This window comes from Melanerpes formicivorus, unplaced genomic scaffold (genome assembly GCF_026170545.1).
Source record: "Melanerpes formicivorus ecotype bairdi unplaced genomic scaffold, bMelFor1.0.p_v2 SCAF_1, whole genome shotgun sequence".
Classification (NCBI taxonomy): domain Eukaryota; kingdom Metazoa; phylum Chordata; class Aves; order Piciformes; family Picidae; genus Melanerpes; species Melanerpes formicivorus.
The window spans coordinates 49549324-49693502 of record NW_027142353.1 but is presented as its reverse complement, the minus strand read 5'-3'; the positions used below and the strand labels follow the sequence as shown (position 1 = coordinate 49693502).

The window sequence follows — 144179 nt, the reverse complement described above, 5'->3', positions numbered from 1 at the left end:
AGATTGTGTTTTCCAGGGATCCCATATTTTGTCTGAGGAACCCAGCAAACAGTGGCCATCTCAGCCTAGGAGATACCCACAGGTTTCGTTGTCTTCTGTTTTCTCCCCTTTCCACTGGCAAAAGTAAATAGTGAGCAAGAAGTGAATGGCCAAAGTGGATCAGAAAGGAAAAAACAAATCAGAACAATAATTACTTTTTGGTTGTGTGAATAGTTTTTAAAGTGTTCCTACAACAAAACACATGCTTCTGACAGGCTTATGAGATAAAAGAATAGTTTGAAGCTGATACTTTCATTTTACAACAAAGCCAAAGTCTCCTTAAACAAACTAAGGCTGAACTCCATAGTAAGATGACTACTTGGGCATCTGGGATTAAAAAAAAAAAAAGATGTATATTCCTCCTTTCTCATTTAACAGGGATTCCTTTGTTGTTGCTGGACATACATAGTGAGTCCTTCAGCTTCTCCACTGCCACACTCTATAGTGCAAAGCTGAAAGAATTGCCCTAGGTTCAGTGACATCTGTGTAAGACGCCATGAAAACTGCAGGAAACACAGTACTAGCTATTTTCCTGAACTCTCTGCAGAGTTTGTGGGGTTCATACTTTTTCATTCTGAAACTAGAGACACAAAGCTTCTGGGTGAGAAAGGATAAAAAAAACCCACAATGCTGGGTGAAGAAAAAGAGGAAAGAAGGTAAAGATAGACCTTTAAAAGATATGCTGCGTGCTGTAGTACTATGACTGTCTGATGATGATACATGTCTAAAAAGTCACTGGTTTTATCAGTGGAAACATGTGCCCCCATACCTCTCTGCTATCATATTCTCTCACAGCTATTTACAAGATAAACTGAAAATTGTGATTACGGGTTTTAAAGAGCACAATCTACTTCCCATGCTTGGTCAGCCCCACTTATATTTCACAGTGTGCTGACTTGAAACAGTAAGGTACAGTATGTCTTCCAAACTGTAAGAAGAGCAAATTCCTGTGGCAAATAAGGTATCTGGATTTTTTTTATTATAAGACAATATAACTTAAAACACTTGCTGTTCTTTCTTAGGTACATAAGGAGCCCTAGAACATTTGTCCACAAGCAGGACCCAGTATAACAAAAACAACAGGTATATTCCTGAGTATAAGAAAAGCAGGAAGTGTATGTGCTGGGAATTGAAGGACCACATATCTGTATAGCAAAGAATGATTGCCGTGTGGGAGCTAAGAGGAAGAAACAGGCTACTGTGTTGGAAACTGAGGGGGAGAATGGTTACATAAAGATGAAAGACAAGGAACTGCCTACAAGCCACATGTAACTTTTGTGAGGATCTGTGATAATGAGAAACAAACAGGAAAAGAAAAGGTTATAGACATGCACCCATGTAGACACGTCAGACACTGCAAAATAAGACAAGGGAGGCTAACTGTTGAAGTTTTTCTACAGATCCTCTTATGTTGTATATCCTAGCCTCTTCATCTTCTTTTTCTCATGAATTTCTTATCTATCAGCTTTTGCAATTTTTTTTTTTTTTTGTATACAAGAATGGACTAAATAGTAGGAAATCAAACTGCCTTTTTTTTAATGAGAAACACATAGCAGCATTCTTAAAGGGAATTTAGCCTATCCTAAGCAATCATAAATTTCTCAGAGAGCCAGAATTAACCCTGTAACATTTATAACATGTCTGCTCTTTGGGAGGTACAGCCCATTGCTTTCTCAGGTGTTCACCTGAAACAGTTTGACATGGTGTGATCTGTGTGATAATTTCAAGTGTGTGCTTCCTACTGTAATGTTCTTAAAGAAAAGACTGACATTGATTGTATGGCTCAGTATAGCGCAGTGAAGGTACAGCGGTGGCCCTTTACGTGTGACTCAAATACAAATGGCATCCAAATGTAATGAAATGTAATGGGTCACTGGGTAGAAGATATCTTTTTGGTTTTAGTCCCAGTTTAGACTGTAATCAGGGAGTTCTTACTCTTGCAATTATTAGGTTATGTGTAGAGTATTCAGACATTTACAAAATTAACAGCTATCTTATACTACCAGTTGAAAAGTGCCATTAGCTATTAATCAGGCAAGTGGCCTGTGAAAATTAATAACTTGTGATAATGGGAAAAGAGTACATCTGCACATTCGTCTCTTCATCTCCCTACTAAGTGCTCTGGAAACTCTGTTGAGACAAAACGCCTGGGCCTTAGGATAGGGAACACAGTTATGGCTTGCCATGACACAGTTCTTAGTTAAAGGAATCAATACAGAACTGTAATGCCAGGTCTATCTCAAGTAATGCTGGACAACATCTCAGCTTAGTGTCTAGCTTGGATCTTTAACAATGCTTTAATCCTTGACTTTGTCCATCACCCTGCTGTGCCTCTGTGTCCTCAGTTATTGTCTAATTTTCTTTCTTGCTTCTATCGTCCATGTAGAATATATAAGTACAGTGTTCCTACATATCCTCAATGGCAGGCTCAAAGAGTCTCTGCTGCTTTCTGTGCAGACACAGGTCATCATAAAATAAAGAACAGTGAGGACAGCCTCTGAATGTTGTCTCATTTCACCAGAAAAATGCCAAATGAATACTAAGTAGGAAATGAAAATAGAAAGTCCCCACTCTTATTATGGTCCTTTGTTATGAAATTGCATGGACTGGAGAGGTTTCTCTGAAGATTGCATTACAGTTTGCTATGAATATCTTCTAAAGAACTTTTCTGAATGTTTTCTTTCTAAGATTTCTTTTGAAAGATAGGCAAGGACATAAATTTCACATTTAATATTTTATGTATAATGTTTTGTATTCTATATTCTGACACAGCAGCAAAAAGATATCATCAAACTGAAGATGTCTGGAAGTAAATATTGCTGCTGGTCACATTAATTGTAAAAAATATTCAAGTCAGTTCTCCTTAAACTTGAAACATCTTCCTCAGTAAATACAGATATTGATGTTTCATCTTTAGCTAATGATGGAAAGAACACTTAGTTTGGAAATCTGTATCAAGAAAAGGTCTCTTTTCCAACAGTAAACAAAGCAGTTTCTAAATCAATAAAAGACAAATATACAACAAATATTAGAGGAGTGAGTTGAAGAAGACATCCAAAAGGGAAGCTGTGTGACCAAGACTAATACACAACAACTAACGCAATTAGCAAACAAACCAGGATTATGACTTAGCAATGTATTTACCTATGTGATTAAACTTCTTAAAAATCAACAAACTTCAGTACTCACTTAAATCTCTTCTTTTAATTAAACTGTAAGAATCATGGAATACTACTTTGCTTAGAGATAACACAAACTACTGTGTAAGCCTAGTAGTTTTAAGAAAGTTCTGGAGAATGAATAAAAAAAAGCCCCTGTAATTATATAAGGAAAGATTACACGTGCTGCTCAAAACTGTGAGAACAGCTCTCATGAGTGAACTCAGCTCCACTAAAACATAGGCAATCTTGCAGAACTGTAAAGCTGTGTTTAGATGTTCATTTTAGGCTTACACATTTATATTGAAGGAAATGTCATCCTGATTCAGCACATTGCTAACTAGCAAAATTCTTAATCATTCCAAGGGCTGCAGGAGGAGTTGACCTTTGGCATATGAGTGATAGCTGGTGATGGATATAACAAAATATTTTATGACTGCACACTGTTTCTCCAAATCAAAAAGGCATCAGTTTTATTATTGGTAAGTAAAACATACCCAAGGGGCTGAGTAATGGTCTCTGCACTCACTGGACTGCAGATATTTTTATTTAGAGGTCAGAGTGGAGCAGCCCTGTAAAAAATTGTCTTGCTCACTTAAAACCGAACATGGTTTAGGATCTGGTGCAAAGAACATCCCAGTACAAGATTAATCGCTGAAACCCAATGAAGATCACTATTTGCATTAAAGAAATGTATATGCAGAAGTGTATGTGAAAGGAAGAAAGAAAGGAAGAAAGAAAGGAAGGAAGAAAGGAAGGAAGAAAGGAAGGAAGAAAGGAAGGAAGAAAGGAAGGAAGAAAGGAAGGAAGGAAGAAAGGAAGGAAGGAAGAAAGGAAGAAAGGAAGAAAGAAAGAGAAAGAAAGAAAGAAAGAAAGAAAGAGAAAGAAAAAGAAAGGAAAGAAAGAAAGAAAGAAAGAAAGAAAGAAAGAAAGATAAGAAGAAGAAAGAAAGAAAGAAAGAAAGAAAGAAAGAGAAAGAAAGAAAGAGAAAAAGAAAGAAAGAAAGAAAGAAAGAAAGAAAAGAAAGAAAGAAAGAAAGAAAGAAAGAAAGAAAGAAAGAAAGAAAGAAAGAAGAAAGAAAGAAAGAAAAGAAAGAAAGAAAGAGAAAGAAAGAAAGAAAGAAAGAAAGAAAAAAGAAAGAGAAAGAAAGAAAGAAAGAAAGAAAGAAAGAAAGAAAGAAAGAAAGAAAGAAAGAGAAAAAGAAAGAAAGAAAAGAAAGAAAGAAAGAAAGAAAGAAAGAAAGAAAGAAAGAAAGAGAAAGAAAAAGAAAGAAAGAAAGAAAGAGAAAGAAAGAAAGAAAGAAAGAAAGAAAGAAAGAAAGAAAGAAAGAAAGAAAGAAAGAAAGAGAAAGAAAAAGAAAGAAAGAAAGAAAGAAAGAAAGAAAGAAAGAAAGAAAGAAAGAAAGAGAAAGAAAGAGAAAGAAAGAAAGAAAGAAAAGAGAAAAGAAAGAAAGAAAGAAAGAAAGAAAGAAAGAAAGAAAGAAAGAAAGAAAGAAAGAAAGAAAGAGAAAGAAAAGAAAGAAAGAAAAGAAAGAAAGAAAGAAAGAAAGAAAGAAAGAAAGAAAGAAAAGAAAGAAAGAAAGAGAAGAAAGAAAGAAAGAAAGAAAGAAAGAAAGAAAGAAAGAAAGAAAGAAAGAAAGAAAGAAAGAAAGAAAGAAGAAAGAAAGAAAGAAAGAAAGAAAGAAAGAAAGAAAGAAAGAAAGAAAGAAAGAAAGAAAGAAGAAAGAGAAAGAAAGAGAAAGAAAGAAAGAAAGAAAGAAAGAAAGAAAAGAAAGAAAGAAAGAAAGAAAGAAAAAAGAAAGAAAGAAAGAGAAGAAAGAAAGAAAGAAAGAAAGAAAGAAAGAAAAGAAAGAAAGAAGAAGAAAGAAAGAAAGAAAGAAAGAAAGAAAGAAGAAAGAAAAGAAAGCAAGCTAGCTAGCTAGCTAGCTTTTGGTTCAGCTTATCAAGCACAATATTTTTATACCATGAAACAGTACTTGTCTGAGGGAGACATGCAAAGTTGCTTGAGGCTGCAAAGCCTACTGAGAGTGGGCTGGAAGAATGTACTGTAGAAGTCAGAGCTTGTGCAGGTTCATATATACATCTTTGGAGAATGGGATTTGGACTGAATTATCCCCAGAACTGCACACAGATTTTGTTTTGTGGGCAATTAAATGTCTTGGTCTAAAAGAGTGCTTATTGCTGAACTAGTATATACACTATTGATAATCAGTGAGCCAGAACACAAATGAGGGACTGAAATATTTGGTAGTTGTGAATTACCTCTTGAGAACAGATTGGGAATACATGATTCTCCACTAGCCATTTAGAGAGTCTAGCAGCTCTCTGCAAAAAATAGAAGCAAGTCACCTATGAAAATCAACAATATGAATCTCACTGCTTTTCCTCAGGCATTCCACTAAAGCCATATAAAATGCTTTTTGTTTGTCAGTCTCTCTCCAGTATTAAAATAAATGCAATTTAAAATTATTTTCCCACCTCCTGCTATCACAAGTTAAGGTTGACTTTTAACAAGAAATACAAGGCCAAATAAATCAAGGTCAATGGCTTTCTCTAATTAATTCCAGTTGTTTGCATCTTTCCTTTTCACTTTGGTCACATTGTTTGGAGTCAACCACTTAAACAGCACATGGGTTCTAGATTTCAGCTTTATTAATTGTGTAATTTTAAGAAGCAATATTTTATTTTTATTCCTAAAAAATGAGATAAATTATTTTATCCACACAAGCAGGAATGAGAAGCACAAAACGGTGTGAGCTTGATCTTGGGAGATCCTCTCTTGACGTTCAAAGCTGTAGAATTACATCATCCAGAGATCTAAGAGGAGTGGTCATTATAAAGGTGGAATCTTAAACAGTTTTTTTGTGCTCCAGGTATCTGAACACTTTCACAGATGCCTGTGCTTCACATAAAGTGCATGTGGGGAATCAGGAGCATCAAAACAGGCTGCACAGTTATGTGAAATGAATTTCATCCTAATTCTCTAGACCTTTGCAGTTTTCAGGTATTAGTTGTGCTGGAGTACTTCACCTTGTGAAGGCTGATGCTTCCAAACATTCAATAACACAGGGTAATATGGATTGAGAGCACTGCACACCAAAGAGAGGATCACAGAATTGTCAGGGGTTGGAAGGGACCTCAAAGATCATCCAGTTCCTACCCCCCTGCCATGGGCAGGGACACCTCATACTAGATCAGGTTGCTCAGAGCCACATCCAGCTTGGCCTTAAAACCCTACCACCTCCCTGGGCAACCTGTTCCAATGTCTCACCAACCTCATGGTGAAGAACTTCTTCCTAACATCCAATCTGAATCTACCTACTTCTAATTTTGTTCCATTCTCCCTAGTCCTACCACTACCTGACACCCTATAGTCCTTCACCAGCTTTCTTGTAGGCCCCCCTAAGATACTGGAAGGCCACAATAAGGTCTCCTTGGATCCTTCTCCTCTCCATGCTGAACAGTCCCAACGCTCTCAGTCTGTCTCTACAGAAGAGCTGCTCCAGCCCTCTGATCTTCCTCATGGCCTTTCTCTGGGCCACTCCGGCACATCTGTATCTTTCCTGAAATAGGGACTCCAGAACTGGATGCATTACTCAAGCTGGGGTCTCACCAGAGCTGGGTCTCACCTCCCTCAATCTGCTGACTATGCTTCTCTTGATGCAGCCCAGGATGTGATTGGCTTTCTGGGCTGCGAGTGCACACTGGTGGCTCATGTTGAGCTTCTCATCCACCAGCACCCCCAAGTCCTTTTCTTCAGGGCTGCTCTCAAGCCAGTCACTGCCCAGCCTATATTGGTTCTTGGGATTGCCCTGACCCGGATGTACAGTCTTGCACTTGGTCCTCTTAAACTTCATGAGGTTGGCTTGGACCCACCACTCCAGTCTGTCAAGGACCCCTTTGGATGGCATCCCTTTCCTTCAGTGTGTCTGCTGCACCAGACAGCTAGGATGCTAGTCAGCTTTAGGTGCCTCGGTCTTTAAAAGGCAGCTGAATAGGTCACTGGGATCAAAATGCCTTACTCAGTGAGGGGAGATAACTGAGTAAAGAAAAAACATTGCGACCTGTGAGAAAGCAAGCAGCATAGTCAAGGAACTCATAATGACAAAGTAGACAACAGGGAAAAAGTACCAAGATGCTTTAGCTGTATATCACAGAAGCAACTCACTGTGTTCTTTGATGCTGTATTTCACAGTTATGTAAAAAAAAATAAAATTAAAAATCCTTCACGTTCAGGAGCATTTAAATATTAGTGCTTTGATGCATAATAGAACTCTAATATTATTAAAAGTTGGTCCTAATTGTTCATATTTTACCAGTTATGTAAAAATTTTGTCCTTGCAGAGCAAATTTAATTCACGTATTCCAAAGTTACTGAGAATGTATTTCCTAAGAGAAGATCTTCCTATCAAATTGATTATCTTAGCAGAACAAGGCCCCACCAGAGAGCAAAAATAATTTCTTTCATAAAGTCCTACTACAGTTACTTAAAAAAAAAAAACAATCTTCATAAACTGTTAGCTCATTTTGTATAGTGCTCTATTTCAGAAACTAAAGCTGATGATTTTAGCATGCTAGACACTGGGAAAAGTTTCACAAGGTAATTGTTGTGTTCCAATAGAGCACTGAGTTCCATTAGATCAAGCAATATTTACAAAAAAACCAACATTTAGAGAAATCAGTTTTAGGCAAAAATGCTTCAGTATTACATAGCACCTTAGGAACTCTTGTGCTATTATGTTTTAAAATTTCTATTTATTAAATCTCAGATACATGAAGCTGTGCTCGAATAACTTAGAGTTGATGGTTCATGCTACACATTTGCTAGAGGCAGGGGAAAGAAGAATGGAATGGAATGGAATGGAATGGAATGGAATGGAATGGAATGGAATGGAATGGAATGGAATGGAATGGAATGGAATGGAATGGAATGGAATGGAATGGAATGGAATGGAATGGAATGGAATGGAATGGAACAGACCGGACCAGACCGGACCAGGTTGGAAGGGACCTTCGAGATCATTGTGTCCAACCCATCGTCCAACACCATGTAATCAACTAAACCATGGCACCAAGCACCCCATCAAGTCTCCTCATAAACACCTCCACTGATGGTGACTACACCACCTCCCCTCATGGTGACTACACCACCTCCCCTCGCAGCCCATTCCAATGGGCAATCACTCTCTCTATGAAGAGTTTCTTCCTAACATCCAGTCTAAACCTCCCCCCTTTTGCAGTCCTAAAATCAAGAATAGTTCAGGAATAAAACAGCATAATGAGGATTTAAGTTGTATATGATAGTATTCAACCTCCAGCCTTTTGCAACATGGGACAGCAATAAAGTACCTATACTTCAGATTATTCCATCATTGCAAAAAGATGGAGTAAATTAGGTGGCTCAAGGTACAAGTTCTCCTGTAACTGATACGGGGTATGGATAACAGACAGGCTGTAATTTAGATTATCAGAATTATTCCCTCTCTTCATTGTTAATGCGTATTTCTTCATTGTAGTTTTCTTAACAAAAAGCTTCATTTTGTTTCACAGTAACTCAGATCGATACTTTAGTGGTCCCTGCAGAGAAAAGTACTCCAAATTTGGATGGGGAGACGTGTAAAACAATTAATAGAGTAGCATTGTGAAGTGATATATATTACGTATTGGACAGTAAAAGTATATGAAGCCATACACAACAATTTGGCTGAGTGTCATCTGCCTGAATTTGGCCTGTTGCTTTTGCCTAATAGCCTAAACATGTTTGTCTCTCTAACACACATTTTCAAGCGTACGGTCTAACAGGGGCAGAAAAATCATTTGATAGCGAATTAATACTTGGAGAGAATTTGTATTACAAATGTTTTTGTTGTATAAAACAAATTAAAATGTAGTGTAAGAGGTTAGTTGTCTCAGGTGGGCATAAACCACAAACCCCTTGATTTTTTTTTTACTGAAACACTCAGCACAATATGTGTTGTATATAACCTATTTTTCACATAAATCTTTAAAATAAGACGAGAAGTATGCAAAAAGCGTTGCAAAGCAGGAGGGAGTCAAAGATAATGCAGAATAAATCGGACACACTTTTCATTTTAATAAAATAGTTCACAATAATATATGGGAGAGCATGTCCTCTCTGCTCAGACTGGCAGCCTATTCAGAAGCAGCTCTCTGAGAATATCCTGATAATGCTGTTTTCTGATAGGGACTCCGTGTAGGAGACATCAAAATAAATCTTGATATCTTTGACTGTGGTCTACAATATTGCTGGAAACCCCCCCCAAAAAAACAACAACAATCAAAAAACAACAAGCAAAGACCCCCCACAAAATAATAATCATAAAAAATCCCCTCGAAATGTCACAAGGAATAGATTTACCCAATGGGATTGGTTTCACATTCCCTGAAACATAATAGGTGCGTAAGCATGCTGTACATATGAGACTCCCACGTTACTTTTCTGACTGGTACTGCCATATTGCATTATTTATATACTTATACAAAGTGTCCTTTCGACTGTGCTCATGAATTTCATTAAACTGATTTTAAAACGCAGATAATGTTCAGATTAGCCTTCCATCCTGTGTTCCAAAGTGTCTAGATTGTCTTCTGTGCTCTTCCAACATGCATAGTGATTTCCGCAGAATTCTGTGGTGACAATACTGTACGTATCTTTAGACTTCCAGATTTTGTTTCAGTGACTTTTAGAAGAATCCACACCTATTTTTGTATGAAACTCCCAATTCCTTGTATCAGTACTGACAATCTATAGGCAATCCAGGGAGTTAAACCAGTTACAAAACATATTTTTCCTAAACTTCTTAATTTGGATACTAAGTAATTTTACTTGATTGCTCTTAAGCATTTCACAATATTCTCAGACAAAACCAGCAAAGCTTCAGAGACTTTTCTGCGGTTGGAAGCCTCTTGCAAATTCACTCTGTTTTGACTGGATGACAGGATATCAGCAGGGGATGACTAAAAACCAGCACAAACAAAAAAAAACCCTTTCCAACTAGGAGACTCAAACTCAGCTGGAATGCAGACTTCTTGTTGGATGGGAAGGAATTTTTAATTATGGAGAAAGAATAGTTGAATAAAGGAGAAGACGTAAATAACTAATGACTGACTTCACCCTGCAACAGCAGCAATTCCTTTTGAATAATTTTAAACAGAAAATGATTAAAACATTTCAGAGTATGAGAAACAAACTACTTTTCCAGGTACTCTTTTCTTTCCTAGAATAAAACACTCCAATGTAACTGTGCCACTAAAACATTTGTAAATGGAAGAAACTCCTCTGAGTTCAGCACATGCAGGGCAATCAGGTGGTCAGGCCTGGTCAGCATCAGTTCCTGAAGGGCAGGTCCTGCTTAACAAACTGGATCTCCTTCTATGAGGTGACCCACTTCATGTATGGAGGTAAGGCTGTGGATGTTTTTTCTGGACTTTAGCAAAGCCTTTGACACTGTTTCCCACTGCATCCTTCTGCAGAAACTGTCTACTTTTGGCTTGGATGGGTGAACAATTTTCTAGGTTAAGAAGTGGCTGGATGGCTGTGCCCAAGGAGCCCAAGGTGAATGGAGCTAAATCCAGTTTGTGGCCAGTCATTAGTGGTGTTCACCAGGGCTTGGTATTTGGGCCAGTTCTACTAATGTTTGTCAGTGATCTGGATGAGGGAAGAGAGTGCACCCTCAGCAAGTTTGCAGTTGACACTAAATTGGGTTTGAACTTCAGTATAAGCTGGTGCATTGACAATGAATGTAATTTCCAGTTTGATTACTTCAAGATAAATTGTACAAGATAGAGCACTGGGTTTCCTTCAAGAAGCCCAAACCACAAGAGCTAGAGAAACTTCTTTCAAGAAAACTAGCTAAGCTGTGCTAAAAATTTCATATTGACTTTCAGAATAGAGAACTCCTCTGTGAGTTCAGTATTGCCATGTCCTTGTACTGAGAAGCCCCAAACTGAACAGAGTACTCTAGATACAGTTTCGCAAGTGCCAAAGTGACAGGAGGAATTGTTTCCCTGTCTGCACATGTTGTTGCAGCCTAGAAGGCTGCAGGCCTTTATTGACACACAGGTGCACTGCTGGCTCTTGTTCACTTGTTCACCAGAGCCCCAGTGTCCTTCTCTGCAATCCTGCTTTTCAGCTATGAGTTCTCAGCCCACACTAGTGCCTGGAGATTTTCAGTCTCCAAAGGCTGAAGATTCCATTTCCATTTGGTGAACTTTATGAGATTCCTGAGGTCCTTTTAAGTCCCTAAGTCAAATTATATTCAACTCTATGTGAACTGAATTTTTCACAGGAAAAACAAAAAAAGAAAAACAAAAAGGCAATGAAAAGAGATTTTCATTCAGATGGTTCTTGGAAGCGCTGCAAACCTGCAAGGGATGCATTCTACTTACTACAGAGTAATGTCTGAATGAAACTGGTGAGTCTAACCTACAACCTTTGGTGCTCCCCATGTGGTATTTTCGACCAATAGAGGGTCGAAAACTCATAACAGAGATATGTTTAACTATCTTCAAACATACCTTTTTGCTTTGACAGGGCAGCTGCATAAAGCTATTTCATTTTAGGAGAAAATACAGTGCTGAACAAATCTTCAATTATATTTTGAAATTTCAAGCTTCTTAGATACGGCATTTTCATAGTGAAAACAGACATTCTTATGTGTGAGCCTCATGTCTGCTCTCCTTTGTGATGCTTAGCTTTATTTACTGCCTGTCTGCATGGGTAGCCACAACCATTTCAGGACAAGAAGATGTTACCTAGTATCTTTATCTCAATATGCAGGTAGCAGAATACATTACTTTCAAGTTCTCTGTGGACCACAAGTTATGGTACTCTAAACAGCCTTTAATTTTCTTATCAGCATGAATTTTACTCCTCTGAAAACTGACAGTCCTCTACCTGAAATTTTAAAAAAGAGAAATGGTCTTATTATTGCTATTATTACATGCAGCACAGTTTTTCCTGCTGATGGCAAGGGTAATCAAGGTGATGAAAACCCACACACTTAATTCTCACTCAACTTATTAAAAGATGTCAAGGGATAAATCCTGAGCTCCTTAACTTAGATAAACCTCAACTGAATAAAAAGGTTACCTGAGTAGTAATTTACACTTTAGATTAATTTTGGTATATAGTTGCCATTACTTTAATGAAAACTCAATACCTTTCTAAATCTGGGTCTCTGCTTATATTTAGGTTGCTACTACTGTATATAAACTAAGTAAAATAAAACCCATAATATTTTACCCAGATAGCCAGACATTTCACGCAACACATTTATACGGTAATATTTAGGAATTAAATGTAGCAAACTGCAAAATTTGCTTTACCCTGATAAATATCTATCTACATATGCAACTTTCTGATTGTCCTACAGTGCTTCACAACATTAACTGGGGAAATACAAAAGATGCTTTAAAGGTTAGTGGGAAGTATTCCCAGAGGAGAATGAAGCGGGAGAGAAGGTCCATGTGGGACAATGGTGAGGCATTTTCAAATGACAAGAACTGCTGGGAGTAACAGAAGGAGAATTAAGTGGTCTTGTAACCTCTTACTAAACTTCCATTTTTGTGCCTAGGTCAAGTGTGGGGTGTCAGGTAATGATAGGACGAGGGGGAACAGAAAAAAAATAGAAATGGGTAAATTCAGATTGGATGTGAATGGAATGGAATGGAATGGAATGGAATGGAATGGAATAGAATAGAATAGAATAGAATAGAATAGAATAGAATAGAATAGAATAGAATAGAATAGAATAGAATAGAATAGAATAGAATAGAATAGAATAGAATAGACCAGACCAGACCAGGTTGGAAGAGACCTTTGAGATCATCATGTCCGACCTATCATCCAACACTATCTAATCAACTAAACCATGGCACCAAGCACCCCATCAAGTCTCCTCCTGAACACCTCCAGTGATGGTGACTCCACCACCTCCCCAGGTAGCCCATTCCAATGGGCAATCACTCTATGAAGAATTTCTTCCTAACATCCAGCCTAACCCTCCCCTGGTGCAGTTTGAGACTGTGTCCTCTTGTTCTGGTGCTGCTTGCCTGGGAGAAGAGACCAACCCACACCTGGCTACAACCACCCTTCAGGTAGTTGTAGAGAGCAATAAGGTCTCCCCTGAGCCTCCTCTTCTCCAGGCTAAGCAATGCCAGCTCCCTCAGTCTCTCCCCATAGGGCTTGTGCTCCAATCCCCTCACCAGCCTCGTTGCCCTCCTCTGGACACATTCCACCTTTCCTAAACTGAGGGGCCCAGAACTGGACACAGTACTCAAGGTGTGGCCTAACCAGTGCAGTGTACGGGGGGAGAATGGAAGAAATTCTTCACTATGAGGGTGGTGATACACTGGAACAGGTTGCCCAGGGAGATGAGGTGTCCCTGCCCATGGCAGGGGGGTGGGAACTGCATGATCCTTGAGGTCCCTTCCAACCCTAACAATTCTATGATTCTATGATGCTAAGTCTCACAACAGAGACTGTTTATTATTTCACTTTTTCTGAGTTCCTGCTGTTAAATAATTTAGAGCAAACTATGCGCTATACTGGAAAGTATGGCTGTAATATTTTCCATGAATACCATAGTGGGGCATAAACTCTGGTGGAGATCTAACCTGTGCAGATCATAATCCCACCTCCTCCTGAGAACACTTCCATTGTACAAGCCCATGCCTGTGGCTTGCCTGCCTGTAATTCTGAGTTATGATTTCTAGGTGGAAGCAGAATCTGATGGCTTCAGGCCAAGGGATTCCCAAGACCCTGTCCTGTAGAGCCAGTCTGCTATGGTCCCTGACCTTGGGCCTAGCCAGAAGCACCACAAGCTTTCACATATATATGAGCTGTACAAACAGCCTTGTTCTTACTTGTCAGATAATGAGGTTTGTGCTCAAAGTTTGGCAGTAGAACTCACACACAGGCTCACACAAATAGAAATCTGGACCTACGGTCCCTCCAACAGTTAGTTCTCAGACCCCTGGGATCCCAGTGCCTGGTCCCCAGACCTATGGTCTTTCCAGCAGCTGACTTCCAGACCTCTGACCCCGTTGTGGCTTGTAGTTCCATAGTGTCACAGATACACAAATATACAAAAACACAATAGAAAGCACCCTCAGTCAGGAAAATGTTTATGAATAGTGTTTACTGAGAAGATAGGACTGCAGTGACCAGCTGGATGGCTTGCCCAGACAAGGATACAATCAACAGCACAGCTGGCCCCTGTTATTCAACTCTACTCTCCATTTTCACATACTTTATTTATTTAGAATAAATAGAATGCTTCTTCCATATCCATCTTAGTCCCTGCCTTCCTCATCTTTGTGCCTTCCCTTCAATATCCCATAATAAGTTTCACACTTTTTCACAATTCCCTTCAAATATCCCATAAAAAGTTTTGCATATTCACACAAGCCCCCTCAGATATCCCAAAATAATTTTGCTCTTTCCCGTGAGACCTGTGGAAAACCAGTTCTCTAGCCCTTCTTATCAGTTCCAAAGTCCTTGTTGAAACTCCTCAAGGCCTTGAGTAGCTCCTTCAGGGACACATCCTTTAGTGATCTGAGTGTTCTGGTTTTCAGGATTGCCTCTGCTATCTCCCATTCTTTAGGGTTTATGTATCTCAGTGTGGTTTATTACTTCTCATGTTTCTCACCCTTGGTGTTTTTTTCATTCTGAATAACCATTAACCAGAATCCTCACAAAAGAGATGTCCTTCTGTGCCAGGTAGCTGCACAGCCTTTATTTGCCCTGTGTCTTTTACCTTCCATATACCCTTAAATTCCACACATACTTACACAGATTTATGTCCACTAACTTTGGGCACTCGGCTGAGTTTTCTCTATAGCAAAAGTGAGAAGGACATTAAGTCTATTCTCCCTTCTGGAAGAGGGTAAATGTTTCTTATAGGCTGATAAATCATTTCCCAAACATGAGAAAACTTAAAAACCCCAAACCTAGATTTTCTAATTCTAAGATTTTTTTTGAGTTCAAAGTAATAGAGGAAACATGATTCCATGTAACAGGATATAGTAGAGAAAAGTCTATAGCATAACAAAATAGTTACCTTCCTTGTTCATAGTACAGGCCACCATGGCCTGGCAGCTGGAAATCTGACAACATATTAACATAGTTGATTCAGAACCCCTCCATTCTTGTACATGCACAAACAAGATTTTTCTTCCTTCTTCTTTCCACTCCCCCCCCCCCCCCCCCATTTCCAGTCTCTCCAGATGCTTGTTCCAAGCATTCTTTCTCCTCCCTTGCTCACATTGGCAAGAGTTGGGGACCACTAAATTCAGACCAGCAAGATACTTGCCTTTGAACGGTAAGCAGACCTTGCGTCAGCGTGAAGTAGTGTTCCCTCCATATTCCAGGCCATATGTTGACCCCCTCATAGCCCCACTGATGAGCATAGTGCACCCCTGCTTATATCTTAAAAAAAAATCAAACCAACAACAAAAGAAAACCCACACCAAAAACCCAAATCCAAAACAAACAAACAAACAAACAAAAAACCCAAACAAACAAAAAAAAGCCAACCAACAAAACCCAGACCCACATCTGTCAGACTTTGGCATATCTGTTGTGATTCAAGCTTTTCCCAGAGCCCAAAAGCCTTTAGTCATCTCCCTGTTGTGGTAAAGCTCAACTTGTAAATATGGAGAAACAAGAGAATTCTGCTTTCTACTTCTTCATCCTTCAAAAGCTGCCTTTGAAAGGCAGAGGGCTGAAGTTATTGAGGAAGGTGAAGTACTGGATTGTCACAACCTGCACTCACCCACTACCAGAGGAAAGATTAACTTGGGATCTTTTTAACTACAACTGCCTTACTTCTTTTTCTTTGTTCTCACATTGCTCAGCTGCAGGCTGGCTAACTGAGCTGATTGGAAAGATCTTCAGGACAACTGGCAGCCCACACCAGTGCTCAGAGGATCTGTAAATTTGATTACTCCTGCTTGTCTGTGAATGGAAACCAAAGGGTCACACCAAGACTGGTTTGAGTATAATTAAGTAGCATTGCTACTGTCAATGCTTCTTTGACTAGAGTATTGCTAGTTGCTTACTGCAGTCTCACACTACCTCTCTTCTTGGCACATGGCTCCTTTGGCAACTGTGAAGAGCGAAAAAAACTACCCATTTCAAGTTTTTTCTAGTCCTATCATGACCTGACACCCTAAAAAGTCCCTCACCTGCCCCTTTTTCCCCTCAAGCCCAGAGCATCTGGGCTCTGTTGGAGCCTCCTCCCACCCCAGGTGAGGCCACTTTGCCCTCCCCACCCACTCCCCTATTTAATCCTCACCAGGAAAGGCAGAAGCCTCAAGCTGAGCCCATCTGGGCTGGAGGATCCTCCTCTTATCTCTGGTGAGTGCCCATGGTGCACACTGGGTGATGGTGGTGGTGACTACAAAGGCCGGGGGGCCTGGTGGCCCCCCGGTTGTTAGGGCAATGATTGATGACTCCTCCAATATCACCCATGGCTCTTCACTGGGGCTCCTCTCCTCTGAGTGCTCTCTCTTAGGTGTTCAAAAAAGGCTTGGATGTGGCACTTGGAGCCATGGTTTACTTAGAGATAAGGTGTTAGATATTAGGGGTTGGACTTTTCTGACCTGATATTGGCTGGTGAGGGTCTTGTCCCTGGCTCTGGGGTGGGTGCAGGAATGGTGGTGGTAGAGCAGGAGCTGTTTAGTCAGATGAATAGAACAGAATAAACCAGGTTGGAAGAGAACTTCAAGATCACTGTGTCCAACCCATCAAGTCTTCTATTAAACACCTCCAGCGATGGCGACTCCACCACCTCCCCAGGCAGCCCATTCCAATGGGCAATCACTCTCTCTAAGAAGAATTTCTTCCTAACATCCAGTCTAAACCTCCCCCTTTTGCAGTCCTAAAATCAAGAATAGTTCAGGAATAAAACAGCATAATGAGGATTTAAGTTGTATATGATAGTATTCAACCTCCAGCCTTCTGCAAGATGTGACAGCAATAAAATACTATATTTCAGCTCCCTCAGCCTCTCCTCATAGGGCTTGTGTTCCAAACCACTCACCAACTTTGTTGCCCTTCAACACACTCCAGCATCTCAACATCTTTCCTAAACTGAGGGGCCCAGAACTGGACACAGTACTCGAGGTGTGGCTTAACTAGTGCTGAGTACAGGGGCAGAATGACCTCCCTGCTCCTGCTGGCCATGCTGTTCTTGATACAGGCCAGGATGCCATTTGCTCTCTTGGCTACCTGGGCACACTGCAGGGTCATGTTCAGCCTACCATCAACCAGCACCCCCAGGTCCCTCTCTGCCTGGCTGCTCTCCAGCCACTCTGACCCCAGCCTGTAGCTCTGCATGGGGTTGTTGTGGCCAGTGTGCAGAACCCAGCACTTGGATGTGTTAAATCTCATGCTGTTGGATTCTGCCCATCTGTCCAGCCTGTTGAGGTCCCTCTGCAAAGTCCCTCTAGCAGATCAACACCTGCCCCCAGCTTGGTGTCGTCAGCAAACTTACTGATGATGGACTCAATGCCCTCATCTAGGTCAGGCTGATGCCTATAATTCCCTGGCTCATCCAACCAGACCTTCTTGTGGATGGGCAGCCTTTTGGCCAGCTTCCAGTTTTCTGGGACCTCTCCAGTGAGCCAGGACTGCCAAAAAATGATGGAGAGTGGCTTGGCCAGCTCATCTGCCAGCTCTCTCAGCACCCTAGGGTGGATCCTATCCGGTCCCATGGACTTGTGGGGATCCAAGTGGCTGAGGAGATCTCTAACTATCTCCTCCTGGAACACAGGGAAACTATACTGCTCCCTGGCTCCATCTGCCAGCTCAGGAGGCCAGCTGTCTGGAAGACGTTCTGTCCTGCTATTAAAATTTGAGGCAAAGAAGGTGTTAAGTACCTCTGCCTTTTCCTCGTCTTTTGTTACTATGTTCCCCTCAGTGTCCACCAAGGAGTGGAGGTTGTCCTTGCCCCTCCTCTTGCTATTAACATATTAATATGAAATATTAGTCTGTTTTGTTTGCTCTTGTCATTATTAAACAATAAGCCTGTAAAGCCAGCACTTAGAAACTTCATAAAAAAACCCACCATATCAATTATGAGTCTGAAAATACTTTATCATTCATTTTATATCCTCCATGATGCAGTGACAAATCATAGGGGGGAGACCTTTCACTGTGTTATTTCTTGTTGTGATTTTGTGTTGTGTTTTTTTCTGGATGTGGTGTGTTTCCATCCCAGAAAAAAAACAAAACAGGGTGGAGGGTTTGTGGGTGATTTGCCCTCCCTGCAGGGGGGTTACCCCCTGGGAAACTGAGTCTATTCCACTCCCCCCTCCCTGCCCAGCTAGGGTATATAAAGCAGGACATTGCAGTCATTAGGCCTCCTTTTGGCTCCTGCCTCTCCTGGATGAGAGCTACTGTGGCTGCCTTCCTGCTCATCTGCCACGTGATTGGGCCTGATCTTTCTCCCTGCTGCCTCTGCACCTCTTCAGAGAGAGACTGGTTTTGTATTCTTCTTCTTTGTCCCCCTCCCATCCATCCTTGTTCCTTGCCCTTGTGAACCTCATCTGTTAGTGTTTTATGTGTGTATATATATATATAATTTAAAGAAAACTCTTTACCTCTTTACTTCCAAGCTGATTCCAAATTGCTTGGTGGATTTGCTCCTTTCCTTTTTTCTCCCCTCTCTGTTGGGAGGGAGGAGGGGGGGAGCGGGGAAGAGATTCTCAGCCTTGCCACCATCTGAGCTCTGAACTCCCAGTTAAGGCTTAAACAACCACACTAGAAATAATGCATATTGGAAGTTCTTTAAGGTGCATTGCCTCTTTTCCCTGCTAACATGTGATAAACTTTTAGATCAGCCCTGCTGATTAACATGGCAGTTCTGTAAGGAGCTCTGGTGGCAGTCACCATGTTTTGTTTGTGGGGATACATTTCCTGCTAGATCATTACTTGAAAATGCCTTGAAAGAAGACAGGGCTGTCTTTTCACCCTTCCAAAAAGCTGAAGGAGAAAGAGACTATCATTGCATTCATGCAATTTTTCTTTCCAGCCTTTTAAAAATATGACTTAGAGATGCATTTTAACAACTTATGTCAAAGGCAGCCTCTCAGGTGAGCTGAATGGTGTGGAAGAGTAGATATGAAGGAGTGACTTAAAGATATAAAAATATGGAGAGTGTGAAGCTGAGAAATCATACTTCTGTGTTAATCACAACCTTCAGGAGAAGCTTCAAGTTTAATCTCCTCTTTGTACTTTTGGTCTTTTTTTTTGTTCTGGAATAAGGGAGAATTTGGTTTCACCTTTCAGTTCTTATGTGAGAGAACAAATTTAGAAAAACATTTACATTTCTTCCCGAAGGCTTTTGCTCTGACTATGGCTATTATAAAACTTCTATAACAACAAGAGCTTGGAAAAAAAAATGTTTCATTTCCCTTATGTTGTGCAAATGACAGCACTGAGTCCACATCTAGTCCCTTCTGCCAGCATAACTGCCTGAGTTTTAAGCTGAATAAGAGGCCCTTTACAATTTGGTTCTCCCTGCTCAGCAACGACATTCTCCTAAACCTACCCATTTATCTGTCTGATTTTAAAAAAAAAATAATAATCAAGGAATAAAAGAGAAGCAAATAGATGGAGGAAAGCACAGACCATAGGCAAGGTTAGTTCACTTGCAAACTCTTTTGAAGAAGGAAGCAGATTCAGCAAAAAAAAGAGAGCTGTGTCACATCATTTAAAAACATTCTGCTTTTCAAAGGGCCTTGGCTATTTGATCTCCACCAGGTAGGTACTGTATTTTTCAGCAAGAGGCTTATATTTATATGCCAGTTTGAGAACTAGGTTTCATAGTGAATGACAAGAAAAACTGTGGTTACTGATCTCAAGACAACTTGCAAGCAAAATGGCAAACTATCACAGCACAATTCTTTTAATTTCTCTTTCTGAGGCTCAATTTTACTCTTTTTTTTGTCATGCTCTCTCAATGAACATTGGTGCTACTTGACCTTTAAATGTCAAAATGCACTTGAATGGAATTTGCTGTGAACTCTGCAATCATATACCATATGTGAACAGCTAATGAATCAAAAGATGTATTGCATGATGCATGGTTAGGCTTATGAATTCATATTATTATTCCTATCACCTCCCAAGAAAATAAATTTTCAGCTAGCTACTGCTATTTTAAGAAGAGAGTAGGGAGAGTATACACCAGCAAGCTGATTGACATAAGTCAGCTAACTCTTCCAGCTAAAGGTCTGAGTCTGCAAGCTGTTTCTTGTGGGTGGATCTCAGTGCTTAGATTGAAAAGACTGCAAAATTTAAAGTGAAATCAGCTATAGCTAAACTACAAGGCAGAAAATCTTACTTTAAGTTCTTCAGGAAAGAACCACTTACAAAGTCAAGTCACTTTGCATGTTATCACCACTTCCTATTTGCTCCTGATTAGTTTTAGCACACAAATAAACCGTATTTTATTTTTTTTCTGTTTGTGTCACACTGACAACAAGAAGAAGCTTCTTTGCATCCTCCTGGAGGAAATACTAAATATAAATGAATTATCCTCACCTTTTCCCTGGGAAAGTGATGGGGAAAGGAACAGCAGGACAACCAGTCATGAAGAGCGAACTGAAAATATTTCCGGTACAGGCAACAATTTTATCCAGGCTCATCTCTCTAACTCAAAGCCATTTGGCAACAATTCAGTCATAACAGATGTTCTGTACCCTCTTCAGCTAGGACAAAATAACAAATTTTGTCCAATTTTCAAGTCAGTTTGGGGAAAAAAAACACAAACCACAAAAAAAAACCCAAGAGGACATCTCCTTCAATTTCTGAAGCAAACCATGATGGATTTTGCAGTCATTTACTCAAAATTATACCCACAGCATGATGCAGAAGAGAGTAAGGATTTTCACTTCTGGACATCCTTTTACTTTCAAAAGTAGACTGGCCTATTTTACCCATTCACAGGTCTTTCTTCCTACAGAGAAGAGCTTTAGTCTTCAGGAGGGGAGAGTGAAAAATTATTATTAACTTACTACTATTTCTCTCACACACTTGGTCTAGACTGGTAGGAATGGAGGTCACAAAGAAACAGGACTAAGGCTCTGCTGTGCTGCGTAAGCAGCCTGCAGCCTGAACAGCCTACAGGAAACTAGTCATTGTAGAAATCTGTTTATAGCATCTTGCTGGGTTTTCAGCCAATAAACTCAGGTAATCCAATTTTTGGATGTACAAAGCATGTTAAGCATGTAAATTTCCACTGCTGATTCAATTTTCTTGTTTCAGTTTTCTGAATTAGAAGACACGCTGGTTTTCACTAGTGATGCCTGTCACGTCAAGATGGAGACACCTCTAGAACATGACAGAATATCAGTGCTCACAACACCCACAGGAAACAGTTGTTATCCCGCAGGCAAGTGAGAAATTGAGTCACCATAACATCATCATCATCTCCTACAGCCCAGCTATGTGTCCTAAGTATAACATCAGTCCCTATTCAGAATCATTTAAGTAAAATGAAGCCTCAAAGTTAAGTACCTCTATAGCGTTGCAGAGCTTTGCCATCGCAGCAAGCTGTCTCACATTTGAATTACGGACACCTAGGCTAGATCATAACCTGCAGGATGACCTCAGGAGGTACTGTAGAACAAAGCAAGGGCTGTTCAATGTTCACCTGATGAAGTGCACTATCCTAAAGTAAATGGGACATAGTCTTCACTGGAAACTTTCCATGCAGCTATGAAGAACTCCCTCCTCTGTGTTCACTAGTACGCACAGTGACCCAGTGCTGTGTAGGTTTACTGAACCTACCTCCCAGTCAAAAGAGTTAATTTGATGACCTAATTCCTTTTAGAAAGCAAAGGAAAAAGTAATCATCTGTTCATAGCTGAACCACTTCTTTCAAAAGCATTTTCCCAAGAGCTCATCTCAGCTGAATGGGATGTTAGCCATGGAGCTGTACAGTCCTGAGTAAGGTAACTGATAGTCAAAAGTACAATACAGCAAAAAGAAAGGAAAATCCTCATATTACAAACCCAGGAAAATCTTCTTTCAGTTAGATAACTGTCACTTGAGAACTAAATTACAGGTATTAGAGGTTTTTGTTTGTCATGCATTAGTCTCAAAGTTTTCTCATATGTTGGAGATTTCCTCTAAGTGGGCAGTCTGCACATGCACTCCCCACAGGGTGCTATCGCACTGGGAATATCAGTAATGGTTATGGGCACTCACAGAAAGCAATACTTGTATTCCTCTGAGCTGAAAACAGTGCTTTCAGCAGCTGAAATGGTGCCTTCTGCATGAAAATACAAAGACAAAACCAAGACTTATCAATAGAATACAAGCCATTAAAAGTCACCAAAAACCTTTTCCCACAGATTTCTTACTGTGTTGTTAGTTTCTTATAAAGTAAAATACATATATTAGAAGAATAAGAATCCATATTTGGTAGTGTATTTCCATGTTTTCCATATTAAAAACTGTCTTTGCAGGGAAGCTGCAATCTTAGACATGGACAAGATGTGTACTGAAAGAAAAGTTTTTTAATGACAGTGTCATACATAATGAGAGAATCTTTTGGTATTTCTGCATGCACTGAAGAAGGCTGAACCTACCCTTCCCAAGAGTCACCAGCTTGACTAATCAGCTTGTAGACAATACTTCTGACATCACTGCTTTGTTAAAATTGACAAAATCACAAATTAAGGGTCTTTCAGAATCAGAGAATTGTCAGGGTTGGAAGGGACCCCACTTCCATGGGCAGGGGCACGTCACACTAGACCAGTTTGCTTAGAGCCACATCCAGCCTGGCCTTAAGTACTTCCAGGGATGGGGCTTACGCTGCCTCATGGGGGCAACCTGTTCCAGTGTCTCACCACCCTCATGGTGAAGAACTTCTTCCTAACATCCAATCTGAATCTACCCACTTCCAGTTTTGCTCCATTGCCCCTAGTCCTATCTCTACCCAACACGCTAAGAAGTCCCTCACCAGCTTTCATGTCCGTTCTGTTTAAGGTCAATAAGACACCAAAGAGAGTGTCTGACATGTTATACACAAAATAATGTTTCATAGGCAACAAAAAGAGAAAGATCTAACCTGATAAAAGCATCATTCTCAGAGATGCACATACTGAAACTGTTGCTTTGCCAGGCAGAGAGTGAAAAGGTTACAGAAAATGCCTTCAGCTTTCCTTATTAAGGAGACCTTTCCCTTTCATTTGAGTGTGATTACTTTCAGTCTTCTTGTAAATGTGTATTTCATAACATAAGTTGGAATTAAAAAAAAACCAAACAAACCCAAACCCCTAAACTAATAAAATCCTTATTTTATTTAACCATTCCAGCACAGCATTTTCTGTTTGATAAGCATCATTGAATTCTGGATGACTGTGGAAAACACCTGTGTTGTGATGTACATCCAATAACATCAGTGACGCATTTATTTCTGCACTGTAGTAAACTCTATCAACAGGAAGCCATCCAAAGGCTGAAGTGTTCCAAAGACATCTGAAATGGAGTATGGCACAGTATTTTCTGGTTAAGCTGCATCATCATGAGGTGGTCAATAGCTGAAGTGGAAGTTCTCCCTAGGAATAGTTTCCCTACTCCATTTAGACAGATAAAGCAGAGTTGCCAGGAGCTCTTCACTATTTCTGCTCATCATCCTGATGGCTGGACTACTGGATGGCCATCTTGGGCTTCCCCCATTCAGCATCTTAATGCTGTCAACCTCTTCCTTTGATTTCTAGATTTTCCTATGAAATGTATGGAGAACATCAATGTCAGATTCCCTTTATGGAAGGAAACTTTCAAGCCGTATATGATTTCAGCTCTCTTTGAATCTGCTCTCTAAAGTCCTTTGATGATCTGGGTTTTAAAATAAGTCTTAACAACACATTCTGTATTATTTTCTTTTTCATCTTCTTTTTAAGGATCCAGGAATCCACCAGATATCTGTTTGTGCAGTTGCATTGGGCAAGTACTTCAGCTATGCTTGCACTCCACAGCTCCAAAGGAACACCAAAAGCATGCAGGGTAGAACACTTTCTCTCTTTTTCGCTATATGAGAATTCAACCAGTCCATTACACTTGTTAAGATTTACCTTTGCTACTAAATAAATTATGCCCTCAGAGAGCATCTTCTGTACCAGAGGTATCTTGCTTGCCTCTTTAAAATAGCCCCTCAAAGGTATTTCTTAAGTAAACCTTTCAAAGGCTTTTATAGAGTAACTTTCCTTCTCTCCCCCTGCTGTGTACCAATGTTTGTTTAAATTGAAATTTATATGAAGTTAGATACTGCAGTGTTTACATAGAAATGCCAAGTTTCCCCTCAAAAATAACTCAAGCCAAATCTTGTATGAACTACTTTTGTTTTCACTGCATAGAACAATTATTTAGGTTTTATGGGGGATTGTTTTGGCCTGTGTTTTGGTTTGGTTTGCTTTGCTTTGCTTGGTTTTTTTGGGTGGGGTTGTTTTTTTTTTTTGGTTGGGGTTTTTTTGATGGTGGTGGGAAATGTTTTGAGCCTCATCAGAGCTTTGGCTCAGAAAGCAGCAGGGTTCTTTTTATCTTCTGTAAGGTTACCATGCTCTTTTTTTCCGTTTCCTGCATTTTCAGGCACAGACCATTCCTTCTTTCCTTCTTGGAAATGCTGTGGGTGCTGTTCGTAAATGATGGTTCCCCCAGATCAAACAACTAGTCCATAAAGCCATCCTAAACAGTAAAATTCAAATAAATTCCAGTTCAAGTTTTGATGGTGAGACAAGAGAGGGCAGACAGTTTCAAAAGGGAATAGCAGGCACTGCTGTGGCTGGTACTGGAATCGGGAAACAGATGGTGCTGGGAGATTCCTAGGCCAGAAAATAATAACAAAGTCTTCTATACCTCAGGCTTGCCAATGAAAAATGTTAATAAAACAAGATAAAGGAGCAAGTTTGCAGCACTTTAAAATGCTTAATCAAGAAAGTACGTGCTGCAGATACAAGGGAACAGAGGAACTGTCATGGGTTTAGCCAATTGGACCTGCTGGTGAATATTTGATACCATGCTGATGTCCTGCCAGCTTCAAAACAGAAGTGCTGGATGGATCAAAGCATCATGGGCCTCCTGCTTTGGATTCCAACATGAGAAGCGTCCTCTTTCCGGTTGATGCTTCTAGTTTCCAGTTTTGGAGTGTTGCTTTTTCCTCCTGGGCTGGCTGTGGGCTTGCTGGGTAGGAGGGCAGTTTCATTGCTGGCTTCTGCTGCTGCTTCTAGTTTCGCTGTGCATTCCTGTGAAATAGGCTAAGGTACATCATACCATCTCATTAAACTCCTTATCTCAACCCAGAGTTTTCTTTTGTGTTACTCTCCCTCCTGATCTGGGGAGGTGAGGCTTGCTTGTGAGAGCAGGCTGTCTAACTAAACTAAATAATTAAAAGCAATTAAGTAGGCAGTGGAGGCTATGGGAGGAGCAAGGCAGGTATTTTTTGCCAAGGATTTTGGAATATCTGCCATGAGAACTGTCATAACTGCCCCCAATGAATGCCAGCCTAAGGGGACAGTGTGAAATGCCATATCTCTGCAGAGGCTTTAGCACAAGTTCACATCTCTTCTAACTCTGCATTCTTCTTGGCCATTTCAAGAAATGCTAATTGGAATGGCATCCTCACAGGGATAAAATAAGTCAACAATGGAGAATGCTTTGCTCTTCTGAATCATGAGATAGTGTCAGAAGCTGATATATAACATTAAAAGCGTGCATCTTGCTATAACTGTTGAATTTCCTCTTAAACATCCCACCTCTAAAATGTGTTGCCTGAAGTTAGATGTGAGATCTTAACATGAAGGCCAGAGGGGAGGTTGTGCTGAGGGGATGACAAAGTGCATGAACCCACCACTGTGAGGTAACTTGTACACACCTGCCATGTGCTAAAAATGTAAACCTTGGACTGCCAGTAATAATCTGTGGCATGATAATCTCTTAATGAGCAACAGCAGGTGCTAAAGTGCTTAAAGCAAATCACTCCTGCATTTTAGCAAGTTGTTATTTATGTCATCACTGTCAAGTGCAAATCTGACAGGACTGGCAGCAGCCAGTGACCTCTGCTACTGAGGGCTAGGAGCTGCAGGGGATCTCCGGGCAGGCAGGAAAGGGCAGGCAGGGTAGGACAGGGCCTGGAAGCCATGGCCCATCCCACAGCCCCAGCCAGGAACAAGGCAGGCTGGGGAAGATGGGGGGGGCAGCCCCAGGCATCAGGTACTTCCCCAAGGACAGGGGCAGCCAACCCTTGGACAGGACATCTGCCCACAAAGGGGGTTGGGGATCAGGCTTAATCATGGGAACCAGGGTGAGACCCAGGCTGAAACATCAAAGTGTAGTCAAGGAATTTGAGTGTGGTTTTGTATCATCAAGTTTTGGTCTTCTAATTTTGATTTGATTAGAAAGAGGTATGTTTTATCTGTCTAGGGGAAGTTTTTTGTCAATTCAGGAATTCCTGTTATTTGTCCAGTTTAGCACATCAGTAGATACACCCAGAAAAAACAGTCACTAGAGAGGTATTCACACATTACAAAACATTAGCCAAATAGCAACGAGCACAGCACAACAGTAAGTTTTCAGACTTGGTGCTTCACTGCAGATGTCCAGAGTGGAAACCACAGCAAGACCAGGATCCTTTTCCTCAGGAGCCATGCAAAGGATACAGTCCTCACACCCCTCCAAGACAGGATAGCAGAAGCAGCTCAAGAGCAGCTTCCATCCTCACTGTTAAGGTGCTGATAAGAGACCAAAGGCTTGGCCTGAGATTTCTGGGCATGAATTCAGTGATTTCTGGTGGCAGCCTAAGGCAAGGCAGATGATTTCATCCAAAGATTTTATGCATAGTTGAACAAATTATTTTTTCCCTAGGTTTATACTAATGAAGTTATGCTGACAGCTGTTGTAGGCCTGGCAGGAATTGCAAACTGTTTAATCCTCCAATAACATATTTGGCCAGTCAGTAATTTGACTTGTCATTAGTAAATTCCTAGCTCAGCTTTTTAAGAGACAGGAACACTCAAAAAGTATTGACTGCAATGTTATTGATCCTTATCACAATTGAATCAAATTTCCTTTACGGTCTGATCTATGGGCTATGTTTTCCCATCTGTATGTTAAAGTTCCATAGGCTTTAGGGAGGGCTTTTTAGAACAATGTAGCATCTTAGTTTGATTTCAAAACACCATGGAACCTGCCAAATCTCTTCAAAGGGAAGGAAGAAAACGAAGAAAAAGGAAAAAAAAAAAAAAAGAAGGTAATTTGTCCTTGTAAGTGCTGATGCAACATGAGAATAGATCTATAGGCCTTGTAAATACAATGCTTTAAGAACAGGTCCTCTGTTGTGTGCTGTGCTGCTACAAGAGGAAAAGACCAACCTAAAGAAGGGGCAAATTGCAGCTTCATATTTCTTGGCTCAAGCTCTCTGCTGAGCCTGGGTATCACTCTCTCTAACCAGAGCAAGAAAAACAGGACCAAGATTCAACTAACCTAGATCCATGCTACACTCATTATTCTGAATTTGTCATGTGATATCTCTTCTAGTCAGTGGAGAGAAATCCAATAGACGTATCATCTGATCCATTTTAAGCATCTTTGTTAGAGAGGAACTGTTCTTTGAAGGTGTCTGCTATTTCCCATTGACTACATACAGAGTATATAGTGATTAGCTCAGACTTTGATGTATGACTTTCAAGCCCCAAGCTGGGACAGATAACTCCCATTCTTGCATTTCACTTTTTTTCTTTCGTACTTGTTTAAAGACATCTCAGTATCCTGTTCCTAAGCAGCACAGAATGAGTCAAGGGGAGCACACCCTTATTACTCCATCCTTCTCCCAAAATAACCCTTCAGCTGTGCATTGTTTCTCTGCTCCCTAGCCTGCATTGCTCTCTTACACCACACCATTCCTCATCAGATTCCCCACAGGACACTTGTCAGTTGTGGGGAGGGATCAGACAGCTGCAGGAGGAAGCGCCTGCTGTATAGTGGTGAGGGAGCAAGGCGTGTCCTTGGCCACACCTCACAAGGGGTTCTTGCTTTTCTCATGGCTGACATTTTTTCCTTTGACAAGATTTACACAGCAACTGGTGCCACTGCTGGACTGTGTTCAGTGGGAAATACCCTGACGTGAATCTTTCCTGGAGGTTCTTTTCAGTATGATGCAGCAGCCACAGCTGTTAGGTGTCTGTACTAACATAGCACCAGTGTTGCCCATTTTCATTGCAAGACAAACAAAAACCCATTTGATTTAGAGTCAAACTTAGGCTCACTGGTTTTCCCAGCTGGCTTCCTTCCACTGGTGATGCATTTATCTTCGTATTACATTTCAGTAGCAGAAACACACTATTCACTCTACTTTACTGATGGCTTCCTGAAGCAGAGTTCATCTTCTCCCAGGCAACAAAGGGAGGGGCAACAAAATTACATGGGAACCATAGTGTAGGAACTGTGCCAGTCTGGAAGTGAAGCTCTTCTGCTTACATCAGGGAAGACAGCATCAAGGAAGTCTTTTATATGGAATCCTGCTGTGGTGGCAGTTCTCAGACATGTGCCAGGCTGTGGCAGCAGAGCACTCCTAGCTGCAAAATTTGAAGGATCTGCATTGTCTACACCTGGAAACCCTGCTGTAGGAACTGCCCCAGTTCCACTGGGCATAAGCCCATGCAGCTGATTAGCTTCTCCTAGGTAGGTACACTGAAGCATCTGTAATAAGTCACTACTGTGTTCCCAGCTCTGTTTTGTCACCAGTTATAATGGGCAAAGGAGCTCCTGTCAAGGGTTGTCCCCTCAGTCAGTCTTTCTAGAGTGAGTACTGGAAGTGTTCAAAATAGTCCTGTGCTAAGGGGAGCACATTACTGTCCGACTTAGTCCCCAGCTCTATACTGTGGGTGAACAGAGTGCAACTCATGTTACCGTGTTACTACCATCAGGCATGCATCTCTCTTCCCATAGTTCTCAGGTAATGTGCTAACACCTCTGGCCATGGAAAAGATGCCTGACAGGACTGTGGTGGAAGCCACCTATGTGACAGGTGGTGCCCAGAATTGCTTCAGAGGTTAAACTCATTCCAATAGCTCAGCTGTTGGTGGTTCTGCTGCAAGGAAGGTACAGCCTAGGTGAGCACTTTCTGGAGTGGTGCATCAGTTTGCACACAGAACCATTGGGAAAGCCTGGTCCCACCTCCATGATGCTTCTGTAGATATGAGATACTCATTTGAGCTCTGCATGGTTCTTAGTAGTTTATGGCACAAATTGGTGAAGCTCGGGAGAACTGGATTCCAAGCTGTAATCTATAAGGACATACATGCAATGTTTGTATCTCTGGAAGAGAGGGCTATGACGATCTGCCAAGTTAAAAAGCACACTGCTACATTTGAAAACCCTTATTATGTAGTCTAGAGCTATCTGCTGTTAGTTTGCCACTTGTATGTAAGGAGTTAAAACTGTTGCCAATAGCTGTGATCTTCACCCATGTACACTGATTCTTCAGCCAGAGTTAGTCCAAATTAGGGTTTGACACCAGTCTGGCAGCAAGAGCAGAAGCCTAATAATACACAGGTTCATTTATTTATTTGTTTATTTGCTTGCTACTGTGCCTACATCACATTTCTAAAAATGTCTCTGCAGCATCTTCTACTACTGGAAATGCATTAGGACTAAATTATGAATCCTGTCTTTACCAGCAGAGATGGAATATCATAGCAATTGGGGAAACTGTGAAACGTACCACCTAATCAGTTACTTACATGGAGATCCCATTAAACAAAGTAGTGAAGCAATTAAATATTTTGCTTATTGTTACCTTGGCTATAAGGAAGCTTATCACTCAGGTTCACTGGAGTCTGTAGTTATGCTGCATAATTACACAATAATTAGCCACACAGTCAGTGTCTATCCAGTAAACAATTTTATTCTTTCAGAGGAGTAGAGTGCAGCTATATTGATTTATTAAAAAGAAAAATCATGACTCATTAGGCTCTTAACTTAGGAAACTTAACAAAGAAAGGTGTTTTGGGAAATATGAAATATCTTCTTATCAGCATTTGAATTCCTTAATTCGTATTTTCCAGCAACAATATGGGTAAATATTGAAATGCCATAGTTACTTCATAATCATGAATCATCTGAAATCAGTGGAGTTACCTGACTCTCAAGTCCCAGGAGCTGGGATATCAATTTTCTCAGCCCATCTGTTAAAGGGAAACTACAACCAGTACACCTGGAATCACAATTGCATTCTGTCAATTTTGGCCTGATTCAAACCTTTCAGCTCTAATCCTATCTCTCTCTGATGTTCATCTCCATTCATCCACTGACCACACCTGTCAGCGGTTCTGTTTCCCAGATTTTCCCACTGTTTAGAATATGATGTACACAGACAGGGGAGGTTTAGGTTGGATATTAGGAAGAAGTTCTATACAGAAAGAGTGATTGCCCATTGGAATGGGCTGCCCAGGGAGGTGGTGGAGTCGCCGTCATTAGAGGTATTCAGGAGGAGACTTGATGGGGTACTTGGTGCCATGGGTTAGCTGTTTGGGTGGGTTGGATTGGTTGATGGGTTGGATTGGTTGATGGGTTGGATGTGATGATCTTGAAGGTCTCTTCCAACCTGGTTTGGTTTATTCTAAATAAAGGTTATTCATAATCAGACTTGAGGAGACAAACTTTTCCTTCTGATGATTAGCAACATTACAGATCACTGTCATGAATTCAGGTAAAAAACAGACATCACTACACTCTCATTTCTAATTTAAATAAAACTAGCTCCGTGACTCAGTCTTATATGCCTCAAATGAGAGTAATAGCACAGACTGTGCTTTGGAGGATTAATTACTCCATATATATATATATATATACATGCTATCCATGCAGAAGATATTGAGCAAAGACATGTAACTGTTTATTGCTGCAAATGTAAACAAACCCAATGGCACAGCACAACAGATGATCCCTGAGTTCCCTTCCAACCTGGTATTCTATGAATCTATGAATAGTAGCAAGAAAAGTCCACACAAGAAAAATTTAGGAATTCCAAAACACTGGCCCATCCAAAACCACCAAACCAAAAATTTCCAACATGATTTGGGAAAGTTGGCTGTGTAAAAGTTTTATTCAGGTCCAAAAGAAAACCACAACACTTTTGATGCCAAAACTATCTTTCTGCTGTTGCAAAGAAACTTGAGTCATCAAAATTAACCATTAGGATGCCCTTATTTACAAAAAGGCAGAAGGAATATCAAAAGCCCAGTATTTTAAAGGGTAGAGTAAAAGGTGGTTGGACTAGATGATCTCCAGAGGTCCCTTCCAACCCCTAACATCCTGTGATACTGTGATTTTGCACAGAAAACAATGGGCACACAATTGGAATGCTCAAACAAATGTTTTAGAGCTTGATTATCATGCTACTGAGTTTCACATCCTAATATTTTCCTGGCAATCTGAATCAGGGACTAAGGAGGACACAGTCTGCTCCTCTCCTCAGGTCACTCCTGTACCAATAAATGTATCTTCTTAGGCTTTAAGACCTCAGTAAGGACTACCCAGGAGCGAAGTGTTGAAAGCTCCTGCTGTGAATAGGTGTGTTCTGCTGTATTTGTGAAATGCTTCCACTTATTTTGTGGTGTTACAGGGACCACACTTGAACGCGTTTACTCACATTTGATTTAGAGACAGCAGTAGTAAATGTCTGCTGCATGAAGCCAAGAACTGGATATTCTTCACTACTGCAGATGTCTCTTGTCTTTTATGCCAATAGGACCATTATGGCAAGTTTAGGGGTTTTGTTTGTTTGTTTGCTTTTCCCTCCAGAATAGCAAATGCCAGCACAAGCAAAATCTGGAAGTTCTCCAGATGAAAAACAGGAACAGAAGAGTGCTAACCTAATCAGCTGGGCCATGCTTTCAGCTGTGACTGTGAGGAAAAAATTGGCCAGGCAGACCACTCTGCTTATGAAAGAATGATACCAGGTGCATCATGGTAATATTAGAAGGATCTGTAAATAAATCTTGTATTATGTTAGAGAATAAAAAAAGGAAGGGGGGGGGTGGGGGTGGCACACTGAATATGCTGCACAATACTGGAGGTCTTCTTTCTCTGGTTTTTGGAATGACATCATTGATCTTTTTTAAAGGAGTTTAATTACAACCTCACTTTAAGGCTGCCAATAATAAGCAACTATTAGTACTGCTCTTAAAGAGGCAAAAAGCTTTAATAGATACTGCAAAGAGCTAGGGATGCTCTTAATAAAATCAAAGGTTGGGCAATCAATCACGTTTGCTCTGCCAAGAGCTTTTAAGATGTAACACAGAGGCTTGGAAGCTTCATTACCAAAATGTTTTTCCTACCATCAGTTACAAAAATCTGCCAAAGTTTTAATGACTAAACTGTAGGTAATGAAACTGCAACAATAATTGCACACCTGAAAATGAAAATACAAAATATTTCTACTTTCACTGAAGAGATTACTTTATAAAGACCCTAAAAATAGATGGGTCAGTGTCACTGAAGAATGCCTGGAGACTTTCATGGAAGCTGGACTGTGGCTACAAAGGTTCACCTGAGAGTTCAGTTTTCAAATAGCAACAGCCAATATTAGGAATGATAATGTCATAGATTGAGTTGAATCTGCTGCTGTTCTTCATACCATGCTGCAGTCAGGCCAGTTTCAAAACCAAAAGTGCTAAGTGGAACAAAGTACTGTGGGACTTGAAGTTCAGATTGCAACATGGGAGTCTTCCTATTCTGGTTGCTGCTTCTGGGTTCCAGGCTCTTGCATGTTGGCTTTTTTCCACAGGGATGTCAGCAAGATGTGTGGGGGTTCGGTAGCACTGGTTTTGGTTTTCTGTTTGGTGCTGTTTTTTCCCCTGTATCTCACTGTGCTGCTTTTGCAAATAGACTAAACTAAAGTAATCATGCATTGTATTATTAATTAGGCTATTAGCTAAGGTAATTATGTATTGTGATTATGATATCTTACGTTATTTTTATCTCTTTTATCTCAACCCTCAGTTTTGTGTGTTACTATTTCCATCATTCTTGTTTTGGGGGAGCAGGCAGGTTAGCCCTGGTTCAAAATCATTGCAGTATATAGTGTTTAAAAGAAACAACTTCTCCATGTGACAGACTCTGAAGAATTCGTAATAAAAACTGCTCTATTTTCCTTCCATTTCTACCCATTACTAGTGCCTAAAGTAGCTGGCAATGGTGCTGTGCTTCTAAATTATGCAGACAGAAAGTGGTGGTCAAACACAGTACCTGTGGCAAGCCAGCTCTTAAAAATGTTAGATTTGGAAGTGTTTTGTCTTCTCTGCTAGAGAAGTTTTTATATAAATATAAAATAATGTTAAACTGTAAAGGGACTCCACTGTATGGTATCATGTAGGAAATCAGATGTGCTAGTAAGCTACACTGTTGATCTCTTTAAGGGCCAAATGAAAGGCATCTTCAGCTGTACCAACATCAGACTACTTCAGAATCTCTCTTTCATGTCTGTGCTGTATGGATTTTTTTCCGAGAGTTAGTGTTTTGAGTGGCAAGATAATACCTCAGTTTATATCAGTCTGCCTTTTTCTTGTTGGTTAAGAGATCAAAAATGTTAGAGGCTTGTTTGTTTTCAGTGTTTGCTGTGCAGTCAGAGTTCAAGGATCTACTTAGGCACTCTCCAAGGCGTTCCAGTGTTCTCCAAGGCTTCCAACATCTTGACACCCAGAATCTCTGATGAGAACCAGAATGAAAGAGTCAGCAAGCACCAGAACAGGTTTGGCAACTGGAAGAACAATTCTGATTGGCAGAGGAATGCTTAGATTAAGGCTGCCAAAAGACATGCCAGTCTGTGTTTGGTGTTATAATAAGGCACAAGCACATTCATTTTCAATCTAGAAACATTCAGATTTTAAATTTTTTTTTAAAGTGATGGACATTCTTGGCATTGATATTAAATCAGTGCTTTAGTTTGGGAAGCTGCTTCACTCCTGCAGTCTTATTAATTGATCCTTTTTGAGGATTAACCATCTTCGGGTTTCTTGGTACACTGCATCTCCCTCTGAAATGAAATGGATGAAGTTAGTCACCAAGCTTCACATTCCCTGTAAGCTTTGTCTGCTGGAAATTATACTTTTTATATTTGCATAGCTGATTACTATTGTGAATTAATAAACCTGAGAGAGGAAAAAAAAAACCAAGTGTACTGCTGGGTTTGCAGGCTAGCAGAGCATCTAATTATTATGCATGCAAACTCAGTCCTCATCTCATGATTGCTGACTACTTCCTGTTACCTAAATGATGGCATTTGAAGAACATGAACAGAATACTAATCATTTGCAGAAAGAATGATAACTGGCTAAGGAGATGTTTTCAGTAGTTACATTATCCCTGTTAGGAAATGGAAAGCCACTTTATGTAGATGTAGTTAACAGATCTTTGCAAGGACTCCACTGTGGAGACCCGTGGTCTTGAGCCTATGATCTCACTGTGGAAATACCACCAGCAGACTTCTGAAGTTGTACTCATCACAGATAGCTACGTACATCATCTACATGAAACCTACAAGAGCTGTTTTTATCCTGATGTTTTAAGAGAAATCAGTAATGGGAATGTAAACATAACTCCAGGGCACAAGGGAGACAAATTGGAAAGGTCATTCTCATGACCAAGCAGCATGCATCTCTACTCATATGCAACATACCTTTGTTCCTATTCCTGTTCATTACTACAGTGGACAGACAGCACTTTACATAGTACTCTAACAACAATATACAGGATTTCAATGTCACTGTCTTGGTCCAGAGAGGGAAAGAGACTCAGTTCTTTTGAATATTCCTGTGTTATGAAATTAGAGGCACAAATGAGGCCAAAATATGAACAGCAAGGCTATTTATTAACAGAATAAAGTAGATGGATCAGAAGGAGAGAGAGAGAAAAAATAGAGAGAGACAGAGAGAAAAGGGAGAGAGAAGAGGAAAGGAATTATATTACCACCCCCCAAGACAGTTTGGGTCTGTGGAGGAAGGGTGCTGCCTTGTTGGCTGTGCTATCCTCCAATGGAGGAGGGGAGGGATAGATCCCCAAGTCTAAGTCCTTCTCTGAGCAGCTTCTTCAGCTCCATGAGTTGCAGCAGGCAGAACTTAGGACATGTCAGTGCTGAGTCTCAATATCTGGGTGATGATATTTAATCTCCCAGCAGAGATAGTGAATTCTCCTAGTTCCAGCTTCCTGACCTCCCCATGAGCCATGTTAAACATTATTGGGGTCAGGAGCAACACACTGCCTATATAGGGGGTATCTCAGACCCATACAGTGCTTTTTCAATATAGAGAAACTTCAGTTATGGAGTCTAATCCATATTGTACTACATTAATTCATATTCTACTAATATTCCCTTCTGAAGCATGAAAATCCACTGTTCCAATTTATGAAATCCTGTGCTTCTGTGCTTACACAGAATGAAAGGATAAAGCTGGTAAGCAAACACGTCTACGTATTTTCATGCTTATAATTAATTAATTACATTTTCAGATATTCCCAACATGTATTGTGAATGCTCATTTCAATAATATAGGTAAGTGGGTTCATGGAAGAGTATTTACTGTGAGACATTAAATAAACAGAAACTATACTAGCTCAGGTAATCTCAAAAATAAAGTATTTGGGAGAGTTCCAAAAGCAAATATTGTATCTGCCTGCTTACACACTTTTGTAGGCATCTATTTCTGGCCATTGGAGGTAGGATGGTAGGTCCAACACATTTTGATGTGATTCCCTGTATTCTTAGTTCTTTATAATTGTAACATTTTCCTTTCAGTTAAAAAAAAAACCCACAACAATCTCCTTCAATTTCAAGCTCTCTCACAAACACTACAATCAGAAATTCATTTTATTTGTACAACAGCAGGTGGGCTCTTTTAAAATTTAAATTACTAACCCATATAACTAAACAGAAATCTCTTAAGCAATGAAGCCTTTATCTGTTGCAATCTAAAATCACTCACATTATCATCCACAAAAAGCTTTACAATCGCTATTGTATTGGCTAAAAAGGACCAAAAAAGGCATTATTTGAGTTACTCTTAATGGACTGAAGAGTATACTTGTTGCTCCCAACACTGCAGTAATACAGAAAAAAAAATGGATCCATTTTAAACACAGGTTGGAAGAGCAGAACATTACAAGTGTTGTAAAATTTTTTAAAGGTCACATAAATATATGTATTTTCAATAGTGCAGCATACTTGGTATTAAACCAAACTGATTGAAATGCAGTATTAAACATATTAAGATTAACACTTTGTCACTTTTACAAGCAGGATTCTGCTCAGTGATATTTACCAAGAACAAAGGGGTGCAATATTCAAAACGTAGTATTTTGCCCAAAATAATAAACTAGGAAACCGAGGGAATAGAAAGGAAATTTACCTCAGCGTCTGGTTTTCTCTCTTGCCTGTCAGAACATCTGGTTTTTGCCCTTCAACAATTTTAAGTGTAGCTGAGGTCTGCAATAGTCAAATTTTTGGGAAACAAGTTAAATCATAACCACATTCACACTTAAGGAAGTAAAACTAATGGGGACCTACTGCCCATGTGTCTTACTGCCACAAAGTACTTTTAAGCACATACTATACTGATGCCTTGTTGATTTGCGTAACTGAACACATGCCAAAATCCTTTGCTGTGCAAAAATAGTTTCATTTATTAACCTGGATGAGCAGAGATTATGTTATTTCAAGCAGCATATTTTTGGTCATGCAGCCTGTAACTCCACATTTTTAATGAAGAATCATTATATTTCTAACATACTTCCCTGAATGAGGAAGAAAACCAATTATAGTCACAGCAAAATTTTAATACAGCTGAAAGAGTGTGGACTGGAGCAAGTTCAATAAAATTAGTTGTTAAAAGCAGGGGAAGATTTCAAAATATAAAAACAGCAATCAAATCAAAGTCAGGAACTGAAGAGACCACACAGTCAGTGAGGCAATGGCATCAAATTAGAAAAGAGCAGATTTAGACTGAATGTTAGGGAAAGATTCTTTACTATGAGGGTCAAGGAACAGATTGCCCAGGGAGGTGGTTGGGGCCCCATCCGTGGAGATATTCAAGGTGGGGCCTGACAGGGCTCTGGGCGGGCTGATCTAATTGAGGATACTCCTGCTCACTGCAGAGGGGCTTGGACTAGATGACCTTTAGAGGTCCCTTCCAACCCAGACCATTCTATGATTCTATGATTCTTTAGCAGTCAACAGTTAGCCATGATTAGGTTGACTGCCATGATTAGATTAGAAGTGTGAAAGGTAGGGGTCTAATCTAAACTACTCACCTAGGCTTGGTTTACAGCTCAGCAAGAGGGACAGAGAAGTCCCTGGAAAATTTCATCTTGATCTAAAAACAGGTGTAATTGTATGCACTTTAAGCATGCTTCTCTCTCTGCAGATTGCAGAGGATCCCTCTACAACTACTTTAGATTGGCTGTTTAATATGCAGAGAAGTAAAAACAAGGGGATTAATCTGAATATTATTATTTTGCTCTCATAAGATTCTGAAATCACGTAGGCAAATACTTGATTACTGAAAATATAATGCAGTAACTACCTTGAGTGGCAAAGGAAAATCTTGGTCCCACTTCAGTGACATGTCAGTGCATGTGCCTTACTTCAAATAATATTTTAGTTTAATTGCTTTTCTAGGCAGCTGAACATAGACACTCCTCTTACTAGCATGATCAGTAATAAAATCATCTTTTATTTCCTACTTCCTTCAGCATCTCCCAGTTTCAATGTTAATGCAAAGATATTAACAGTTATCATGGGCATCTCTTGGGCTTTTTCTTGGTTTCATGCTCAAAAATTAGTTTTAGCAATTCCTTCAGATTTTCCAATGTAAGAGAATCAGTTTCCCACAAAAGAGAATTAGTTGCCCGCTGTGCCTACACATGAAAACATTGCTAATTACAGCCTTTCACCCCAGTTAGCTACAACAGGGATTCAGTCATTCTTGAGCATCAGACTAAGCTATTACTTTTACATTATTTAGGAATTAAGAACACTTTCAGAATAAGAAGTACTAGAAATCTTCACAAGTTCCTTGACAGGTTCCTCCAGTTTGTAATATCAACTTTTATGTACAACGTAATTTGCCATTTGCAGCAATAAAATGTAACCTCTGATTTCATCAAAATGAGGTATCTTATTCCTTGTCTCATAACTTTAATTGAAATATGTGCTGTACTGACAATCTGAGCTGCCTGGCAAACTGACCATTGAAATAAAACCTGAGAAATACAAAAGAGAGGAATTGCTCCTTAAGGTGGGTGTTACTACTGCTGATAGTTTGGTTCAACTGTTCAGCTGAAACACTGAAGCAGCCTAGCGGTCTTGTGACTAATGGATGGGCAAACAAGCATCAGAAAATTCCTTCAGCTTTCTCAACTAAAGACAATAATTAGTAGCATTATTTCAGTTTCTTGCTCTTAAAAATTAAAATAAAACTGCAGCTTTTGTTATGGATTTGGTAGATGAGATAAAAGACTCAGACCTAATAGCATTAACATATGCTATTGCTATATTAAGAAAGCATAAGGATTTAAAAAAATTATTGAGTCACACATTTGTCTTACCTGTAAGACCTCTGAGAGGCACATGCGCCGCTCATCATTAGCTTTGTGGTAAGCCTACAGTTAAAATAAGGGGTATAGGGTACAATTAAGCAAAATATTTTAGAAGTTGAATCATACAGAAGAAACAAATACAAAGCTGAGCTTTTATCCAGTGATGTAATTTGTGGAACTATTCTACATGTTTAGGAAGGATGTTGACTTGCTGGAACGAGTCCAGAGAAGGGCAAGGAAGTTGGTGAGGGGTTTGGAACACAAGCCCTATGAGGAGAGACTGAGGGAGCTGGGGTTGCTTAGCCTGGAGAAGAGGAGACTCAGGGGTGACCTTATCACTCTCTTACAACTACCTGAAGGGAAGTTGTAGACAGGCGGATGTTGGTCTCTTCTCCCAGGCAGCCAGTACCAGAACAAGAGGACACAGTCTCAGGCTGCGCCAGGGGAGGTTCAGGTTGGATGTTAGGAAGAAGTTCTATACAGAGAGAGTGATTGCCCATTGGAATGGGCTGCCTGGGGAGGTGGTGGAGTCGCCGTCATTGGAGGTGTTCAGGAGGAGACTTGATGGGGCACTTGGTGCCATGGTTTAGTTGTTTAGGTGGGTTGGATTGGTTGATGGGTTGGACACAATGATCTTGAAGGTCTCTTCCAACCTGGTTTATTCTACATATTCTATGTATTCTACGTATATACATTCCCCACGCATTGGCTGTTTGTCAGACAATATAATAGCTTTCGTAGATTAGAGGTGTAGAGCAATTACAAACCTTAGCTTCTTGTTCCAGTCTAAGTTCATAGTCTTTTAGCTGATTCCGGAGAATTTTCTTCTTTTCTTCTAGTTGTTTAAGAACCTCCTTTAAGGCATCCTGTGGTTACAGTAAATAAACAATGTTTTACAAATATTTCCATTCTGTAAGAAAATATCATCACTACAGTCTCTATTCTTCAAGTATTGTAGTGTTTGTCATTCTCTTTGTTTCTTGTGCACTTTTGTTTACATGATTTTAGCTGGCACACTGCAGAGATAACAGCAACCAGCTACATGTTGCAGATATGGTTTTCCACACTTTTGCTTCTTGGTAAATTAGCAAAGTCAGCTTGTGGTGACCAGCCAAAATTGCTCCTTGCTTTGAACTAAAGTTCACGCTGATGGCTCCTTCTAAGTAGAAGATTTCAGATTTCACTTACACACCCATTTTCAAATCAGTTGCAGAGAGAACTACTGGACTGGCTGAAGAGGCACATGTGATGTCAAAGGTAACTCATAACAAACAACATTGCTAGAAAGCAGTACATTATGAAGAGACTATCTGTCTTAGGTGTGTAGCTATCTGTCTCATCTATAGCTGGGATGAGCTAGAATAACAGTGGTAGAGTCCATTTTTGGTTACTGGCATTGGCCAGCTGTTTGTCTGCTGTGTAGTGCAGGTAGAATGCACACCCAAGCAGGAAACTGCTTTTTATAATCCCTCTCATAAATAGACCTATCCATCCAGCAAATACTTTTATTGGGGGGGCACTCTAATAGTAGATGGCTTTTTAAATTCCTGGTCTTAGCGTATTCAGGGTCATTTTTTACCTGCTTGTTCTTCCAGTCCTTTTTTATTTTTTTAAAAATATTAGATTGAAACATATTTTTTTAAAGACAACTCCTCTTCTTCCACTCTGGTGTTTGCCCCCAGCATATACTGACAGAGCCAGGAACATCTTTTTTACTAGGATAAATAAATGGAGCTTTAAAAAATGGTCTACCCCACAGCAGGCTGCCCATTCATCTAATCATCACAGTAACCCTCTTGTACACCAGGCTGGATCTTAACCTTGTGTTGTTGTCAACTCTACTACAGTATGCAGTACTCCAGAAGCCATCTCATGGCCTTGAACAATGCCAGTAATACTGAGAGCATGTCCTTTTTCACAGCTGCATGGTGATGGCTCACAGTCAACATGGGATCAGCTAGAATACCCAGATTCTCCCCTGCAGCTGTGTCCAGGTAATCAGTTCTCAATTCATAACGTTATTTGTTCACTATTTCCTGTTTGGTCTACACTATTAAATTTTAATCCCATTTTAAATGATCTAGTCATCCTTTTTATAAACAACATCTAGATCCCTAATCTAATTATGTTTTGTGTATCAAAGTCACGCATTAATTGTTAAGATTAGTCCTAAATGTGGTCCTGGAAGTACTCTGTTTATACTCTCAGAACAGCCTCCCTCACTGATCATTGTTACTATATTCCATTTGCTATCTCTTTACACCTTCAACAAATCCACTAGTTTACCTTTCCTCCAAATCAATTAGTTGCTTCCCATGTGAAATAGCATCTTCATCAGAGGTCATCGTGAACAAGATTACCACATTTATTGTGACAACCAATCTTATTTTCTCAGCAGAGAACACCAAAAGGTTTGCCAGCCATAAGCCACTTTTAATAAAGTCGTATTTCAGTCTTGTTTTGCAATATTATTTTTCTCTATCTTAAAACTTAAAAAAAAAATAAAATTATGTTTTCTCCAACTCACACAATGCCATGAACCACAGCTTTATTAAAACCACTTGTCAGCAGACCAGTGATGTGGTGACCCAGTTCTTTCAGACTCCTAAGGCATGGATTACCCACTTCCTTCTACTTAAGCATATCTAACCCCTTAAGTTTTCCCCAGGATTTGGTTACTGTAATTTCCTCTTCAAGCACTTGCTGACATCAGCTATTTCTTTCCCTATCCTACATTTTATTATTTCAGCCTTTACTGAAACATAGGCAACATATGAAACATAGGAAACTACAGGCTTGTCAGCCTGACCTCAGTACCAGGAAAGACTATGAAGCAGATTATCTTGGGGGCAATCACAGCGCACCTGCAGGATGGCCAAGGGATTAGGCCTAGCCAGCATGGATTTAGGAAGGGCAGGTCCTGCCTGACCAACCTGATCCCCTTCTATGATCAGTTGATCCACATGGTTGATGTGGGGAAGGCTGTGGGTGTAGTCTGTCTGGACTTCAGCAAGGCCTTTGACACTGTCTCCCACAGCAAACTCCTGGGCAAGCTGTCAGCCCATGGCTTGGACAGCAGCACTCTGTGCTGGCTGAGGAACTGGCTGGAGGGCTGAACCCAGAGAGTGGTGGTAAATGGTGCCACATCCAGCTGGCAGCCAGTCACTAGTGGTGTCCCTCAGGGATCAGTGTTGGGACCAATCCTTTTCAATATCTTTATTGATGATCTAGACGAGGGGATTGAGTCCACCATTAGTAAGTTTGCAGACAACACCAAGCTGGGAGCAGGTGTTGATCTGTTAGAGGGTAGAAACGCTCTCCAGAGGGACCTTGACAGGCTGGACAGATGGGCAGAGTCCAACAGGATGACATTTAACAAGTCCAAGTGCAGGGTTCTGCACTTTGGTCACAACAACCCCATGAAGCGCTACAGGCTGGAGTTGGAGTGGCTAGAGAGCAGCCAGGCAGAAAGAGACCTGGGGGTATTGGTTGACAGCCAACTGAACATGAGCCAGCCATGTGCCCAGGTGGCCAAGAAGGCCAATGGCATCCTGGCCTGAATCAGAAACAGTGTGGCCAGCAAGAGCAGGGAAATCATTGTGACCCTGTACTCAGCACTGGTGTGGCAGTTTTAGGCTATGCCTTTAAACTTCAGCTGCAGATTTTGAGCAGAAAAGTGGAAAAATATAAATAATTCATTATTGGGTGTGAAAAGGAAAACAAAAGATTATTGTAAACAAAATTCATTGGACAAAGTCTGGGGTATAGAAGCAGCTGTACCATAATAATCTTTCTCATTTCACTCCCATCCCCATTCCTTTTCTCTTTCTCTAGCTTGGCTGTTCTGCTGGGGAGATAATAACGCTTCTGGCTGGCCTTGAAGATAAGAACTAACATTCTTTCCTCTCAACTCCTCTTTTTCTACTGGTACAGCAGGGAGGAGGTTTGGGGGGGGGACAGTGGAGCAGCTTCCCTGGTCTCTGGGGGAACCAGAGGGAGGCCAGGGGGCCAGGTGGGGACAGCCTCCACTATAACAGCTTGCTCAAGGCTTCACCCAACCTGTCCTTGAATACCTCCAGGGAGGGGGCACCAACAACCTCTCTGGGCAACCTGTTCCAGCATCTCACCACCCTTACTGTCAAGAAGTTTTTTCTAATATCCAGTCTATCCAGACAGGTAGAATCACCTCCCTCATCCTTTTGGTCACACTTCTTTTTATACAGCGCAGGACATGGTTGGCCTTGTCGGCAGCAAGCACACATTGCCAGCTCATGTTGAGTTTTTCATCAGCTGACACATCTAAGTCCTTCTCCTCAAGACTGCTCTTGCATAGCCTATATTTCTGCTTGGGATTGCCCTGACCCAGGTATAGGACCTTGCATTTGGCCATGTTGAACTTCATGAGTTTGGCTTGGATCCACCTCTCAAGCCTGACTCTAAGTCCCTCTGGATGGCATCCCTTCCCTCCTGTGTGACAACAGACCAGACAGCTTGGTGAGGGAGCACTCAATGTCACTGTCCATATTGCTGACAAACATGTTAAACAGCACTGGTCCCACTACCAAATCCCAAGGGATGCCATTTGTCACTGGTCCCCATGTCCACATTGAGCTGTTGACAGCAACTCTCTGAATGCAGACATCCAGAAAATTCTTTATCCAGTGAGTAGTCTACCCCTTAAGTCCATGCTTTTCCAATTTGATGCAGGCATGCATGGGTGTGCAGCTCTTCTTGCTTGTTCTCCATGCTCTGTGCATTAGTGTAAAGGCATTTAAGTTGGTGCTCCACTGAAGCTGATTTACTGACTGGGGTTCCCTTATCCTGTACTTCAGGTGCTCTCTTCCCACCCTGTGGTCCAACTCCAGGCTCAAGGTGCCTATTAGTGTCATTGCCCTTGATGTGGGATGGATTGAGGATCCCTTCTCCCAGCAACTCTAATTTAAAGCCCTCCTCACCAGACAGCAAAGCTTGTGGCCAAAGATGAGGAAGAAGGAACAAATAGCAGTAAAGTCCCTCACATCTGCTATATGCCACATATGTCTGTGTTTTGATATTTCCTGACAAGTGCATACCTTCTAATACTTGGTAGCACATTATGTTTTGATTATCAATGCTAGTACATTTCAGGCTAGTCAGGTTCTTCCATTTGTCTGCTTGGGCCTTCTGTGTAAAATAGGTATCTCTTTCAGAATTTTTCCTTCTATTTATTTCTGCCTCAGGTATCTCCCTAGTCAGAATAGGTGTATCCTTTCACTTCCTCTACTGACTACCTGACCATTGTTTTAATAATCAGTTATTTCTTTTAATTACTTCAGTGCTTTTTAATACCTTTACTTACCAGATTTTCCTTGGAAACATGGAAAGGAAAATAATATCACTTTCTCCAGATACTCTCAACTTCTTCCTTCTTGGATTTTTTCTCCCTCTTTATCATGAAAACCTTAGATCCAGGACAATACTGAAGTATGGTCAATTTCTCAGAGAATTTATTAATGTTTCCTAATGGTAAAAAAAAAAAAAATCCCAAAACCTAATTTAAGCCATAAGGGATCATACTGGGTCCAATCCTGATTTACATCTTCAGTAATGACCTGGATGATGGGGCAGTGTGTCCCCTCAGGAAGGTTACAGACTACACCAAACTAAGAGGAGTGGCTGATACACCAGAGGGTTGTGCAGACATCCAGAGGGACCTTAACAGGCTGGAACAATGGACTGACAGAAACTCATGATGCTGACTATGAAGAACAAAGTCCTGCTGAAGAAACAACCCCATGAGCTGATAAATGCTGGAGGCTTCTCAGCTGGAAAGTAACCTTGTAGAAAAGGATCTTGGGTCATGGTGGACAGTAAGTTGAACACAAGCCAGCAATGTGCCCTTATTGCAAAGAAGGCAAATGTTATCCTGGGCTGCACTAGACAAGCATTGCCCTTTACTGGTGGCACTGGTGAAGCCACATCTGGAGTGTTGTGCCCAGTTCTGGCCTCTCCAATACAAAAGCTACATGGACATACTGGTTACTGTCCAAGGACAGTACATATGGATACTTACGGGACTGGATCACCTCTCCAATGAGATGATTAAGAAGGTTGGGACTGTTCAGACTAAAGAAGAGAAGGCTGAGGAAGGATCTTATTAATGTACATAATTACCTGGAGGGAGGGTGCACAGAGGGCAGAGCCAGGCCATTTTTAGTTGTGCCCAGTGACAGGACCAGAGGCAGGAGGTTCCTACTGTACCTGAAAAACCACTTTTTTTTTTTACTGTGAGTGTGACCAAGCACTGGAACAGGTTGCCCAAGGAGGTTGTTAGACATGTTAAACATTTCCTGTTTATGAACATGATCCTGGATAGATGGGTCTATGTGGCCCTGCTTGAGTAAGGGGGCTGGGCAAGAAAATCTCCAGAGATCACTTCCAGCCTCAACAGTTCTATGATTCTGTTCCTTCATTTTATTGTTAGAACTGTGTTTTCCATGTCTCAGTCAGTACCTTGGTCAGATCAGTTCATGAAAGACTGTGTCATTCTACTATGAGTATTTTCAACTCAGGTCTGAAACTTGCATCTTTGACTTTAGGCATCACTAAGTAATTCTATTTTCTGGATGTGTAAAGTGATAATCCTAACAATGGCACCAAGCTTATGCATCTGCCTTTCACATCTGCCTGTTTGAAATCTCCAGTCTTCTCCTTTCTGTCATCTGCAGATTATTAATCTTTTATTCTTTTCATAATTTTCTGTAAAATACATTACTTATTTGACTTGGTTTAGTTTTGGTGTGGGTTTTTTTTCCCCACAAACCCACGTTTGCCTGTTACTGAGATTTCCCTAGGAATGATTTCCTTTGAAGATGAGATTTAGCTGGAACATGGCAAAAGGCATAGAACTTCTAAAACATGTTTCTAAGAGAGTATAACCCCTCCCACTGTTCCAAAAAAACCCAAAAGAGATGATACAGAAGAGCTATATATTTCAAGAATGTTTCACACATGGCTGAACTGCTATTAACTTTAATTTGCTATAATAGACACACTGGAGACAAGAAAAAAAATCAAGGGTTCTTGGTTTGATTTTTACTTTTTCCCCCTAATTAAAGCATTAGTATGTTGGACACATTAAATCTTTGTCCTGATACAGTCAGTACAGTCACCACTGGCCAATTCAAGGAGAAAAGTAAGCTGCAGATTAAAGAGAAGATTTGGCTAAATTCCAGTAGGGTCATGTGCTATTTCAATACAATATCAGTGTCTGTACAGCACTAAAGAAGACAGAGAAGGTTTCAGCACTGTCAAGCTAGGAAACTAATTTTTTTTTCCCTCTTGACCTGACTGTACATTAAAGACTATAACCATGTGACATATTCATACCACCTACCACATATTTTGTACCACCACAGTAAGCTTAAATACAGTAAATACTGAAGTTCATGCTGCACTCCAGATTTGTTTTATATAAATCTACAGCCCACTATTTTTTCCTCACTACACTGTCCATCAGTGTTATTATATAAGTTGACAAGACTCAGTGTTAAAGCTGTTACATTAGAGCAACTTGGTATCTCCTCAATGATGCTACTTGTCTAATGTCTTTGATTTCTTTCACCTACAAAATAAACTACTTTTAGATCTTTCTTCCATTCAACCTTTTCAGAACCACTGTTTATTTTTTGGTGCCAATGCAGCTGGTCCAGGCAGATGCCTGGCCATTAATTCAGCTCTGGAGCAAGGCTCTCATCCAACCACAAACAAACAAACGGTACAGTACACATCTTATGATGAGCAAGCAGGCAGAAATAGGTTGATAATGTGACTAAAGTATATAGTCATCAACCCTACAGTGTCTGGGTACCCCATAATTTGTAATGCACCTATGCTTAAAATTCCCCTGTGAAATAAGAAAATTGTAAGTTACTCCAAATTCACAGATTAGAAAATGAAGCCCCAAACCAAAAAAGAGACTACAGTCTAAATTGCACATTGGGCAGGATTTAACATCCTAATGCTAACAAAGCACCCTATGCAATGTCTTACGTTCTTTTTATCTGGCTCTGTCACCTAACTTAGGTAGGTATATGAGCTGTTGCTGTTGTGATTGTCCATAAGCACAAGCTTAATGAAGCTGCTTAGTATGCTGCTGAAAGCCTTTACAGAATCTCAAAGCAAAGCCTTGTGCTGGTCCTGTCCCTAACAGGGCACAACCTGAGAAGCATGCTCCACCCACAGTACAGGAGGAAGGAATCCTCTCTGTCTAACAGCCTCAAAATTAACCCACAAAGAAATTGGATGAGTTATATTTTAGTCCTCTGCCACCCTACGAGCTTGAATCCACGGCCATCTGACATCCTAAGTGTGCCCTTGCCATTATTCTTAACTATTCCTGAGATAATTTTTAGAGCCAGGATGTTAATCAGTCAGAAATACAAGAAATTACATGGATGGAGAAGGAATAAGTGAGAAAGGCTGCAAGGTCATGCCTATTTTTGGGAGGGGTTTCAGACACTATTCTTGGGGCATTTCTTACCAACTCCCTATTCTCTTCCATCTCTATTACATGCTCAGTTGTGAATCCCAGTCTAGCTGCCTTTCTTCCAGTTAATACCTAGGATACATAGGACACTAACTTAGCCTTCTCACTTCTATTCTTGGGTGAATGCACCTAACTGATGATGTAGAGGTCAGTATGGCAATACTGAGCTACTTTGGGAGTCCAGTGACAAAGGTGTTCCTACTCAACTGAAAGGCCTCTCCAAGTCCTCAGAAACTATAAAATAAAATAAAAATTTAAAAATAGACATAAGAAAATTTTAAGTAGTAAAACTTCAAAGAGGTTCTGAACACCCACTTTAGCAAAGACTTTTTTCCTCCCATTCCTACTGTGAAGACAGTAATTGAAGAACTAGCCGAGACCTTCTGTATCTGAAGCCTTTAGCAATACAATACAAATCGAGAAGTGAGAAACATCAGACTACGAACTCAGCCAAATCATTAAGAGCTGGACTTGCTTTTCCTGAATTCTGCAGAAAGAAACCTCACTGAAACAGATTCAATTCTCAGTGCTCATGGTTGTACGATCAGCTTAGTGCTTAATACAGTAAAACAACTCAAAAGCAAAAGCTCACAGAAAACAGAGTTTACATCTTACAGTAACAGAATTGTAGCAGAGTTTTTGGAGCAGAAAAAAAGAAACCTCAATACAATGCAAGGAGCAGTGAGAGAACCAGAAGGAGCCTTCCAGTTATGTAGCACTGCCCTAGAAAGCAAAATTGCCCAAAAAAATACTCCAGGAACATCCAGTAAGATAAATTCTGAAAAAGCTTTTTAGAAGTTGTTTAACTGAACATTGAAATGCTGTGGGTTTGGTTTTGTTTGTTGTTTTTGTTGCTTGTTTGTTCGTTTGTTTTTAAGTTAGATTTATTACACTTTCTCCTATGAAGCCTTGAATAGCTGGACAACATACTGGTGAAAAGGAGACATAAGCTGGCTAAGGGATTTAACCTGAATTTAAGATCTTTAGTTTTCAGTAACTTGTCCATGTCAAACCACTCTGAGAGAGCTGGTAAGCTAAAAGACACACTGAGGTATTAAGTGAATATTTCTTTATATAACAGAATTTTGTAGAGCTTAGCAAGATTCACTCTCAGAGTAATGATACACTAAGTCTTATGTGCAGCAGTGACTGAAGCCCAGAGTTTCACAAAGGGAACACCAATACTCCAGTTCTTTTTTTCACACCATTTCCTTTACAATTGCCTGAAGTTACATATTTGGCTTAACACTTGCCAGAAAATTAAATTATACAGAACGATACTGCAGCTGAATTTAAAGGCCACCCACATTAGTTGCTCTCATTCTGGATTTTTCTTTGCCCTGCTATCAATGGCAACAATTTCTATCAATCATTTCACAACAGATAAGGTGACAAATCCATTACACCATCAAGAGGTTCAAACTTGGTTTCATCAGAGCCCAGCTCATGCAGACTATTGATCCTCACGGCAATTTGCTTCAGCTCTAATCCTCTTTAACTTTGTTTTCATGAGTTAGAACAGTAGCAATATATCTGTCAGTTGTGTAGCAAATCCCAACAACACGAGAAGCCTTTGCAACCCATTCTGTTTGACATTTTAAGTCAAATGAAGTTTACAAAATAACTTCCCTTCCTTCCACACTCAGAGCTGATGTTCACCAGCTGATTTAGCTGAACATTTTAACGTATTATTTTACACTCATCAAGAGCAAAATGCAACACTACGTGTTTAGTTTGACTGTAACAGAATTTGATTTTAAATTGGTATCAATAAACTGACTAGTTATATGTTACTGAAAAAAAAATCAAACTGATGCATAAAAATTATTTGGCCTAATTGTACATACAGTATGGACTTGGGGTGTGTGTGTGTATATATCTATCTATCTATCTATCTATATATATATATATATAGATATACACTCACACACAAACACATATATATATATATATGCTAAATTCTATCAGGGCTTCCGCGCAGGTGAAGAAAGGCTCTCAGTACTTGTCTAAATGCCAAGTGCCCCCTTGTGGTTAGCACCATCTCGTATTGGAAACCTGACCGAGCAGTGAGCTACTTGCGTCCTCCTCACATCAGACATTGGCTGTGGGGATTGAAGAAAACGAGTTAATCACTTTGGCCAGGATAAAGAAATCAGACTAGAGACTTGTTGGAAAGTTCAGGCTCTTTTAATATGTGTGCAGCCTTGCTACCCTAAGTGCTCATGTCCACGGTTTCCACAGAATCACTTACAGAGGTTATCTGCTGATTTGGGGACAAGGAACTTAAAATGGAGACCTCCTTTAATGTCGTTCAGATTGACAGAAGTTGCTGCTGACTCTGAAATGTTTCACTTAATATTGCTCCAGGTAGGACTGAAAAAGGCTGGAGATTGCTTCTTTATGGACTTTCTCTGGAAGACATGCCAGGGTCCCAGTCAATTGCTAAGGAATTCTTGAGAATAACCAGCTAATAAAGTCACTTGACTGCAAGACTTTTCCCTGATTGTTTTCTTTGAAAAACAAAGTTCATTCTGCCTCTGGAAATATCACAAAGCCGTTTGAATAAAATAATCTGCTGGTTTGAGCAAGGCTACTACAAGGAACAACTCTACTCAGCCCTGGTGAGACCCCACCTGGAGTACTGTGTCCAGTTCTGGAGCCCTTATTACAAGAGGGATGTGAAGGTGCTGGAACATGTCCAGAGAAGGGCCACAAGGATGATCAGAGGGCTGGAGCACCTCTCCTATGAGGACAGACTGAAGGAGTTGGGGCTGTTCAGTCTGCAGAAGAGAAGGCTCCGAGGTGACCTCATTGTGGCCTTCCAGTATCTGAAGGGGGCCTACAGGAAGGCTGGGGAGGGACTTCTCAGGATCTCAGGTAGTGACAGGACTAGGGGGAATGGAATGAAGCTGGAGGTGGGGAGATTCAGGCTAGATGTGAGGAGGAGGTTCTTCACCATGAGAGTGGTGAAACCCTGGAATGGGTTGTCCAGGGAGGTGGTCGAGGCCCTGTCCTTGGAGGTGTTTAAGACCAGGCTGGATGAGGCTCTGTCCAGCCTGATCTAGTGTGGGGTGTCCCTGCCCATGGCAGTGGGGTTGGAACTAGATGATCCTTGTGGTCCCTTCCAACCCTGAATGATACTATGATACTATGACACTATGATACTATGACAAGGAGATGAAAATTTGTGAAAAGATCTCTTGGAGGCGTCCAAAACACTTTTCTGAGGTAAGACAAAAGGACTAGGATGGGGAAGTCTTTGGGGAGGCAGTATACTGCTTAGGCAGTCAGACCATACTATAGAATCTTCTCCAAAATACTTCCAGGTTTCATGTAAAGATAGGATAGCATTTAATCTCTCTGTAGAGCTACTGGTAACTTAATCCAGGGAAAGCAAGTGTTCATTTAACAGTGACTTGCTAGCAGAATTGTCAGCTTCATAGGACATTATAAAGTGCTGATGTTCCCTATAGGCAGTTATCAACACCTACTGAAATACTAAGTCCTCAATGCATGTTTCATAAACCAAAGATTCCCCTCCTGTCATCCTGCCACCGCCTTCTCCCATGTGACACTGCCACATATTCTGCTCACAGTTTAAAAGTGACAGAAGAAAAACCCAAGGTGCTTGTGTGAAGGTCTCAGTTCTACAGTCACTATGCTCTCAGAAAGGCAGCTTTGCAAAGCAAACATCTGGCCCCTAATGTCAGGATTTTCTGAGCTGTGGTGCTGGACATTCCTAAAAATGGTGATTTATTACAGAAACCTTGATTCCTCAGCTAATCTTAACTGGAGCGTTGCTAAGGCAATGCTATCAGGAGTGTGCTCTTCTGAACTGATTTTGCAGTATGTTCTTCAGTATTTGCATACTAAAGCTGCTATCAAGGGATTCTTTCTAGCAGAAATGATGAGATATAAAGGAATAATTTTCTTTCTGCTTATATGGGAAATGATGCTTAGTAGAGAAGAGTGTAGTTCACCCAAACTCATTTAATGAAAAAAATGCAACAAATAAGTGCAGCATGTTTAAGAGAAGCAAGTAAAATTCACATCATGTTGTACTTTAGAGAGAAGGCATTCCTTCTGTAATTATTTCTGAAGTACTATATGACATTTGTATTATTCATTGGGACATAAAGGAAATTACTGACTAAACAGTTTTCACTGCTGGAATTCCCTTGTGCATCTCACTGATTAGGTAATTTTTTTACTCTGCCCCTCAGTAGACAAAAATTATTTTCTAAACCCTGGCTGTAAAAATCTGTGGTTCTGCATATAGTGTCACATGACACCTATGGGGTTTTTTTGAAATAAAAAAGAAGGATTATCTCAAGTCAGTATGAAGGCTTCAGAATGATAATTGTATATTCAAATGTTCTAGGGGTGTTTTTAACAGCAAGGAATCATTCATCAGTATGATTCTACTTCTAAAGCAAAAATACTACAAGCCATCTGCGACAATTATTGCAATTTATCAACACAGAATATCTTCTGTGCTTCCCTGTTCATCACTCCAGAATTTGCATTTGTATTCTTTTTCATTCAGGTTTTTATAGCTTGCTGACTGCCAGAGTCCCTGATGACTAATCTTTTATATTTTCCCTCAGGTGCTTGATACTAAGAATATATTTTATGCTACCTATCTCTAAATGGGATAAATTACTCTGGAGACATGTTGGTTTTTTTTTCCTTCCATTGACTGTGGTTGTACCTTAAATGACTAAATGAGATAAATCTCTTTAGTATCTTTGAAATACTTCCTCTGTTAAATACAGCCAAAATTGCTCAGGAATAATCATTAGAGATCCTTCCCATAATAGATGCATTAAGAAGAGTGTGACCAGCAGGGTCAAGGGAGCTTCTCCTCCCTCTCTGTTCTGCCCTAGTTAAGACCATGTCTGGACTACTGTGTCCAGTTCTGGGCTTCCCACTTCAAGAGAGACAGGGAAATACCAGAGAGTGTCCAATAGAGGGCCACAAAGATGCTGAGGGGTCCGGAGCATCATCATTATGAGGGGAGACTGAGATACCTGGGGCTGTTCAGCCTGGAGAAGACTGAGAGGGGATCTTATAAATGCTAATAAATATCTAAAGGGCAAGTGTCAAGAGGATAGGTCCAGTCTCTTTTCAGTGGTCTCCCTTGATAGGACAAGGGTCAACAGGCACAAACTGGAACACAGGAAATTCCACTTAAACAGAAGGAAAAAATCCTTATTTTGAGTGTGATAGAACACTAGAACAGGCTGCTCAGAGAGGTTGTGGAGTCTCCCTCTCTGGAGACATTCAGAACCTGCCTGGATGTGACCCTGTGCAGTGTGATCTTGGAGAACCTGCCTTAGCAGGGGAGTTTGACTACATAATATCCAAAGATCCCTTCCAATCCCTGCCATTCTTTGATTCTGTGATAACTCCAACTGCATAGTTCTAACTTCCTTGGGAACATAGGTTAGAAAGACTTGCAAATCCTATTTAATTTTCTAAATACGCTGTTCAAAATAAAATCTACTGTGTACTTCTGCCATATTATAGAAACTGCATCATCTTGCTGGAAGAATTACTTTGCCATCTTCCCACAGAGCCTCATATGCAACTGCTAGTTGAAATATCATAGTGTACTTTTGATTTAACAGACACACACATGATTTTATCTATACCCGCTCTCAGCATTTTTTCTTTGAGCAAGTGCAGATTGATGACTGGCTGCAAAGCTCTTTGCTTTTCCACACCCACTCACCACATCTGCTCTTTATTCTCATCTGTGGAAAAGCTAAATATTCTCCCCAACTCCCCTGAACAACTGTCAAAAACATAAAAAAGATCTGCATAAACCTATATGCTTAAATATCACAACATTATCTGTGGGGATTTTTTTACCAGGGTTTTATCTCCTCAGTTTTAAAAGAAAAGAAAGCAGCACTGAGTTCTCCAAGAGTATCTGTAAATGTACACTGACCTTTAGGATAGCTTCAGTGGAAAAAAACAAAACCACACAAAACAAACCAACAAAAAACACAACAGCAAAGCCCACAAAATACATCTATTTTCTTCTCCTCTTTCCACCTCTCAAAAACTAAAACAAGGAAAAAATAATACTTCACTAAATTCCTAAGAACTATGTTTTCCCCCTCTGGATAGCAAGCAGAAGAATGTATCCTGTCTAGAATGGAAGGCTGAAAGAAGGACATAAAATTGCAGAAGTAAAATCTAAGGCATGGCACATGGGGTCCAGACTTCCCTAGGTGTGTCACAGGTTGAGTTGAATTTGCTGCTGATATTCAATCCCATGCTGTGTCGTGCCAGATTCAAAATGAAAGTTCTGGCTGAAGCAAAGTATTATGGGCCTTGAAGCTCAGACTGTAATATGAGAGGTTCCCAGTTCATGTTGCTATTTTCATTTTCTGGGCTTGGGGTGTTGTAGTCTTTCACAGGGATGGCAGCAGGATGGGGAGTGGTGGGGAGGGTTAGCTTGCTGCTTTCTGCATTTTGCTGCACTTTTTCTGCTAATAGGCTAAGGTAGTTGTGCATTGTTACCACATTTTTTGTCATTAAAGCTCTTTATCTCAACCCAGAGGGTTTTTTGTGTTACTTTCCCGTACTTCTGTGTTAACCATTACAAGGTGTCATCAAGTCCAGGACTCCCCATACTGTCTTCTGTCAGTTGTGCTGTCATTTTTTTCCTTTATGAGAACCAAACTTCTCAGAACCACAGCTCATAGGTGAGAAGGCAAGGCAGTATTTAGTAAGGGTTTAAAATGTATTGGATTGGTGTAGTACAGCTTCTGGTAAAGGAAATTGGCAAGGTGTAATTTGATTGGGTAAGAGAGTACTAGCAATTGGATGGAAAGAAAAACTTCTGATACTGTAAGTATGCAAAACAATCTGTGCATTACAAGCTGACAGGAATAACACTGTCTGAACCAGACTCTACTGTTAATTTTCCAGATCAATGTTCCATCTTCAAGACTTTTCTTCAAACATAATTCTAGTTATATTTTCAAATCAACTCCATGAAACAGGAAAGTAGAGATGGGAAAGATTTTGTTCTCTAATTACCTGCTTTAACAATAAATAAATTAATCAATAAATCCTGCCAACTCAGAAACTCACTATGGTCTTCAGGACAGTACTAAAATTGGCAAGAATTTTTACTGTCTGAAAGAAATGCGTTAGATCAAATTTTAGTTAATTTTTCACACCCTGCTTACAACAGATAATCATTACCACTATTAAGGCATGTAGCCCTCCCTAGGCTCAGTAAAGTCATATTAATCTTCAGAATCTGACAAAAAAAAATTAGATGGAAATACCTCTGTAAATGTAAGCAACTGGAACAAAAAGCATCCGAGCCCTGCCTCATAATGTTCATTATTTCTGCTTATCACAGAGAATCACAGAATCACCAAGGTTGGAAGAGACCTCAAAGATCAAGTCCAACCTGTCACCACAGACCTCATGACTAAACCACGGCATCAAGTGCCACATCCAATCCCCTCTTGAACGCCTCCAGGGATGGTGACTCCACCACCTCCCTGGGCAGCCCATTCCAATGGCAAACGACTCTCTCAGTGAAGAACTTTCTCCTCTCCTTGAGCCTAAACTTCCCCTGGAGCAGCTTGAGACTGTGTCCTCTTGCTCTGGTGCTTGTGCTACAAGGCACTATCTCATCTTTATCTCCCTTACCTGTTTCTAAAAATGGATAACAAACAAAAAAAGAAAAAGCAGTCCTTGTTTTCACTTCATGTATCCTCCTACCATCACCTCTCCCACCAGCCCTTCTCTATTTGAGAAGTTCATTGATTACTCTGCAATTTGTTGTTAACCAACTAAATGCCACAGTACTCACCAAAGGCATTTGATCAAAGGTGCGAACAATGGACAGTTGATCTAGAAATAAGCAGAAAATTTGAACCATTGAGGTAATTTCAACATATAGTCACTAATTCTATTGGAAAACAATTATGAATATCTGTTTCTACCTGCTGGATTTCCATGAATAAGCTCCATCTTATCTTGAAGAATATTAATCTGCCTCTCCAGCTGTCTGTTCAGTTCTACTTGTGTCTCATATCTGGTTTTCCATTCATTACCTTAAAAATAAGTAAGGGGTTATTCTATTTCCCAGATTACTTCAAGTCATTTCAAGTGAAAGCCAGTATTTTTTCAAGCTGTCCCCACTTTCTTTTTTACTGAAGACTGAGGAAAATCTCCACTTAATAAAGCTCCAAATCAGAATCTTTGCTTGTAAGAGCCTACACAAAAGATCTAATGGGCCTACAGAAAAGAATTAATTTTCTGTGTTTCTCAATCAATTAGCAAGGTTCTCTTGCTATTCACTTACCTTCATCTTCAACACTGCTAAGCTTTTTTTCCAGTTCTGTTACAGTGTTTCTCAGTTCAAATATTGAGATTTCAAGCATCTGCCTGTGGTGTTTAGAGAAGTCAATAAATCAGCTCTTTCATTAATCCTGTTCTTAATGAAAAATAATATATTTTCAGATGAAGCATCTATTGGTCTTTCTTATTGAATTACATCATCTTGTCCACACCTTTTTAATGCCATTTTCTCTATAGATATGTGGTGGGTTGAAGTTTTCCCCCCCCAGCATTAACTTCAGCCAGACTAACTCAGTTAGAAGGAAATGAAGCTGTCTTTAGAAGTAAAAACTACACTCTGCAATGGAATGCAATGAATATGTACAAAATATACAGTATTTACAATATTATACAGATATTTACAATTAGCAAACAACACAAACCACCACCACCCACCCCAGCCAAAAAAACCCCAGGGAAGCCATTCCACTGCCCCCCAAGCCCCTCTGTCCCAGGAGAGAGAAAGCAGTGGGTTAGACTTATCCAAGGCCAGCCAGAAGCATGTTATTTCTCTCCCGAGCAAAGCAAACCAGCTAAGATCAAAAGAGAAGAGCGGAGGAGAGAAGGGAGAGGGTAGAGAGAAAGGCATGGGAATGGGAAAGAATTGTTATCACAGTATCACACAAAATCACAATATCACCAAGGTTGGAAGAGACCTCAAAGATCATCGAGTCCAACCCATCACCACAGACCTCATGGCTAGACCATGGCACCAAGTGCCACATCCAATCCCCTCTTCAACCCCTCCAGGGATGGTGACTCCACCACCTCCCCGGGCAGCCCATTCCAATGGTGAATGACTTTCTCAGTGAAGAACTTTCTCCTCACCTCAAGTCTAAACTTCCCCTGGTGCAGCTTGAGACTATGTCCTCTTGTTCTGGTGCTGGTTGCTTGAGAGAAGAGACCAACCCCTTCCTGGCTACAACCACCTTTCATGTAGTTGTAGACAGCAATAAGGTATCATAGTATCATAGTATCATTCAGGGTTGGAAGGGACCACAAGGATTATCTAGTTCCAACCCCACTGCCATGGGCAGGGACACCCCTCACTAGATCAGGCTGCCCAGAGCCTCATCCAGCCTGCTCTTAAACACCCCCAGGGATGGGGCCTCGACCACCTCCCCGGACAACCCATTCCAGGGTTTCACCACTCTCATGCTGAAGAACTTCCTCCTCACATCCAGCCTGAATCTCCCCACCTCCAGCTTCATTCCATTCCCCCTAGTCCTATCACTACCTGAGATCCTGAGAAGTCCTTCCCCAGCCTTCCTGTAGGCCCCCTTCAGATACTGGAAGGCCACAATTAGGTCACCTCTGAGCCTTCTCTTCTGCAGACTGAACAGCCCCAACTCCTTCAGTCTGTCCTCATAGGAGAGGTGCTCCAGCCCTCTGATCATCCTTGTGGTCCTTCTCTGGACACGTTCCAGCACCTCCACATCCCTCTTGTAATAGGGGCTCCAGAACTGGACACAGTACTCCAGGTGGGGTCTCACCAGGGCTGAGTAGAGGGGGAGGTCTCCCCTGAACCTCCTCTTCTCCAGGCTAAACAATCCCAGCTCCCTCAGCTTGTGCTCAAGGCCTCTCACCAGCCTCGTTGCCTTTCTCTGGACACGTTCAAGTGTCTCAATGTCCTCTTATCCCAGACTTTTACCCAATGAATTTGTTTAGAATGATCTTTTGGTTTCCTTTTTACACCCAATAGTGATTTATTCATATTTTTTCTACTTTTCTGCTCAAAAAAATCTGCAGCTAAATTTTAAAGGCATAGCCCAAAACCACCACAGGATACTACAGTGCCTTAAAACCAATAGGAGCATTTCTACTTTGTGAAACAAACCAACATTTCCTAAAATTTAATAATGGTCTAGCAAATCAGCAGAATTAAACAAACGTAGTGAAGACACTGGCCTTAATTCTTCATCTAAAAGAAGATGCCAAAGGAATATGATTTTTTAAAAACAAAACCAAATGAACAAATAAAAAAACCAACCAAACAACTCCAAAACAATATGCCCAAGGGATGTGCTATTTGAAATTCTGAATTCATTCTTCATTTTGATTAATAATCTTCATTTTTATTAATAATGATTAATAATCACATTCCAAACTGTACCTGTAACAACTGAACAAATAGCCTGTATTACAACTATCAGAAAAGAAATCCAGCGATTGAAATGAGTGTAACACAAAAAATGCAGGAGCTAAAGCCACCATTTTTGTCAGTACTTTAAATTCACTCTTGTGGGAAAATATATCTTTTTGCCCTTTGATTGCTGTTGTACACTGGTCAAGCATCCAGACAGCTGACAATTACCACAGAAATCTGGCTTTTTCGGCTTTGGAAAGTATGACCAGAAGCAAAAGCTAGTAGAGGACTTTGATGAGAGCACAACCCACCTGCATGCATCACACAACAGCTGAATGACTCTCATCCTTGTTAAGTGGCAAAATGGTAGTTCAGTGTGCTACAATGAGTCATATGATCTCATTAACTCCAGGAGAAAATTACTGCTAACTAAATTATTTACCATATTTATGCCAACAGCCTGGTTCTTTTTGCAGATGTCTATGGAGACATACTTCTGCCTGAGATCTCAGGAAGTGAGCCTACACCAGCACAGGTGCACACAAAACACAACACAGAATCACAGAAACACACCACAATGAAAGAGCAGTTTAGGATTTGGTCCTTTAAAGTAGAGTTTAGAAGGCAAACATTTAAAAAATACTAAATGTTTCTTGGGTGCCTGAAATTTTCAGTGCCCAAATTGAGATATTTCAAAAGGTCTGAGAACACAACTCTGCAAGGCCATTTGGAAAACACTTTACAATGCCAATGTGACCATAGATGTCTTTGAAATCTTGGCCTAGCTCACTAAAACGTGCAAGAGAGTAAATCACTGTGCTGTCCTAATTTTTGTTGTTGTTGTTATTGTTTGTTTTTTAATAAAGAGGAGCTTCTATGTCAGCATGATTCTTTTTTCAAACACATTTATAATGAGAAATGCTCTTCAAGAAATAGTTAATTAGTCCATGGGAAATCTGATAGAGCTGATTACTGAGAAATGGTAGCACCTGTTGCACTCTTCCTGCTCACATTCAGTCAGCAACGATTCTTTTCCATAGCTCGAAACATCACATTTTAACTAAGAAGCAGAACAGAATCAACCAATTTAAAGAAACAGAAGAGGTATGCCTGGAAGAATGATGGCTGGAGAGCTGAAATAGCAAAGGTTTGTACAGAAGAGTAATTTAAAGTAATTCAAGTAAGTTTTCAGTGCAAGAAACACAACAGAGCCCACTAAAACAGACGTATTGAATTACAGGAGACAGCTGGTCTTCCCATCCCTTCTTGCTCCATTGCTCTTTTTGTTCCTACCAATGTTAAATTAGAGGGAGGGGAGATACAGGCAAAGAAACACATGTACAGGCAGTTTGCTGGTGACAGAAGGGTGTGGTGAAGCCTCAGCAAAAGATAGTCTTCAAACATGAATCAAAACTCCTAGATGAAGGAAAACTAAGGGAAATTTGATTGATGCTACCTGTTTGCTCCCACTCCAAATGAAGGAAGCAGATAGGTGAAAGACAGACAAACTCCTATTACATTGCTGGAATCATCCCAATATAAATAGATAAGGCTTCTGCAAAGCAGATTTCTATCAACCTCTCAGTGCTTGGAAAAGAGGAAATTGTGATGACAGTGTTAAAATGGGATTTTTTGAAGGAAGTAACACTGAAAATTTAGACACAGTCAAATCTGTAACTAGAACTGAGATATATCACAATGAAATTTTTTCCTTCTCAATTGAATCCTATCTAGGTGCTTACCTGGATGCAGAGGGATAACACAGTTCTTCATCCAATATTTTCAGTTTTAATTTGTGTTACTATTTCAAGACTATACAGAGTATTTCTTACATTACATTTTATTATTCTTCTTTCACTATTTGCAAAACTGCCAGCCAACGTGCAATTGTATTTTGTCTTGATGAAAATGTGTACAGAGATGAAAATTGTCAGGTGTCAGACTGTAATTGCTACACCGACAGAAAATCTTATTTTCATTTAGGAACTGAAACCAGTTTTTAAAAAAAATCTAATTATTGTCAAGCATCTAATACACCAATAGCACCCAGAAGGTAGCCAGGGTGGAACCCCCCCTCTTTTGGTCTGTGCATATGGAGAAATAAATCACTTTGACTAGCTTGGAAATCACAGTATCACAGTATTACCAAGGTTGGAAGAGACCTCAAAGATCATTGAGTCCAACCTGTTACTACAGACCTCATGACTAGACCATGGCACCAAGTGCATGTCCAATCCCCTCTTGAATGCCTCCAGGGATGGTGACTCCACCATCTCCCTGGGCAGCACATTTCAATGGTGAACAACTCTCTCTGTGAAGAACTTTTTCCTCTCCTTGAGCCTAAACTTCCCCTGGCGCAGCTTGAGACTGTGTCCTCTTGTTCTGGTGCTGGTTGCTAGAGAGAAGAGACCAACACCTTCCTGGCTACAATCACCCTTCAGGTAGTTGTAGAGGGCAATGAGGTCACCCCTGAGCCTTCTCTTCTCCAGGCTAAACAATCCCAGCTCCCTCAGCCTCTCCTCGTAGGGCTTGTGCTCAAGGCCTCTCACCAGCCTTGTTGCCCTTCTCTGGACACGTTCAAGTGTCTCGATGTCCTTCCTAAACTGAGTGGCACAGAATTGAACACAGTACTCAAGGTGTGGCCTAACCAATGCAGAGTACAGGGGTAAATCTCTTCAGCTTTTTAATGTATCAGAGTATTTTGCATTTCTGGAGTTATTTCCTATTACTGTCAATTTACTGCAGCCATATGTAGCTGCCTGCCCAGAGACCTGGTCTGTACTTAGAGGGGTTTTAGTATGAATCTACCTGCAGTCTCAATGTGTCAAACATAACTGGAGATATTCAAAGCCTATGAATCTCTCCCATGTCAATGGACAATTTACAGTCTTCACAGAAGAATTCCTATAAATCCTGGAAGCTCACATTTAAGTCATCAGGAGAACTTAAGTACACCCTTGCATACTAAACATAACAAGTAAGCTCTTGTGAAGAAAAGAGGAAAAACAAAAACTGCAGTTCAGATAAGAAGGCTGTGATTGACATTAAAAAAAATGCTAAGTTTCTTTTTAAGACAGTATACAGGTGATATTTTATTTGAAAGTGACAGCTACTTAGGATGAAGGCTATTTTCCTGCACCTTTTGCTATCCAGATCTGGATATCTGGTACATGTATCAGGCTAAATGCTGCCTGAAGCCATTTTCTGTAGTGGAGAAGAAAACCAATGGAACGTTAGAGGAGAAGCTCAAGGCACATCATCAGTTCTAGGGCATTAGTTCTGTAACATGGCAGACCTTTACCATTTCCTGTGGAAGATAAAATATAGAGAACTTACAAATAAAGCAGAAACAATACTGTGCAGTTCCAAAGGGATGACAGGGAAGTACTTAAATCTACAGGCTGCTGACACTTGCAGTCAGCAGTGTGCTAGGAAAATTCTGCAGCTTTCCTTGCCATGAAAACCACAGAAACCAAAATCTCACAAGCTGAATTAACACACAACTCTGTCAACATTAGTGTGTAGCTGATACACATCAATATATGGCTTCAAGATCTCTTTATCTATTAAGAAGTATTCTGCAGTATTATATGCCTTCTCTCTGACAAATATTTGCCATGACATTTCCCAATCAAACCTGTACTTAATCTTGTTTATAGTAGTTCAGAGTCAAATTTAAGCTGACTTTCATTGACACTTTTGAAAGATTTCACAGTACTACATCCACAGTCATTGAGAGTCAGCAGGTACTTTAGGTACAGACATGGATGATGGAATTTTATTCTTTGAAGTAAAAATCTCTTCTTTTTAAGTGTTACATGAGAGTAGTAGGTGGGCTGTTATCAAACTGTCTAAATGGCACAATAATCATATAAGCCAGTAAAAAGACAGGGGTGTGAAGAGATGCAAACATCTATCTGTAAGGCAGTTATCCTCAGCTTGCTTTATGACAAATGGAGAGAAACAGGCATCACCTAGGGTGTGAGTCATCTCATGCTAAACCAAGCAGCCAAAGTAGGTCTGATGAATCACACTTTCAAAGGGCCCTTCCATATTCACTGACTATACATGCCACCGGTTTAGATGTAGATGTCTAACAGGCCAGGACATTAATGGTTGAATAAGTAACTTCCATGAAATTGACAATAATGGTAAAGTCTATTTGTACATACAAGATAGACGCAGGAAATAGGTCCAGAGTCCACCTGGAGCAGCAAGTCTTTTAGGGTCATGTCATCAAAACAAAGGCTTTATTAATTATGTATTTTAATCTCATCAGCCAGTAAGTCACCACTTCATAATGTGTGCTAGGCTTTGGGCCCAGGCTTGGAGAAAACTCTCAGGAATATCAGCAAGAACTTAAGGTGCAAGAAGAATCTAAAATGTTACTAATTAAAAAAAAGAAATCAGAGCAGTGAAACAAAGCTAGGAATATTCTGCTTTTGTTACCTGAAGGCCTAGAATATAAGCATTGTGTCAGGTAAAAAAATCGGTGCATGCAGAGGATAATTTATATATTACACAGCCACACTACTGCTTAAGGCATTTAGTACAAGGACTTTTGCTTAACTAGATTGATGCAAGTATATCCAAGCTGCTTTTTTGTGTAATTTTGGACACAGGAGCTGCCCAAGCATTTTGACTCTGCTAATATTCGCTTCCCCTTTTCCATTAGTGAATAAAAATTCTGTAAAATCCACAACTGCAGGACTAATGTCGTAGGGTTGGAAGGGTAAGGCCAAAAAGCCTCCTCCCTCCCCCCTGTAAAGTAAAGGGAAAGAAAATTGAAGGGAAAAGAGAAAAAAAACCTCACAGCTGAATTAGCAAAGCAATGGGTGCTGTATATTTACAAAGCAGGGAAATGCAGGGGAATATATACAAATTTACAATATTTACAATCTATACAAAGATATACAATAAAGTAGCACAGAAATGAGAGTTCCCCCCTCTGCTGAGGGGGTTCCCCACCTCCGCTCCCCCTTCTCTCCCCCTTTCCCCAAAGAAGGACATCACTACCCATTGCAGGCTCGAACCCACAAATCTCAACACTCAGAGTCTCATGCTCTGCATCCTAGCCACAGAAAGAAACATTTTCCAGGGCAGAAATCAGTATGGATTAGAATGTTGGAAAATGGTTTGGAAATTTAAATAGTAAGACTCTGACTTAAGGCATCACAGAAGCTTCTGACAGATTTCTAAATTTTAATTTATGGACATTCTAAAGGCAATCATGGTCTTTAACACAGGGGAAAATGTTTAACTTCCTAAGGAAACTAAGAAAAAAAAAATGCATCTGAGAATCCCAGCGTTGCATGAACTCAACAGTTAGAGCCCTGAAATATTTGCTGTTTAAGCCAATTGGTAGCAATAACAAGTCCTCATCTTCTCCGCAAACTGCACTAGAGAGATGCCATACCTTCCCTGTAAATTTCAGTGATATTTGCTGATAGTACAGTGAAATCCACTTCTTGTATTCAACACTGACAGAAGTGTGTTCAAAGAGCACTTCGTTGTCCATTTGTTTCAGCTTGGCATGCACCCGTGTGAAGTCTTTCCATTCTACCCCATCATGGCTTCCAATCCCAGTATTCTGGTCTGGGCTTGGATACATTATGTTTTCTTCACAGTAGCTCTCATGGTTCTGTTCTGGATTTGTGATGAAAACTGGGATGAAAACTGGGATGAGCTGGGATTGTTTAGCCTGGAGAAGAGGAGGCTCAGGGGTGACCTCATTGCCCTCTACAACTACCTGAAAGGTGATTGTGGCCAGGAAGGGGTTGGTCTCTTCTCTCAGGCAACCAGCACCAGAACAAGGGGACACAGTCTCAAGCTGCACCAGAGGAGGTTTAGACTCGAGGTGAGGAGAAAGTTCTTCACAGATCGAGTCATTCACCATTGGAACGGGTTGCCCAGGGAGGTGGTTGAGTCACCATCCCTGGAGGCGTTCAAGAGGAGATTGGACGTGGCACTTAGTGCCATGGTCTAGTCATGGGGTCTGTGTTGATAGGTTGGACTCGATGATCCTCGAGGTCCTTTCCAACCTAAGTTCTACTGTGATACTGTGAAAACAATGTTGACGATACACTGGTATTTTAGCTGCACTCAGCAGTGCTTATATATCAATGCTTCTTTCCAATTCTCACGCTGCCTTGCCAGCGACCAGGCTGGGAGCGCAGAAGAAGTTGGGGTGGACACAATCAAGACAGCTAACTCCAGCTGATTGCAGGGATATTCCATACCGTATGGTCATCTTCAGCAATAAAACCTGGAGGACTGAAGTTTGCTGGGGCTGTCTTGCTTGGGAATTGTCGTTAGACAGCTGGTTAGGAGAAGCAGTGCTCTTTTGCACTGCATGCTTTTCTTGGATTTCTGTTTTTTTTTTGTTTGTTTTTTTTTTTTTTTTGTTTTTTTTTTTAATTTTTCTTTATTTTTTATAATTTATTAAACTGCCTTTATCTCAATCCAGGACTATCAGTTTTACCTTTCTGATTCTCTCCTCCCTTCCACTGTGTGAGGAGTGAGTGAGTAGCTCAGCAGTGTTTAGCCTCCCAGTCCTATCTTCCATGCCTTTTCGACTCAAATTTTTAACTTGGGGTCCTTGTGCCAGGCCCAGCTGGGCCTTTGGCCAGCTGTTCCTATTACCATCAACCCCCGTGTTCCTAGCTTAGCTGTGGGACCTCCTGGGACACACACAGCCCCCAGGCCGCCCCCACCCACCGCATCAGCCGAAGCACGCCCAAGGCAACAACCACCATTTTGCCGCAGGGAGGCGGCAGCAGCCGGCTCCTGAGAGCAGCTGGCCGCTGCGGTGCTCAGCTACAGCCCAGTCCTCCGCGGGAACTCACTTCTTCTGCCTCTCCAGCTCCAGCGCCAGGAGGTGGGGGTCTCCCTCCCGGCTGCCGCCGTCTTCTCCCATGGCCCCGGCGTCCCGCGTCGGCGGCCGTTGCCCGGGGCAACGGGAGCTGAGCGCCGGGCGGAGGCCGGGGGGCGTGGCGTGGCGTGGCGTGGCGCAGCCCGCCCTCCTGCGGCCGCAGCGTGGCCAGAGGCAGCGTGGTCGTGGAGGCTGGCCTGGCCCCCTCTGTGTGTTGAGGGTCCTCTGTCTTGGCAGCTGCTGAGGCTCTCCAACTGCCCGTGAAAAGCGGGGAGAGGGAGACGGGCCCTGGCAGCCGGCATCGCCTTCACGGCCTCCACCTTCATGTTCCGTCTGCCAGCACTTGTGTCAGCTCTCGCCAGTCTCCGCGTTTGATGCGATGTTTTTCTTTCCTTAGTCCATGGGAATCCCCCAGCATGTGCTTCGGTGCAGCACCATAAATTAATGGGGAAAACATGATACAGTTTTGGCTCTGTTAAGGAATTTTGACGGTGTAGGACAAAGCGTTGGTGCGCTGAGCTTTCCATGACCTGGGAAGCACAAATGTACAGATTTTTGTTTTCAGCACTTCATTCAAATGGAAAATAGCAAGTTTTAAATAAGTGCTTTGTCCCACATAGGAAAGCAGGCATAGCACAGCGGTGCCTGGACCAAAAAAACCACCTATCCTATGTTTTAGCACACCTGATAATTGTAATCAGTGCTGTGCATTAAATAGTTCACAGGAAAGTAACCTGAGATAGGACAGAGAGCTTTTAATCAGTCTTATCACTGATCAAGTCAATAGAGTCAATTAGTCAATATATACTGGCTAATACTTAAACTGTCTTACAATGCTCCTGTTTCATGCTTTAAAATGTCTGATGCTGCATTTTTTCAAACAAGAAATTTCAGATCCATTCGTGGCTTTCTCAAGGTAAAGCTTTATGAGGTGGATTGAATTAATCTAACAGTGTAACACTGCAATAGGGGCATCATCCCTGTCAGGCTTTCCCTATCATCTTCTCCAGCTGTTTCAGTGCCAGTTCTGATATTTGTGTAACTCTCCAACAAGTCAGTACAGTTCATGAATATTCAAAAACTTACATCAGGGACCATGTTTAATGTTTGCAGTTTCTGCTGCTTAGTGAGCTGAAATGGCTCAGCAGCTGCTCAGAAAAGCATTGAGTTGCTGTAAGGGACAGGGTGAATCTGTGAGTAATTAGTGTTCTCTTCAATCACTTCCCATTTCATGAGACCTAGTGCTCACTAGAGGAGTTATCTGTTCACTTTCTTATAAAGGAGATGGACTGTAATTTTGCTTTATTGTTATACTATGAAAAAAAACAAAGAGTATAGTTTCTCAGTTCAAGTAATTCTGTTGCATGAGTAGCAAGCTAAATGCTTATATTCCTGCAGACTGTTGGGTAATAGAGGCGCTGCTTTCAAAGTTTAAAACAAGGGTTATGTATTACATCTACTTAAACACAGTATAAATAAGCATCGTCAGCTAAAAGTTGGTCCTGAAATTTTGTACATTTCAGTCTTAAGATGCTAGTGTATGGCACTGGAATAGGCCAATCTAACGCTTTACCGGTACTGCAACAGCAGTATTGCTAATCCATCAAGTTCCATCGTCTAGGGGTAGAAGAGTAGGATGGCGAGTGAGAAGCTTGATTGTAAGAAGAAAAAGTAATTTTAACTTGACCTAATATAAATTAGAGCAGCAGGTGATTTTTGACAGTCTCAAGTTACAACTAATGCTATCATCTAATCAGTAAATTATCACATCAGGTGTGGATTGGATTCAAAATTGTCTGAAATACTTCAATCAAGAAACAAATTTAGAAGAGTGCTGCACTGTAACTGCATTTAAATTTATCCTCTTGTTTTGCCTTCAGGATTTACTGAATGCTGCCTTTTAAAGATACATATTGAAAACACATTCCATACCAAATCAGTAATTTAAGTAATGGCTTGAACCTAGGAGGCCAGCATTCATAACTCAGTGTACTGAATCTTAACAGGAAAGATGTTAACCAGTAACCCTTTTTTTTACCAGTTTTTGTGAAGAACTGCGTCAAGATTAATTTAACCAGCCTACTGAGTAATTCTCAACTGGAGAGTGTATTCAGAGCTCAGAAAGAGCTCCAGCATCACAGTGAAGTCTGAGAACAGCACAGGTTAACTCATCTGCCCCAAAACACTTTCTTTGACCTCCTCTCCAGGATACTTTGAAGTTCCTGCCTCAACTCGGGGATTACCAGCTGCCCTAACTAGGTAAACTATCAGGAATTAATGTCACACAACCACAGAAGGGAAGGGGGTGGAACAGACCTCCAGAGATCATCCAGTCCACCCCAACTACTAGAACAGGTTCACCTAGATCAGTTTGCACAGGAACACATCCAGGCAGGGGGAATTTTCAACCCACCACACCTTCTCAGAGAAGGAGATTCCACCTCCTCTGGGTAGCCTGTTCCAGTGTTCCATCACCCTTAAAGAGGTTTTCCTTAAGTGAAATCTGTGTTCCAGCTTGCACCCATTGCCCCTTATCCTATCATGGCAGACCACTGTAAAGAGCTCAACCTCCTCCTATTGACCTCCACCTTTAGGTACTGATAAGAATTGGTAAGATCCCCTCAGTGTTTTCCAGATCAAAGAGCCCCAGGTCTTTCAGACTCTCCTTTAAAGAGAGATGCTCCATGCCCCGGTCATCTTTGTGGGCCTCACTGCACAGAAGGATGAGCCTAGAGCACACATTGGCGCAGGATGACAGGTGTAACTGTGCTTCACCGGATGGTTTGGGAACTGGAGAGAGAGAAGAGCAAAAGTGTTTTGTGGACCGAGATCTCATGCATGTAAAGCTTCAAACCATCAATACCTTTAATAATCATGGCAGTAACACAGTGACACTTGCAACACGTTAGAGTTCTCCTCCATTTCTTTATTCCAAATAAACAGGTTACAATTAGGGTGCTTTTCATTGCTTTAAGGCTTTTAGTATTGAGATTAAAATGTTTAGTAAGAAAATGTAGGAAACTCAGTCAACACCATCATGTGGTTTGAAAACAGAATTTTATACTTAAGTATGTATCTTCAGATTATGTGAAAGCAATAAATAGCTAGGGTTGTTTAAAAACAAGGTACAGCAGTTGCTGAAGAACAAATATTTGGATTATGACATAAATTATTTTTTACCAAGAAGCAGTTACTTTTGTAGCACCAGTAATTAGATTATGATGACTAGCTGTGAGCCAGGGGAAACTGGTGCATGTTACATATTTTGGCTTTACCAAGGACTTTGATATAGCCTCCCATACTAGCCTTATAGCCAAACTAGTGAGTTATAGATTGGATAACTGGGAAATAAAGTTGCTGGAAAATTGTCTGGGCCAACAGGCTTCAAGTATGACTGTGTAACAGAAAGCATGGCAAGGTACGTTTGATGGTCATTTTAAGTCTGAAATATTTGAAACTCTTATTCAATGAGCTCATTTCTATGACAGACAGACCTCAAAGCTTTTGTTACTTCAAAAGTCCTAGTCTTTCCACTTACAGATCTGTACAGTAGTTTCACAACATAGAAAGGCCAAGCACAGATGGACCAATTTTAATTTCATCTTTATTTCCATAAATCAAAGTTACACTTCAAGTGGTTAGATCCTCTGTTTCACATTTCTCACCCCAACTACACACCTACAGTAGCTATCACATGTGCACCTATTACCAATCTAATACACATTATTGTCTTTTTTTAATCTGATGCCATCATTTGCTATCAACCATTTACATGGAATGGAGATAAATTGGACATCGATGGTGTTCTGTTTGCCACAGGTCCAGCCAATGTTGGAATGTGCAGCAGCATTAAACTCAATAGTGAGTTGTTACATAAGTAGCAGTGTGAAAAAAAATATCTTGAGGATTCTATGCATGGAGTTACTTCACAGTGCACTAGGAACAGGATGAAAAACCTAGAGTTACGCCTACTCTATTCCACACCCATCTCTCCATTAAAAGCTCTTGTCTTCATGCCCTTTAAAGACATACCTTGTGCAACTATCAATTTAATGGAATAAAGATGCTGATTGTTAGAACTACTTGTTGAAGCAGTAACGTATGTCTTCCTTTAGAAGGCCATGATATATACTCTGAATCTTTCTGGATCAGCTGAAGTGCAGAATGCATAGATGTTCCTAGTGTCCTCTAGAGGATGTTTTTACAGAAAAATAATTTATGAAAAAAATACTTATCTTCTTTACATAAAAATCTCACTTTCAAAGAACTTTTCATATATTTCTTACGGAGTAAATGGGAGAATACATTTCTCTAGAGTTATAAATACTCTCTTTTAGAAGAAATGCTTGTTATCTTTGGTTTTCTTATATGCTGGATGAAAAAAAAAAACAAGGCAATAAATACCTAGTTACCTGAGGTTCATCTTTCATTTCTTCTAACAAACTTTGTGTATGATTAACTTGGTAACTGAAAAGAGAAAGTCTCTACAAACCAGTGAAACACAAAGCTCCTTTAGAGTAGTGCATAATAAATAAGACAAGGCTGGTTTAGTAAAACTAACTCTTAGGGTTAGTTAAAAGCCAAAACTATTAATCCTCTGTGTTCTGTATCACCACCTTCTTTAAAAATATAAAGTATTAGAAAAATATTCACAATAGTATTTCTAAATTAATCTATTATCCCATACTATATTTTGAAAAAGTGCTTAGAGACAAGCTTATTAACTGCAAACATATCCTTCCAGTTGTGTAAACACCTGATCCAGTTGTTTAAAAACCTTGTTCGATACAGAACAAGGACTTCAATCAACTTAATTTTTCCCCCATCTACAAATGCTCTCCCTACATTTACATTTTCAATTAACTAACAGTTGCTGGAAAAGTACAGTGTTATTTATGGTAAATTGTAAATTAGCAATGTAGTTACTTCTAAATAGGAAGTTTCACCTGTAATGTAAGGCCTTGAAAAGTATATTATTGCTTTATTTTATCCTTCTTTTCACTATCCAATACTTTATATTCATCTAACACAGCATGGCCTGTTTCCTTTGCAGTTCTCTTTACAACAGCTTTGATACCCATATTTTCAATGTTAAATGCTGTCACACCAAGATTGATTGCAGAATTCATAGCGTTGTCTGTAGCATGGCCGGCATCCTCTCCATACCTTAAGAAAGACAGCGGTTTTGTAGAGTCATATAATGAATTCTTTTGAGAGCAAAAATTTAAGCATTACCATGTCTAGATATTAAAATCAGACATTGCCAAGCCATTCGAGTAAGGGCTGCTCCTCTATCAGATGGATTACTCTTCAAAGATACCAATATGCTTCATAAATTAGCTCTAAAAAACATTAGTAAAATAGATAACCTTATTTAAAGTAAGGCTTTATCTTAACCAATAGTTACATTATTTCTTAAATACCTGGTAACTGGTTTTTCAGTTTGTTTGTCTGTCTCTGTTGCATAATTTGTAACTTTTTTTTTATTTTAAAGGAAAAAGTTGGGCAGATGTAGATACTGCAGTTATTTAAATCTTGAAAAATCCACTAATGTAGCAGCATGGTACTTCGGTAGAAGCTCTGTCGTACCGCAGCGCTGATCAACATGCACATAACAATGATCACCTCTTTGTAATTCCATCCACAGAGGTATTACAGCTAAGTTTCAGCTGATTTTTTTGTTGATTTAGGGATACCATGATAATGCTCCTTTAGCTGTCTCCACTAAGCGGAATTTAGCTTAAGCACTAAACAGTGTTGTCACTGAAACAAGAAACAGCTTCCAAAAGAGATGCTATGTAGGATTTTAATACATTTATGTAGATAAATTTTAAAGATCACATAAGCAAATAATTGCAACATGTAATTACTTATTGTTTTTCACTCTGAGTGGCTGTTGGCTGCTGATCTCCACATTTCATATTTTTATATCTAAAACAAAAACAGTAATGTGAATGAATGCAAAATGAGTACCAGTACAACACATCCTGACATTCCTACTGAAAAAAAAATTAGCAGCAAAGCACCACTGACCAGAATGTCCCTGTCTAGCTTTCTATTTAAAGTGTATCACAACATGACCCTGAATGCCAACCTGTTTAAAGGTAACAAGGAAGGTAACACAAGCTAGTAGCTTGTATGCACTTTCAGCAATTCTTTTCAAGACCTCTTTTGCTACTTACCATCAATTCCATTTAAACTACAGGCTTTTGCTTACATCTCCCTGTATATGCACTCAACTTTGGCTTTTCCATCATCTTAAATCCCAAATGTTACTATCTTTATCAGCTTTTTCTAATAACAAGGGTAATTTTCAAGTCAGGGCTACTGTGTTACTGCTATTTATACCTTAAATATCCCTACACATTTTTTTGTACCTCCTTGCTTTAGTCAGATCTGCAGACAGATGAAGTTCTTCCATTTTTCTTAAATTTAGCTAAGTTTACATAAATTCAGAATCAGAGCTGAGAGGTTTAAACCAGTAACTTTCTTCATAATGTCATTATACTGTAGAACAAAAATTGTAAATCTGAACACTATTTGTAACACAGCCTGAAGCTTTAGTACTTCTCTAAAGGAGCTAAAACAGATACTTACCACAACCATTTAATTGCATATTTTTACTTACAGGAGATGCTCATTACTGTGCACTTAGCAGTTATCAGGTGCTATGTACAAAACAGGTATTGCAGCTTCCCTGCACTTTCGTTAGTGGTTTTTTTTGGGCAGTATTCAAACACAATGACAATATGCTGTAGAAGATGAAACCAACAAATCAGGCAACTTACTTGTATTTGACAGTTTTTACAGTTTCACTTGTAACACTTTTAGCAATGCACTTGGCTGCGCTTTCTAAACCTTGCCACACTGTTGAAAATCCTGTAAAAATGAACAGCTTCTGTGAGTTCATAGCATTAAAAAGCATGCAATTATGAAGTGTAAGGCATTTTTATTACCTTCAACTCCGCTTGCTGCTACCACCAGAGCACCATCAAAAGTAGATTTGCCATCTTTATCTTTCTTAAGGGATTCTGGAACTAATTTGCTGCCGTGCTTCTTCACGTGTGGAGCCAGCTCCTTTCCAACACAGCTTGCTATAGAACACACTCCCTCAACTACCATGAAACAGTAATATAGAGATTATTTAGCAAGAATACAGAACATTTTTCTTTAAAACTCCTCACTCCTAATTAAAACTAAGCTTCACTGAAGCCTTAAGTGTTGTTTCTATTTAAATATGCTTATTTGAAAGACAGACCTTTTAATTCACACAAGTACCAAACTGATACAGAAGCAACCTTATTTTTCAGATTCTGCACAGCCCCAGTTCCTAAGAAATGAGTAAAGTTGGCCTTTTGACTAAAAATCACTTTAGAAGAAACACATACGCATCTCACTCAGCTTTCAAGAAACTGTTTCCATTGCAGATAGGGAACAAGCTGTATTCCTTTCCTGACTTGTCTTCTGGGGAAGTCTCTCTTAAAATCATTTCAGCTCTTCCAAGTAGTTTTATAACATCCAGCACAATTTGCTTTTTAACTTGGATGACTCACTAGCCTCATGAAATGTAAATATTAATGCAAATAAATAACAGAATTAGGTTACTGCGAGCACCTCTGAACACAAAGCTATTTCCAGATGGAAGTTTACACACAGTCTAATGGACTTGTTTCAGTTCTGTGTATTTAGAACCATGCACACACGTTGTTTAGTGGTACAATATGTTAGCAGCCAGTAATATTACTGCTTTTAAAATACAGTTATCAACTTAAGAATTTCACCACTTTGCATTAACTGTCTAAAACTTAGAAAAGCATGCTACACTTAAAGACTGTACAGGTGGTTATTCTAGGGAAGAAAAATAGGCCTCAAGACCATGTAATAAATATTAATCCTAAAGCGTATCTCTCACAGGAGGGAACTAGGCACAAAATATTGATCTCTGTATCTCATAAGCTCAGTTCCTCCTCTAGTTGACTGGCTTAAGAAACTAGTTTTCATTTTACAGAGTATTTATTATTTAAGGCAAAATTACAACATATAGTGAGATGGGAAGATTTACCTAAGAACTGGCTGACTTTCACAGCTCCTCCAGTAGCCCGTTTTGCTACATGAAGTCCCTTTGCTACAGTTGGGTTGACTTCCAGAGGTTTTTCTTCTGGTTGAATGTGTTCTCGCAGTTTAGAAGCTCCTTTGTGGATAGCTTTACCGGTATATTCTGCTCCTTTTACAAGGCCCCAGCTCACCCAAGATGCACCTTCAAGGCAAAAAAATGTTCTTCTTGGAACATGCAATTTTACAGACTATGATTCCTACATGTTTTCTTCCTCTTTCTCTGCAAGACGGACTTTAGAAACATTCCTGGTTAGACAGTCTGCAACTATACTCTTCTCTGAATGAGCCAGAGTGAATTCCTGCAGTGGTTCCTGCTCCTACTCTACTCAGATACTTTCAATTCACTTTATTTAATAAGCCAGCTCTCACCCTAACATCAGCTTTTAGAAACTTTTTAATAGATAGTCAAGCCCCAGCTAGGTCAGAAGTGACAGAACTCCACATGTCAATGCTATTAACATTCCAAACAACCCAACTCTCTAGATCATTAAGCAGATTTGTCTTTATTACAAGCAGGTGGGGATCACTAGTATATTGCAAAGGTTCATAGCATCATAGAATTGTTAGGGTTGGAAGGGACCTCAAGAATCATCTAGTTCCATGCCCCTGCCATGGGCAGGGACACCACACACTAGATCAGGTTGCTCAGAGCCAAATCTGGACTGGCCTTAAAAACTTCCAGGAATGGGGTTTCTACTACCTCCCCAGGCAACCTGTTCCAGTGTCTCTCCAGTTCTGAGAGGAGAAAAACCTGTTTATGTGCAGAAATCACAACAGACACCTGCCTTAATGTAACTGCTCCTACAGGAATAAATTTGTTTTATCATACAGTTCTGAGTCACAGGGGGTGATATCCTAACACACAGTAAAATGAGGAGCCTAATTTGCTTGCAGTAAACATGGCTGTTGGCAATGGAATTATATTCTGCTCATCAATGTATCCTTCAGGTGATCACAACTGGAACTGGTGAACAACTATGACAGACCACTCAGAGGAGGGACACAAAGATGATCAGAGGGCTGGTGCACTTCTACAATGAGAGGCTGAAAGAAGGCTCTGGGGAGACTTTATAACTCACATTTCGGTGCCTGAAGGGGACTTACAGGAAGGCTGGGAAAGGACTGTTTAGAAAGGCTTGTAGTGATAGGATGAGGGGCAATGGTTTTAAACTGGAGCAGGGTAGATTTAGGTTAGACGTAAGTAGGAAGCTCTTCACAATGAATGGTAAAATACTGGAACACCTAGGTTGCCCAGGGCTGTGGTTGAGGTCCCATCCCTGGAGACATTCAAGATCAGACCTGATGTAGCTCTGGGCAGCCTCATCTAATTGGAGGCATCCCTGCTCACTGCAGGTGGGTGGGACAAGATGACCTTTGAGGGTCCCTTCCAACCAGATGCAATCCATGAATTTAGGTGGAACTACTGGTTAGGCCATACCTCGAGTACTGTGTCCAGTTCTGGGCCCCTCAGTTTAGGAAGGACGTTGACTTGCTGGAACGAGTCCAGAGAAGGGCAACAAAGTTGGTGAGGGGCTTGGAGCACAAGCCCTAAGAGGAGAGACTGAGGGAGCTGGGGCTGCTTAGCCTGGAGAGGAGGAGACTCAGGGGTGACCTTATTGCTCTCTACAACTACCTGAAGGGGGGTTGTAAACAGGCAGAGGTTGGTCTCTTCTCTCAGGCAGCCAGCACCAGAACAAGAGGACACAATCTCAGACTGCGCCAGGGGAAGTTCAGGCTGGAGGTCAGGAGGAAGTTTTACACAGAGAGAGTGATTGCCCATTGGAATGGGCTGCCCAGGGAGGTGGTGGAGTCGCCGTCACTGGAGGTGTTCAGGAGGAGACTTGACAGGGTGCTTGTTTGCATGGGTTAGTTGATTAGGTGGTGTTGGATGATAGGTTGGACGCGGTGATCTTGAAGGTCTCTTCCAACCTGGTTTATTCTATTCTATTTATTCTATTCTATTCTATTTATTTTACTGTTTAAATTCTATACAGAGGTTTACATTCAACACAGCCCTCTTATTACAACTGTACCTGACAAGATTCCATGGGCAACTTTCTCACTCCATTCTGGTAACTCTTTTTGATTTTCTGCTCCTTCAGGTTGTGGTTGGATATGTACAGTCTGAGGCAAGTTAATTGCATCACCAGAGGCTTCAGGAGGCTAACAAGAGAAAGAAAACATTTGAGAAACTATTCACAACTTATCATCAGGCTTTCTGGTTTAGATCATACAGATCTGTTATCAAATAACGTTCATGTTTTGTATTCCTTGGGTGAGTACAGAGAAACTCAAGGGAAATTTCTGATTCAGTTACTTCTTCACAGAAGTGCTGTGCATTCAAAAAAGCTCAACACATAGCTCAGCATTTTGTGTACACTTTCTTCATCTAGTTACAATGAAAAGATTTGCTTGCCATTGTGGCCATATAGTCAAGTAGCTAAATAGGAGAAAGTTACAGCACAAGTTAACTAGCAAGAAAGAGACTTGTCCATCTGTCCCTTTTGTCTTAGAGGGAAGTCAGCTCTGTTGTTATTCAGTACAGCAACTGCAGTCTTTGACCAGAAAATCCAGCTGCACTAAAAGAATGAAGCTGTTCTGGTTTCCCTCTCAATTTAAAAATAAAGAAGATAATTCATTGTATGTGCTGTTGATGCTTTTCAGACTGGGACAGCCAAGGAAGACATCAAGCTGTGTGTAATACTGCTCCCCATTTAAAATTGGGTGGATAGGTTTTGCATGATTTCGTGTCAAACACAATAGGAGTTTCTGGAGTAGATGTGGTTAATGTTTCTAAGAAGTGTAATATCACTTTACATGGTTCATAGAAAATGTATAATTAAACTTTAATTACAGAAAGCAAAAAACCTGTAATAGATTTGGGGGTTTTGTTAGGATTCTATTTTTAGGCCCACCAAACAAATAACAATTCAGTGATTGAAAACACTGCTAGTTAATGATGGAGAGAAGGAAAAAAAAATTTAGTCTAGTCTAAAAGAGTTCATAGAAGCTATGAGCAGAATGGAATACATAACACAGAATAATATTTGTTGTTTTAAAGAAATCTTAGATTCCCCTGAAATATTTACTGGAAATAAAAGCAGGGTATTGCACAAACATGGCTGTTGCAGTAAAACAAAACCAAACCAATAATAACAGGAAAGAGTAGACTAAGACTTAGAAGATTTCTATCCAGAAGGTTAAAAATTTCTAACTGGTATATTCTGTATCATCAGCTGCTGCTTAGCAGTATAGAATCTCACATTCAATTAATAGCTTCAGCATGTGACCAAAACACTTCCAGGGCTGGGCTGGAGAAATAAACTTAACACATATAAACACATATAAACACAAATAAAAGTCAAAACAAAATCCAAATAAAAAACAAACCAAAAATATTCCAGATGTAATTTAGCACAGTGACCCACAGTTTGGGTCACTGTGTAGAAGAACAGTCAAGACTTCTAAGGGCTATACTAATGAGCAGAAATAGATTATCTAATAAAGGTGACTTTGTGGTGTAATTGCAATAACTACAGATGTTAATTAGATCCTCATGAGTACTATGTAAAATAGACACATTAAATGGCCATCAGACCAGGCTCTGAAATATCTGTGTTGTATCAGTTTTTAAAACTCCAGATATCTGCCAGTTTGCAGAATGTGGTAGGCTGCAGTAACTGAATCAGCTCTCACCAAAAAGACAACCAACCAACCAAAAATACAAGCACCAACTGAAAACCCAGTTAAAAAAAACAACAACAACAACACCACAACACAAAAAAACGCCAAAGAAGCCCACAGGGCATACAATACATTGCTGCTGAATAGAGTCTGGAATCTCAGCAGTTCTAACACGTATTTATTTCAGTGATAGTTTTATTTGGGTTTTACTATACAGTCCTGGAATTTACCTGGACTTTGTGGCCAGACATCTGTTTAAATTTATCTTCAAACTGTGCTCTCTCAGTTGCTGGGAGCTGTGAAGATAACCCTACTCTCTCATGGGATCCTGGCACCTGTGACATCGTATCAGGGAACATTAACAAAAACATGGAATTTTAGGACAATAAGGATCTAATGAGATATCAAATTTGAGCTACTACTGCATAGGAAAGAGGACAGAATTTTATCCACTTAAGTCCTGCACTCAAATATCACATAATTCTGTAGTACTTTTCCCTTTTAAGTAAAAATTAGTGGCCTCCTTAGCTAGTGAAAATCCCCACTGAACTCAAGAGGATTTATGCCATAATGATTCCACCCATATGGCATGTTGCAAACTGCTACATCATCACTACATTCTTATCTTGGTGATTCAACAAGGTTTTAATCTTTTGTGAAAGGACAGAACGTTTCTATGATCTTTTCAGTAGTTAATGATTACCATTCTTTCTGAAATGATGCTCAGTGCACTTACAGTAACATTTTTTTGCCTTGTTTCCAGATACTGTATTTTACTGCAGCTTTCATAGATATGGGGTTTTGTCTGTTTTCTCTGTCAAGTATTTTACTGCAACAAGGCATTAGATTTATGTTTTGAGATCCAATTTGAAGGCAGATTTCTAGGATACAAACTATTTCCACAGGTCTTCTCTGAAATGAGTTAGCAGCTGGAGTTAAATCCAGCTGGTGGCCAGTCACAGCCCTGTTCCCTCAGGGCTCAGTGTTGGGACCACTTCTGTTTAACATATTTATTGATGACCTTGATGAAGACAGAGTATGTCATCAATAAGTTTGCAGATGACATCAAGTTAGGTTACAGTGTTGATCTTCATGAGGGTAGGGAGGCTCTACAGAGGAACTTGAATAGATTGGTTTAATTGGCCAATGTTAATGCGATGAGCTTCAACAAGGCCAAATGCCAGGTCCTGGACAACAACCCCAAGCAATGCTACAGGCCTGGGGAAGTGTGGCTAGAAAGCTGCCTGGCAGGAAAGGACCTGGGGGGTCTAATCGCCAAGCAACTGAATATGAGCAAGCAGTGTGCTCAGGTGGCCAAGAAAGCCAAGGACATCCTCACTGGGATCAGAAATGCTGCATCCAGGAGCAGGGAGGTGATTGTCAGTTCTGGTGAGGCCACACCTCGAATATTGTATCCAGTTTTGGGTACCTCAATACAAGAGAGATGTGGAGGTGCTGGAGTGAGTGCAGAGGAGGACAATGAAGCTGGTGAAGGGCCTCGAGAATACAACTTATGAAGAGCAACTGAAGGAGCTGGGGCTGTTCAGTTTGGAAAAGAGAAGAATGAGGGGTGACCTCATTGCTGTCTACAGCTACCTGAAAGAACATTGTGGAGAGGCTGGTGTTGGTCTCTTCTCCGAGGTAATTAGTGATAGAACAAGAGGGAACGGCTTCAAACTACAATTGGGTAGGATTAGACTGGATATTAGGGAAAACAAAATTCACAGCAAGAGTGGTCAGGCATTGGAATGTGCTGCCCAGGGACGTAGTTGAGTCACCAACCCTGGATGTGTTTAAAGGTCATTTGGATGTGGTGCTTGTGGATATGGTTTAGGGGTGAACTTTGTAGAGTTATCAGTGGGACTTGGTGATCCCAAGGGTCTTTTCCAACCTGAATGTTTCTGTGATTCTGTGATTTCTGAACTGTAAACACATTTGGGCACAATATTCCAGGAATGGTATCATCAAAACTACACAGAGTGTCTCTGTGTGTGCACACAGATGAAAACAAAAAAGTGCTTTCTCCCAAATCCAAAATTTAATTTTGGGTGCCATGTTATCTTTTGGAAAAAGAGATAAAATATACAAAATGTGCTCCTCTTTGTACTTAAAATGTAGTATTGTAAAATTTCTGTCCTTCCACACCGCCAGGCTTACAGTTTCATTACTAGGTTGTTTAATCAAAGAGCTTTCAAGTTTTACACAACTAAGTGTAGATGGGAGAATATAATGGATCATTTACATCTTTCCTTATTGGTTTAAAAAAGGAAGACCAGAAATGTACCTGGATTCGAAGGTCAGACATCTGTTTTAAGAGATCCTCAAACAGCTCTCTGTCAGCTGCTGGAAGTTCTGAAGACAGCACTACTCCCACATAGGACCCTGGTATCTGGGATATTGTGTCAGGGAACATGTAGACTCCAGTATTGCAGCACAGAACAGGAGACTGGTTACACATTAGAGGATACAACCAGTCACAAACCTAGAAAAGATAAGTACATAAAGGAATTACATGAGCCTTTTAAAAAGAAAGATGGGCAAAACATAAGCACCACAAATTTGATTTCCACTAAGCTCAGTAACATCAACAAAAAATGCCTTATGCCATCTTGAGAAAAACAAAACAAAAACCAAGCAAGCAAGCCAACAAAACAAAGCAAAATAAACCAAACCACAACACAAAACACCCACATGACTGTGGAAATACCATTCTTGATTAGTTCTGTCAGTCTAATACACAGCAAATACTCTTTTTCACAGGATTACAATTCAAGCTGGGAGCCTCTTAACTGAGGTCCAGTCTTGAGGCCAAGTGAAAAGCACTACCAAACAAGTCAGGAATCACAGTGCCTGTAACATCCTGTAGATCTCAAGACAGATTCATGTGACAGGTTAAAGAGAATGTATGACTGTTGCTGACTGTTCAAGACAGGTGGAGGTAAACCAGCAGACCCCAATCCAGGAAGCAGTTTCTGGTTTGCTCCTCCAAGTTTCACCTTCACTGCTGAGACTTTACAACAGCCGATTTTAGCAGCAAGAAGAAGATTCGAAGCCAGAAAACAGACCAGAAACACAATGTACATTGCAGAGAATGCCTACAAGAAGCAAGCATGGACTGAAACAAATCAAATGCTCCATCTTTTGTATTTGTAGTTCTGGGTATGGGACCTCAAATTATCAATTGTCCTTACTGCAATACATTATCACTTGTTGAGACTCAAGTAGGTTGTGTGCAACCCTGTTTTACACTGACATGTTGCAATAGCAAAATCAACATGTCTTCTCTGTGTGAGGAAAGGGAAGTTGATTTTATGAAATGGAAAGACATGTATAGTCAACTTCTTTAGAAAACAGAAGTCACCAGAACAGTCAGCACTCAACAGTGGTGATGTTTTGGAGAAAAAGTCATAGAAGTTTGTATTTGCAGAAAACCATTTATCCAACAGCTGTAACAGCCTTCCTATTATCACAGATTCAGAAGAACAAAAAACTTAAGGAGATTCCCTTTAATGTTTTATGACAGTTCTTAAAATGTAATCAAAGGAGAAAATAATTTTCCTGTTACCTGAAGAAAAGCAGGTGGAAGATTCTGGGCTGTCTCACTATCTGTATCCAAGAACTTCACAATGCGTAGATATCCAGGATATGAAGGAGCACTAACTTGCCCATCAGGGGTCACAAAGAATATCTGTACTCCTTGGGGAATCAAGATCAGCTCATCTACATCCACTCCCAGGTTCTGAAGGGGAGGTGGCTGAGTACACTTGCTGTAGTAGTCCTCACCCACAGAAGAAAACTCCCCAGACTCTGTGCCGTAAGACACAGTAAAATGGCCATTGGTAGCTTGAGGAGTATAGGCAGGAGGTGCTTCATTTGGAGGACAAAGAGGGTTTGCAGATGATGGACTCATAGCTGGAATTGGCCCCTGGCTCACAGTTGCAACACTTCCATCTGCTGCAGGTGGTTGACTTGGTACAAACAGAGAACTGGGGGCTGGGGGTCTCTCTGGCTTTTCTTTGGAAGGAATGGATGGGTATAACTTGGGCTCTCCAGCAGGGGCATCCATCACAGCAGGACTTGCTTGTACAGGTGAGGTGTTTTGCTCTAGAAGGCCAAGTCGAGCATGAACATTTTGGAGGGTCTCCCTCATCTTCTGTTGCATTTGCCTGGCAGACTCCCACTGAGACCCTACACATGTAGGACCCTGTGATGGAATGCTAAGTCCTCGGAGCAAGTGGTCAAGCCCTTGCTTGTAGTAACTTCGTGCCTCTTCCTTCTGACCCAGCTCATCTGTGTTCAGTCCTTTATTGACATAAATAAAGGCTTTTCTGTACTCTTCATTAATAGCTTTAATATTTTCATCTTCTTGCACAACTGGATCCTGAAGTTGTTCCATGACTGCAAATTGGAATAAATATTAGTAAGAATATTCATAGATGAAGCCACCCAAAATTTATCTTAGAACAAAATGCCTTCTGATTGGTTTTTAACGACCATACTGCATGAACTGGTAGAAAGCTCTCTAGTTGTTTAGTACAATGTCACACATTGTGGTTACCTTCTATTAACTTTCACATGTAGAATACATGATTCTAAGACAGCAAATCTATAACCATCACATCTAGTTACCTCACTGGCATGTATTCCTTAAACATCAGAATAATAGGGGTGCACCTAATATTAAACTTTCCATCTTAAAAAGTATTAAGATCAGCAGCAAGCAGTGGAGTGAAAAAAAAATTAAATCTAGCTTTACTTTTGATAGTATTAAAAAAATTCTCTGAAGTATTAAAAAATTTATTTAACATGTTGTCTATTTAAATAAAGGCTGAATTTACAAACTCAGTACACTTTTACTTAAATAATTTAAGGGAGAGCACTCAGCAGATTTAAATAAGTCTTGCAAACTTCAACTACCATCAACACACAGAAATGGGAGGAAATACTCTGAATGTGTAAATCTGGGCTTTACAAAACAAAACCAGGGAATTACTGATTTCCTTTATGGTGTTTATAAAATGAGAAAGACACCTGTTTTCCCTCCCTTACTCCTTAGATGACAAAAGCTTGAAAAAAATCAGTATGTACAAAAGTTCAGAGAATCACAGGATATTAGAGGTTGGAAGGGACCTTGAAGGATCATCTAGTCCAACACCACTGCCAGAGCAGGATCACCTATACAAGATCACAGAGGAATGCATCCAGGCGGATCTTGAATGTCTCCAGAGAGGGAGACTCCACAACCCCCCTGGGCAGCCTGTTCCAGTGTTCCATCACCCTCCCAGTGAAAAATTTTTTTCCTTATGTTTCCATGGATCTTCCTATGTCTCAACTTCCACCCACTGCCCCTAGTCCTGTCATTGGGCATCATGGTAGATGTCATCGGTTCTATGTCCATTTTGGAATGCATTCCTCAAACTGCATCACGTATATTTCAGGAATGGAAAAGCAAAAAAGAATCCAATCAGTTTATCTGAACTCTAAAATGTGTAAAAATCACAGTTTTAACTGAATGCAGCCTTCAGTATTGGTCAAGCAAATACAAATCTTTCTTGGGCTAAGGTTGTGTTTACAGCACACAATGTAAAAAATTCCAGCAACATGTTTTGCTTACAACATTGAGACGTTGCCAATTCAGAAAAATCAGAGTATTATACTGGAAGAGATTAATAATCATGGACAAGAAAAATGAGACACTATATAAAAATGACAGCACATACTGTTCAAAAACCCCAAAGATTCTCTGCTACAAGGTAGACTGAAAGCATGGGGGAAAGTAAAATCCAAATTCCCAATGTAAAAATACTTCTATTACACACACAGAAGCTGTGATGCCACTGTACACTACACAGCACTGGTGAGACCTCATACAACACTTGAGCCACATTAAGGAAAGTTGTTCCAGACAGGAAAGGTGTGCAGATGGTTAAGTGATTTTCTTCTGGTGAATCATTTACTTTTCTCTCCTCTAAAGAAAGGTAGTTTGCCTTACCAAGGCAATAAACTAAAGACTAAAAGATTGGGTTAATCTCTATAAATGTACTGGATGAAAAGAAGTAAGTAAATCAGGAAAGAAGAAAAGAGCTATTGAAATCCAAACTTTTAATATAATCCCAAAATCTGTATTTCAGTTTATTTAATGTCTCTTCTTGCTTGAGTTATAAATACGATACTGTGATACTGTGAAATAAGGTAAATATATATACAACATCTGGAAAATATTCTTTCTATACTTCAACAAAAACAGAGAAACTAAACTAAGAGAGTTTCAAGAGTCAAGGATGGAATGCACTGCTCTACTCCCACATCCTTTATGATGAAAAAGCAGATAACACTTAGATGACTAATGCAACTGCAGTCACAGGACAGAAGTGCCGTGTAATCTGGAATACATCTGTATTTTTATGAAGTGACAGAATCCAGTTTCCTGCAACAGACAAGATGCATGACTTCAACAACAGGGATGTGGCTAAGAGCACAACAGGGACAGCTTGAGAAGACCGCCCATGTGGAGCACGTCCACAGCAACTGAAGCCACGGGGCTAACTGCCCATCAGGTGGACAAAAAACAAATCTTGGGCTGGAGGAGAATTTTCTGGCAGACTGCAGTTCCTTGCTGCCAATGAGATCAGCATCTTTGATTTAAGTGGAAGTACAACACTGACAAAAAGAAAAGTGAATTTAGTAACCACCAAGGGCATCAAGTTTAAAAGCTATAAGCATGCTTCTGACCAGCACAGCAGCAAGTAGAGTGAATACAACTGCAAAGAATTCTAACAAGTTTGCGAATAGAGTTGGACATTTACATGAAAAATTATACTTAACCATGTGATATATTTTATAATCTAGACACTAACCATTTAAGATATGCATAGTCCATTTAAAGTATGCTGACAAAAACCCTTTGGATTCCAAAACCACATCATCTTGCGTCAACACTTCTATTTACTAATGAAAAAACAGAATGTTCCCTTGTAAGGAAGGGTATGAAATAAATTTAACATTGAAAAACTCCAATTTAAAAATTATTGTAGGTTTCCAAAACACAGAAGTTTAGAAAACTAAGAAGAAAGAAACATTAACTTTACATCATAATTTACTTCTTCATGAGCCAAATTTAGTGTTCTGTCATTTTTAGTGCCTGTGCATTCAATGCTTTAACAAGTCCCTTCCTAAGGCTTTAAGTAAACAATACATTTGTGCAAACACAATTGCAGTACCATAGTTGAATCTGGCCCAGGCTTTTTGATTTGCTTTCAGTGGGGGAGGCTAAAACAAAGATACTTTACAGATTTTAAATAATTCTTTTGCTAATGATTGCCAGTACATAACAAGAAGGGACATCAAGTAAAATCCTAAAGTCATAGCCACATTTCAGCTTAATGGTGAATTAATTCACTATTCACTGTATGTTCACCATGCTGTCACCACCACTGTTCTTGCTAAAGCTCAGTCTTTACCGACACTAGAAAAGGTCTGTCAGAAAACAGGGGTGTCAGCACCATTGTTGCATACACGGCACCAGTGCATGGTAGAGGTACAAAAGCTGGCTCAGCAGTTCAAAAGAATGGAAGCATTACAGCTCATCTTTGACTGCTTGAAACATCCCAAGTTTGCAGTATATGGATAGCATCATTGCCACCAAACTATGGATTTGCATAGCAAAGCATCTGGAAACAGAGGAAGGAATTAATAGTAGATTTTAAGTTTAACACAAGATAACTAAAAAGTCAGCCTGATGAGCTGAATTTAATTAATTATTAATTTTATTAAAATTAATACACATAATAGATGGTATAAACTAAACAAGCCAGCTGGATTGCTCCCTTACAAGCAGAAATACATTCTCTGAAATGGAACATTTAAGTAGCAATGGGATCATATGCAAGGAAGATCCTTGGTCACTGTTATATTTCAGTATATGCTCTTAATGCTCTTAATACAGTATTTAAGTCCCCTCATGTTTTAATATTTAGCTGTAATCCATTTCTACATGATGCAGAGAGTTATTTTCTTTGTTTTAAAGCTGGAACAAATGGCAAAGTATACATATTACAAAACATGCTAGTGCCACAAATAAGCTCTTGGTCATACAGCCAGTAGATTGGCCCAGATCTGTACTACATGGTGCCAAGTAAGATTTAGAGAAACTTGTTTTGGAGAAAGCCGGTCCAAAACCGCTACAAAAGTAGTTATCAGGCACTATAAATAATCACAGATTAATCCAGTGCCTGAGATTATTCCTTGGCTACTTATTTTTCATTTATCAGTACAGATATAGCTTGTGGTTTTAAGTGACTCAACCAGGGAAGGCTAAAGTGCAACAGGAAAACAGGAGTTCAATTGGATATTGTAAGCTAACATCTCAGCTACCTGAGCATTCTTCCTCTGAGGCAGCACACCCCATTTCATTAAAAAACAATGTGTACTGAAAACCCCAAACCAGCTCAATAGCAGATCTTGCTGCCAGAAGGTAAACATGAAGCCTAAGGCTTATTAAGAGGATTAAATACCCTGACTGAGAGAGGTAAGACATTCTTTCCAACTCACTCTTTTTGAAACCTGGGGGGGGGGGGGGGGGGGGGTGGGTAAAGGGAAGAAAAAAGCAACTCCTCCCTCCCCCAAAAAAAACCTAAATCCAAGAGCTCTTCCTCTATGACAACTGTTTGTCTATCAGCTGCTGATGTCAAAGATTAAGAGGATGAAGAGCTCCCAAGCAGACAGAATTGTTTAAGCTTTATTCTACAGGGAAAGTACAATTAGGTAAGTATTAGCAACTTGCAAAAGATCAGAACTAATACAAGCCATGTACTAGTTGACAGATCTATGGTTTTTATTAAAATTAGTCTGTTTAAAGTAGCCCTTACATTTTTCATTAAGTGGTGGCCTACTGATTGTTTTTTTTATCACCTAAGGCTAGATAATATCAAAGACTAGACAACAGAGAAAGTGAATCATCTGAACTAACATGGTAATTCTTACTCTCAAAATTACTGAAGACTTAGTACACTATCTTCCGACATTTCAACCTATGCCATCTCTGACTGGCATCCCCGCACCTACATTCTCTAGCCACCATGTCTAATTTCTTCCCCTCGACTGCCGACTCAAGCACATTTTGTCCAAATGAACAGACTTCTTCCTGACTCCTTGTATTTCCACACTCTCATTGGAGACCCTTCAGGGCTTGTGTGCCTACTTAGCACTTCTCTACAAACGAAAATAAAAAGCTTGTAGGGCTGATAATTCCTTTCATCAGGCAGCTGTGCTGTCCACAATTACATTTTTCACAACACTGAAGTACAGCCGCTACCATTCTGTGGCCAACACGTCTAATGACATCACAGAAAAATTAGCATTACGTAAGATTGCAATTTAATATTTTGTCATTAGCTTTGTGCCTGCCAGCTTCTGATCACTGCCAACAGATTTCTCCATATTCAAACTCATGCCCAGACTCACGTGAATCTTTAAAAAAAAAAAACAAACACAAAAACAACAACAACCCAGTTTTCCTAAGTATTTCGTCAAATAGTTCCATAATGATAGATGCAAAGTATTATTATCATGGCTGCTTTAACTGGTCTCATCACACCCCTCCCCTCGGCTCTCCGTGGCATCAGAGCTCGCATTGCAGAGGCCGCGCTTCCATCCCCCACGAGGCCTGAGCGCCGCTCGCCCCGCACAACCCCAAGGAAGTGGGTTCCCTGCTCCTCCGCGGTCCGCCTTGACAGCTCCGCGGAAGTGCGGGGTCAGCCTCGGACCTCTCTTCAGTGCGAAGATAGGAGACACCTGAGCACTGTCACCACCATCCCCACCAGGCCCCGCCCAGGCCCGCTCACGCAGCTACCTCTGCCCTGCGCCGACCGGGCGAACGAGACCCCTCGCCGCAGCCCGCCGGGAAGACCCGCGATGCACGGCTCCGCAGGGAGCGTCTGCCAGCCCGGAAAGGCCCAACCTCGCAGCCGCGCTCACCGAGCCGAACCGAGCCCAGCCGCGGCCCAGCCCGCCCACGCCACTGCCTCCCCGGTCAGGCGGTAGGGGGCGGGGCTGTTGGCATATGGGCAGGGACGTCACCGAGAACCCGTCAGGGCGTGCGGGCAAGGCGGGGGGTTGTCGATTCGGATGGGCCAGGGCTGAGTCCCGTTTGTGCGGAGGGAAGTGGCAATTCATTGGCGCGCTCTTCAGCGGGCCAGGGCGGCTGCGCAGTGGGGTGAGAAGTCCGTAGCGAGGGTCGGCTGTGGGCTTGGAGTTGGGGGGTACAATCCTGCGCCTTCTTCATAGCTGTAACAGCTTCATGATCTGAATCTTTAACAGCTTAGTTAATAAAGAGGATGAGGTGATACACAGCAGTCCTGTGGAAAAGGACTTAGGGATGCTGATGGACGAGAAGCTGGACATGAGCAGGCAGTGTGCACTTGCAGCCCAGAAGGCAAATCGCATCCTGGGCTGAATCAAAAGATGTGTGACCAGTTGATCCAGAGAGGTGATTCTGACACTTTGCTCTGGTGAGACCTCACCTGGAGTACTGTGTGCAGGTGTGTAGGCACCGATATACGAAGGACGTACCTGATGGAGTGGGTCCAGAGGGTCACGGAGATGATCAGGGGGTTGGAGCACCTCTGCTATGAAGTTGGGCGGAGGGAGCTGGGGTTGTTCTGCCTGGAGAAGACTCCAGGGAGACCTAGTAGCAGCTTTCCACTACCTGAAGGGGGTCTACAAGAAGGATAAAGAGAGACTGTTTACAAAGGCCTGTAGTGATAGGACAAGGGGCAATGGCTTCAAACTAGAAAAGAGCAGATTTAGACTGGATGTTAGGAACAGGTTCTTTACCATGAGGGTGGTGGAACACTGGAGCTGGTTGCCCAGGAAGATGGTTGGGGACCTCATCCCTGGAGATATTCAAAGTGAGGCTCAACAGGGCTCTGGGCAGCCTGATCTAGTTGAGGATGCCCCTGCTTATGGCAGAGGGGGGGACTAAATGAATTTGAGAGGTCCCTTCCAACCCAGACCATTCTGTGATTCTATAAGTACTGATTGTGGTCTGTGTCTTCTCCCAACTTTATGAGAAAAAAAGAGGACACTGTTTCCTGCCACTCCCCACCCCAGGAGCAACATCATTGTGGCATAAATTCAAATTCTGCTGGAGCATTCTATCATAACCTTTGGGGCACTTGGACTAGAGGTCACTTTATACATTGCAGCTTTGTATTTCCCTGAATGGCTTTTTAAGTAAATTAATTAAATAGGATAATGAAGCAAGTAGTGCCTAGTAAGAAGCCCATGACTTAACCATTGTTGAGATAATACAGAAACAACTGAAGGGAACATCCTTGTGATGCAGAAATGCAGGCCTAAGAGGGTGATGAATCACAGAAGGAAGGTGATAAACTGTGAAGTAAGCTGTGTCTTTGGTGATAAGGAAGAACAGGGAGTTTTACAAGCAACTAAGACTGTTCTGTAATGAGCATGGTTCAAGTAAAGGACACAATGAGAAAAATGATGGGAGAGCCCCTGAAGATCCCTAAAGGCCCTTGAAGACCACTAGAGGATGGGAGTGTGCATGTGGAATATACATTTCCATATATTAGCATGAGCTCTGAAAGGCTAATGAATATGATTTGTCAGAAAAGCCATGAGTATGTTTTGATGTGTGTTTTATAATGCTGTAACCGGCTCCTCCTCAGTATGTGCATACTTTGCACATACAGTGCTGATTAAAGAATGCCTTGCTCAATAAAAGCTCCATGCTGATCTTACAGAGTTTAAACCAGATCTTTTTCAGTAGCAGTTTGACATATAGTCAGACTATGGAAAGTGGTGGAGGTGCTGAATATAATTTTTCATTTAGTGACAAAGGTGCCAATATGCAGCCATGAAAAAAAGAGAGGTCATTCAGGGGTAAGGAATTTGCATGTCACAGGTCTGGAAGTGAAATTGTATACAATTAATAAACAATGATGAATGATGCAGTTTTCCTGGGATTTTGCTGTTGTGGGTTTTTGTTGTTTTTCTCTTTTAGGGGGGAGGGGGAAGGTGGCTACATAGGAGACTAAAAATGCAGAACTGAAAACACAGAATCAGAAAGCAGTGCATCTCATGCTATATCCATATTTAAACTTTTTTTTTAAATGCTCTTGGTGTTTGGAAGAAGCAGATGACTACATGATAATTTCACTTCACCATAGATTAATTTCTCTGGAAAGATGAAAGAGAACTTGTGGGGTTTGTCTTCTGGCTTATATGGGTTTACACTAATGTGTAAAACTGGGAAAAAAAAAGGATAACCCTGGTTATATCAAGCATTGGGTTTTCTGTTGTCTTTCAGTGGCCAAGAGTGGCAATTTGAGTTGGTAATTTGATTTAGCTAGTCTTTTAATAAGAGGCTGTAACTCTCATTCAGCTCTCTGTATGTGTGAGAGTACATGTGTACAGAATAGCACATATACCCAAACTTCAAACTGTGCTATTCCAAAAATTATATTGGCAAAGTTAGGCACTATATTGTATGTAATATACAGATACTGTATGTAAGAACAACTATCATCAAGATTTTGCTACAGGTGATGTGAACAAACATCTAATTTCCTAATGATTTGGGTGAGGTAATCTGTGGCCCTGCTGGCTTGTCTTCTTGTGGTCTCAGCTCTTCACAATTTGAAATTCACACTGATCTCCAGTTGCTTGAATTAAAATGGGTCTGAGGGCTGTTTTTCTGTAAGTAACAACATAGTTTTTTGCATCTTCCTTAGGTGAATGTGATATTGGCCAGTTTTTGGAGTAGACAGTTCAGTGAGCTGGTCCTGTGCAGGCATATATGTCATACTGTGCATCTCATGCACTGGTAAGTGTATATGAATACCAGCTATGAATTGGTAACAGTATAAGAAATACTAGCTGAAAGACATCTGCTGATTTTACTTCTTTTTATGTTTAAGGTATGTCTTTCTTTGGATAGGTTTCACTTTCTATTTGGAGTCCCACTGTGTGTGTGTGTGTGCTAGATTACATAGATTTAGATATTACATAGGTGGGAAGTGGATAGCTTTCCTGATAGCTGTGTACTTCAAAATGAGAGTCTGTGTTTAACTAGGTGACATTTCTATCATGTAATCAAATCAGATTTCCTAGAAATCTGCCTAGAAAAGAAAGTTACAGGAGTGATGTTTCAGTTTGTTTTGAGATACAAGCTCCTCGTAATGATGGGTAGGAGTTCAACCAGAATGATTCCCATTATCTTCTGAGTAATCCACTGCTAAACATGAGCCAGCAGTGTGCCCAGGTGGCCAAGAGGGCCAATGGCATCCTGGCCTGTATCAGGAATAGCATGGCCAGCAGGAGCAGGCAAGTCATTCTGCCTCTGTACTCATCACTGGTTAGACCACACCTTGAGTACTGTGTCCAGTTCTGGGCCCCTCAGTTTAGGAAGGATGTTGACTTGCTGGAACATGTCCAGAGAAAGGCAATAAAGCTGGGGTTTGGAGCACAAGCCCTATGAGGAATGTCTGAGGGAGCTGGAATTGTTTAGCCTGGAGAAGACGAGGCTGAGGGGAGACCTTATGCCATCTACAACCACCTGAAGGGTGGTTGTAGCCAGATGGGGGTTGGTCTCTTCTCCCAGACAACCTGTGACAGAACCAGAGGACACAGTCTCAAGCTGTGCCATGGGAGGTTTAGGCTGGATATTAGGAAGAAGTTCCTCACAGGAGGAGTGATTGGCCATGGGAATGTGCTGCCCAGGGAGGTGGTGGAGTCACTGTCCCTGAAAGTGTTTAAAAAGAGACTGGATGCTATGGCACTTAGTGCTATGGTTTAGTTGATGTGCTGGGTTGAGGCAGCCCCCTTCCCCACCCCTGGCAACAATAAAACACTCAGACAAACGGATTGCAAAAGTGAAGTAAACATTGCAGGGGGGCACCCAGCTCAAACTCTAACAGTTGATTAGATGGTGTTGGGTTTGACTTGATGATCTTGAAGGTCCTTTCCAACCTCGTTAATTTTGTATTCTGTATCCCAAGAAACATTCTGGTACCTCACAGCTCTATAATACTCTGGATGAAATATGGAAGTAGTCTGTGGAAATCAGTTCTTTTGGTTCCTAAGTCTAGGTGCTAAGACCATCCATGATCTTGTCAGTATCAGGGCATGTCCTGTGCACGAGTCTTCAGTCTCTTGGTTCTTTGGTTACCAAAAGAAGTATTGAGTAGGATGCTTGGTGGATTAACATCTTGAGGGTACAACGATACACTTCTGAAAGTGCATCCATATGGCCAATGGATTCAAAAAGTGCAGACTGAATACTGAATGTTCTATAAGCAGGTTGCAAACATTCTATAAGCAGGTTACAAACAATTCACGGGTCAAACATAAGAGATACTTGCTAGGCAAAGTGTTTTGTAGAAATCTTGGTCTTTGGTAGATGAATCTTGATGTGGAAAGAGGATCTAGACTTCCAATTCTCCAATATGTAGTTTTAACTTTGTTAGTTACCCCATTCAACTGAAGGCATATATAAACCTTTGCAAAAGAAGATCCTGCATTTGTAAGGTAAGTCATTCACAGGGAATAGCTTGTTCACCATCAGATGCAATAATTTTAACCCTGTTCTTACCTTTTTGGTTTGGTGTCAGATAGTATTTCATAATATTGTAATATTTTCCTAAATAATAGATTATGCCAGTGCCTTTTTTAATTAACAGAAATGCAGCTGGAATTCTTGTATCTCTGTTCTGCTGTTCCAAACTGAAACAGAAAAACCTTTGTGTCTAGCAGAACTGGGCCAAAGATATACTGTTACTGTATAGCTAGATGGCAGTATTCACATTGCTTTGAGACAAAGTAGGGTCATTTGAGAGATTTTCAGAAAAATCTGGCTTCTCTGTAACACTTAATTGGCATGGTACTATTTTGAAATGTGCTGCATATGGGCATCTGAATATCTAATACATCTGAAAATCTGATGAGTTTTTTTAGATGTCTAAATGGGAGGTGCATAGTTTGGTCCTACAGATGAAGAGTATGAAATAGAGTATTTCATTGCTTATCAACAAAGATAAACATCTCAGTAAGTGTCTACAGCTTTCAAAACATTATTGAAGGAGATGGACCTGCTGGAGCAGAGGAGGGGCCACAAAAATGATCAGAGGGCTGGAGCACCTTCCCTGCAAGGAAAGGCTGACAGAGTTAGGGCCATTCAGCCTGGAGAACAGAATGCTCCTGGAAGATCTTATAGCCACATTTCAATGTCTGGAAGGGATGTACAGGAAGACTGGGGAAGAACTGTTTAGAAAGACTTCTAGCACTGAGACAAGGGGCAATGGTTTTAAACTGGAGCAGGGTAGATTTAGGTCAGACACAAGGAGAAAGTTCTTTCCAATGAGAGTGGTGAAATACTGGAACAGGTTGCCCAAGGATGTAGTTGAGGCCCCATCTCTGAAGACATTCAAGGTCAAACTTGATGGGGCCCTGGGCAGTCTGATCTAGTTGGAGATGTGCCTGTTCACTGCAGGGAGATGTCCCTGTTCACTGCAACCTCTGAGGGTCCCTTCCAATCCAAAGCATTCTATGATTCTATATATAATTCTTTTTATTTGAGAATTTTGTAAATAAGATGCTGCAATAAGATAATATCAAAATACTCCTTCATACCCAGTCCATTTCTTTAAAATCTGTGGCAATAATAATGTAAAAATTGAATCTTTGCCATTGACTCAACAGGCCTCAAATCATTCTTAAAATTGTCTTCTACTTATTTTTGTCAGTAGTAAACCTCCCAAACCACATTTGTTTCATTAAGAAAGTAATTAATCATAGTCCAGTAAAACACAGAAGACATTGAACATGTCTGCAGTGGTTTTAGGCTATGCCTGTTGCCTATCGTGCAAGTCATACATGACTGTGACAATGTCTAATAGTAGGCTAGTCTGTAAACACAATGAACTGGGAAACAGATACCAGCTTAAAATCCCAGGAAGCTACTTTAACCAGCATTAGAGGGAAACATTTTTTTATGACAGCATCATGAAATGCTACAACAAGCTTGTTTTAATGATACAAAAATTTCCTTCCTTTCAGATATATAACAAAATACTTACTAAACAAAGTCTTTCTGAAGGTTCTAACAAGCTCCTTCTATCTATCCTACCAAGACTTACTTCATCAAGCATAACCCCACCAGCTTTTGCCTTCCCCTGTAGGGGGATAAAGACAACGCTCAGGACATCACCACGTCTCTCTCTACTAACCACAGATGTTGGAAAGACCTGGGGCAGGCAAACTTGAGCCTCACTGACTCACACAGCCTGGAGTAGGATGGCTTCACCTTGTCCTCTCAGTTTTCTGGAGGATGACCAACATCTTGAGGCTAATTTGCTTTAAAGCTTGCTTTGCAATTATATGCTACTAGAATAGTGTGGAGATGCTTAAAATAATTTTCAGTATTTCTGCATAACACTGAAGGTTATACTATGGACATATTTACTTGAAATCATAAGGTAAACCTAAGGATTTTATTAGGAAAAATGCACCATTATATTATTTGTTTCCAGTATTTCTGGTTTTACAGCCTTGTAGTGATGGCCTTGCTTGCTTTAAAGGTTTCTGAATTTTCTTTATTTCTGTAAATCCAATGCCTGTGCTTTTTAGCTTATAGGAATGGGTTTCATATTTATTAGCTCAGTGGAGGAAAACTGCCATCAGAATCTGTAACAATGCTCCAAAGCTTTTGTAGATATGTAATATCAAACCAAAGGTCAGTAAATCTCATTATCAAAGGCTGTATAATATGGAACAAAGGTTAATAGTTCATTAAATCTCTTAATCAGAAACTATAAAGGTTGAATGGATAAGTCACCTGAAAGCTCTCAGCTGTCTTGTCAACCCGTAGATAGGGATCTCAGAGACAAAGCCTTGGCATTGAATCTACAGGTAAAGGTGCTAGGTAATGCATTATTTATCAATATGATTGAATTGATTTTTAAATTTGCCAAAACATATAGAAAAATGAGACCATGGTGATACAGACACCTGAGTACATGATGTTATGGACTGACATGCTGTAAATGAACCTGCGTGTGTAGGATTTTGTCCAAGTGTCTGGAGAATTTGTGACCTGTTAACCACTCTGTGCCTATGTGAGTTCCTCTTCCCTAGATTAGAAGGCTACAGATTTTACTGAGAAGTACCTGATGGTTATTCCAGCATGACAATCACAATACCTAAGTACCTGAATGACATATAAAACTTTAAATTAAAGTTTCTTTGTTATTGTCTTTATATTCTTACCTAGGTAAACTACCTACTACAAGTGCTGGCATGCTGTTCCCACACAGTATAAATAAACTGCAGTAAAATTATTGTTTTCTGCTTACAGTCTTCTTGGGTGAATGAGAAATAAGTATTAAATTTAGTGAACATGAACCTCTTGTGAAATGGAATAGATATTTTACCATTTTCTAGGGTTTATGTTAGGCTTAAAAATTGTTGTAATTGAAATATTTAATATATTTCCTTTTTATAGAGGGATTACAAGGAAAACCCTTCTGGGGTCAATTCAATGCAAACAATTCCCAGTAAGTAGCACTGAGAACTCTTTAACCAAATGGATAAACTGTCTGTATGATACTGAAATGCAAGTAACAAGGTTATATCCTGAAGATTATATCTCTATGAAAACTTTTTCATACTTTCTAATCCCTTGGTACCTGAGACATTATTATATTCCATTAAAATTATTTTATTACCTTCAAGTATTTTTTTCATTTATTAAAATATTTAAGAAAACACAATATGCAACATTATTAAATCTAGGTTTTCATGTGCACAGGTCTCAATATGTGCTATTAGGGAATTAGCCTGATTTGAAGTCTACTTGTATGACTAAAACACTCTTTCACTTTCCCTTTTGCAAATCAAATGAGCTAATATTCATTTCATGCTTCAAAAGCTCAGGAACTCATGCTGTCTGCATACCAGTGGAGTGCAGAGAGGCTGAGGACATAATTACCTTACCAGTCATTTGGCAGGGTTTTAATGCCACTGATGCAGTTCATGGTAGGTCTCTATCACAGTGACACCTGCAGACCTGATGGGGTGATGAATGCAGCATGGAGTTGGGGAGCTTGCTAAAATAGCCTTACTGTCAGAGAAAATGGGGCATCACCAGCACCCTAAAATACACCCTGTAAAATATTTCCTAGGTGTGTAGTATAGCTAGTAGTTAATTTATTTCCTTAGCATAAGCTAATATTCTGGTGAGACCCCACCTGGAGTACTGCATCCAGTTTCTGGAGCCTCTGTTACAAGAGGGATATGGACACGCTGGAACGTGTCCAGAGAAGGGCACGAGGGTGGTCAGAGGGCTGAAGCAGCTCTCCTATGAGGACAGACTGAAAGAGTTGGGGCTGTTCAGTCTGGAGAAGAGAAGGCTCCGAGGTGACCTAATTTGTGGCCTTCCAGTATCTGAAGGGGGCCAGTATCAAGAAGGCTGGGGAGGGACTTCTCAGGATCTCAGGTAGTGATAGGACTAGGGGGGATGGAATGAAGCTGGAGGTGGGGAGATTCAGACTGGATGTGAGGAGGAAGTTCTTCACCATGAGAATGGTGAAGCACTGGAATGGGTTGTCCAGGGAGGTGGTTGAGGCCCCATCCCTGGAGGTGTTTAAGCCCAGGCTGGATGAGGCTCTGGCCAGCCTGATCTAGTTACAGTATCAGAGTATCACAGTATCAGACTATCACAGTATCACTAAGGTTGGAAGAGACCTCAACGATCATCGAGTCCAACCTGTCACCACAGACCTCATGACTAGACCATGGCACCAAGTGCCATGTCCAATCCCCTCTTGAACACCTCCAGGGATGGCGACTCCGCCACCTCTCTGGGCAGCCCTTTCCAATGATGAACGACTCTCTCTGTGAAGAACTTTCTCCTCACCTCGAGCCTAAACTTCCCCTGGCACAGCTTGAGACTGTGTCTCCTTGTTCTGGTTGCCTGGGAGAAGAGACCAACCCCTTCCTGGCTACAACCACCTTTCAGGTAGTTGTAGAGAGCAATGAAGTCACCCCTGAGCCTCCTCTTCTCCAGGCTAAACAATCCCAGCTCCCTCAGCCTCTCCTCATAGGGCTTGTGTTCAAGGCCTCTCCCCAGCCTTGTTGCCCTTCTCTGGACACGTACAAGTGTCTCGATGTCCTTCTTAAACTGAGGGGCCCAGAACTGGACACAGGACTCAAGGTGTGGTGTAACCAAAGCAGAGTACAGGGGCACAATGACTTCCCTGCTCCTGCTGGCCACACTATTCCTAATGCAGGCCAGGATGCCATTGGCCTTCTTGGCCACCTGGGCACACTGCTGGCTCATGTTTAAGCGGGTGTCAATCAGCACCCCCAGGTCCCTCTGTGTTTGGGAGCTTGGGAGTTTGAGGTATCCCTGCCCATGGCAGGGGGGTGGAACTAGATGATCCTTGTAGTCCATTTCAACCCTGACTGATTCTATGAATAATAAGTAACAGGACAGGGATCACCATTCTTTGCTGAGAACAGAGGCCCTGCAAAGCTAAGGTTCCATGAGAAAGGTACAATTCTGTGCATAAGGAAGCACAAGCATTTGGAGGATGATAGCTTGCATTGTCCAGGAAAGTAACATCTCCACGCTGCATCAGCTGTGACAATAAATTAGCTTTCCTTACAATATGCCATGTTCCATTTTTGACTGTTCAAATTATTACTTTGTTCTGATTTAAAGAAAACACATATTTGAGGATAGCCATGCTCTCTGACTTGTTTTTACTTGTGAAACACTTTCAATTCAGGAAATACTCAATCCATATTTATGCAAGCAGAACTTGTCCCACTGTTCTTTTCTACTGCATGAATTCTGTATGCATTTTCAAATGCTGCCTGAGTAAAAATATACATATTCAAGAGTTCTCCTGGCTTCAGGGATGGGTAGTTAAGTGGCTTATATAGTTTTCTTGTTTTGTTTGAAGGCCTTTAAGAATAAGGAATTGCTGCAGACACTTTTATCTGGTAGGCATGAAAAGTGTGAGTGTATAAAAAATCCTTTTGATTGAAATTAAGGTCCTAAATGCAACCTAAATTTGAATTACTCTCTACTGAACTGAATTCTGTCTTAACAGGGTTATACACATCAGAGGTGAGACAGTTTGTCTGGTCTAGTTTGAAATACTTAAAGAGGGCTTATATCACTTCTGAAGCATAGCATTCTCATTTTCTCCTATTAGGCCTTTCTGCCTCAGCTGTTGCACTTAACAGTAAAAGCAGCATTCTGTGGTATTTCCAACTACAGCCCTATCTTTAATGTTCTCTTCTCTGAAAGAATGTAGCCCAAGAGATCAGAAAAGAGACTAAAAAATCAGCAATAATAATAAAACAGAAAGCTCATGTAAAGCAACAAGTATGGCAGATAGTACATTTCTCTAAATACATGCAGGAAATGCTCCCTCCTAAACCCATTCTTGTCTCTTGTAACCTTACTGAAAGCAGTTCAGCTCACTTGTTAGCTGTCACTGACCCACATCAAACCAAAGATGATTTGGAAGTTCTTTGGTCTAATTTTGTCATTAACTGCAGAAAAACCTAATTAATTATCAATATTATTATAATATACTCTTTAAGCCTTACTTCAAAATCATCAGTTTCACTTTGTGAATATATTATTGAAAGAAATATTTTACTTAGAAAACACAGTGTAAACATCATAGGATCTTAGGAACGAATTATTTGTTAGCAAAATTATTGAATCCTCTGCAATCAGTAAAATAATCCCACCACTTTCCCTCTGCCACATTCATTCTTGAAGTGCAAAGTATGGTACAGTGCTTACTGCCACCAGCTGCTGTCCAGTGCAAATTACCCACCTCATTCCATAACCTCTTTCTGAGGAGCAGCGATTGTGGCTGGAGTTAGTGAGGGCTAGGAGCTCTTAAGATGGAACCAGAAAAGTGCATATGTCCAAGGCCTTGGAATTATTTTGTGATTTGCTTTCTATACAACTCAGTTCTCTATTACACAGGTACAATGTCCAAATTTGCTGTGAAGTGCTAGAAAACCAAAGTGATTTCAGTCTCCAGACAGAAAGGTGTGCAGAGCCACCAGGGTGTATTCTCACAGTGAATTTTGGAGAGGTGTCCTCTGCACATGAAGGCTCTTGTGTGGGGAACTACAAGACAACTGAATGAGGCTCTCCAGTCTTGCAGAAACCTAAAAGGTTGAGCATATCTCCAGCTGCAGAAGTGGGATCTGTGTCTCACGTGCAGTTGGTTTTTCTTGCAGATGTTTTGATCTTCCTTTCTCACTCCTTTAGGGATGAAGCTGACACAGGCTAATGCCTCAATGCAGCAGAACTGCAAAACAGTTGCAAAGAAGTGCACCAGCATGCACAGTATTAAATAAACCCACCTATTTCTTCTGTTTCCCTGTAGAATAACTATTCCCTAAGAAATCAATAATGACTCTGTCAATGGTTGTGTTAGCATCTAGGTTGATCTGGTGCCTTTTAAAACATGAATTTTACTGCTCTTTTAAAATGACAGCATTCCTAAAACTATCAGATGAGAATGTCCTCATGATTTGGGAGGAATGAAATGTCTTTAGGTTTGATGGCTGCCCACAGCTGTAACATATATGACCTATGCACAAAGAGGTGATGCCTGGCTGCTAGCCTTACTTCTGCCTGGCTCCCACAGCTGCTGTGAGAGCTGAGAAGATGGACTTGGGCAGAGCCCCAGAGCAGTGGGAATGTTTGGACAGGCATTCTGGCACTGCTCTTTCTTTGTCAAAATCCCTGCATTTCTTGGATGAGTGACAGTAAGGACCAATTAGTTTGGAAACCTGCAGGAGGGTGGTATGTCTGTTACAGCTCTTGGACATCTGCAGTGATGATGCATCAGTGCTGGCTGTGCTGAGAGCAGCTGGGCTTTTAGCAGTGGTGCTGGCAGGTGTGAGGGATAGAGGGAGATCCCCAGCCAGGAAGCCAGGGTCAGGGATGGTCCAGCCCATCTTGGAGTGTAAGGGCACATGGGGCTATGCAGATGGGATCAAGGGGCAGGTGCATGCTATGGGAGCTCCTCCAGAGTCAATTGCTTGAAAACTCCATTTTGCCTCACTGCTGCCAAGAACCATATGCAAAGCCCTTTCCTAGCCTCCTGCCATGGTGCATCCCACTGCATCAGGAGGCAGCTGCCTGCACTAACCTTGCCATTTTGAGTCAGTGTGAGCAGCAAGTCCTGTTTATCACCTGGAGAAGCGTTTATAGCTCATCCTTTATCTTTGTTGTAGAATCTCTGTGTGCTCTTCATCAGAAATGGCTGAGTTTCTGTGATCACTTTGTCTGACATATGTAATTAATCAAAATCTCTGGGTAAAAAGCCCTTTTGAATGAAATGTCCTATATAACTGTGTTCTTATCATTGCCAAAAATTATTTTGAAACCCTGCTTATCTCTATTTTGTTTATCTTAGTTTGGTTCCTTTAGGAAAAGGCATAATGATAGTGAATAATGTGATGGTACCATCTTTTTCTATTGGTTTAGTTTTCTAGATGTGTATTACCTTTCTCAGCAGTCATCATTGCACTGAGTGGATATAAACTCTTATTAGGAGGTCGCTTTACAGCTAAAATTGCACATAGGGATCACATTGAATTTGCTTGTCTGTCCATTAAGCAATTTCTAAGCTAGAAAGCCATTAGTAATACTCTAGTACTCCTGATGTACATCACCTTTACAAACAATTCAAGTGATAATAAATTAATTCCAAGAAATAGTATGCTGTGTTCTTAGAAATTAAACCAAATCCTACCACTTTACCATTTTCTAATTAAAGCTGGGCAAACACTCATTTTATAATTTGGAGACAGGCAGCAAAGAAGCAATATGCATTAGTCACCTACTCTTCACTTCTGAGATTAGTATCAGTTGGAAGCTGCCTATTCTACTTTGTTCAATAAAAAGATGTTAATAGATGTGTAGAGATGGTGGCTCATGATAAACAATCATTTATGAAATACTTTTTAGAGAAGCTCTCCTGGTAGATAATATCAGCAGTGCTACAGCTAGCTGTGTAACTGAAGAAATGTGTGGAGGTTGCTGATGTACTACACTATTGGAATTATAAAGAAGTTGCAGTCTCTTAGTAAAAGACACTGCAGGTTAGAAGGCCAGGTGTTTTGGATCTTAAAGCAGAGCTTCAGGTGCAGTTACAAATTCTTGGAAATAGACTGAACAGAAACATACTTTTTAAATATAAAAAAGTAATTAAAAGCTATAAATTATTAGAAAAGTCCACATAGAGATCTCTGCTCTACTGACACTGCCTGGTGAATGCTAAAAAAAAAAGGCCAAAGGGCACTGGAGATAAACACCCTTGTAATCTTTTCTGCTAGTCTTTCTCTCACCTTACCTGCATCTCCTAGGCACAGAGGGATGTCCTGTGGGGCACCCCACCAGCTTCACCTACCTGCAATGCCTAGCAGCCAGCAGTTTGTTTTCATTCTTTAGTTACATCTCTCAGTTTTCCTTTGAATCTGTAAGTCCTGTGCTTTCATTGCTCACCAGAGGGAGATAACAAGAATAAAACTGTTTTGTTCCATTTGTGATAAAAGCAGGAGAGCGAAAGATGGCATCGTCTGTCTTCCTTCAAATCAACAGAAGCTGGTCTCAGAGAATGTCATGTTTGTGAGGTTATGGATTAACTGGGTGTGTTGAAACAATGGAGGGGACAGATGTGATGTAAGAATGGTTTGCTTCATTGTCTTGGGAAGCCAGCAGCAAAAGATTGGCAGGACAAAGTTACTATCTGCAAGAATCCATACACATTTCTATCCAGAGCTTAGTGGGAAGGGAAGCAGTGACAAATTATTCAAGATCATGAGTGCAGGCTGCATATCAGAATCTCCTATAAGCTTTGTAGGCAGTTTGCAGGCAGAAGCCTGGAAATAATTAACTTAGCGTTCCCTATCCTGTGTGGGGACCCTTCTCCTGCCTGAGGTCTCTTCTAGGCCCATGAGACAATGAAAATCAAGACTTAAAGAGTCACCTCTCCTAGAAAGCCTATATGGTAATTAGAGCACAGGAAGAGTTCACATCATCTAAGTCAAGGAGATATCTGGCATGAAGTGTCCCCCATCTCAGTTTGAGATGCTTATTACCTGAGCATTGTTACCACCAGCACTAACAATTTGGTGAATCTAGGCTGTCATTTCCCATTCTTTTCAATGGTTCTAAAACACACTCCCAGACAAAACATTTTCTTTGTTAGAAAACAAAATCTTACCTCAAAATTTTATCCCTTCTTCTTGGGGTTTTGGTATGATTCTTTTGGTTAAGCCACAAGGGAAGAAAGGGTATTGGCACAATCCTGGTCCAAACCTTAGGGGTTTATTAACCTGAAAGTAGGGAAATGGGACTCACTGGCAGTCCTGTCTAGGTAGCAGAGCTCTGCCTCAGTGAGAGCTTTGGTGATGCATTCAGCTGAACGCCAGGCATGTCAGTTGATATGCATCTTGCAACAAAGGGTCATTTTGTTCCCTGAGAAAGTCATGCCTCTTCCTTTCTCAGAGCCTGTGCACACTCTTCTCCACTTCATTTCAAAATACACTCTGTTCAAAACCATTGTTAAAAGCAAAAAGACAGAGAGTTTTTTTCCCTTAAATATAGCATGCCTTCTTTTATTTTTTTTTCCCATGATCTGACTTTGCAGTGGTTTTTACAGATAATGCTGTACATGGTAGAGTATAAGGAGGCAGTATTACTGAAAAGGTTTATCTCATTATCTTTAGGAGCCTCCAGATAAAATTGTAAATGGGTGTTTTCATAAAGCTTTCCAGCCCTCACCACCCAGAACTAATTAAAGCTTTGTATAAATTCGCACATCTTGGCACAAGCACAGAGAAAGTATGGGGAACTTCAAAATGCAATCTCTGCTGACATGCATGTGACCTTTTAATTTTGCATATTTTTGCTGTCTTTGTTTTGAACACAAATTTTGCAGGGGAAATTAATGCTGTCCTATTAAGACAACTCTTCAATATCTGTATCTGTATGCACATATATATGTGAATGACGCTGTACAAATCCTAACAGTATCCGCACTTGTAACATAAAAATCACACAATGCTGAGCTAATACCAACACAGAGACATTCAGCCTTCTCTGAAGTACCTTGCAATACAATTTAAAACAAGTTGTAAGTGTGAGGAATAACTATCTTTAGAAGAATGAGGTGAGGTGACAGGATATCTCACATAGCACTGTGATACACAAGCCATTGTGGATTTTGCTTTAAGCCTTTCTTTTCCTTTCTTACGCAGTGAGCATCTGGCTGGGTGGGTATTTCTGGCTGCCTCTGATACCAGAGAAAAGCTAGAGCCTGCTCTGCTGGGAGCTACAAAGACAGATTTGTTCAGTAGGACATTTGTCCCCTTGAAGCCCACTTAGTGTTTCCAGAGTGGGCCAAAAAGAGCTTGTCTTCCTGGGAGCCAGGCTACCTTTTTAACTCAGGGCAGAGCAGGGCTGTAATGGTTTTATCATTATTTGAGGTCTCTTTCCCATCAGTCAGGGTCGCCTCTGAGTCTGGGAGCTGATGTGCTCTGCACTGCAAAACCTTGTGAGAAGCGAGGTGATGTTCTCATTATAGAAACCATGAATCCCTTGGGAGCATCCCAGCCTTCAAGAAACTCAATTTGTTGTTTGACCTGTTTTCTTCAGAGAGGCCACTGGCGAACATGGAGGAAAGATTTGACATACCATACCCACACTGACACATCGGGCAGAATCAGGGGAGTATGTCATTTATGAATCACTCTGTATGAACTCACCTACAGCTCTACAGAGAATATGATTTTTAAAAAAATATGAAATAAATTAAAATGTTACCTGAGGTACAGCTTAGCAAATCAGTATTTAGCAATTCACTAGTAATGAGTGATTTTTACAATTTTAGGGAGTTCTGGGTTAAGCTTAGATGAAGGTTTGTTTCAAATGGTTATAGATTACAGATTTTATCTATAGATGTATGTGTCTGATTTCTCACTGCTTTGGGTTTTATATCATAGAATGAGTCATAGAATTATCAGGGTTGGAAGGAACCTAAGGATCATCTAGTTCCAACCCCCCTATAATGGGCAGGGACACCTCACACTAGATCAGGTTGCTCAGAGCCCCATCCAGCCTGGCCTTAAAAACTTCCAGGGATGGGGCTTCTACTACCTCCCTGGGCAGCCTGTTCCAGTGTCTCACCACCCTCATGATGAAGAACTTCTTTATAACATCCAAACTGAATCTACCCACTTCTAGTTTTGCTCCATTGCCTCTAGTCCTATACAATCACATGCACATGGAAAGAATGCTGGAAAACTATCAAATCAGACTGGCAGTGATATATAGTTTGGACAGCTGCAGATGACCAGACAGGCAAAGAATCAAATTGTCTTCTGTGAAAACATTTGCAAAACACTCAGGCTACAAAGCCTAACAAGGACAGTAAAAGACAGGGATATGTTTGTAGAAATTCATTGAGTAATAGTGCATTTATTCTATGTAGCCCTTGCTACAGTGGCTTCTGAATGTGTCAGTTTAGCAATCTTTTTTATTACCAAGTGTCAGGGGATCATGCAAAAAACAAACTGTGACTTGGCAGTCACAACATTAGTCTGCTGCACATTTAAACAGACTGTTGAAAGAGAATTTTTTAGCAACTAAAATCCAAGCACCTGGCAAGCAGAATGTTTTGCTAGGAGATTGCTTTATTTCACTTGACAGTTTTATTAAACTTTAATCACCTTCTCACTTCAAGCATTGTCTAGTACCCACTGTTCCTATAGCCTAAATCACGGACTTTTGAAACAATGAATACTTGTTTTTCTGATTCTCAAGCATGGTGCAGTTCTGCTTCTGTAAACCAGGGACAGAACTCGGTGAGATAAAGTGAGGCAATAAAACAAAATTAAAGTGCTGTCAACACTAGATTTGTCAGGGATTTAATGAGCTTTGCAATAAAGGGTGCTGATTTTAGGTAATATTTCACAATGTCATTCATCACTTAACAAAATAATACGCTTTTAGGAGACAACTGTTAACTGTGTTGTGAAATGATGGAGATGCTTACAGACGAGATTAATGTGTGCTGTGAGCAGGTGCCATTGCTGCTATGCTCCAGTTAAAGGCTGTGTGCATTGTATGAGGTTAAAGTTATCGCCTATCCAGCATTTGCTTTACAGAAAGCTTAAATAACATAACAGAACATCCTGCTCAGCTCTAATTGTCTCCTGCTAGCTGTTCCTATGGTTTTATGCAGATACCCCATGTTTCCCCCATTTCCCATCTTCTCCATGCTGCAGGAATGCATGTGACGTGCATCTGAGACATGTTAGCAGTCAGTAGCCAAAGGTGTATGATAAGGCTACTGCCCCATCTGGCTACTGTGGATCCCCCAGCCCTGTTGACCAAGCATTTATCAGCAGCTAGGCCTCATGGGGACAGACTTTATGGCAAGCACTATGCAGTGTTTAAATATCTGGCACAGGGAGCATAGTGAGACACCTTAATTGCTCTGTCATTTGCCCTGGAACCTGGGAAACTTGCCCTCCAGTTGTTTTCTAGGAAAGTGAAAAACTTGAAGAATTTACTGAAGAACTTAAAGATTTTTCATCTGAGTCAGATCTTTCATTTATTTTCCTTTTGTTTCCTTCCCCCAACTCTAAATCTAGGTGTGTTTATTGAATACTTCCACTTCTCACTTGTGCAAAGAGAAGGCTCTGAGGTGACCTAATTGTGGCTTTCCAGTATCTGAAGGGGGCCTACAAGAAGGCTGGCGAGGGACTTCTCAGGATCTCAGGTAGTGATAGGACTAGGGGGAATGGAATGAAGCTGGAGGTGGGGAGATTCAGGCTGGAGGTGGGGAGATTCAGACTGGACATGAGGAGGAAGTTCTTCACCATGAGAGTGGTGATGCCCTGGAATGGGTTGTCAAGGGAGGTGGCTGAGGCCCTGTCCCTGGAGGTGTTTAAGCCCAGGCTGGATGAGGCTCTGGCCAGGCTGATCTAGTGTGGGGTGTCCCTGCCCAGGGCAGGGGAGTTGGAACTAGATAATCCTTGTGGTCCCTTCCAACCCTGACTGACACTTTGATACTATGATACTATGAAATTAAACAATGAGGTTAGTCAGACCTTCAAGGTGTCATTGCCTATTGATCTGCATTGCTGTAACTTAAAGTAGTTGCTAAACCTGTAAAAAGAGGGAGGAGGATCTACCAGCACAATGACTCACACCCAGTGGGTGTGCACAAGTATTACCAGTAGGGTCTTGCTCTGTGGGGAATCTGCTTGGAAACTGATCTTTTGTGTCCACAAAGAGCTGTGCAGAAATGTCAGCATGAATAGCAAAGCAGCTGACTTCAGTGTGGACACAGATACTTAGCGATCCAAAAAGTGCAGAATATTTCAATTACACCTGCACCTTTAGGTCACTTGTTATTTATAACTGCCATCAAACAAAAAAAATACTGGCACCCCAATCAACAGTATTCAGTATTCCTGTAATATGTAGCCATTGCTCTATTTTGAGTACATTTTTTTCACTGATCCATGTGATATCAAGACATCAGGATAACGAGGATGTAGGCCTGAGCCTATGGACTGTCATGTGAGGCTAAAACAGATGTTCTGGGTAATCTAATACAGACAGGGAGGGGAAAAAAGCAAACCCACAGTTAGCTGTGACTATTATTAATGACTTATACTGCACATAGCATCTTTGACTCATCACTGACATTGAGCTACTTAACACTGAGCGGTCCAGGGCAAGCCAGGGAGCTCTAAATCTGGGGCATTTTCTGGTATCACTGTAAATGTCAGCAAAGGCAGATATAGTATAGTTTTGATTTTTGATGTATGCAAAATCACTTTTGGATGGAGATTTGTAAAAGTGATTTTCATTCCTTTCTGGGTCACATCAGAAGATGCTGTCAAGATGCAGTCATGGACAGATGAAAACACAAATCTCCTGGGATTCACTGCAAAATCCAAAACAGTGCAGCCCAATTTAACACCAAGTAGCCTGAATGTTGGCTCTCAGCAATTGTTGGGGAGTTCTTGGACCATCAATTCCCTTTGGATATTCTTAGTGTGCAGACATCATCTTCTCTTTGCTCTTTCTCTTTTTTCATAGGGACAAGATCCACCAGTGCACACACAACACAAGACACCTTCAGTTCAGTACTTGCAACACCCCAAGCTCCTGAGGACCAAGAGGGGAACCACCCATGCTCATGGGTTCCTTGGTTACTTCCTATTCTCAGATGACAATTATTCAGGGCATAATGTAATTTGTTTCAGCCTGGTTTTATTGACTGGGTAAATAACTCTTCTAATTACAGTAGTTACAGTTTTTCCTGTAGCTGTATTTGGCAACAAACTGCTCACTCTTCTCTAACTGCACTGCTAATTAGGAGGTCTGTGTTTCCCTTCTTGTCAACAGCAACTAAGCTTCCTGCCACTGGAATTTCTTCTTCTCCCTTCAAGGATGAAAGAAGAGAGATCGTTTGCCTGATTATACTTCAACTCTTCCATATGTTTTTAATAAATCTATAATTAATACTTTGAGAGTTTTTTGTTTTCTTTTCCCCTGTGGCTGAGCACATATTTAGCACATTTTTTTATGGCAGTAAACAAAAATAATGAATATTTAAATTGCCCTCCCAGCACAACTCTGATATTTCTCACAATGATGCAATAGTCTTGGGAATCTAAACATGAATGTCTTAAAGTCAGTATTGTATTTGTTACAGGCAGCCTGACCTCATTAACTAAATATTCACTAACTGTTAGAAGGAAAAAATCTGCCCAAACACTTTCCAATATTTGGCAATGTTAAAAGCCAAGGACACTGGACTTTCTGAGAACAGAGGGCAGGCTGTTAGTGCTTTCCCCCCTGGATTTTAGAAGAAAGTAGCAATATTGTTTGAGCTCTAAAAATGTATAAAGCATACAAGAATCTTGAACAGGCTCCAGCTGAAGCCAAAGACAAAACTAGACATATCAATATAAGCATAAAGGACTCCAAAACATGAAACTGGTAACAGTATTATTTCTAAATACAGAGTATATATTACTTACTGCCATCAGATATCAGAGACTTAAGAGTTTAGCTTTAAACTTTGCAAAACAAAAGACATTAATACATAGCAAATACTAACAAGAGAATGTGTTCTTCTCTCATAATTTGTTGAGATAGTCTCTGTGTATATCCAAACCTCCTGAGGTTGACTCAGCTTTTCAGTCTTTAGGCCTTAGTTTAAAATGGGGCATGCCCTTTTCTTGCAAGAGAACATAAATTTCAAATTTGTCATCAAGAGCAGATACATTTTCAAGCTAGACATACTCCACTTTCCATATCTGGACTACAAGAAAATTTTCTCTGTTACACAGAAGGACAAGGAAGAGGAAGTCCAGCAGAAAGCCACTAAGATATTTAGGGGACTTGAACATCTACCTTAAGAGGAAAGGCTGAGACAGCTGGGTCTGTTTCACCTGGAGGGGATCTCATTAATGCTTATAAATGTCTAAACGGTGAGTGTGAGGAGGATGGAGCCAGACTATTCTGAGTGGTGTCCAGTGATGGGACAAGTGGCAATGGACCCAAACTGGAAGACAGGAGGTTCCACATAAGCATGAGGAAAAAAATCTCTTCAGTTCCAGTGTAGCAGAGCACTGTAATGGGCTGCCCAGAGAGACTGTAGAGTCTGTGTCTCTAGAGGCACTCAAAACCTGCCTGGATGTCTTCTTGGGTGATTTACTGTTGGTGATCCTGATCTGTCAGGGGAGCTGGATTAGATGATCTTCAGAGGTCTCTTCCAACCCCTACCATTCTCTGTGACTCACTGTGATACGTCACTGCTCTCTATCACAACCAGAAATCTGGAACACAACAAAGATACAGTACTTTCTGCATTCTCACAATGTGCACATGAAAGGAATTTTGTATTTTACTGAATAATAGTGTTGATCCTTGCCTGAGATAGGCTGTTCAGCTAGATTAAAAAGGTCTGCTGAGAAGACTGTAATATACCTATTCATGTATTCTTATTCTTACGTATTTTCATATTCTTGTAAAAGCTTTACATTATGTTTTAAAATCTCAACCTGACTTTCTGAAAGAAGTCATATCTATGTAACCATTGCTTGAAAAATACATTTAATGGCTCTGAAAAAACATGCTATTCCTTACTATGAAGTGTCCTGTTCAATACTTACAAATCCTTTACCACTTTATTTGTGCTATAGTTTGACTTGACAGCATCCAACAGAATCCTTCTGCACCAAGAAACTACATAGACAGTTTAATTACAATGCCTCCAGGCAGAAATCACAAGATGCATTTAAAAATTTGAGCCTGGGAGACTGTGATATCCTATTGCCATATCAATACAGATTTCAGCCTCTGTTGTGAAGAAATAAGGAATGGCAACTCTATCACAAAGTATAGGTTAGATAAAGTGCCAAGAAGGTGTCAGGAAAACTGACTGAAATGCCAGGCTGAAGGCATATGACTTGCACAGAGGCAAGTCATAACCTGTGTACCAGGGTTCAATACAGGGGCCAATCCTGTTTAATATCTTCATTAGTGACTTAAATGTTGAGAAAGAGTGCACCCTTAAGAAAGTTTGCAGAATACTAAAACTGGGAGGAGTGACTGGTACACCATTTGGGTGTACTGCCTTTCAGAAGGACCTCAGGAAGCTGGAGAAATGGGCTGATGGAAACCAGTATGGGGAAATACAGTTCAGTATGGGGAAATGCCAGATCCCATATCTGGGCAGGAACAAGTCCTGAAATTAGCATATCTGGGGGCCAAACAGCTGGAAAGCAGCTTGGCAGAGAATGACCTTGAGCCCTGGTAGACAAGGTGCCCAAGCAGCCATGATGTTGGGCAAGCTCTATAGCTGACCCTGCTTGAGCAAGAGGTCTGGACTAGATGATCTCTAGAGCTCCCTCTTAACCTAAATGATTTTGTGTTGTTGTGTTTCTGTGTTTCATGATCCTTTAAAATCCGCATACTGCTAATAGCTTGCTGTAACTTCAGCTGCCTGCAGCTGCAGAGTGAATGGCTGCTTGCTCTGTCTTCGTAAAAAGTTTCCAGAAGCTTGTTTAAAACTAGTCCACACACATTTGTAGGAGTTTCCATCCCACCAACTCAATCATATTACTATAATGAAAAATCCCACAAAAATTTGTCCATATATTTCATTTTAGAATATTATAATTTCAGAGAACTTTGCAAGTCCTTAGTAATTGACTTTATGCATTTTTATTTTTTATTCATGATAGATCAGGAAGGATAGTGCTACAGCACAGATGGAATATTTACTTCTTAAAATCAGTTAATAAATTTTACTGATTGAAGCAGCTTATACTTTTAAAATTAATATCTCAGGTTGTTTTATTTCCATGCAAAGGGATTCTAGGAAAGGTAGTCTGCTCAACCAGAGAGCAGTAATTTATAATCATGATTCTACAGTAAAATTAAAACAAGGAGAAAATTTTCTCTGTGTATGTGCAGTATGTTTGTTTGTGATGGTGCACATTATATATTACAGTAGGTATTTTATGAAATAAATCAACATTGAAAATTACATTCTCAAATTTTAAAAGGAAGTTTTATGGGGTTTTTTTGTTTGTTTTGGGTTTTTTTGTATGATAACCCCATTTCATGGGAAACTAAACTGTCTTCAGGCAAGATATCATTTCAAAAAGCCCTAATTTCCATCAAACTAGGAATTCTGTTTCAATTCTTCATTTCTCCAGATTATGAGTGTTTTACTAGTCTATTTCTTAAGCAGCAACTGAGAAAAATCATCACATAAAAGGAGGAGGACTTGATCCCCTGGATGTTACACATACGTAAACCAGAGCAGAAGGTCTCATTGAGTGAAATGAGAGTTTCTTGTGCCATGCCAATAAATGTGAGAGAAGAATCGGGTGTAGAGGTAACCAGCTGTTTGATTCTAATGCACCTTTCCAAGACTTCAGTGCATCGCTGTTTCACAGGCACATGGCAGAGGAGAAGTCTCTTGTCATTTCCAGCCAGGTGCTGAAAAGAATGATTCCCTGAAAGGGGACTGTTTGCGCACATTTAAGGTGCTGAGCAGCATCTAGGACTGGATCTAGGTTATTTCTGGTGAAAGAACATATTCTAAGATTGCCAAATAACCCCACTGGCAGTATGTGCTGTGGGACAGCCATACAGGCAGCTAAGCAGGACTGCTGCACAGAGGAGCTGGGCCTGCCTTCTGGAGCTGATCTGCCAGGACAGACACTGGGTCATTTGCAGGCCGTAACATAATTACCTCATTCCAAAAGGGACATTGAGACTAAATAGACAACATGGAGACGGAAATTAGAGAAGGGGAGAGGAATTACTTTTATGTCCTGTTTTGGTATATCTGCTTTGAAAGGATCCCTTATTTGCCCTGAAACAGTGGGATCTCATATCTCCATCACCCTAGTGTTGAGATAAGTGCAAGAATCGGGTACAAAGCTGTCAGCAGTGCTGGAAAAGGACCACTAGGAGAATTCTTAGTGGTCTTAAAAGGAATCATGCATTGATATTTGAAAATAAGACCTGAAACTCTTAGGTTTTCAGCTGGTAAAAAGGAAAGAGCTCTCTACTCTCTTGTTCTAAGGAAGTACAAAAAATAAAAGAAGAAAATCTGAATACATATGGTACACATTAAAAGGAAATATAAAATCAGCAACTGAAACAGAGTTCTTTAAGTGCTGTCTCTGATACATATTTTATTTCAAGAAAAACATTTATTTGTCACTCTTATCAATACCACAGTTATAGTCTGTAAGATAAACAGAATTTTTAATCTAGCTAAGAACTGAATACTTAAATATTTGGGCTGCTTTGCAGACAAGGACTCTTCTGAAATGGCTATAGTTCCTTCATCTCTCAAATGCCTATCTTTTATCAAGAGGGTATCAGAGGCAAAGATTCCCCAGCCTTAGGAACAACCCCTGTGGATGCTTATTATTAACTGTCTGAGAAGAGGACATGGTTGTCTTCTGAGACAGAAAGTAGAGAATGATGAAAAAAGGGAGACGGCAGCATCTGGAGAGCAGAAGAATCTGACTAAAAAGGAAGGAATGAGTTTGCAGTTTTCTTACACTGTTTTTCGAGGAAAGAGATGATTCCAGTGTAGATAATGTATATCTAAAGTAAAGGCATACTGAAAGCATTGAAAGACACCCTGTTTTCTCCTGGGGGGTTTCTGTAATAGGTAATCAATCTCATTGTTACAAACATTTGCTTTTGTCTAATTGGAATCTGACTGGTTTCAGGTACCTATCATTGAATCTTATTATCTCAGTGTCTGCTAGAATAAATAGGCTTTTCATGCTTGGTGTCTTCTTCCCATGGGAGATGCAACCAGTTATCTTTCAGTCTGCTGCTTAGTAAGGATGTTAAGACATTAAAATACCTTCCTGTAAGCATTTTTAATATACATATATATATATATATACACTGTTTTTTACACACACACCTCCACATCTTTTTGTTTATTTATTCTGTTCTGCATCCTTTGCTCCATTTTCAACATTTTTTAATAGGCAGACGTCAGTTTTCCTTATCAAAATCATTATTCTTGTTTTCTGCTTCATAAAATTCTTACTCTCCACCACACTGAATTTGGAAATTCAGACTCTGTGATCTCAGATATCCTCAGCTTTTCAAGATGTAGCCAGATGAACATTACCAAGCAAAGAGCATAGTTTACTATATCAAAAGAGCTTTTTAAATTTTAAACAATGTAAAGCAGATGTGCTGAATTTCCCAGTCCTCTATTTTCCTCTCCCATCTCCACTGCTTATATAGAGGTTTGCTCTGCATTTAGTAATTGGATTATCTAATTGTTTGTATTTCTTTATTCACACTGTTAGGATTTCTTTTAGTCACAGGGGAGTTTTAATACCTCTCCCTCCCACAAGGCCATTTTTTTTCCAGCTAGGCATTGCATTTTCATGAGAGGTATACACTTTCAATTACAGGTGCTCTATAAATCATCATCGCTGTGAATCATGGACATAAATAAACAAGGTTGATGAAAGACCTTTACTGCTATCAGTTATAACATAAAATGGGTTACACAGACAATCTGTGACCTGTGAGATCAGATTGGTATCTAGAGTTTTAATCTCTCTTCTTGACTTCATTTGAGAAAATGGCTATCATTTATCACTAGCAAAGCATGCTGTAAGCCATGAGAATATGTGAGCTCAACTACATTAAATGGTAGCTGCTGTGTATGCACATGAGCAATGCTGTGCCATACACCTACCACAAAGATTTATTAGCAGTATGCTGTAATTATGAACACAGATTCATTATAGCAAACTTGAAACAGCAGAACTTAGATAATTGCAATAGGAAAGTGTAATTGCAATGAGCAAGTATCATTAACTAATTTTCTCAGATAATGAAGAGCCAGCTAAAATTACATTGTGGAGGAGCCACACAGTATTCCAATTAAAACACATAAACCAAAGAAAAATTGCAGGAAAATATGGACAGAGATTGGAGTCAATACAGCTGACCAATATGATTGAGTATTGTTCCTTTATTGTTCCAGTATTGCAGGCCTATGGTGCAGGCCTGTAGTGTGAGTATAGCACAGTAAAGCGTAGAAGAAGAAGAGAAAGGAAAGGCAGAAGTGCGTAGCAAGGGAACTTCTACAACTTATATAAACTCGGAGAGCCTCGTTGGCATGGCTTCATTGGTTCCCTATTATAGATTATTGGTCCAACTACTAATGACACGAAAGGTTTTTTGATGCAGGTGCATGTCCTGTTGTCTCAAGATAACTTTCCATGTTTATAGCTACCAGTGCCTTGTTTTAGTTACATGTTGCAGGCACAGCACTGTTTTGCTACACTGCTAGCTGGCTCTGCATTTATGCTGAGCATGGCCTACCACCATGTCAGGCTCTAGGCCTGCACTGCCAGATTGCTCACACTACTCATCACTGGCATTGCCACAGGAAAACTTTCCAGATAATGGAGGAATTTGGCTACTTCTGTTTCTTCTGTCAATGCACTTTCCTGGCTGCAGGGCTAATAATTCTGGTATTCAGTTTGTGATGAACAGTGCCTTGTTGCAAGCAGCCATACACTTGAGTTTTTCTTTAGCTTGAAAATGGCTAGAGTGCAGCCTATTTCTATCACAGGTTATGAAATCCACATTGGTGGCCTCATAGCCAAAGAGCTCATCTAATGCTGCAGTCCTCCAGGTATGATACGTATAGGACAGCCTATTTCCATCAGAGGTTATGAAATCCACATTAGTGGACTTATATCCAAGGAGCTCATCTAACAGTTTTGATGAATCTTATCACTGACTTCTAGGAGGAATTATGGAAAGAATGCCAGTGGCACAAAACCACCAGGTAATGGCTCTGTTAAGCCATCCTCTGTCTAAGCACTTACCTCTCCCTTCACCCATGTAAGTAAGGCATAGAATTCAGAGGACAACTTGTTGTCCAGTTTATATAAAACTATTGCCAGACTCCAGGAATGCCAAATCTTATATGCAGAGCTAACAGAAAACCAGTTGCTTGTCATGATTCATTCTGATAATAGTTGTAGTTCTTATCATTCCCTCTAAAACCAAAATATATTGTGATTGTGTCTTGGTCCAGAGAGGGAAACAGACTCAGTTCATTTGAATATTCCCGTGTGTGGTGGTTTTAGGCTATGCCTTTAAAATTTAGCTGCAGATTTTGAGCAGAAAAGTAGAAAAATAGAAATAAATCACTATTGGGTGTAAAAAGGAAAACAAAAGATTGTTCTAAACAAATTCATTGGACAAATGTCTGGGATAAGAGAAGCTGTATCACAACAGTTCTTCACATTTCACTTCCATTTCCATTCCTTTTCTCTTCTTCTCCGATCTTGGCTGTTCTGCTTTGCCTGTGAGATAACAATACTTCTGGCTGATCTTGACTGCTTTCTCCCAGCTCCTCTCTTTTCTCTCGTTGGTACAGGGGGTGGGGGAGGTTTGGGGTGGCAGTGGAGCAGTTTCCCTGGTCTTTTGGACCAGGGGGGTTTCCGTGTTATGTGCTAATTGTAAATATCTGTATAATATTGTAAATATTGTATATTTTGTACACTTTCATTGCATTCCATTGTAGAGTATAGGTTTTGCTTGTAAATACAGCTTCATTTGCTTCTAACTGAGTTGGTCTGGCTTAAAAGTTAATGCTGGGGGAAACTTCAACCCACCACACCACGTTATGAAATTAGAGGCACAAACAAGGCCAAAATATCAACAGCGAGGCTATTTATTAACAGAATAAAGTGGACAGAACATAAGAAGGGAGAGAGAGGGGGAAAATAGAGAAGAGGGAGAGAGAAGTAGAAAGGAATTATATTACCACATCCCCCATCCCCTCAAGACAGTTTGGGTCTGTGGAGGAAGGGTGCTGCTGCTTTGGCTTGGAGGACATGTTGGCTGTGCTGTCCTCCGGTGGAGGAGGGGAGGGAGAGATCCCAAAGTCCAAGTCCTTCTCTGAGAAGCCTCTTCAGCTCCATGAGTTGCAGCAGGGGGAACTTAGGACATGGAGAGAAGGTTCCTCCTGTCTGCTGCCTCCAGGCTACATGCTGATGTCTTTTCTCCTGTGTCTGTCCTTTTCTCTCCTGGTATTTTCTTAATTTTTCTTCACAGAGGCATTGCCCAGGTCTTTTCCTTCTTCTGAGCCAGGAGTTGCTCAGATCTTTTGTACAGTTTTTTAAGTATGTGTCCAGGTGGTGAATTCATTGTCCTTTGCACCATCTTTCCTTTCTGGGGTAGCTGATGGGTAGAGATGATCTTGTCTTATGCATATTCCAGAGAGTATCAATAGCAGTGGCATCTGCCCATTATTTCCAGGGCAGCTGCAGTCTGGTGAGCAATCATTAGCCTTTGTTGGGGCACATCTCAGTTCATGATACAATCACAAGGTGATTTGTATCCAGGATTTGTAGACAGGATTCCTACAGGATTCCTACAGATTGTACATAGATTGTTCATGCCTTCAACAGAGATTTTCAATTTAATTTAAAAGAAAATATTTTAATATAAAAAAAGGTTAAATTACTGTAAGGTAAGGTCTGAAAGTTTTGGTGGTTGATTTCTTTTATTCTAAGTTGAAAAGGAAATCCCATATGAAACTGCTCTTATAGTAAGAAAATTATTGAAATGGCTTCACACAATTACAGTGACCAGTCCTGCTTACATTCTTCAGTTTAGTTCTAAGAAAGTTTTACATTATGCATTGTAGCATGTGAAAACTCCCAAAGAATGTACCGTCCTGTCAACATCCAACATAACAGCATTTATGATCACACTTCAGAACTCTACTGAGCTGAGGCCTTCATGAATAGTTTTTGCCTTCACAACACCAGAGATGTGGATTATTGCACCTAATCAAAACAAACATTTAAAAAAATAAATCTATTTCCAAGATTACTGTTGCTATAAATTTTGCCTCAGTTTTTCTTAGAGGTAGATCTCCAACTAGTTGTGCATACAAAACTCACCAGCTTCATACAAGCCACTGTATTTGAATGACTTACAAGTAGAACTGATAGTAATAAAAAACAAATAGTTGGTCTTTCAAGATCTAGATGCTGCACTCTGAGAACTTGTAACCTGAGAAATAAAGCCCTAGAGTGAGCTTCCACAGGATCAAGTCAAAACATTAATTTCTTTTGAAAGTTTTCAACTGTCATCTTCTGAGTAGAAATGAGCAGCACCTGTCAAAGCTGAATAACGGATGCTGTAAATATAGGGACCCTAAATTAGGGACTTGATTAAGAAAATATCTAGAATAAACAAGGGCATTTTAGCATGCACTGTATCAATATCTGCCAGAAGAGCCTAGCACTGGAGCTAGACAGTTATTAAAATGTGATTTGAGCAATCTGGCAATGTCTGTTTCTGAACCATGCAGAACCATTTCAAGGTTCTGTCAAAGTTATGGGTGCTTTCCTGTGTTATTCTGAAATGAAAAGCAAGGTTGAGATAATAATGTCCTGTGAAGGACATTCATTTAAAACATGCACAGTGCTCAAGTACACTAGTCAGCTGCTTTACAATACAGAGACGCTTGTAAGGAAATAAAATAAGGACCATAGAAATGTTTGATTTTAAGATTGATATTTTGCCTTCACATGCACACTACAGGGGCATAGCTTATATTCTGAGATTGTTTTCATACCGAAACAGCTTGTTTTCTTGTCCTTCTGAGTGACATGGGAGTAACTGCAGCAGTGCTGGGCAACTTACATAGTCAAAGCTAGCAGGAGCACCCCTAAACTGCTGTGGAGAAGCAAAAGCAACCCCAAAGCTGGAAGTGTTTAGTGCCATATTTTTCACCTGTCACACCACTTGATTGGGAAACATCTTTGGGTTCAGCTTCAGGCTATTCTACTGATACCCTGAAGTGCACTGGGGCTAGTGTACCTTGTGATTCCAGTAATGCAGCCACTGAGACTCCATAAGCTATTATTTAAAGTACCATTGTCTGGAGCTAACACACCAAGAAGAAAACACAGATAATCTTATGTCACTTTGTGGCTGAGAACCCCAAGCTGTGCAGTGTCAGATCTCTGCTCAGGGCCTGCAGTGTGTATTCCACCCAATAGGAAGGTTCACTAACCTTTCATTTTCCACATCTCTTACGGAATTTTCTTTGTATTTGGCTTTGCTAATGTCAACCAGCCACAGGTTCACATGAGAACTTGCTGCTCTGTTGCAAGATAAAGACAAGGCCATGCAGGTGGTGTAATCAAGAACACCAAGTGGGAGCTGCCTGTAGGCTACTCTGTTAACATTGCTCAGCTAAGTTTATGCTTCAGCCCAGCACAGGCCTGAAGGGTAAGCTGTACATGCAGCATAGCACCAGCCCTTGCTTACTTGGGGTTGCTGTTACATGGATCACCGGCTCTTTGATACACAATAGTCTTCTCATTGGGACCATTGCAACCCCAAAGGGGAAAATCTTGCATCTGTTTATGGCTTTAGGCTTTGCTTCCCTTCTGTGGGCATCAGCTTATGTTCTATGTCAGCTTGGTAGCTCCCACAGCAACTCGAGGCAAGTTCTGCCTGCTATCAGACATTCAACACAGTAGCAAATGATTGCTGCTAGAGGGTCCCTTCATTATCTAGCATGACAACAAAGAGATTTGCAAGCAGGCTATGCTCCAAGGTCACAGGACCTACAAACGGAAGGATGCAGAATGCATTAGGCTTCTCAGAACATAATGAACAAAACTGCAAGCATAGAAGCCAGCTTATAGATGATTAGAGTGCTGTCTGTGACATGGGATATGTTGCTGTTTCCCTTTCTTTCTTTACATAGACTGGGACTTTTCACACATTATTTCTGTTTTTTATAGCAAGTGGAGAGTGAATACATGCAGTATACAGGCAAATCATACAATGTTACCTTGCACAGCATTTCCCAAGGATGCAGCATGTGTAATTCTGAAGACATTCAACATCTGAGGAACAGACAACTATTTTTGAGGGCTGCTTTGGGACCATCGTAACTCTTCTTACACAGCCTCACATGGTAGTTTCTGGGTTGTTCTGCAGAACAATTTTCAAGAACACTCTGCTTACTAATGTCCTACATTTATTGTCCTCCCTCATGCCCCAGGCTCCATGTCTGTATGTAGGAATTACTCTATACCCACTTCATATTTCATATATGGATTATAGTGGCATGCAGTGTAGTAAGAACCAGCAGTTGTCTTGTAATGTAGCAAAATGGGCTGTCTGATTGATCCTGCAAGCAATATGAGCCTTTCACTCTGACTGGTGATATGAAGAAATTCTCTCAGTTCACATTCCAGATACATTTCAGCTCTGAGATCTGATAATCTGCTTTCATATCCATAATGAGTAAGACTTATTACTTTAAGGTTCTATTAAGGAAGAAAGTTTTAACTCTAAGGGTCCTGCATCAGGGTCGAGGCAATCCCAGGCACAAATACAGGCTGGGCAGTGACTGGCTGGAAAGCAGCCCTGGGGAGAGAGACTTGGGGGTGCTGGTGGACAAGAAGCTCAACATGAGCTCTAAGTGTGCACTTGCAGCCTGCAAAGCCAATCAGATCCTGGGCTGCATCAGGAGAAGTGTGGCCAGCAGGTCAAGGGAGGTGATCCTCCCCCTCTATTCAGCTCTGGTGAGACCCCACCTGGAGTACTGCATCCAGTTCTGGAGCCCCTATTACAAGAGGGATGTGGAGGTGCTGGAGTGTGTCCAGAGAAGGGCCACAAGGATGATCAGAGGGCTGGAGCACCTCTCCTATGAGGACAGACTGAAGGAGTTGGGGCTGTTCAGTCTGCAGAAGAGAAGGCTCCCAGGTAACCTAATTGTGGCCTTCCAGTATCTGAAGGGGGCCTACAGGAAGGCTGGGGAAGAACTTTTCAGGATCTCAGGTAGTGATAGGACTAGGGGGAATGGAATGAAGCTGGAGGTGGGGAGGACGTTCTTCACCATGAGAGTAGTGAAGCCCTGGAATGGGTTCTCCAGGGGGGTGGTTGATGCCTCATCCCTGGAGGTGTTTAAGCCCAGGCTGGATGAGGCTCTGGCCAGCCTGATCTAGTATGGGGTGTCCCTGCCCATGGCAGTGGGGTTGGAACTAGATGATCCTTGTGGTCCCTTCCAACCCTGACTGATACTATAATACTAAGCCTTGGAGTTAATTGATCTTATCCAGTCAGTATATTTAACAATACACATACTTATTTTTTTCTATTGTAACAGAACCCTAATACATACAGAGAAAACATAATTTTTCACAATGCAAAATTGTATGTGTGGTGGTTTCTGTTCTTTTTTTTATAATTGAATGATTTAGTGCATGAAGCCTTTTGGAGCTTGCATTATAAACAACAACGGCAAGGATATGAGAGCAAATTTAATCACTGAATGATTTTGAAAGGCAAATAGCAAGTACTTTCTAGAGAAGTCGAAGGAATACTGATACACTATACAAACTGAAGTTATGTGGACAGCATTCACAGAAGCATCAGAGAGGGACAAAGTATATTTTAAAGTACATCAAGTGTGCACAAGCAACAGTTTAAAGTTACAGGTCCATTGCAAAAAGTGACTTTCTTCTACATCCTCTGTATTATAGGTGAGTACTGTGTCCAGCTTTGGGCCCCTCAGTTTAAGAAGGACAATGAGACTCTTGAACGTGCCCAGAGAAGGGCAATGAGGCTGGTGAGAGGCCTTGACCCTATGAGGAGAGGCTGAGGGAGCTGGGATTGTTTAGCCTGGAGAAGAGGAGGCTCAGGGGAGACCTCATTGCTGTCTTCAACTGCCTGAAGGGTGGTCGTAGCCAGGAGGGGGTTGGTCTCTTCTCCCAGGCAAGCAGCACCAGAACAAGAGGACACAGTCTCAAGCTGTGCCAGGGGAAGTTTAGGCTCGAGGTGAGGAGAGAGTGCTTCACTGAGAGAGTCATTAGCCATTGGAATGTGCTGCCCAGGGAGGTGGTGGAGTCACCATCCCTGGAGGTGTTCAAGAGGGGATTGGACATGGCACTTGGTGCCATGGTTTAGTCATGAGGTCTGTGGTGACAGGTTGGACTTGATGATCTTTGAGGTCTCTTCCAGCCTCGGTGATTCTGTGATATTACACATAGCCTCAGCTGACAAGTATACATGTAGCCCTATTTAAATTATTCCAATTAACACTACATAATCAGTACAACCTGCACCACTTAGATTAAGGGTTGGATAGTTGAAATAAAAATTATAAAACAATAAAAGAAACAGGTTATAAACCTTCCAATACAGTTTTCATCTTCTAAGACTCAGAACACAGTCATTTTTCTAAAGCTTTCCTGAAATAATTGAAAGCAATTCAGTATTTTGAAACCCTGTTTTAAACACAACATTTCTTTCTTTTTGTTTCTGCTCTCTTTTTGCCTGTGAAGACAACAGTCTAAATCATAGCTCTTCTACTTTTTCTTTTGGACAAGTGTAACTTTGCAAAAGTTAGAGAATGGCAAAAGGAGAAACACAAGAAGATTAAAGGAAACCAGATGTCAGATATTAATAATTTGCACCCTGACAACCTCTTTCTATGATGGTCTCTTTCTCAATTTCTGGAGGTTTCTGAACAAACACAGTTCTTACTCTCAGGCTATTTCTATTATGTTTAGGAATACAGGCTTGGGAAAACTTGGGATACTATGTTCTCTTATCTATCAAAACAGGGAGTGCTCATATAAACTGCCAATGGGTGCTACTCCCTAGCCATGCTAACCTTTACATTGTGCTCACAAACTGTTGAAGAACACAATCTACCATGAGTGTGACCTACAGCAGGGACCGTGTCAGAGTTGTACTAACAGCTGTATGATATAGCTGTCTGAACTGCATGGTAGTGTGCATAGTCTGATCCTGTTTAATGAACTCTCATAAGCCAAGCAATACAGTCTGCATTTGTGACTGCCTGCACTACCAGCAATATGTGATTCTCTCTCTTAGGCTGTTGGGTGTGCAGAGGTTTATTCTCACTGGGCTACAGAGTTGTTCAAACTCCCTATTGTCTGTATGCTTTCACAGAGAGGAATACTACATAACCTTGGGCCTGAGTGCTGGTTTGCACCCATGCTAATTATCCAGATAGAGAAAGTCAAAGCGCCCATACAGATTCCTGATGGGACCTTGCAGGTCATTGAGTCCGGACACTGCTTTAGCTGTCAAGGAGATTTCATATCCTTTTTATAAATGTTCTAAACTTAAATATTGCATCTACAGAACAATCTCTGGGGTGTTATGCATCTGTGCACTACATTTACTATGCAGTGGGACTTCCAGGATTGCTCTGCAAGAAGCTGACCTCAGAAGAGTCTGTTTTACACATGGACCTGTTATGTGATTGCTCACTGCATTAGTTTGAAAAAACTTGCTGAATATTGAATGTGACCTGGCTAAGGTAATAATAACTTTGTGTCCAACCTGCCAGAATACGTTTTCCTATGTGAATGTTGTTTTGTAATTCAATATAATATTTGGATAAACAAAGCTCATAAGTTGCAACAGTCTTACACTAACAGCTTCTCATCTCGTACTTAAACATATTTGTAAGGCAATGGCTGTTTCATTACCAGTGAAGATGCTACTTCCAGGTTTCAGGCCAAAAAGCTATTTATGCCAAGATATAAAACTAGAGATTAAAACACACTAGGAACCAAAAGATACTTTGAAGGGTGAACAGAAAATGGGACAGCTGACAGTTGTCGTCTTTTTGGATAGAAGGAACTGCTGGCAGCTTCTGAAGCAGTTGTGTCCTTCTCAAGCTCATGAGAGGAATAAATAAGCACAAAAATATCTTGGGTCAAACATTCTATGATTTCCTTTCAAAAGGCAGTTTTTCTACTGTATGCTTATAATTAGAGCATGAGGAACTCATGTGGCTTCAAAACACAGAGATAAGGATGGTCCCTATAGGGTGATAGGACCAAGATCCTAGGTGACGGCGGTAACTCTGAAACTCCGAATTGTACAATGAAGGGGAAAATAGAGCACAATTGATTGCTCCTCTTGCACCCAGGCACAACAGAAAAATAAAATCCAGGTCTTCAATCTCCCATTGGAATGGGCTGCCCGAGGAGGTGGTGGAGTCACCATCATAGGAGGTGTTCAGGAGGAGACTTGATGGGGTGCTTGGTGCCATGGTTTAGTTGTTTAGGTGGGTTGGATTGGTTGATGGGTTGGATGTCATGATCTTGAAGGTCTCTTCCAACCTGATTTATTATTATTATTATTATAAAGAAGCCCTCTGTGGTGCTTCTGGGATGTCTGGTGTTGGGGCAGAACTGGAGGCCAGGTGCAATCACTCTCCATGCCCTGGATCATAGACTGGACCCACTGCAGAACTTGCTACATAAAAACTGAGACTTCACAGTGGTCCTCAGAGAGAAAATTAGATGTCTGTGCCTGGCATGAAAGAAAGGCACAGACATCTAAGGCACCCAACATTCAAAGCCAAAACTGCAGAAAGAAGAAAGAGCTAATAAACTAGGAAAGATTTGTGAGACAGAGATGAGTCTTAACCAGCCCTTTAATACTATCTTCCACAGCCACAAAGGAAGCATCCTCACCAAGTCAGGAATTGCTCCGACTTCTCTGTCTTCCTAGAAACCATAAGAAAGACAGTAATTACTATAAGAAGCCCTAAGTAGTCCACACAGGAAGGCTTCAGTTTCTTTTCAAGCACACGCAGGGAAGCTCAGTAGTAAATGATTAATGGTCCAAAGCCTTATTTGATCTGCTGCTACAAATTATGTAGTGACTGGCAAAGCTCACTGGGCTCCCTCAGGTACTAATCTATATTGGGCTGTTTCAAAGGGTTCCTGAAACACTGGCGCTTAGATAACCTCATTAAAAGCTATTTGAGAGGTGTTTCAGTGACATTAATGTGCTGTGTGACTACTGCGGATATCTATATGCTGCTCATGTATAAAAGTATGAATAAGTCATCTGTTGGGTAGCTGAGGTTCTTCAATTATGTCTAAATGGTATATGGATATGATGGGTATTTGGATACAAGGGTTATTCACTGAGTGAAGATTAATTTAATAAATAACTTCCATCCAGGTATTTGGCTAAGAGTAACATGTGAGCTGCGTAGGAATGTCAATTATGTTTTAAACCTGTAACTGACAAGTTCTGACATTTCTCATGACAAATACCATGTGAAGAGACTGAACAGTTAGAAAAACAGGTTTAGGCAGAGGTAAGATTATTTTTATAAGATACTGACAGCATTTACCTATCTGAAAATATGTACTTTCATAATGTTTCATCTATCTCTGTGTCACATCCAGACTGTGGCTGGCTCTGGCACTGCCAAAGGAAGATCCCTGGTAAGACCACCTGGGATTTTCAATGCTGACAAAAATAGAATAACACTTTTAAAGTTATGAAAAGCTAACCAGCACTTAAAAATTGTGTAGGCAGGGAACACTAGGTCTATGAAAACAAGGGATGGCACCACTCCCACTGCCTTTCTGGTGGTGGTACCTCGGTCTCATAATTGCTTTTGTGCCAGACCTACAGTTGATGGAGCTGTAGAAAAACAGCTCAGAGAAATGATCCCACTGGTTAACAATGCTGTGTTGTTGTTGCAGTTGTGTTACTCTTCAGGTAGACTAGATCCTTGGTTTGTCTCACACTCTTCTTGTGCTAGCAGAAGGGTAGCAGCAGTAGTGAGTAGCTGGGAGCAAGGTAGTCCTTGTCTGTGTCAAGCCACGCCGAGCCAAATTCAAGCAGGTATGCAGCCCAGACATCAGGGGCATAAATGTCCTTGGGGATCTGAACTGTAGAAGCATCATCTCACTGATATCCTGAATGAATGAGATTTTGAAGTCATTCCCTTTTTAAATATATTTTAACATTTTATTCTTAAGTATACAACTTCCATTCTTGTCAGAAGAGATTTTAAAACTGACAGTAAGTATTGATTTAAGCTCAGAAGAGTAGTGATAGCTACTGAAAATATAAATTAGAGGCTGAAATCGGAGTTTGGATACTCCTGAATTAGGAAAAGCATTGTTAAATTGTAACTTGCAGCGAACAGAAATTTTTGCTTTGATGGAAAAATCCATTTTTTCCCTCTGTTGCTAAAAAGTGTGAGACTGGGCTTGGCCTTTGTTTTGGTTATAAGGTGTTATTAAAACTAAAAATGTCACACATTTAAAAAATGGTTGTTAGTAACAGCTGCCTTCTTAGACTGTTACATTCTGTATATTCTGTGTATATCATAGCACAGGGTTTTTTTTTCCAATATTTTTAGTGACTCCATCAAAACAATAGGATAAAAAGCACCTAAAGTTCAGTTTAAACTGATATTAATTTTAAGGGCTGACAGCTAGACTGACTTTTTTCCTCCTAAAAATTCAAACTTTGCATGAAAACTAAAACAAGTGTCCCCAAGTAGAGTTCCTTGTGCTAACCTGGGGCGCAGAGATGACAGCAATGAAAGAGGAAGCTCAGAAATACAACACAACCCTCTGAATTGCATTTGCCCACAGCCATGGCTGTGACAGCTCCATTAAGATAACTGCTTACAGCCTTGCTGCTGTAAAGATATCAAACTCCCCTATCAAAAGGAAAAGTAATGTTACATATTACATGGCTAATGGATGAAACACAGGTAACATTTTGTACCACTTACGTCCTACAGTAAATTCATTTGATGAGTGTGTGGGGAAGTCAATTAAAACATAAATGCAAGAAAGAGAGAGAAAAAATACAGACAATAATACAGCCTGGATGACAAAACCAGCAACAACCAATTCTGCCATAAGAACCTTCTTGATGTATGTCCTACATTTCAGTCACACTGAAGAGCATCTTAAGAAGTACCGCAAATGCCAAGGCACGGACATTTTTGACAGCAGTTTCTTTAATTTGCTCTTATAAATGTACTATGTTTAGAGAATAGAATAGAATAGAATAGAATAGAATAGAATAGAATAGAATAGAATAGAATAGAATAGACCAGACCAGACCAGACCGGACCAGGTTGGAAGAGACCTTCAAGATCATCGTGTCCAACCTGTCATCCAACACCACCCAACCAACTAAACCATGCAACCAAGCACCCTATCAAGTCTCCTCCTGAACACCTCCAGTGATGGTGACTCCACCACCTCCTTGGGCAGCCCATTCCAATGGGCAATCACTCTCTCTGTGTAAAACTTCCTCCTAACCTCCAGCCTAAACCTCCCCTGGTGCAGCCTGAGACTGTGTCCTCTTTTTCTGATACTGGTTGCCTGGGAGAAGAGACTATATATGGGGCTAAATTATAGCATTATAGCCATATCACCCAATGGCCCCCTCCCCAGCAGAGAAAGGGGATCAAGAAAAGAAAAGACTGACAGACATGTCAAAATGAAAATGGATTTTATGAAATAGCCAAATTAACACCAATGCAAGGTATATAAACAAGGTATATAAAGTCATGCTCAGACAAGCAAAACTGCAGCAGTCACATTAAACAGGAAGGCAGTCCTCAAGAGCAGGAGAAGGAAGAGGAGAAGGGTGAGGAGAAACCTAAGGAGGATGATCTATCAGGAGACTCCCCTCTCCTCAGCAAACATCCTCCTTTATAGTGAGTGTGATGCTCATCACAGGGCAAATGCAAAAATGGAAAACCCCAAATTTCCCACGTTTGTCTTCTGGGACCTCAAAATTCTTGTATCTAACCCAAGGCTTGCGCTGAGATTTAAACTGTTACACTGCTTGCTCTTTTGTCTTCACTGTGGACTCTAGAGAGCTCATACACCACACAAGCTGTGTTCTTGTTTGTTCATGATAAGACAGCCAGGAGCATGATGACTCATGCTCAGTCTCAGGTTCATTAGAACTTGCTGGTTCTTCTTCATGGAGCTGCTACCTACCTGGTTGTTCCCCATCCCATGTATCTGCACCTGATGGCCCTGACTTTGGCCTAGTGCTTCAGGAGCATCCTGCTTTTCCAGAACATTTTCCCAGTTTGTCAAGGTCATTTCTGAAACCTAATATTGTTCCCCAGCATGGTCACAGAGCTTCCTGGCACCACGGGAGCTTTTTAAGAGGAATTAAGCAATGTTTCATCCAGTTAACCACAAATGCAGTAAGTGTACTCTCTGCAACATCACTCACGTCACTGGTGAATATCTTTGACAGCACTGGACGAGCTGCTGCTTAATTCCTCTTAGAAGGCTCTGTATTTCAACCGTTGCTGGCTGGGAACTGCTCTTGTGCACAGCTGCGCTGTCAGTTCTGCAGCAGTCCCCTAAGGCCGCTGTTACCGCACTCAAGTCCATGTCCTAAGCTCCGGACGTTTAGAAACGGCAGGCAGCGCGAGGCTCGGGACAGCGGCTCGGGGCCGTGCACCGGTACCCCACCGCTTGGCGGGCGCTGCGCGGGGCGGTCCGTGACCTGCGCGGGGCAGCGCGGCCGGTCTCGTGGCGGGCGGGCCCCGCCAGGGTCTCCATGACGACCCGCCGCCGCTTGGGTTGCCAGGGCGGTAGCGCCGGGGGTTGCGGCCCGGGCTTCCAACTGGCCGCAGCCAACAGCCGCGGCTACCGCCTCTATCGGCCGCCGCCCATAACAGGGGCGGTGGGCGGCCCTCCTGACGGTGTGCTGCTCTGGGGGGCGTAGCGTTCTGCGGGGACAGGTGGAGACCAGAGCCGGGCTGCGCGACGACAGTTTGCCCTCCTGTCGGGGTTGCCCGAGGCGTAGCTAAGTATTTGTGGTGGTTTGAAGGAATTTTTTTCCTTCGAACTTAGTTTTGTTTGTTGGGCCTTTTTTTCCTTCCAAAAGTTACCGACGTGGGGATGCGCCGCATCGGTGAGAGGAGCCGGGCAGGGCGGTGGGAGCCCTGCCCCGCTGTCCCCCGCGGCGGCGAACGGGCCGTGCTGGGGGTGCTGACGGAGAACGGGCAGCAGCGTCCCGGCAGCCAGGTGAGCCCCGCCTGCAGCGGCAGCCTCTATCGCAGTCGTAGAGCCGTGCCGCCCCTCCCTCGCCCGCCGAGAGGCTGCAGCTGCCCCCCCCCCCGGGCTCCCTGAAGAAGCTGTGCGTGGCTGGGCCGACCGTCCGCGGGCCCGCGGGAGCTCCTCGGCCCAGCGGGGGCCCCGCGGCTGGCGGCCTGCACAGGCACGAGCGGTGCGAGCACCTTCTGTCGAGGCTGCGAGTAAAGGCCAGGGGGTGGGGGGGAAGGAGTCGCGTCGGGCTCCCGTGAATGAGCGTGAGTTTCCCGAGAAACCCAGCTAGTAACAGCCGAGTCCTATACCACAGGCGTGTCCCCCTGGAAATACTTAAATAAAACCATCTTCAGAATTCAGGGAGGCTCGATGTGATTTTATTTGGGCACCTGCCCCCTAAAGTTTAGGGAGTGGTTTACGAAATGTCCGTTAATTGATGGTTACCCAAACGGCCCATTGCCGTGTGGCTGGCCATGGTGCCAGAGCAGAAGCTAAACTTCACAGCAGTATATCTGTCTGCATTTCTGTTCCTTGGGCTCTCCTGGAACCTGCTGGTGTGGCAGGGAAAAAGCTGTGCTGACTCATGGGAACTAAATTAGTAGCTATTAGATGTGCACAAATTCTTCTTGATTGTGACTGTAAAGCCTCTAAATCAGCTGGTGGCTTACTTATAGTAGATGATGTGAAGGGCTATAGCCTGATTGTATACTGTAGATACATGGCTTGCGATGCTTTAGCTCAGAAGTTGGAACAGGTTTGTAACTCAGCATAAAATACCCACTCACCGGTGAAGTAATTCATAACTCTGTGACATTGCCTGAGTGCTTCCTTTTGTTATTTTAACTTGTTGCACTTCAAAGCAGCTACTCCTTGGGATAACTAAATGTGTAGCAGACTCTGCATTTGCCAGCCCCGTCAAAACCAAGCAGCACTTACCTCATTGTCCTTGGAGATGGGGCTATACTCCCCTGGTTCCTGACTTTCAGTACATCTCCCTCTTTCTGTGAGGAGTCTGTTGCAGCAAGACAATAACAAGTGATACTTCTGAGACACCAGCTGTAGCTGGTGTTTCTCCAGTGAATTTGTTATTGATGTCTGTTGGGCAAGAGAAATGATTGTCTTTTCCAAAACAAGTGATAAAGCCGTGCTCCCACGGTGTTACTGTGTGCTCTGTTTCAGGGTGCTGCTGTTATCAGATGCTTCTCTGGCTCTGAAAATGCTCTCCCTTCATCTGGAAAAAATGAATTACCCAACCGTGTGGTCAATGCTGCATCAAAGCAAGGGTTTGCTGTCTATGTTGATGAATCGGAAGAGAAAGAGAACTACAACTGCCAGGTGTCTGAAGAGCTGGAATCAAGCTTGTGTGAGCTAGATACCAGTGTAATGACATCCAATATTCACCTACTGTTGGATCTGAGTACAGGTAACTCTGGTTACTATTCAGATGTATCTACAGCACAAGTAGATGAAGGGTGGTTATTAATTGTGATGCTGGTAGTGAGCAGCTTATGTTACAATAAATAACACTTCAAGATAACTTGGATTTTTGTCTACATGAGACACGACACTTATGTGCTAGAAATAGCAGGAGAGGATGAGGAGGTTAATTATACAAATGCCTTACTGCTTCCTCTTACCTGTTAGGAACTCCTATGTTAGTGGACACATCCTTCCAGTCCCAGCCTGAGGATCACATGGAAGATTCCATAACTCTGACTGTAGAAGAGTATGCTGAAGACATTCATAAGTACCTCCGAGAGGCTGAAGTGAGTGGCTTGTAACAAGCTTGCAGATAATTGTGATCTTTGTGATGGGCTGCAATACTGCAAAGATGTATAGCTGCCCTAGAGTAACCCAAGGCTGCCACTGAGCTAGAAAGCGAGCAAGCAGCAAAAGCCTCTTTGAAGGCAGCATCTGAAGAGTGATGAGATATTTCAGGATTGTGTCCCTGAAATTCCCTATTATTGGAGCATTGCTTGACCCTTTGGGATTAAGTGTTCTTGCAGATAGTAGCTGAATGCTGCAAAAATACTGGAGCACCTGGATGTCATCTCACTGACAGCTCTCTTGTTATAGTAGTAGTTTTTCCCTATCTTTTGTCAGAACAGTTCAGTCTCCCAACAGGAAGGGAGTGAGGGGGTGGAATGTGATTAATTTTTGGGTCCCTCTGAATGGTTTGTATGTGTTTTATGGCAAAGGCTGTCTGTCCATACTCCAGGAGACCTTTTGTTATTCTGCTACTAACACAGTAGCTCCTTTCTCCTCAGTGCAGAAGTACTATTTTCTAGTGATGCTACTAGCCTACTACCACTATAATTGTAGCGAGTACTATTAAGTTATTAGTAATGGAACAACTCATGCTCCTTTTAGTATAAAGAATGTTCATCAGCTCAGGTATCAATGGTTCTCTTCAGGTTGGGCATCCTGTTTCTTCAACTCTTCCCCAAACAGGTAAGATTCAGGCCCAGGCCCTACTACATGAAGAAGCAACCGGATATCACAACAGGAATGCGTGCCATCTTGGTAGACTGGCTGGTGGAAGTAGGGGAAGAGTACAAACTTCGGACAGAGACTTTGTACTTGGCTGTGAACTTCCTGGACAGGTTTCTTTCCTGCATGTCTGTTCTCAGAGGAAAGCTGCAGCTTGTAGGAACAGCAGCAATTCTTCTGGCTGCGTAAGTGTTTCATCTCATGAAATGTCAGCAAGCTAAAACTTATTTTTGGACTGAATCTTTTAATTTAATTTGAAGGACTGAAGCCTGGAGTGCTATGTGGCTTTTCATGTCTCAAGATTGGCAACTTTGCCTATACTAGCAAATTAAACAGTTAATATATGTGATGTGAGGAACTGTTGTGGGGAAATCTTGTAGCTGTAACAGCAGGAGTGAAACACTACTGTGCTAGGCTGTTAGCCTAGAAGGTTGTGGAAATTTCACAGATACACTCTACAGTTAGCCTTGAAATTGCTTTAAGTGGACAGGGTACCAAACATAGCCCATGAGTGCATTGTGCTATTGAGACTTTCTCAAAGCTTGCAATTAGTCAACAGCTAACAATGAGTGTATTTCTATCCAGTTCCTTTAAACATCTTTCACCAAATTTGAAACTATATTGTTGCCAAGCCTGGAGGAGGCACTGAAATATGAGCTCTAGACAAATCTTAATGTCATGTGCCCATCCTTATATGGGTCCAGCAGAAAATCAAATGTTTTGGTTTCTTTTACCATACTGTCAGGCTGACAAATGTGGCTTCTGTATTTTTTCCTCCCCCCACCCCCCAGGAAATATGAAGAGATCTACCCACCAGAAGTGAATGAATTTGTATATATAACAGATGATACATACACAAAGAGGCAACTGCTAAAAATGGAGCACCTGCTTCTCAAAGTATTGGCTTTTGACCTAACAGTCCCAACCATCAACCAGTTCCTTCTTCAGTATTTCCAGAGACATGAAGTCTGTATCAGAACGGAAAACTTTGCAAGGGTATGAATTATCCTCTTTTTAATACTCAAGGAGAAGTGCTTCTAGAAGCAGAACCACTTGTACTTCACTAAATTATCTGAGCAGGCAATGTAGTAGCAGGACCTATATCAGAAGATACTCTTTCTCATGCCAAGTTTTAGCTAGGACTGCAACAAGCCTAAAACCATGGGTTTGTGGCCTACCTTCAGTAGATAGCTTATTTGCTGAGACTTCTCGATAAAAGTCTCCTGGAAATCCTGTTAGGCCTATTTGTCTGATCAGGGACAATGTGCTGACTAGGCAGCTGGGTGATAGGAATAAGGTTGTTTTTAAAACAGTGCATGCATGGCAAGTCTGCTGGGATATGGTGGTACTACATGTTGGTACACAATGGTGCATTGTATGCCTGCATAGGCAGCTGTGCTTAGAAACAGGTTGACCCAGGCTCATAGCAAAACATCTTGCTTGCTGCTAATCTGCAAAGGGTATAGGATGGTATAGTGACTGCTCCAACAGAGCCCAGATTCTATTTCTTAGAGCTCTCTGTCCATTTATTGCTGACCTCCAGGTCAGCTTATGTGAACATGAGCCTCTGTGATTGGGAAGAGTGTTACTTTTAAAAAACAGTTATTTACTAAGTCTCTACATCAAAGCTGATAATGAGACCAGAACTTCAGATTGCTATATGTTGTCTAGGCTTTGATAGAATATGACTCGTGTCCCCATTGAAACAAGCTCAAGGTTCTTCAAGATCATGACTAGAATGCTATTTCTACCCACCAGACATGTAACTCAAGACTTTATTTTTTGTACTTGAAACAGACTATAGACAGTTTTCAGTGCTGAATGTACCAGTTGGCTTCATTCTGTTTGAAAAACTTTTGGGCATTTTTTTGTTCAGTATCTTGCAGAGCTGAGTCTCCTTGAAGCTGATCCTTTTCTGAAGTACCTTCCTTCACAAACTGCTGCAGCAGCCTACTGTCTAGCAAACTATACGGTGAACAGGTCTTTCTGGGTAAGAGCTGCACACTAATGAGTAGCTCAAGTACTTTGTGTAGTCATTAGAACTAGGCTGAGAAGCAGAAGGAATAGCTTCAGAGCTTAAAATCTGAGGATAGGTAGCTGTTTCTGAGCTAATGGAACTACCTGATGAATGATAGATCAACCTGAAATATCATGCTTCCTCTCTGAAATGTGAGGGACCTTTCTGTCTCATTCATTTATATCAGGTCTGTACCTAAAGCCTTGTTAGTCTTCAATCTCCAAAACTCCTCTACCAAATTAAATTCAGGGGTTTTCTGGGAGGGAGGGGAGACCTGACTGTGTCTACTGAAGTGAAGTTGTTAACACTGGCTACTTTAATGCCAACCTCGACAGGCCTGTCAGATGTGTGTTGGAGGAATAGTTTTAGCAGAGAGCAGGATCCAGAAATGATGTAGTGCATGCTATGTGCTTAAAGCAGAAGGAGGTACTTGTCAGATCTTATGGCACCAAGGAAGACCTAGAGTGAAACTGATGGTAGGAAGCACTTGAATCCTTTTCAAACCTAAAGCATCTAGTATGAGCACTGACATAGAGCAAATGGTTTCTGCTTCAGTAGAAAACATATCTTCTAGATTAGTGTTATTTGATTATAAATGACATCTGTTGGTTTTGGTTTTGTTTTCTCCTCTGACCAGCCGGAAACACTTGCTACATTCACTGGGTATTCATTAAGTGAGATAGTGCCTTGCCTGACTGATCTGCATAAAGCATGCCTTGATGTTCCACGTTTCCAACTGCAAGCAATTAGGGAGAAGTATAAGCGCTCTAAGTAAGTAACCAAGAAACCAGTGCTCTCTACCTTGAGGGCTATATGCATAGGATACCCATGGCTTAACATCTTTGGCTACAGCTTCTGTAGCTGACAAACCATCAACTTCTGTTCCTGAAATGAAAGCCTCAGTCAGTTTCTTGAAAGGAAAACTGACCAGAGGAGTAGTTCATCAGTATACAGGTGTAGGAGATAACATTTGTCTGCAATATTGCAGGATGATTCTTTTCTTCCCAAGTGTATTGCACAAGGTGATCTCTTTAAATTTGTCAGCTAAACAGGTAACTTTAGTGACTGTGTTTCTGTTCTAGGTACTTGCAGGTGTCTCTTCTGGAGCCCCCAGCAGTTCTTCCTCTACAGTAGCGACTGTTAATCCTGGACTGAAAGATCACTTTGTCCTTTCGTAGAGTACTGCAGGTCATGTGTCTGTAACCATAGCCATCAGAATGGTTTTTAGCTATGTTTTTTTAAATTGGATGCCTTTTTAAAAAACGGTATTGGACTACAGCTCTTAATAAAACTGACAGCACTTTTAATAAATGTCTTATTGCACTCTTATGTGAATCTTCTGAGTCCAGTTAATATCTGCAGAAACAGTGAGTAGAAAGGTTGTGGGTGTTTTAGAAAATCATTGTAAGCAGGGCTTTTAAGCCAGCTGCAGTGTGGATAAAGTGTGGCTTGAACCAATGCAACGTGACATCTCCACAGACAAGTGATTTGCTGCTTACGTTTCTTCCTCTCTGTGAGACAAGACCATGTGGCCATGAAGATAACCTATTTCCTTCAACATCTTTACTGCATCACAGCAAGAATGTCCAGATGCAAGTGGTCTGTAAGATCTGAATTTGTGTGTAGAAGACTATCTGTGCTGAGATAAAAGTCAATCTTCCCTTTATGAGGGAGATTAAGGGGCTTTATTTTTGCAAGGTGCTGGAGGCAGGGGAGTTCATGGCTAGCAGAGCCTAAGAAACACTTTGAACACTGATGGACAGACTGCAGTAGAGAGTGGTACTAAAAGCTGCAAGCTATGGGAACGGTAGTACTGGAAGAATGGAGTTAAGCTAGATGGCCGATGTGTTAACCTTGTGGTACTGAGTAGTTTTATAGCATCGTTGTCTTGAGGTGACCTCCTACCACTGGAGCACTGTTGAACCTCACTTTTAGCAGGAAGAAGGGGTGACAATGGGACAGGGCTAGCTATTAACTAACTTGCCTTGAGCTGCTACACTGTCTTGTGCCCCCTGGTTATTTCTGAGGTTGTACTTTTAAAAACAAACAAAACATTAGCTTGGGTACTCTTGAACATAACTGCTGTTCAAAGTAGCTAAATTAATTAAAAAAATCACTTGCTGTACTGGTTAACATGGGACTATATTCAACTCATCTACCTCATAAGGTAAGTTTGAGACTCTCTAAGGGTTTAAAACTTTCAGTGCTTACAACTTCAGAAAAGAGTAATCTGTGTAGGGCACAGTTTCTAGGCAGGAATATGCTTAACATTTGACGTTAACATACAATTCAGCACACATAGTACCAGCTAACAAGCTTCTCACTTTCATTTATAAATCTGGTTATCCCATTTCGTGTCATGAGGCTGCTCTTAGCTTCAGAGGTTTCACTTCCCTCAGTGTGTTGAAGGTTGGGTTTTTAACTTGCTTCTTCCCTATCCAGGATAGTGAATCCTGGTAACTGAAACACTTAAACTTTGTATTCCTCCAGAATGGAGGCAGTGATAGTAACTGATTCCCTTGTCTCCAAGTAAACATCCTTTAAGGAAAGAGGGCATTTTGTTTCAGGCTACCTTGTGAAGTTCTTGGTCTCATCCAAACACCTTTTAGTCAAGTAAATTAATCTGTCTTGGTGTTTACTGATAATGCCAGATGGGACACTTATGTTTGTGATAACTGTTTTATGATGGGGTCCTAGATCCATAGATTGGCTGCAAGCAATGAACTTCACTGTGCATGAGTATCTTAAAGGTGGATTGTGAACTTCACTCATGCCTGCAGCCAACTCCTTTAAGGTAGGTGGCTCAACACAAAGCTCAGAGGCAGTGGTGCCTGGTTAGTATAGAGGGTGGTGAATTTCTTAGTTGCCTATTTCACAAGGAAATGGTGAGTGTCCTGAGAAAGCGTTGCCAGATCTACCAGATTTACATACTTAGTTTGTGGTGTTTCAGATTCAATGGGTGTCCCAAAACCTTGTGTTAACAAGCCTTACTCTACTCATAAGTAATAGTGCTTACTGAACTGCAACTACTGTAGTATTGAGTATTTTGGAAACATGAATGAATATCTCACTGTTTTCCAGTGCTAGAGCAGTTTTAAAGTATTTGCATGGTCACATCACAACAGTAACAGGGAAGAAATGAGTTTGGATCTTGTGAACAGTTACATATGCAGACATGTCTCATGTTCGTAGGCAGATGTTTGGTGCATCTAACAGAACAGGTGGTGTCCAGGTCTAAATTTCCAATATGTTTTACCATGTGGTGTCTCCCTAGAAGCCAAACTTTCACTGTTTTACTACTCTTACAACTTGGCTATAAGACAGGTACAATAGAATCAGAGAATGGATTGGATTGGAAAAGCCCTCCAAAGGTCACTTAGTCCAAGCCTTTCAGCAGTGAGTAGGGACATCTTCAAGTAGATCAGGTTGCCCAGAGCCCTGTCAAGCTTCACCTTGAATGTCTTCAGGTATGGGGCCTCAACCACCTTCTTGGGCAACCTGTTCCAGTGTTCCACCACCCTCATGGTAAAGAGCTTGTTCCTAACATCCAATGTAAATCTACTCTTCTCTAGTTTGAAGCCATTGCTCCTCATTCTATCACTACAGGCAATTAACTACAGTTGTAATTAACTTCCTTCGAGCTTTAACACTCAGGTATACAGAAGTCCCTGATCTATGTATTTATTTTCTTAAATATTATAATCTGCAATACCTGAAGATGAGTGCTGCATCTGCTTGCTTGCGTTGTCATTCTGGTGTAACTGAGCTAGTGGCTTAAATATTCTTTTAGTCCTAAGGCTGAAAAAGAACAACTGAGAAAAACCCCAACAAACTCTAAGTAGCTTAGGTGAAGAATCACATAATGCTGCTGTGTGAATGCTAATAAGTTTGTATAAGGTGGATTAAATTTTAATTTGTGAGTCAGAAGAAACTGATCTTGAAGTGGTCTCATCTGAGATCTGTGGGTAATGATGGCATTTTGAATGTTCCTTCTCTTCCTTGTTACCTTTTGTCGTATTTTTCTTACTCAGAGCAAGGACAGGTTGTATAGCTCTTACAGGAATGATTCTTCCAAGGTGAAAACTGGGTGCTATCTCCTCTTTCTATATGGATCATCACACAACTCTGCCATACTGGTTGGCTCTCCTCTGCTGAGGTCAGGGTTCAAGAGATGCTTCAGTTTGGGGCATATTGTGGTACTGAGAGTGAAATGATGCTGTTTCAGTAAGTGTTTTAAGTGCAGATGCAAAAAAAAAAACCCACTTGAATACTTAAAAGGTGTACTGAAAAGAATCAAATATGCAGGAATATGGATTTATATGGAAGGAGATGAAAGCAACGAAATAGGAAGCTTTACATTTTCATTGACGTAATGCCTATGCTATACAGAAAAATTAAGACTTGTAAAGCTTGCAGCCTTGTGCAACATTTGAAACAAGCAGAACCAGACTTCTTGAAGACAGACATATCCTGGAAAAGAAAGAAAGAGGAATCAGCACTGAAGACTGAACAGAGGCAATCTCAGTTTTTGACCATTCCAGTTAGTGGCTTGTAGACCTTGGCCACAAATAACGCTTTGTTGTTGTTCAGGAATTATTTCAAATGCTGGTGGTTTAGAATTGCCACATCTGATCTTGCTCAGTTAGCTCCACTGTGAAGATGAGTTGTGACTTGAAAGATATATTTTTAAAGGCTGAATATTGACTTCTCTCTAGGTCATAGAATCTTTCTCTTGAGTTAAAATGTATGGGGAGCTTACACTGAGAGTAAAGCCTGCTGGTGAGACAGAAGGCTGAGCATATTTGAGGGGCTTTCAGTGATCATTCAATACTCTGCATGGAATGTGTTAGAATTGAGAAGTGTTGAAGATTTTAGTTTTGACATGATATTGTATACAGGAGTTATCCATTTTAATCTTAAGGAAATAATGGATAAATAAAATACAAAAATTTAAAAAGACGACAAATCTATGAGAAAATGCTGATTTAAAAACTGGGATCTGTCTTTTTTCCTATTCTCTGGAATAAATTAAGAGTGTCTGAGCAGTAATTTGGGTAATTAGAATGATTGAGCTGTGGTCAGAACAGTTCAGCTTTTAACTTACAACTGAAGGGTGTTTCCTTGCTGGAGATCTAGCTGTGTGATTAGAGTTCATATGCCTGCTTGCTGTCAGTTCTACAAATGACTAGAATCAGCTCTGATCACTGAGATTTGTACTTATTTTAGCTAGTGATCTCGAAGTATATTGTGGGCCTGCTCTTAAAGAGAAGAGAGGTAGCTGCATTAGCTGTTGCTTCCATGTATTAAGCTCTCTCTTTCAATTTTCTTCAGCACATACTGCCCTAAAGCAAGATCACCTTTATATAGAATTGTTTCCGTTGGAAAAGACTTTTTAGATCACCAAGTCCAGTCATTATCTAACTCTCCCAGGACTTGTGCTAAACCATGTCCCTTAGCATCTTGAGGGATGGTGATTCAATCACTTCTCTGGGGAGCCTGTTCCAGTGTTTGATAATCCTTTCAGTGAAGAAGATTTTTGTTTCTAGTATCCAGTCTAAACCTTCCCTGGTGTAACTTGAGCCTACTTCCTCTTGTCCTATCACTTGTTATAAGGGAGAAGAGATACCCATCTCACTACAGCCTCTTAGTAGTTGTAGAGGGAAACACAGTCACCCTTCAACTTTCTGTTCTTTAAAGTGCTGTGTAGATTCTGCAAGGTGTATGTGCCTTGGAGGAGATATAGAACCATCCCCTATTACTTCAGTTGTTCTTGAGTCCTGTCACATTAAGTCTTAGGAACTTTGTTAAAATCACAGAAACATTCAAATTGGAAGAGATCCTTCCAATCCTGAGGGTTCACCAAGTGCAGGACCAGGTATTTGGCCTTATTGAAGCTCATCTCATTAATGCTGTCCCATTGATCCAATCTATCCAAGTCCTTCTGTAAAGCCTCCCTACCCTCATGAAGATAAACACTTGCAGCTAACTTGGTGTCATCTGCAAACTCATTGATGACACACTCTGTCTTCATTAAGGTCATCAATAAAGACATTAAACAGAAGTGGTCCCAACACTGAGCCCTGAGGAACATCACTTGTGACAAGTTGCCAGCTGTATTTAACTCCACTGACCACCACTTCTTGGGCCTGTTCACCCAGCCAATTGCTTTATCCAGCAGTGTGTGCTCATCCAAGCCATGAGCAGTCAGTTTGCCAACAAGAATTCTGTGGGAAACAGTGTCAAAGGCTTTTTGAAAGTCTAGGTAGACAATATCCACAGCCTTTCTGTCATCCAATAGTCAGGTAATCCTGTCATAGAAGGAGATCAGGTCGGTCAAGCAGGACCTGCCTTCATAAACCCATACTGACTAGGCCTGATCCTCTGGTTGTTCTCTATATGTCATGTAATGGTGCCTCAGATGATCTGCTCCATGACCTTCTCTGATACTGAAGTGAGACTGTCAGGTCTATAGTTTCCTGGATGCTCCTTTCTTCCTTTTTTTTTGTATATAGGTGTTACATTTGCTACCCTCCAGTCCATTGGACCTCCCCAGTCAGCCAGGACCTCAGGTAAATAATGGACAGTGGCTTGGCAAGCACATCTGCCAACTCCTTCAGCACCCTTGGGTATAGCCCATCCAGCCTCATAGACTTGTGTGTGTCTAAGCAGTGTAGCAGATCACTGACCATTTCCCCATTTATTGTGATGACTTCTTAAGTCCTCTGCTGGTTATGGTGTATGTATTTTTATGGTGTATGTATTTTTATGGTGTATGTATTTTATCTTTCCTTTGCATCAGACAAGAGTCTCACTGAACACTTATTTTTGTTCATAGTTGTTCTCTTGTATGGTGAATTCAGACTCTTATGGATACTTGTTCAGAATATATCCACTTAATATAAAAAATACAAAACTTTGCAGGATGAGATGCTAGTAATGAGTGACCTGGCAACATGTTTATGGAGGATGTGCACTTTATCTGATGTTCTTGCAGAGGTATAGAGAAATATTGACTTAGCCTGTGTGATGAGTAGCCAATATAGCCAGCCCCAGGCCTTCTCTAAGCTTCTTGGACTTTGTCAGTGTGGATGACAGAAGTGCAAACATGGAAAAGAACTAGCACAGACTTCCAGGACAGTCTGCAGAAATATATTGGCTGTCAATGGGTCTATGTCCCAGTGGAGGCCAGTGACAAGCGGAGTCCCTCAGGGATCAGTCCTGGGACCTGTCTTGTTCAACATCTTTGTGGGTGACATGGACAGTGGCATTGAGTGCACCCTCAGCAAGTTTGCTGATGACACCAAGCTGTGTGGTGCAGCAGACACGCTGGAGGGAAGGGAGGCCATCCAGAGGGACCTTGACAGGCTGGAGAGGTGGGCACAAGCCAACCTCATGAAGTTCAATAAGAGCAAGTGCAGGGTCCTGCATCTGGGTCGAGGCAATCCTAGGCACAAATCCAGGCTGGGCAGTAACTGGCTGGAAAGCAGCCCTGAGGAGAGAGACTTGGGGGTGCTGGTGGACAAAAAGCTCAACATGAGCTCTCAGTGTGCACTTGCAGCCCGCAAAGCCAATCAGATCCTGGGCTGCATCAGGAGAAGTGTGGCTAGCAGGTCGAGGGAGGTGATCCTCCCCCTCTACTCAGCCCTGGTGAGACCCCACCTGGAGTACTGTGTCCAGTTCTGGAGCCCCTATTACAAGAGGGATGTGGAGGTGCTGGAACGTGTCCAGAGAAGGGCCACGAGGATGATCAGAGGGCTGGAACACCTCTCCTATGAGGACAGACTGAAGGAGTTGGGGCTGTTCAGTCTGCAGAAGAGAAGGCTCCGAGGTGACCTAATTGTGGCCTTCCAGTATCTGAAGGGGGCCTACAGGAAGGCTGGGGAAGGACTTCTCAGGATATCAGGTAGGGATAGGACTAGGGGTAATGGAATGAAGCTGGAGGTGGGGAGATTCAGGCTAGATGTGAGGAGGAGGTTCTTCACCATGAGAGTGGTGAAACCCTGGAATGGGTTGTCCAGGGAGGTGGTTGGGGCCTTGTCCTTGGAGGTGTTTAAGACCAGGCTGGATGAGGCTCTGGCCAGCCTGATCTAGTGTGGGGTGTCCCTGCCCATGGCAGTGGGGTTGGAACTAGATGATCCTTGTGGTCCCTTCCAACCCTGAATGATACTATGATACTATGAAAATACATGCATACCCTCATTAGATTAACTTGCCTGAGTTAAACCAGCACAAGAAAGACCAAAAACTCTTGGCCCTGACCCTTATGAAGATGCTAAAGTTATGGTTCTGTCCTGGAGTTTTGTCTAGTGCTTGCCTAGCTAGCCTGTGTTGGTACTGAAACAACTGTGGGCTCAGCAAGAGCTGGTTCTGAGCCAAATGTCTGTCTCCATTTGGCTTGTATCCACCATGCTTAGGACTAGCTCCTTTTTTTTAAAGCAGATAGCAGATTTGTCTTGGGGAGAGCTTGTTGGATAAGGATAAAATAGTCAGAATGAGCTAAGAGGCTATATGGGTGGCTGTGTTCAATGCTCGTGCTCGCAGTCTGTCCCTCTTTTGTCTCAGCAATGTGGCCAGAATGGTCAAATGTTTCATAGTTTCATAGTTTCATTCAGGGTTGGAAGGGACCACAAGGATCATCTAGTTCCAACCCCCCTGCCATGGGCAGGGACACCCCACACTAGATCAGGCTGGACAGAGCCTCATCCAGCCTGCTCTTAAACACCCCCAGGGACGGGGCCTCGACCACCTCCCTGGACAACCCATTCCAGGGTTTCACCACTCTCATGGTGAAGAACCTCCTCCTCACATGTTCCTGTTACTAATACCGGTAAATATCTAACTAAGCCATAAGGGAGTCATCAGTTGTTGTGTTTCAGATGTTCAGACACTCTTTATTTCAACACAGAAGAACATTACTGGACCCAAGTGCTGGAAGAACAGGCTCATGATAAAGCATAAAGTTCTGGCAAGAAATGGTATTTTCTTTTCACCATCTGCAGCCAGGCTGCCTTTTCTGGGTTTGTTTATTATTGTTTGTGTTTTGATGTGTAAATATATTGGAAAATTGGGAAAGATGGCATTAGACCCCACAGTATTTGACAGATTTGTTTTAGTACTATCAGTGAGCTGCTTACAATAGAATACTTATAAACCCTATCCCTATCCAGGCAGAAACTGGAGTGTGACCTGAATCTCAAAACAGAGTCATCCTCTGTTTCAGTTGGTTTTGGGTGTTTGGTTTTTTGTTTGTTTTTTGGTTTGTTTGTTTTTCCTTATAAGTAGGATAGAAAGATCTGGAAATTAAGGAAAGGGATGTCAAAACAGTGCCAATGATCTGCAACAGCAGTGCTGTTCTTCCTTGTGATAATGGAGTGAGATGTCAAGGTGGCAGAACCATGTTAATTCCAAATAATTTTTGTATAGCACATGCTTAGGAGCAATATACCTGCCGTGATGTGCTGTCACTATTTATTGAAGAGGCACATGTAAATATTTTCAGGTTCAGGCATACAAGAAAAGACTTTGCAATTTTCACTGAGTTAAACCTGAAGCAAAAGCAAGTTGACTTCCAGAAAAAAAAGTACGAGAATTGTATTCTGTTGGTCTCCAAAGAATGCGACCAGAAGAGGGCGCCAGCGTCCTTGGGCCATGGCTTGAGGGGAAAGTCAACCTAGGTGTTTCCAAGAGGCTACCGGATCAGAATTCAAGACTCTTTATTCTTGGACTCATAATTACGTGTGTTGGGGTAGACTAGAAACATGTGACATCACTGCAACAATACAGTTATGACTGGTTATTTTTATTTTACTTCTGTCTCTTCTCTTTTCATTGAATGTAACCAGGATTCAGTGAAGCTTGCAATGTGAGGTGGTAATCTGTGCTGTGTAGCTCTTGCACGTGGTGCTCCAGAGATACCTGAGGAAATTTAAATACAACTTTTCAGAACGCCCATAATCTTATATCGTGAAATTTGTCTTTTTGCACTGTTTTTTCCAACATTTTCAATTAGATCTTTTACCTTGCAAACAGGTTGTCTGATGTTAACTTAAAATGCGCTTCAGAAAGGATAAAAATGATGGAAGCTGTTAATATTCATGACATAAGTGTTGAAGCAGGTCTGGAAAAGCATCTCCTTATATTGCAGACTGGGCAGATGAAGCTTTTGTATGGTTTGTGCAGGAAAGTGTGTGTGTGGAGGGGAGGTGGTGGAAAATTCCTGCCAGGTGACTCAAAACTATTTGGGGGAGGGGGGGGGCAATTAAAAATCAGTGAATTGTTTCTCCTGCTTATTGAAAACTTCATTGTTAATTCTTTCAAGGTAATCTAACTAGATGGAGAATGGGTATGTATGGCAATATGATTCTAATTATTGCTCAGTTTGTGGTGTTTAACTTTCTTTTTAATTTTAGTAATGTGTTCCTTGTTCTGTTCCCAACTTGAATTGAGTTTTACTTTCACAGGCTGCTGACTTAATCTTTATATTTTTTTCCCTGTAGCTATTTATAAAATGTGTTTTATTTCAGCTTTAGCCTCTAAACAGAAGACAGGAGGTTCACTGGTGGAGTCAGTGGAAAGCTTGTATCCAGAGCAGTCACCTGAGGACTGAAGCCAGTAATCCAACGTTATTCAAGGCAAAACCTGTCAGTAAAGCACTTTTTGAGGAAAATTTAAATGTCTTCTCCCTGGACAATATGTTGCTGAGTTGTGGCTGAGGCTAGGTTCCTTACTAATTTGGGGGTTTTGCAAATATCTATACGGGTTTTAACACCATTGCTGAACCAGTTGTCATGTCCTCAGAGGCATGGGCTCCCTGAGGCACTCCATGGACACCAGCTACAGAAAAGCAAATGTTTTGTTCTGGCTAACAGTAACAGCTTTCAGAAGGTGTTGCTTGCTGTCCCTCAGTAAAAGAGAGAAGAGCAGAGCATGTTCACAGCATGCATGTAGGCACTGGAGCACCTATGAACAAACGCAGTTTTCCACATATGCCTGTGAATCTGCTAGCTGAACATTATACTCCTTCCTTGGTCTTTTTCTTTTTGTTCAGTGACTGCTCACAACTTTCAAATGATGTGGATGAGGATGTGGCTCTGCAGAGACTCCTTTGCCAGCAGGATAACACTGTGCAGGACTCCTGGCCCAAAGCCAGCAAATAATAAATCTCTCATCATGCACTACTGACATGCTAGTACTGAACAGAGCACACTCGTTTTTAAAAGCATCTCCCACTACCAAGTCTGAAAAGTGAAGCTGGCTCCTAATCTTTTTATTAGCTAGTTATCCTGTATCACCCGGTCAAAAGACAAACCCAGCAAGGAGTAAATGGGCTCTGTTTTTCTCAGCAAGGGCAGAAAGCTGCACAGCATTCTGCCAGATTATGCCTCACAAAACTACTTTCTGTAAACAGTGTTGTTTTGGGTTGGTTTTGTTTGGTTTTGATTGTTTTGGGTTTTTTTGGTTGGTTTTTGTTTGTCTGGGTTTTGTGGTTTTGCGTGTGTGTGTGCTTGGTTTGGGGTGGTGGAGTATTTTTGTTTGTTTGTTTTCCTTAAACAAAGCACAATCTGCAGCACAACTGCTGCCAATGCTCCCAGATCACTGAGCTGGGCAGCATATATAAGGGATATACGAGTGAGTTCTGCTGTTTAATACTGTTCTCTGGGCCCATTCAGAGGTTACTGTTTGGGAACTGCTGATCTCTGTACCTCCCACATGTGTTAAAACAAATGCTGACTGGACTTAAACTGGAAAAATCCTTTATTTTATCCTCAGATGAAGTTTCCAGAACCTTTCACAGCTATCTTGAAAAGAGAAAAGGATTTTAAAAAAATAAAGCAAAAAAACTCCTCCATCCACTAAATTTAGATTCACTAATCTAATTGCCAAGAAGACGGTGCTGTCAATCTTGTGCCAATACAGGACTAAATTGTCTCTAGCAGAATACATTACTAATTAAAAAGTTGCCATTTCTTCCATCTGGAGAATAGAAACTTGTGCATGTTTTGGGATGGGAAAATCCTCCACAGGTGGCTGGTATGTGCCTGAAAACAGTATTTTAGAATCTTTGGGGCTTTTTCCTTGTGTGGTGTGGCATGAGTGATCACTCTAAGGATGGTCAAAGAGACTCCAGGAATTTCTTTTTGCTCATTTATAGTGAACATACTGAAGGATTCAAAAGTAAGTGTAGTGGCATAAGATTCAATATGACACTAAGGCTTAAAAAAGAAAAAAGCCAATTACAGTATTAAATTTAACATCTACTTGCCCTCTGAAGATAAGGAGAAACTCCTTTACTTTGAGGATTATGGAGCACTGTAACATGCTGCCCAGAGAGGTTGTGGAATCTCCTTCTCTGGAGATATTCAAACCCCGGCTGGATGTGATTCTGTGCAACCTGTTCTAGGTGAACCTGCTTTTATCAGGGAGGTTGGACCAGATGATCTCTAGTGGTCTCTTCCAAAACTTGCTATTTCATGATTTGAAACAAGTAGTGTGTTAGGATAGGTGTGTGCAGTAGTTAAGTAGAAGGCCTGTTGCAGTTCCAGCTAAGGCAACAAAAAGTAATCAGGTATTTTGCTCAGCGTAGAGCTGGTGTCGGAAGTCTTAGTTGACGCTGTATAAATACATCGATTTAATGTCAAGAGATTAGACTGTATGATGCCTTTTATACCTGTTTAACCATGTTTGATTGCTGACAAATCACCCTTGGTACTAGAATCTCTCTACTTTTGACTTCTACGTTTCTGACTCTAATTTTAAGTCATTTAGTTTTACTCTTTGCTAGCTGGGTTAAAGAACCCTTCACTAACTGGGTTTTTTTCCCATGTGAGAAAGTGTTTTGTTTTTCTCTCTTTCAAAAAAAATGAATGTAATAAATGAGTGGTATACATGCTGGAGAGCTAGGACTACTCTCCAGTTACTGAACATTCTCTTAAAGCATGGGTATTGGATAGGATGCAGCTCTTGTCACCATCTCATGAATGCAGCAGGTGTAAGCTGCAGGACTGCAAGGCCCCCTTTCTAATCAGAGTAAGTGCTGGCAGCTACATGCTGTTGAAGATATGACTCTTGCTGAAGCCTGCTTATAATAAAAGCTGATTCACCACTCTCCCCCGCCCCTTTCTTTTTTTTCCTCTCTCTCAGTGTGTACAAATCCAAGGCAGACTTTCTACCTCCTGGCAAGTTACCAAAGCCAGCAGTTAGGCAGGTGTTAGCCAGATGCCTTCTATGCCAAAGCACTGCTAACATGTACTAATTGTAATTATTATGCTAGTATTAAATATCACCATCTGCTTTTTACCTGAAGTCAACGCCACTAAGGGACATCAAGCAATTTGAGGTATTTCTTTAAATTTCAGAGGTGACAGCATGGATTTTGGTCCCTTTTTTTTTTTCCCCCCTAGTAATTCTCATCTCAGTGGTGCTTTGAGAGCCAAACAGTGTTGGGATCTTCTGGTTTTTTTTTCCTCCACTACATTTACAAAATTAAGGTAGAGGCACATAAACAGTTTATGGATATAAAACTCTGAAGGGTACAGGCAACTTAGTGGTGAAGGATACTGCAAAGCCTGAGGCATGAAATCCTTTAGTCTTTCCTGGCAGGATTGTGTTGAGGCCTTTCACACCTCAACTAAATCCCTGACAGGGACAAAGGGCCT

General features: G+C 41.0%; 3 protein-coding genes across 9 annotated transcripts; 1 reads left to right on the top strand and 2 right to left on the bottom strand.

The window, feature by feature from the left end:
• Positions 1–34141: 34141 nt before the first annotated feature.
• CCDC169 (coiled-coil domain containing 169) lies at positions 34142–64783 on the bottom strand. Of its 4 annotated transcripts, none has more exons than XM_068141469.1 (9): positions 61978–62086; positions 60945–61112; positions 55685–55767; positions 55323–55433; positions 55190–55230; positions 39587–39685; positions 38829–38882; positions 36632–36708; positions 34142–34263 (listed from the first exon to the last, which is right to left on the bottom strand). In XM_068141469.1, exons 3-9 carry the CDS (start codon positions 55761–55763, stop codon positions 34161–34163), a joined length of 564 nt encoding a protein of 187 aa, XP_067997570.1. In that variant the 5' UTR covers positions 55764–55767; positions 60945–61112; positions 61978–62086; the 3' UTR covers positions 34142–34160. The 4 variants fall into 4 exon arrangements, with proteins under 4 accessions (XP_067997570.1, XP_067997656.1, XP_067997478.1 ...); XM_068141555.1 differs by having other exon boundaries at positions 60945–61009; positions 61978–62005; XM_068141377.1 differs by lacking the exons at positions 60945–61112; positions 61978–62086 and adding an exon at positions 64651–64783.
• Positions 64784–67570: 2787 nt separating this feature from the next.
• On the bottom strand, positions 67571–86530 carry SPART (spartin). 4 transcript variants are annotated; one of them, XM_068142829.1, is made up of 10 exons: positions 86326–86530; positions 80041–80873; positions 78760–78957; positions 76706–76810; positions 74825–74954; positions 72739–72933; positions 71633–71791; positions 71465–71555; positions 70547–70607; positions 69755–69842 (listed from the first exon to the last, which is right to left on the bottom strand). In XM_068142829.1, the coding sequence occupies exons 2-9, from the start codon at positions 80869–80871 to the stop codon at positions 70547–70549; spliced, it is 1770 nt and encodes a 589-aa protein (XP_067998930.1). In that variant the 5' UTR covers positions 80872–80873; positions 86326–86530; the 3' UTR covers positions 69755–69842. The 4 variants fall into 4 exon arrangements, with proteins under 4 accessions (XP_067998905.1, XP_067998915.1, XP_067998922.1 ...); XM_068142804.1 differs by lacking the exon at positions 70547–70607 and having other exon boundaries at positions 67571–69842; positions 86326–86524; XM_068142814.1 differs by lacking the exon at positions 70547–70607 and having other exon boundaries at positions 67571–69842; positions 86451–86469.
• Positions 86531–125566: 39036 nt separating this feature from the next.
• Positions 125567–131853, top strand: CCNA1 (cyclin A1). Its single transcript, XM_068141251.1, has 8 exons — positions 125567–125996; positions 127197–127440; positions 127662–127783; positions 128469–128692; positions 129299–129503; positions 130384–130497; positions 131162–131295; positions 131607–131853. Exons 1-8 carry the CDS (start codon positions 125871–125873, stop codon positions 131656–131658), a joined length of 1221 nt encoding a protein of 406 aa, XP_067997352.1. The 5' UTR covers positions 125567–125870; the 3' UTR covers positions 131659–131853.
• The last annotated feature ends 12326 nt before the right edge of the window (positions 131854–144179 follow it).

What these genes read in the sequence shown, in the direction of transcription:
- CCDC169 (XM_068141377.1), bottom strand. Translation starts at nt 64,721, where the DNA reads ATGGGAGAAGACGGCGGCAGCCGGGAGGGAGACCCCCACCTCCTGGCG. An exon ending in GACTGGAACAAGAAGCTAAG is followed by an intron (nt 38,883 to 39,586) that starts GTTTGTAATTGC and finishes TTTTAACTGTAG; the next exon opens with GCTTACCACAAAGCTAATGA. An exon ending in GCCTCTCAGAGGTCTTACAG is followed by an intron (nt 36,709 to 38,828) that starts GTAAGACAAATG and finishes TGACTATTGCAG; the next exon opens with ACCTCAGCTACACTTAAAAT.
- CCNA1 (XM_068141251.1), top strand. Translation starts at nt 125,871, where the DNA reads ATGCGCCGCATCGGTGAGAGGAGCCGGGCAGGGCGGTGGGAGCCCTGC. An exon ending in AGTACCTCCGAGAGGCTGAA is followed by an intron (nt 127,784 to 128,468) that starts GTGAGTGGCTTG and finishes TTCCCCAAACAG; the next exon opens with GTAAGATTCAGGCCCAGGCC. An exon ending in CGGTGAACAGGTCTTTCTGG is followed by an intron (nt 130,498 to 131,161) that starts GTAAGAGCTGCA and finishes TCCTCTGACCAG; the next exon opens with CCGGAAACACTTGCTACATT.
- SPART (XM_068142804.1), bottom strand. Translation starts at nt 80,871, where the DNA reads ATGGAACAACTTCAGGATCCAGTTGTGCAAGAAGATGAAAATATTAAA. An exon ending in TTCCACCTGCTTTTCTTCAG is followed by an intron (nt 78,958 to 80,040) that starts GTAACAGGAAAA and finishes TATCTTTTCTAG; the next exon opens with GTTTGTGACTGGTTGTATCC. An exon ending in AGCAGCAAGCGGAGTTGAAG is followed by an intron (nt 71,556 to 71,632) that starts GTAATAAAAATG and finishes TCATTTTTACAG; the next exon opens with GATTTTCAACAGTGTGGCAA.